Source organism: Strix uralensis, chromosome Z (assembly GCF_047716275.1).
Source record: "Strix uralensis isolate ZFMK-TIS-50842 chromosome Z, bStrUra1, whole genome shotgun sequence".
Classification (NCBI taxonomy): domain Eukaryota; kingdom Metazoa; phylum Chordata; class Aves; order Strigiformes; family Strigidae; genus Strix; species Strix uralensis.
Genome location: NC_134012.1, coordinates 90,998,730 through 91,110,297, shown reverse-complemented (window position 1 = coordinate 91,110,297; position 111,568 = coordinate 90,998,730). Strand labels below are relative to the sequence as shown.

The 111,568-nt window shown below is 58.0% G+C and overlaps 9 protein-coding genes across 11 annotated transcripts; 4 read left to right on the top strand and 5 right to left on the bottom strand.

The window, feature by feature from the left end:
* Positions 1-8,044: 8,044 nt before the first annotated feature.
* LOC141938053 (receptor-type tyrosine-protein phosphatase kappa-like) lies at positions 8,045-32,987 on the top strand. 2 transcript variants are annotated; one of them, XM_074856528.1, is made up of 31 exons: positions 8,067-8,178; positions 15,476-15,658; positions 16,244-16,477; positions 16,920-17,162; positions 18,047-18,289; positions 18,425-18,667; positions 18,803-19,045; positions 19,616-19,906; positions 20,259-20,356; positions 20,884-21,076; positions 21,299-21,410; positions 21,549-21,795; positions 22,059-22,098; positions 22,647-22,752; positions 22,933-23,000; positions 23,283-23,425; positions 23,566-23,653; positions 24,245-24,315; positions 24,725-24,761; positions 25,522-25,619; positions 25,809-25,925; positions 27,045-27,202; positions 27,279-27,414; positions 28,132-28,281; positions 28,456-28,555; positions 29,111-29,190; positions 29,655-29,789; positions 30,232-30,357; positions 30,942-31,099; positions 31,374-31,509; positions 32,096-32,987. In XM_074856528.1, exons 1-31 carry the CDS (start codon positions 8,076-8,078, stop codon positions 32,168-32,170), a joined length of 4,455 nt encoding a protein of 1,484 aa, XP_074712629.1. In that variant the 5' UTR covers positions 8,067-8,075; the 3' UTR covers positions 32,171-32,987. The 2 variants fall into 2 exon arrangements, with proteins under 2 accessions (XP_074712630.1, XP_074712629.1); XM_074856529.1 differs by lacking the exon at positions 15,476-15,658 and having other exon boundaries at positions 8,045-8,178.
* Positions 32,988-33,346: 359 nt separating this feature from the next.
* LOC141938138 (uncharacterized) lies at positions 33,347-40,543 on the bottom strand. The gene is made up of 11 exons (XM_074856689.1): positions 40,354-40,543; positions 38,606-38,848; positions 37,978-38,268; positions 37,564-37,661; positions 36,023-36,215; positions 35,689-35,800; positions 35,304-35,550; positions 35,001-35,040; positions 34,609-34,714; positions 34,483-34,529; positions 33,347-33,907 (listed from the first exon to the last, which is right to left on the bottom strand). Exons 1-10 carry the CDS (start codon positions 40,463-40,465, stop codon positions 34,487-34,489), a joined length of 1,485 nt encoding a protein of 494 aa, XP_074712790.1. The 5' UTR covers positions 40,466-40,543; the 3' UTR covers positions 33,347-33,907; positions 34,483-34,486.
* A 1,977-nt stretch (positions 40,544-42,520) lies between these two features.
* LOC141938308 (uncharacterized) lies at positions 42,521-53,088 on the bottom strand. Its single transcript, XM_074856949.1, has 9 exons — positions 52,977-53,088; positions 48,279-48,527; positions 46,125-46,415; positions 45,789-45,886; positions 45,336-45,528; positions 44,615-44,723; positions 44,172-44,218; positions 43,713-43,778; positions 42,521-42,705 (listed from the first exon to the last, which is right to left on the bottom strand). Exons 1-9 carry the CDS (start codon positions 53,086-53,088, stop codon positions 42,521-42,523), a joined length of 1,350 nt encoding a protein of 449 aa, XP_074713050.1.
* Positions 53,089-65,409: 12,321 nt separating this feature from the next.
* TESK1 (testis associated actin remodelling kinase 1) lies at positions 65,410-77,639 on the top strand. 2 transcript variants are annotated; one of them, XM_074856545.1, is made up of 10 exons: positions 65,412-65,908; positions 72,809-72,930; positions 73,070-73,118; positions 73,348-73,494; positions 73,667-73,749; positions 74,115-74,205; positions 74,452-74,535; positions 74,986-75,075; positions 75,238-75,388; positions 75,630-77,639. In XM_074856545.1, the coding sequence occupies exons 1-10, from the start codon at positions 65,687-65,689 to the stop codon at positions 76,661-76,663; spliced, it is 2,073 nt and encodes a 690-aa protein (XP_074712646.1). In that variant the 5' UTR covers positions 65,412-65,686; the 3' UTR covers positions 76,664-77,639. The 2 variants fall into 2 exon arrangements, with proteins under 2 accessions (XP_074712647.1, XP_074712646.1); XM_074856546.1 differs by lacking the exons at positions 73,667-73,749; positions 74,115-74,205 and having other exon boundaries at positions 65,410-65,908.
* A 1,620-nt stretch (positions 77,640-79,259) lies between these two features.
* Positions 79,260-82,626, bottom strand: CD72 (CD72 molecule). Its single transcript, XM_074856373.1, has 7 exons — positions 82,525-82,626; positions 82,350-82,439; positions 82,037-82,126; positions 81,181-81,495; positions 80,784-80,932; positions 80,299-80,450; positions 79,260-79,398 (listed from the first exon to the last, which is right to left on the bottom strand). Exons 1-7 carry the CDS (start codon positions 82,607-82,609, stop codon positions 79,260-79,262), a joined length of 1,020 nt encoding a protein of 339 aa, XP_074712474.1. The 5' UTR covers positions 82,610-82,626.
* A 1,629-nt stretch (positions 82,627-84,255) lies between these two features.
* LOC141938307 (uncharacterized) lies at positions 84,256-86,522 on the top strand. The gene is made up of 7 exons (XM_074856948.1): positions 84,256-84,424; positions 84,535-84,627; positions 85,166-85,480; positions 85,611-85,759; positions 85,992-86,092; positions 86,155-86,328; positions 86,375-86,522. The coding sequence occupies exons 1-7, from the start codon at positions 84,280-84,282 to the stop codon at positions 86,520-86,522; spliced, it is 1,125 nt and encodes a 374-aa protein (XP_074713049.1). The 5' UTR covers positions 84,256-84,279.
* Positions 86,523-88,445: 1,923 nt separating this feature from the next.
* On the bottom strand, positions 88,446-91,515 carry LOC141938306 (B-cell differentiation antigen CD72-like). Its single transcript, XM_074856947.1, has 7 exons — positions 91,371-91,515; positions 91,168-91,260; positions 90,315-90,629; positions 90,036-90,184; positions 89,706-89,803; positions 89,200-89,290; positions 88,446-88,586 (listed from the first exon to the last, which is right to left on the bottom strand). The coding sequence occupies exons 1-7, from the start codon at positions 91,513-91,515 to the stop codon at positions 88,446-88,448; spliced, it is 1,032 nt and encodes a 343-aa protein (XP_074713048.1).
* A 1,038-nt stretch (positions 91,516-92,553) lies between these two features.
* Positions 92,554-95,669, bottom strand: LOC141938304 (killer cell lectin-like receptor subfamily B member 1B allele B). The gene is made up of 6 exons (XM_074856946.1): positions 95,621-95,669; positions 95,051-95,161; positions 94,458-94,538; positions 93,641-93,789; positions 93,266-93,369; positions 92,554-92,749 (listed from the first exon to the last, which is right to left on the bottom strand). The coding sequence occupies exons 1-6, from the start codon at positions 95,667-95,669 to the stop codon at positions 92,554-92,556; spliced, it is 690 nt and encodes a 229-aa protein (XP_074713047.1).
* Positions 95,670-95,883: 214 nt separating this feature from the next.
* LOC141938303 (uncharacterized) lies at positions 95,884-100,409 on the top strand. The gene is made up of 9 exons (XM_074856945.1): positions 95,884-95,923; positions 97,261-97,905; positions 98,013-98,087; positions 98,204-98,281; positions 99,243-99,293; positions 99,373-99,408; positions 99,496-99,540; positions 99,732-99,875; positions 99,968-100,409. The coding sequence occupies exons 1-9, from the start codon at positions 95,884-95,886 to the stop codon at positions 100,303-100,305; spliced, it is 1,452 nt and encodes a 483-aa protein (XP_074713046.1). The 3' UTR covers positions 100,306-100,409.
* The last annotated feature ends 11,159 nt before the right edge of the window (positions 100,410-111,568 follow it).

Genomic DNA, 111,568 nt, shown 5'->3' with positions numbered 1-111,568 from the left:
GCTGAGCAGTGCCGTGGGGTGGGGGAGGCCAAGTGTTGTGCACAAGCAGAAGGGGCTGCTGGGGGTCCTGGGGTCCTCAGCAGAGGCCATGCCAGTCAACCCTTCCTTGACATGTTCTTGCTGCCTGCTGGGATGGGGATCTTTGACTGCCCATCAGGTGGGGAACAGTGTTAAAAGGAAGGCCATGCCAGTATTTGGTGCCTTGGCTGGGTTGATGCTGCTCGCAGCATCGTGCCTGGGCTGGCTTCCCCGTGGCGAGGGGCCCTGGTCTTGCAAGGTTACCTCCTGCTTGTACATCGCTTAGCAGACATTGCACCATATTTAATTTGTATTTCCCTGTTAGAATGAGGTGTCTCACCTTTATTTATTTCTTTATTTATGATGCATATTAATAAAAAAGGTGCTGATTGAGCTCCCTGCTACACAGCCTTGTGATTTCAGCCCGTCCCTGGGAAGAGTCTGAGGGTTACCTGTGCTGGGACGCTACACTGCAGGCTTCGTTCTGCCTCCACCACAGCTGACACCAGACCTTCAGAAGGAGATAGGTTGCCCCTAGCTATCAGACCTGTCAGTTCAGGCTGGGGGGACTACATCGCATCGTCAGATGGTGGTATGACTCAGGGAGGCAGTGTTGTTCAAGGTTCCTTGTCTTTATTTCTTGTGCATGCTGGCAGGGGACCAAGCAGGTTTCAGATAGGAGTTCACATCATTTCAGTCTGCTCCAGCTGTTGTCAGTAAGGTGTTCATAGGTGCAGCCAAACTGGAATTTGGAACCCATGGGCAGTGGGAGGAAGTCTGAGCAGCATGGGAAGGAGGTGATGAAGGATGGGTTGTGGGGCTGGGACCCAGAGCCTGGGACAACCTGGCCATGAAGCTCAGTGGCTGTGGGTCACTCACAAGGAAGGGCTCTGGGGCTTTTAAACTGAAACTTGCACAAGCGTTGCACCTCCAAGTCCAGCAGGAATGAGCCCCAAAAGCCTTCCCTTTACATCTCAGTAACTCCCAGGAGAAGGGAAAAGCTCCACTCGAGTCTCCAGCCTTTGCTGCAAGGACGCCACGCTGGCATTTGTTGCAACCACGTGGACAGATGGTCTGCAGTGGTGAGGTGAGTCAAAACGTTGAAGACAATCCAGAAATGAAGCAGTATAAGCCTATGTCCTGTGTTGGAGAGGCACACAGCTGCCAGGGCTTGCACATGGTCTGTTTTAATTAACGTCTCGGAGGGGCCAGTGGTCAGGGCTTTTGCAAATTACATGGAGCCAGTCTGTTCTCCCCACGTGCAGGGGCTGGCCCAGATGAGGAAGGGGATGGGGTGCTGAGTCAGCCCTGGGACAAAAGAGGGGATTTCCAGCTGCCTGCGCTGCAGGCACTGACACGGAGCTGCTTGCTGGGTGCTTGCTGCCGGGGCAGCCTCGGATGCAGGGGAGGCATAGCAGGGTGGTTGGGGTGTCAGAAGCTGGATTTGGGGTTTGCAGCTGCTGAAGACTGCTTCGGGGTCATCCAGCTACACTCAAGCAGGTCCTGGTTGGTGGCTGTCAGATAGCCTGTCCCAATCAGGAACTGACCATGGGACAGCCCATGAAGCCTGCAAGGCTGGAAGACAAACAGCAATGTATATGGGTCAGCTGCAGGACCCTGATGGGAATATAGGGCTGAGGAGGGAGAGGAGCCACCAGGTGCTGTGTGTCCTTGAGCTCAGCATCCCTTGGCACCCCTTCAGCTGGGACACGGCAGCAGAAAGGTGGGTGCTGTGGGGTGCGGGTGGTGATGGAGAGAGGGATGGGTGCTGTCCCACAGCCTTGTGAGCACCTCCAGAGGAGATGGGAGTAGGTAAGATGGTCATGCTGTATGCATGACCCCTCCTGGGTGTTTCCCAAACACAGCAACCCTTCACTAGCAAACAGTGCAGGTCCCTGGCCTTGTTACTGCACCAATTAAAGTCCCTTCCCAACCTTCTGGTGGCAGGATGCCTGGCAGGGCCAGCCCCACATCTTCCTGCCCTCTATGGGCACAGGACAGAGCAGTTGCCACCCCCAGCACCAGTGCCCACCTCAGCACCGGTGCCCACCTCACATGTCCTGAGGTGCAGAGCGAGGCCAGGGGCAGCTCTGGACCAGCGCTAAGATGCACAGTCAGTCCTGCCTGTCTCATGTCACCTGTGCAGGGTCCTGGAGCAGCAGCAGTGTCTTCCACTCCTGCGCCTGGCAGGCAGCTCTCAGCCATTGCTGAGCGAAGTTGCTCCTCGCCTCCTTGCAGATCTCAGAGTAGGTCTTAGCAAAGAAGTGCTGGTCTTGGGGTGAACCCTGGGAGCAGAGCATCCAGCATGTGGGAAGCAAAGAGGAGCCTAAATTCATGGTACGGGGGTCTGCTTTGGAGTAGTGGTGGGGGACTGTGGGACCCAGAGGTGGGGGAGGTAAAGGCATGGGGTGACAGCATGGCTGGGGGCAGATTGAAGGTGCAGTGAGAGTCCAGACACACATGACAACCTGAGGGACATGCACCAGCTGAGAGGCAGAGACCTGCTGGTGCCAAGTGCTAGAGAGGGGCTCCTGGCAGGTCCCCTTGGACCTTCTCTACCCGGGTCATCAGGACCTGGCTCATCTTCAGGGCAAAGACTGTGACCATGGCCCCCAGATGCCTGCCAGGGCTGAAGCAACTCTGGCAGCTCTCCGAGGCTGCTGTGGGAGACTGGGAAGGGAGGAGGCACCTGAGCACGAGCAAATTGTCAAGCTGGGAGAGCTGAGATGGAAATGGACATTTGCACAGGACAGCTGGAACAGGGATACACATGGAGTCAGGACCAGAGGGAGACGTGGGACAAGGATGCACACAGGGCAGGACAGACACGAGAGGTGGTGTAGGGATGCACATGGAGTCAGGACAGGCAGCCCCACGGTGAGCACAAAGCCTAGGGGGTCTCCAGCCCCAGCAGGACAGCTGCCTTCAGAGGGGGAACCCTATGGCTGAGCCACAATGTCATGATCAGTTTCTAAGGACGGAGCTGCAAGCCGTGCCAGCCAGCAGGACTCATGGGAAAGCAGAGGGTGTCTCATCAAACAGACTCAGTAGCAGCCTGTGTGAGGCCTGGCAGAGGAGCGTGACTGTCGTGTCACAAAGACTGCATGGCATCTGACACAGAACAAAGATCCCACATTAACATGGCAGCTTTTCAAGGCACTAAAAGCTGAGCAAGTGGGAAAGCGTCAGTGTGGTGGAAAATGGGCTCATGCTCTGCTGGGATTAACTCTTCTCTTGCAAGGGCTGCAGGCAGCACTGAGCTTGAGGGCAGCAGAGGGGCAGGCAGCTGCTCAAGGGAGCATGGGGTGCAAGCGGGAATGTGTGTGTCTGAAGGAAAGGCCCACATATTGGAGGAAGGGAGCGCAGCCAGACCCAGTACTCACCCAGCAGGCAGTGACACATCCCCAAATCCCACAAGGCTCCATGCAGCAGCCGTGCCATACAGGGCAGGGGCTGCCAGGGTGAATGGGCATGCAGGTGGCTCTGACACATCTCTTTAGGGTGTCTCGTCCCACGCAGTGGTTTACGAGAGGGGTGAATCTTTCCAATTTGAATGGGTGCTGGTGGAAGAGCCGGTCTCTGCTCGGCAGAGTTGCAGGGCGGGCCGAGTCACCACAATGACTCAGAGGAACAATTGCGCTGGTGACTTTATTAACTGACCACTTTAGTGAATGAATGGAGACAATTTGGCAACAATCAACTGATAACCCTCTGGGGAATGAATAAAGGCACTTTCGTGATGAGACTATTTTCCTAATAACCCCATCAACAATCAACCAATCACAATTCAATTTGTACAAAACTTATACACATGAATATATGCAAGAAGGAGAGAGAGAGCAGAAAGAGGAAGTAGAAAAGAGAGGAGGAGAAGGGGATAGGAAAAGGGGAATCACCACCCTTGGATCCCACACTGTCGCAGAGTAGCCAGCTTGGTCTGTAGGTGGTGGGTCAACAAAGACACACATGGGATGTTGCCTCTATATAGTTTTTCTTACACATGCGCAATAGGTTGTTCCAGAAGGTTCTCATTCTCTCTGGCCTGCACCTGTGCAGCTAGGCAAGTTTTGTCTCTGGGCAACAACAGGAGGGAGGAGGAAAGAAACAGCCCACCACCCCACCTCCGCAGAGCTCGCTCCGCTTCTCCCCCACAAGGCATCCCACTCAAGTTGTTTGAAACATCCTCTTTGCAAACAGTTTCTTGTTTACGAACAGTTCATGACATGGGGACATCAAACTGTGTATGAGCTCATATTATCATCTGAGAGCTTTGTGCATGCTCAAAACAGCTGAACGTCCAGTTTTCATGCTAGCCCATCTGCAGTATAGCCTGGGGACAGGCCAGCTCCCTGCACGGCGGCTGTCCCAGCCTGGGGTCACAGGAGCTGCTTCCCAGGTCCCTGGTTGGTGTGACCCCACCAGTGGCAGTAGCTAAGGCAGGAACAGACACTGGGGCACAGCCTGGTTCCCGTTCAGCCGGAGGAAGGTCAGCGCTGCAGTTGCACCAGTGCCCTGGAACTCAGCACTAAAATCATCATCTGCCGTGCAGACTTCCTTCCTCAGCCCCTTCGCTGACTCCCTCTCTGCCTCAGTGCCCCCATCTGTACAATGAAACCCACAAGGTTCTCTCTGAATGAACTTTAGTGGCACCATTGCCCACAAGCGGCTTTCACAGGCCAGAGCCCCTGTTTCCCCTCGCTTCAAAGCTCATGGGGCAAGAGACATTCTCTGCACACTAGCAGCTGCCCGTGGTCCACGGGAGATGGCGTGGGGGAGATTTAGGTAGGGACTGGCAAGCCAGGTGCTCTCCAGGAGCGTGCAGGGGAGTAGCACATGTGGGTGCAAGGACTGACTGCCAGCTGCAGGCAGCAGGCAGAAGCCCTTTCTCCAAGGTATGGTGCCAGCGATGGAGTGCCTGCTTTAGAATAAGGATGCAGACTTCTTTATACCACAGATACACCTTTTGGAACAGGGATCCCAACCAAAAGAGAGATACAAGGTATAGTACTACTGCTGTTGGTCTTCAAGCATCAAAATGGCTGGCTTGCAATAACAAGCAGAGGTAAACAAGGTGTCAGGCATGTGGCTCCTCCACGTGCACCACAAGGCTAAGGAGGAAGATGGGGAACTGAACTCTGTGCAGGACTGGGCTGAGCACGTTCTCAGGAAAGGACTGTCCGCGGGTGACAGCCACAACACGCTTTGTTTTCATGACCCTGCATAATTACCAAAGATTGAAAAGTCCAATGGCATCTTTTTCAGCTTCAGAAAGGGGAAGTGCATGAAATGAGGAAAGTTGGATAAAATGAAGCTAAAAGAAGCAGCATGGTCACACAGTGTCCAGCAACCTTTCAAAGATTTAAGGCAGCCCTTCAGGGCTCCTGGTATCAAAAGTAGAGAGGAACCAGCAGGGCTAACCGCCAGGGTCAGAGGTTATTTGAAACAGAGAAGCCCCTTCAAAGAGCTGGAGTCATGTCTAGATGACAAAAGGTAGGTAAGATGTAAAAGCTCAGTAAGACAAACAAAAAAGAGAACCTGTAGAAGTAGCCAGCAGTCCTTTTTGCATACACTTCAAGAGCTCCAAAACTGCCACAAAGTCTGTAGGGTCAATAGGAGAGAATGCCCTCGCAGCAGGGGAGTGACATCCCCCCGGGTGGCAAGATTGCTGCTAAACGTGACTCAAATACCAACACACTGCAAGGTTTGTGGCAAAATGGGACACATCTGTGGCAGCATGCCTGGACCCTGGCATCGCAGCAGGACGTTGGTCTCTGCCTACACCCGGCTGAAATACACCCTACCCATCCTCCCAGCCATGCCAGATCTGCCAGCTGTGCTCTGCAGTGGGGAGACATGGGGGAGGCAGTGAGACCTGTCAAATCAAGAAGCCCAGGGACACCTGCGTTCCCGTCTTGTTGCAAACAAGTCAAAGCTGGCTTTGTGGCTTTGGGTTTGCCTTGTGTGACCAGAGCATGTAACTGCTGAACCCACTGGGGAAGGTGGGGAAGGTGGCACCAGCTTGCAACATCCCTCCGTCCTCTGTGCAAGAGCCTGGGTTATGCTCAAGGCTGGACTTTTTGGATGCGGGGCAAGGGGAAGTGTGAAGGACAAAAGGGCTTCCTGCAACTGCTTAGGCCATACTTCCTCCATTGGTTTTGAGGCTTCAGATGGGGTAATGAAGGGCTTTTGGAGATGTCATATACTGTTAACATAGGAGCTGACAACCACTGTGCTGGGAGAGGTGCACAGAGGGACCGGGGATGTGATTTTTTTAGTCTTTTTTAATTTATGGAATTTCCCTACTCATTTTCCAAAGATTCTCCAAGTAGGAACCTATTCCTACTGATATAGTTGGCTTTTGCAGCCCTTTAATTATTTCTTGAAAGGCCCAGAAGCACCATGGGGCAGGGAGAGGTGATGTCTGACTTTCTGCTGTTGCTGGAGGCAAGAGGAGCAGTTGCTTCCCCCCACGCCACAAACCTTCCACTCGAGACAGAGCACAGCTACATCCCAGGCTGTGCCCTGCTGCAATGCCAGGGTCCTGACTGTGCACTTGCATCCCCCAGGGCACCTCTGCCAGCGCAAGAGTGTTTGAGTATGGTAAACTCTCTATGGGTGAACTTCATACCTGAGCAAAGGAAATAAAAAGGCAGGTTCCTGGGGGGGACCACTGGTTCTGCCAGCTCTGTTGCAGGAAGAGATGAAACACAGACAAGGGAGGAGAGACTGAGACTGCCTTTCTGAGCATAAGAGGGCACAAGGAAGGTGGCTGGGCAGACTCTAGCTCTGTCCCTGAGAGGTAAAAGACTGCTGGAGTATCTGCCCTCAAGTACCGTAATTGCGGAAAAAACATAAAACAAGACTTCTACCATGTTTTGCTCAGGGTCAGATTTTTGGGGTGGCTGAGGAAAGTGTATTTGGAGAGGGTCACCCCACATTGGCCTGCTTGATGCTGCTGCATGGAGGTGTTTCAGGGTGTGCAAATCAAGCAAAGGATGTGCATCAGCAGAAAGCAGAGCCTGACCCCAGGCTTGGGAGTACCAGGCCTTGCTGAAGAGCACAATAAAGAGGAAGGCCATCAAAAGGGGCTGCAGCCCTGCTGCAAAGCCTCAGAAGATATTTCAGGGCTTGTTTTTCTCCCAGCTGTGTGTTTCAGCTGGGATGTGGGCCAAGCACATCCAGCAAGGGCTGCTGGGCAGCTGGGGAAGATGGAGCACAAATTCATCAACTCCTGCCCTGGGCCACCTCTGATGGTCAGTTCTGCTGCCATGGCCAATGCCACCAGCCTCCAGCTGCACAGACAGTCTCACTGGCAGCCCTTTCCCTGCTAACTGCCATGCCTGTGTCACCTTCTCATCCCTCCATGGTCATTGCCACTCCCAGCATGTGCTGACAAGACAACCTGCCACAAGACTTGGGCTCCAGGTCCCCAGGGCTCTCCTCAGCTTGTTCCAGAGCATCTGCTTTCAGTCTGGTCTTGAGCACCCAGCCACTTCTACCAAAACCTTGGCTTCCCTGCCCATGGCATGCACTGCCAGGTAATTAAGATCATCGGTGCCCTTCAGAAGTCCTTTTTATCACAATCCTTATCAGGTAGTATCAAGGTGAGGATTGTCCTGATGTAGTCTCTGCTTGACTTTACCCTGTGAGTATGGAAGCTACCTCTTCCTGCAAAACCCCAGTCATGAACCAGTACAGCTCACAAGTCCTTCTGGGACCGCTGAGATCTGTTCCAGGAGAGGAGGCAACCCAGCTGTTGTGGCTAGTAGCTACTACTGCCAGAAAGCCTGAAAACTGTGGTTCTCAGACAAGAGATCAGAGAGCAGCAAAATTGCAAAAGGGGCGTGAAGCTGCCCTGGTGCTCAGAAGAGAAGAATGAAAGTGGCACTGACACTGGCGGAGGTTCCCTCTCCAATGAGGAAGCCTCTTGTAACAAATGTGATTTCTCTGTGTGGCTGTTTCCTTTCTGTGCTTGAACCTCTTGTAATCGGACGGGTGTGCTGTGAGTCAGCCAGTGGGGCTGAGACCTGGATCCTGCCCTGGGAGCATAACGAAGCATGGCCCTGCGGTGGACATTTTTTCTGCTGCTCACACCTCTGCTGGCAGCACAGGAGGAGAAAGAGCCAGACCCCAACAGCTCCAGAGAACCCCAGGAAACAGGTAAGAATTCCTTGTTCCTCTCCCCACACCAGAAGGTTTTGCTGTTCTCCTGCTGCAAGGTTGCTTGTGTATCTTTGCTGTGTGCAGCATGCAGTAGCTGTAGAGAGAACTGGAGCTGAGGTCCATACTAGGGCCCAAAGCATTTAGGCATCAGTCAGGTTGTGGTGGGGTGAAGCTCTGTTTAGGGATGGAGGGCAGCAAAGCTCAGTGTGCTGGGAAAGCCTCTGCAGGGACCGTAATGTTCCTCCACAGAGTGGGCAGTGTCCCTGGGAGCATGAGAAGGCCGTATCTCTTTGCACAGTGTGTGGATACCCGGTTCTCACCACAGTGGAGATGGGTACCGGTGCCCAGCAAAGACCTGGGAAGCTGTGAGCTGAGCCCCTCTGTGTCCAGGAGACCCTGCGGGGGCAGAAGTTATGATGTGCTGGCATTGCTCTTTAAGAGGCTTCCTTGGTGCTGGAAGGCCAGGGTACCCCCAAGGGCTCTGTTGGGCTCTTCCTACAAAGGCTGCACACTTTCATCCCAGCAGAGTCAGTCAGTGTGTATCTATATACAGGCTCACATGTTATCTGACCTCCCAGGAGGCCACACTGTCTGGGGTTTGAGCTGTGGTCCAGAGGCTGTGACCTTGTGTTGCTCTGCATCTGCCCGAACTGGAGTTCTTCTCTAAACCAATCTTGCTGGAGCTAGATGATAAAAATCATTAGACTAGCATCTACTCACGTTGTCCCAGCCTGCTGCGGGGATGTGTCTGGGCTGACACAGGCTGGAGAAACCTGCTGATTAAGTACCCTGCTATGATAGAGGCATGGGAATGGGACCAGGATCTGATGTGAAGCAACAGCAGTGTCTGTACTGTGTGATATGGGCCACAGGACCCTGTTCCCAGATGAAATGTGTCCCTGTGGTTGCAGGGAGTGTGAGCACAGCACACTGTCACCCAAAAAAACAAGGGCTAAACCTGCGACAGAGGAGGTTGCACGCTAACTTCCCACTCAAAGTGCTTCCTCTTGCCCAGATCCCCCATGGAAGCTGTCCTCCCAGGCCAGCATGTGCACTGTGCCCAAGCATTGCATGGCTTTCCAGCTTGTTTGCACAGTGCACTCTAAGGCCAGGACCTCCCCGTACCGTGTGCGGTGGGACACAGCAGGGACCCGGTGGCCAGCAGACCCTTGGTGCGCTCTGCACATCTCAGTCACCCAGCCGTTCCTGGAGAAGCCTGGGGCTGCCTGCAGCAGAGATTGTATTGCTGAGTGTGCACCTTGGTGTTTGCAAAAAGAGGAACCAAAAAAAAACATTTGGCAGCCGCACCCAGCAGTATGGGGAGCCCTGCTGCATCCTCGGCACATGGGCTCATCCCATCCTGGGACCTATGCCGAGGTGCCCACCTAATGGATCGGGGTCCTTCTCTCGCTGAGGGACAGGACTAGTGGGATGGCCAGGATGGGGCAGGAGGGTGTCTCTCATCCTCATTAGGGTGGAATTGGCCTCTGTGGGGCAGACAGTGGCTGTGGGGCAGGGTAAAGCTGTTAGGCAGAGATGGGGGACATGGGGACAGGACATGACCCAAGGGTCCCCTTTCCCAGGGGTCCCTAAGCATCTCCCACGACCCTGGAGATGTAGGGTACAATCAGAGAGGGGGAATAGCCCAGTGGGGACAAACTGCTCCCACTTCACATCGCTGTCCCTTTCCAGGAACCCAGAAAGTCACTGGGGGGACCAGGGTGCCGGGCAGTGTGGCGTTGTCCCCGTTCAGCAGGGCTCCTGCATTCCCAAATCACTGGGACCAGCTTCCCCACCTCACCCTGTGTCCTCCCCACCAGCACTGAGCACTGGCAGTACCAGTTCCAGAAAAGCCACAGGCATGGCAGTAATTTTGGGGAAGGGCCGTGGGCCATGGGGTCAGGGACTTTCCAAGAAAACGAGGCCAGTTGGCAGAGCTGTGTCCCAGGTGAGGGCACACACTGCTGGGAGCCCAGGGAAGAGCAGAGCAGCTGCAGACAGAGGATGTGGTCGGTGTGTGTGGTACAAGTGTGAGCTAGCACAGCACTGCTGCTCTTCTCACCTCGTCACAGGGACACCGTGCACTGAGCAGCGTGCATTGTCTCATTGTCCTGTTGTCACCTTATTGTCTTGCTGTGCTGTTCTTACAGGGTTTTTCTCCCGCCATAAGATGCCACACCTGAACAAAAGCCTTAGCCCCTTACAGTCCCAGTGCACCTGGGAGGCAGGTGAAGAATGTTTTCCCTGCAGAGACAGGGTCTGTGATCCAGGCTGGCCCTGGCCGCTCTTTCACCAGTCTTGCTTGACATTGCACAGTGATGTAGTAGCAGCTACAAGGAACCCTAACTAGGAGCGTAGCTGCAATGCCCAGTGGGTGGGAGGGTGCTAAGTAAAATAAGACCACACTTAATCTGAAAGTGGGACTCGAATTTCAAACAGTGCCTAGACTAAATCCTGTGGGGAACACAAATGCTAAGAGATGCTGCAGAGGACCACCTTGGGGCTTGCCGCCCTTGGGGCTGTGAACTGTGCACTCCACCGTGCTTCCACTTCCCATCACCAGAGCACAGATTCAGGAAACGAGTATTTCACCTCCCGTTCTTAAAACTCTGTCAGATGCGCTTTTGCATGGCAGAGCAGTACAGGTTAAAGTGCCACCATTCCCCTGATCTCCCACAGTGCCTTGTTCAGTGACCTGCTTTGCCACCTCCTTTCCCTGGCATGCTCCCAAGCAGAGCTGCCCTGAGGTCTCTCTGCCCTTTCCCCACCCTCACACTGCCCATCGCTTGCTCTTAAAGAGCCACTTGGCAGCTTTGGTTGCTAGCAATGAGTACAGAGATGCTTTAAGACCCATGCACGTCTTCTCAGTGGCTTGCAATACCATTCTCCACTGGTGGAAACAGTAGTTGCTTTTCTTAGCTCCTCTCAGCAAGCACATGGCATCAAACACAGCAAGACTCCATCGCATTTTGCTGTTGCCTCTGTTAGCTGATGAGCTGTCATGGGAAAGGGGTTGAACTTTGCCTGCTGCTCCTTAGATTTCACCTTGTCTTTTATTCTTTGTGTATGGGATAATATAATGTAAGGAAGTACATCTTTTGCTGAGGTAAGCAAAGGGCTGAAACCAGGAGACTGACCTGAATTACCAGCATAGCTTTTCCTCTTTTCTCCTGATCGTCCCTGACACCTGCTTCTGGGGCATGCTGGTTCTTTGTTTTGCCTGCCAGACTCATAACTTCTTTGCAGCATGGATGGGCAGTCCAGACATTTCTGTAAAATGCTTTCTATATTCATCAGTATTAAACAATATTAACAAGGAGGGTATTCATTTAATAGCATCAACTGAAAAAAACCTCTAATGGTTAATGTCTGACTGTGTGAGGCAAATACACCAACCTTTTGTTACCACTCTGGCCTCGGCATTCAGCATTCTCCATTTTGCAGTGAGCACACATTGCACATTATAAGAGGTGCTTGTTTGGTCACATCTACACCATATTTTCCATGCTGAAATTTCACTTGTCTCAGCCTCTTTCCTACCGTTGGGGGCGGAGGGTCCGTGGGCGGCTCTCTGCATACCACGGTGCAGGGTGAAAAACAGTGTCTGATGACTGTTTCTTTATTCTCCCGGATGCTGTTAGTCCCTACAAGGCTAGAAGCTGAGTGTTTCTTTCCCCTTTCTCTGTGAGCAGCCTCCCTTCTCCAGCAGCGCCCTGTCCCCCTGCACACAAGCATGTGCATCCATCTCCTTTGCATAATTGATAAACTCCAGCCTGCTGGAGATCTGTTACTCTCTGCCTCATGTGTGCCACACAGCTTCCCATGGCCACCACCAAATCACACAAACAGCCACCCTGCATTATAGCAAAGGCTCCTTGGCTCCAAGGAGCTCTTTTCCCGTGCCAAATACTATGGAGTGGTTGAGGAAGGAGTGAAAGAAAGAGAGCGCGGACAGAGGTGCTCCCCCTAGCCTGTGCATCTTGACTGCACTCAGCAGTCATGGATTAGTTTCTCCCAGTGAGTTTCAAGTGGTAATCACATGCCTGCTAGGCTTGGGCTAGGCTAGAAGTGAGGTTGATTTGGATTGTATTCAGCGATGTTCTTGAGACAAAAACAGATGTGGGCTGAAAGTGTCTTCTCTTCCCCCTTCTGTGAGGAAGCAGAGACTTCTAGGCTTTGACCTAGAAGTCATCAGAAATGCCACCAGAAAGGGCTCTGAGTGGCTGCAGATGTCTGAATGCAGATGGTACCAGTGCTGTGACACCCTGCATGTCTTCAGCTCCAGTGCAGCAGCAGGGGTGTGGGTAGGAGGCAAGGCCTGGAGGGACTGTGATGGCACAGGCGCTGCTAGCAGGATGCGTACAGGAGGTAAATAGGCTGTGGCATCCTGCCAGGCTGTCCTGCTGGTGTGCACTACCCCTTTGCAAGGCAAGCAAGGTCATTTTGTCATACCCATCCCTCTGTCAGACAGCCTTAATTCACAGGCTAATTTCTGAGGCTGGTGCACTGTCCTACAGCAGGTCTCTCCAGGCTCTGGCTCCTCTGGGGATGAGCTGTGGGCTCTGCCTGCCTTTGCTGATCTCTCCCACCCAGCCCTCAGGCTCTGCCCTTCGTGGACCATGCCCAGCCTGGGTCTGGGTGCTGGATTCAGCCCCTGTCTGCCCCAGGCGTGAGAACAACAGGGCGACATCTGGCACAGGGGAGCCTGCAGGGCAGAAAAAAAGGGGCCAAATGACCACACCCATAGCTCAGAAGGCTTGGAAGGGAGAGGGCAAGCTGCAGAGGACAGGCACCCTGCTGGCATTTGCAAGGGGCTCTGCGGGCACAGCCAGGTACAAGGAGGGAGCAAGAGGGTTTGCCGTCAGGACTGCTCACCAGCATAGTCCTTGTGGCCGAAGGGCAAACGTGGCCATTGACACACCACTGGCACACGTGTGGTCTTTGCAGAAGCATGTTTCAGCTGTCTGCCCTTGACTGATGCCACACTGGAAACCACGCTGGGTCACAGCAGCATTCTGCTACCCACTCCTAGTAGACACCGACAGGAGGTCTGAGGAAGCAAAACTGTGCCTCTGCCAGGCCCTTTTCTCCTGAAAAACAGAAAAGGGAAAAGTTGCTGACATCTCTGGCAGAGGATTAGGGCTGATAAATTCCCAGGTTTAAGAGAAGTGTGCACTGGAGTCCTGATGAAGGTGGCCAGCCTACTCAGAAATGTGTGGCTGTTGTGCCAGCTCAGTCCAAAGGATCCCTTCGTACACACTGGCAGCCTGGGGACCCTTACACAGCACCTATTTACTTGTACTTTAGTTAACTGTCCATAACTAAGAGAAAGGCTGAATCAATCCTAAATGCCTGTCACCAATAATTAGTATAATGCTGAATATGCCTAATCAGCATGCAGAGGCTTCACCTTTTAGTAAAAAAAAAATCATAAACTTTAAACAAAGACTAATTCTCCTTTGTGCTACAGTAAGTCTGCACTGTATTACACCTCTAAAGCAGCAACCATGAGATGTGCGCTTTTCAAACACAGCGTTACCCCGTGCCTCTGTAAGGAAGCACCATACAAGGCTGAAAACCTCTAGCAAGGTTTATTCATGGTTGTATCAGCAGCAAATGCTTTGCTACATGAAGGGCACTAAAAGTTTTGGTGAGGGGCTCAGGGGGGGCTGGGTGCAAGGCAGAGCTCTCGCATACAGCTGCAACCACCCCTGCCAGCCTCTGCTGATGTTTGTAGGAAGACATTGTCCCAGATATCTCTTGAAATCTGCACCTGTCAGCAGGTTGCACATGAAGAACAATTTCTCTTTTCCTCCTCATTTCCTGCCCAGCAGGTTGCCATGTCCTGTGCTGCTGCTGAGTTTTGTGTCACTGCAGGGACTGTATGAGCTACCAGGAGGTATGGAAGCACCTACAAAAAGAAAAGCAACGAGTCCCCTTTGCACTGAAGGTTAAGGCGGGTGCAGTCTGGGAGAGGCCAGCCATGCCTGTCAGCACTTGCAGCCCCTTTGGCTCCTGGTGCTGTCTCCACTGGAGAGGTTTCATTCCCTCAAACTGCTTCTTGCTTGGGGTCAGGCCCCACAAACCTCTTTTCAAGCAACGATTTTTCACATTTCTGCTGTGACTCTAGGCTGGAAGGATCCCCATCGATGAATAAACTTTGTACAGGCATGATTTTGGGCCCTGAAATGCAAAATGAAATGCTGAAATGCCTTCACAAATATCTCTCACCTGCCTGAAATCATTGCAGCTCAGTTTGCCTGTCTGCTGGTATTTTATTCCATTTATTTGGCAGGAGATTTAGTCTGGCTGAGATGATGCGACCGTTGTGGTCTGTTGGCCTGCTGCATGAGGAGGCAAGAGCAATCATGGTTTCATGGTGAGCCCTGATGCCATTTCAGTGTGTTGGGAGGCAGTGCAAAGTCACTGTGCCAGCCTGGTAGCACTCCAGCAACTTTGGACAATGTGTGTGTACTTACAGCTGAATTTGTTGGATGAAGACTGCTCACAGAGGGATGCATTTCTTATTGCATGAAAATTGGTGTCTGGTCAGAGGGTAGAGACCCAAATTAGTGCCATGCAGAGAGACAGCAGCACTCCTGCCTAGAAACTAATGGAAAACAAATATAAGTATTTACTTCCATGAACTGCCCAATCTACATGTTGCAAAATGCAACCAAACATGCAGCTGGTTAAAGATGTACCTGCAGACCCTGTCGACTCCTTCCTGCCAAGCCAAACGCAGGCATGTTGCCCCTCCTGGGTGAGGGTGGGAGGGACAGGGACAGGATGTACCCAGTCCTAGGAGCCAGCAGGAATTTTGGGCAAGGGATGGAGAGGAGAAAACAACGTGTAACCTGCAGAGCAAAAGCGAATCAGCAACTAGAGTGGCCTTTTGCTTCAAGTAAGTGTGCACATGGGTGTAGGTGGGTAGTGCCCAGCAAGATGACGGGAATGCAGGTGAGTGGTGCCAGCAGAGACTCACTGGGTCTGGTGCACTCCCACAGCCCCTGCCTTTGGGGGAGAGAGCGCAGGAGAGAGCAGCATCCACCGGACTGCTGGATCCCACTGGCTGGGATCCCTCCACAGCGCTTGGGTGGGCAGGAGGGCCTGAGGGTGCAGGGAGGGTTAATGCACCTGGGATCTGAGGCCTCATCCTGAGAGGTTCTCATCTCTGCCACCCCTCAGCAGTGAGGGGGACCAGCAGCACTCTGGATGGGGACTCCTCACCCCCCGAGGACACTGCCAGAGCCCAGTGACCCTCAGGGCTCTCCCTCATGTCCTTTGCACACAGGAAGATGTAGAGTTCCCTCCGACTGGGACCCCAAGCTGCAGTTTACCCCACACCAGAGCACCTACCTCTTGAACGATTTGGTGCAGCTGAGCTGTGCTGGGGAGTATGTGCCATCGGTCCCTGAGATCAGATGTATTTCCAACGGGACCCAGACCTTGTGGAATGAGACTGCTACCTGCAAGGGTAAGCACAGCCCCGCATCACCCTGACCCAGGGTCCTGAGCTGGCGGCAGGACCTCTGTGAGATGGTTGTGCTTCAGCCCCACCTGGGTGACAGTCCAGGAATGGGAGACCTGGATGCCTTGGCTTCCCCCCCTGTCCTGGCAGTGCCAGGGCATCTTTTATCTCAGCACCTTGCTTCAGGCAGCTGCCAGGGTCTATGCTCCTGGAGAGGCGTTCCAAGGCAGGAACAAAGGTCCCAGCACTAGGGGCTACTGTGAGCCCCATACCTTCAAACAGTGCCTGGGCATATGGCTGAGGTGGTGGGAGTGGAAGGACCTCTGTGTGAAAGCTAGGGAGGATCCCAGTCCCCCGGTCAGTCTTACCCGAATGGAGTCTGAGTGGGGAAGCCCATACACCTGTAGGGATGGATGGGACTGCTCTTGGGGTGGCCTGCTGCCACCCTCAGCTCTGCTCTAGGCTGCAAGAGAGGGATTTGGAGTTGCATGTAGTAACCAAAGGAGCTAGGCAGTGTCAAAATCAAGGCAATAGACCCCACAGCAGACCCTTTCTCATCCTGCTTACATCCACTCCTTCTCCTCTGTGCAGATGCATGCCAGCCACCCCAGTGGGACTCAAGACTCCGCTTTACCCCAGAGAAGTGGTTTTATGGGCCCAATGAAGAGGTGGCACTGAGCTGCTTTGCAGAGAACTCTCCTCCCCTTGCTGTGATCAGATGTGCAAAAGAAGAGACCTCTCTTGGAGTTTGGAAGGATGCTTGGGAGGTGAAGGACATTCAGGGAACATGGCATGGGGTAACAGAAAACCTGGTCTGCAACACAAGTAAGTGGAGGAGCAGTAGGTCTCCCCTGCTACATGTGCTTCTCCCCAGGGAGGGACACTGGACATCCTGCCATATCCACGAAATGCCTTGGCCACAGCTCAGAGATGGGCCCTAGTTGAGACCAGTCTCCAAGATGGGGAGGGACTTCAGTGTGGAATGGGTTTTCTCACTGTGCCCACATCTCCTCCCAGTCTGTTCCTCAGTTGCAGGCCATGGGGAACTTGGAGGAGGCCACATCCTGCCCCTCAGTTCACCTCTCTCCCAGTCTCCTATATCACTACCTTGCACAGACACACACTCCTTTCTTGCACTTGGGGGGTCTTGGGTTTCCTCGTGGTGTTGAATGCTGACACCATAGTCAGTCATGACAAAGCCTTGGTCCCCCTCCTGCCTGAACATCCCCTGTCCCTGAGAAGGACTCTCACACTTTCTCCCTGACAGGAATGTGCCCAAAACCCCAGTGGGATAAAAAACTTCAGTTTCCATCAAACAGAAATTATTACCAAAGGAATGCAGAACTGACACTGACCTGCCATGCAGGTCTCAAGCCATCCTTCCCCGAGGTCAAATGTGCAAGTGAATTGCTGGAAGTCAGTTCTGGAAGACCAGTCTATAGAGATACGTGGTGGGGCAGGAACATCACAGGTGCCTGGATGCGCATTGAGAGGACTGTAGAGTGCATTGGTAAGTGAGACAGCAGCAGCTCTCCCATGTCCCCTCTCTACCTTCACCCTCAATAGCCAGTCCTGACATTGCCCAGCTAAGCTGCAGGCACGCCACAGTCCCTTGGTGCTGTGTTGCCTGTGCAAACTGTTGAAGAGGACAGCCTGGCCAGGAGACAAGAGACAAGGTAGTGCCAGCCAGGCAAGCTGGCAGCTCCTGCAGTGTTTCCTGAGCAGGCCAAGCTTGGGGCCCTGCAGATGGGTGCCAGGGCCTGGGGCAGGATCCAGGGCCCGTACTGAGGTGCACGGAGGTGCTATGATCCTTGCTGCACCCCCAACTGCCACCCTGGAGTGCACAGGTCTGCTTGTCCCCCTACCTGCCTGTGCAGGTGATGGACCCCGGGGACATCTCCTGCAGCCCCAGGAGTTGTAGTGGAAGGGACTGAAGGGAGCCCTGAGTGCCTGTGGCTGGGTCAGCCCTTGGCACCAGCGCTGGAGTCTGTGAGGGATGCACCTGGGGGAAGAGCAATGCCCTCCCTCAGGTGATGGGGATGTGGGACTGCCCCAGGCAGGAACAAAGCTGTGCTGAGTGTGGGGATGGCCGTGCACGGGCAGCCCAGTGCTCAGGCAAGATAGGCAGGGAGAGATGTTGAAACCTCCCCACCTGAGGCTGTGGGAGATGGCTAAGAGTGTCCATGAGCAGACGTGGGTGGGAAGGGGAGGTTCATGGATGAGTGACCCTTCACACTTCAGGTGCACAAGGAGAGACCCCTCCAAACATGCCTTGCATGTGGGTAACATCCTGGCAGATGGATGTGTCATCTTCCATCTCCCTTCAGGGGCTGGATGGATTGCTGGGAATTTCTCTCCTACCACCTAACCATGCTCCACCTTCACCTCTGCCAGAAATGTGCCAAAGGCCCTGGCGAGATGAAAGAATCCAGCTGGCACCAGACCAGGAGAATTACAAGAAGAACGAGGAAGTGATGCTGATCTGTCCTGAGGGTTTCCAGCCATCCTTCACCAAAATCAAATGTTGGAGTGCAGGTCAGACCATCAATAGGAGGAAACCTGTAACCAGAGATATTTGGCGGGGAAGCAACATCAGAGGTGACTGGATCCACATTAAGTCCAGACTTGACTGCATAGGTAAGGGAGGCATCAGGAGCTCTCCTGGCTGCCCCACTCTTCCCCAAACTGAGTGCTTGCCGATAGCCCACCACCCAGCCCTGACCCAGCTTGTCACCTCCCAGCCCAACTAACACCCACTTTCACCTCTGCCAGAAACATGCCAAAGGCCCTGGCGAGATGAAAGAATCCAGCTGTCACCAGACCAGGAGAATTACAAGAAGAGTGAGGAAGTGATGCTGAGCTGTCCTGAGGGTTTCCAGCCGTCCTTCACCAAAATCAAATGTTGGAGTGGAGGTCAGACCATCAGTGATGGGAAACCTGTAACCAGATATATTTGGCGGGGAAGCAACATCAGAGGTGACTGGATCCACATTAAGTCCAGACTTGACTGCATTGGTAAGGGAGGCATCAGGAGCTCTCCTGGCTGCCCCACTCTTCCCCAAACTGAGTGCTTGCCGATAGCCCACCACCCAGCCCTGACCCAGCTTGTCACCTCCCAGCCCAACTAACACCCACTTTCACCTCTGCCAGAAACATGCCAAAGGCCCTGGCGAGACGAAAGAATCCAGCTGTCACCAGACCAGGAGAATTACAAGAAGAGTGAGGAAGTGATGCTGAGCTGTCCTGAGGGTTTCCAGCCGTCCTTCACCAAAATCAAATGTTGGAGTGGAGATCAGACCATCAGTGATGGGAAACCTGTAAACAGAGAGATTTGGCTGGGAGGCAACATCAGAGGTGGCTGGATCCACATTCAGCCCAGCGTGAAGTGCATTGGTAAGGGAGGCACCAGGGGCGGGATGGTCCTTTGCAGGGGCAGAATGCTGGGAATATGTCTGGGTGAGAGTCAGTATGGGAAGGTCATGGTTTTCCCTTGGGGCCAGTGCTGTGAGGTTTGATGATTGTGGAAGTAGCTCCTGCAAAGCCAAGATGAAATGTGCCCCGTTGTGGTCTCCCATGGCACCAAAGATTGACTGAAACCACAGACCTCAGAGGGCATGAGGGCAGAAGGACCCCATGTTCCTCCTTGTGAGCTGTGATGTAGCCAGCTGGGGACACACTGTCCTGTACTTCCTTTTGTTGCCCCCGCCATGTCCTGATGTTTCAATGAATGGAGGCAATTGTCCCACTGGGGAATTCTCCCAAAAGGTCATGTTCAGCTTCTGAGCACACCATGACCCCAAACTCCTGCTGCTCCCCTACCAGAGACCTGGAGGGACCAATTTCAGCCTCTTGCTTTCCCTCCCTCCCAGCTGGGTGGGGAGCAGGGCTCTCCGACTGCAGCACCCTCGCAGGGCTGGGAGGAGAAGGGAAGGGAGTGACCCTCTTGCAACGTTTCCTTCACAGAGGACTTCCAGGTTGTCCCCAAGACCTTGGAGATTTCCAGCACCAGCATCAAACTGAACTGGACCTGCAGGCTCCCTGACACCTGTCAGCGCATGTGGGCAACATGCCATCTGGCAGGGCCTTCCTCCCCTCCCTGTGAGGCTGAGGAGGTGAAGGGAGAGGAGATGTTACATGGTCAGGAGGGAACATTCACCTGTCCCCCTCTGCAGCCCTTCACTGTCTACAATGTCACCGTCTTCCTGCCCCCCAGCACAATCCTGTACACACGACTCCTCAGGACAAATGAAACGAGTATGTGTCCACCTACATGAAATGTAAAGGTGCCCTTCACCTGGCAGCTCAGCCTGAGCATCTGCTCCCTACAGTGATGGTCCTGCGATTGGGGCTGTTTGGAGCCTCTGCAGCTCTGGAAAAGGGGCTGTGCAGTCCCTGGAGCACAGCACGACCCCTCCTCACTCTCCCCCTTCTCATGACACTGTTGCAGCTCCTGCTGCTGTAGCACATGCAGCCTTTAGGGGGACAAATCCTGCTTAGGGGGTCCCTTTGCAGCCTGTTCCCTGGGCCAGGAGATGCCTGAACCCTGCTCTGGGCTCAGACCCTCCTTGTTGACATTGTGCATGACCCTGACCTCTTGTGCTTCCAGTGCCAGACAAACCAAAGAAGATGTGGCTGGATCCTAACACGGGGTCTCTCAGGTGGAAGGCGCTGCCCTCCTGCAAAGGGGAGATCATCGGATACCAGGTACCAGGGGACCACAGACTGCCCGTGGTGCCGCTGACCTTGCCAGGCACGTCCCTGCCTGGAGCTCTGTGCAGGCAGCCTGGGGAGATTGGGGAAGGGAAAGCTGTCATGACTCATGGGAAGAAAGAGATGTTCAGGGCCCCTCTCGTGGGTGATGTCACCACAGTGCCTGTGGTGTTGGAATACTGTACCGGTGACCTGGCCTTGGGCTCATTACTCTTCAAACAATTGGCCTCCCTCTTGCCCTCAGCTCTTCACAGAGATTTGGTCCTTTGCTCACAGACGCAGCCACTCTGACATCTTGAGTGTTGGCTCCAAAGTCCTCCTCTCATCCTCTTGTCTGCCTTGAGGTCCACGCATGGGGCCAAGGCTCCTGCTGGTTCCTCTCCAGGAGCCTTCCACAAGGAGGGCAGGCGCAGAGGAGGGGAAGCTTGCAGGGGTGCTTTTCTCTGTCTTGGTGTGCTGTGGGCAGGTTCCTAGAGGACAGGTCAGAGCTGCTGCCCTCCAGCTCGGTCCCCTGTCCCCAGTTGAACATCACGGCCAGGAGCGCGCAGGACGGCGGCTTCCTGGAGATGGAGCGGCTGCGGCTGAGCGGCTCTGTCACTGAGCACCCGCTGCCTGAGCTCAGCCCCGGCAGCAGCTACGTGGTGATGATGCAGGGGCTCACGGCTGCCGGAGCCGGGCCTGCGTCGCTGTGGGAGTTTCAGACCAACAGCTCGGGTAAGGCTCGCTGTGTCCTGGTGCCTCCAGGGTGGCCACAACGTGCACCCTGGCTGAGGCAGCTCTCTGTCCCCAGCCCTGTGGCCTTGTGGCCATCACCAAGGAGCCTGGGCACAGAGGAGCTGTGCTCTGCAGCCTGCACTGCCCGCGGCTGCCCCTGCTCCTTGCACAGCCCCTGCTGTTCTGCCCACAGATGCTCATCCCCCAGCTCTTCCCCTCCAGGCACCCCGCAGCCTCTTGACATCAGCTGCCACAGCGTCCGTGACATCTCCCCATCCCAAGGGACGGCCGTGCTTCCCCTCCATCCCATCTCCCGTCCCCCCGAGGTGGCAAGGTGAGTGCAGCCCCCAGCAGCTCTGCTCTCTGCAGCCCCGAGAGGGGTTTTGCCACTGGCAGCCTTTGCCTGCAGCCGCCCCCATCCCTCTCTCTCCATCCCTGTCCCCCCTGGCCCTCTCACCACCCCGCCTTGCAGGGAGCACCAGCTGATCGTGGCCGCCACGCACAACGGCACGGCGGTGGAAGGCGCCTGCTCGGGGGACCCACAGCCCTTCAACACCAGCCATCAGCCAGGCACCTACATGGCCGCCGTGATCAACCTCACCACCCCCACAGACTTTGTGCTGGGCGAGGGGACCCGCGGGCAGGGTTTCCACAACGCTGCCCTCCAGCCGGGCTGGGACTACATGGCCCTTCTCCGCCTCGTCCGCCGCTCGCAGCAGGTACCTACCACGGGGGGCTCCTGCTCTCTGGGTCGCTGCCAGCCAGGGCCAGGACCCTCGGCAGGGTCTATGGCGAGCAGCAGTGCCACACGTGCTCTGCTCCCAGCTCCTGTGCTGAGAGCCCGGGTGCCCTGGCAGGACAGTGCCCCAGGGTCCCTGGCCACAGCTGGGGCATTCGGTGGCCGTGGGTGGGAGGCATTTGGCCCCAGGGTTGGCAGAGGAGCAGGAGTGGCCTGAGCTCTCCCTCCTGTCTCCTCCAACAGGCAGAGAAGTTCACCTGCATCTGCTACAGCTTCTCTGTTGGTAAGTGGGGTCCTCACACCCTGTGCCCGAGCCCCTCTCCCGCATGTTCACTTTTTTCCCAGCCTGGCTGCTTTCCATGGAGAGGAGCTGGCTGAGCACAGGAGTGGTGGGGTCTCGTTGTCCTACTTCCATCTTTGTCGAAGTTCTCTGTATCTTGAACCTATCTATGGTAGATGGGCTTTGGGCAACCTCTGGCCACTTGGGCAGCTGTGGTACCAATGGCAGCTGGACACTGTGCATCATCTCTGCCACCATCGCATATTGCATCTTAGTCCAAGTACTCCCCTGATGCATGTTGAAGCCCAGAAATGCAAACACCTCACCAGGCTCTGTCCATGCCTGGGGCAGTCAGGGAGACAGGGCCCACGTTGGAGGGTATCACACCAAGAAAGCACCTAATCTTTCTGCCCCTGCTTAGCTATTCCCCAGTGCAAAGCCTGTGGTGAGAGATGGGGGAAGCTGCTTTTCACCACATTCCACTATATAGGATCTCCTGGTGCCTGGTTCAGGCTGTGCATGAGCCTGAGTCTGGTCTGTGCTGGTTGCAGGGCAGGAGTCGAGGCCTCTGCTGGGCGGGATGCCCATGGTTATGGCAGTAGCGCTGATCGTTGCACTCCTGGCACTGGGGGTTTTGCTACTCTTCGTGCTCTTCAGGTCAGTATGTATCCCATCTTTCCTGCTCTCTGTGAGGCATCCAGCACCTTGCATTGACAGAGAGTGTCCAAGTGGACCCTGAGATAAAGCAAGGTGGTAGGCAGGGCTGTTACATAGGCAACAGCCTCTCCTCTGTCTCTCTATTCTGCTGGTCTATGGGCCTGACTTGCTGTTTTGCAGGAGAAAGTACAACAATTCAAAAAACTCAGAGAACATCAGCACTATCCCCCTGCGAAGACGCCAAGGAGGTGCAGTATGAGCAGAGCCCTGCATGCCTGGTCTGGACAGACTGTCTGTTAAAAACACAGCCACAGTGCTTACAGGCTCTGTAAAGTCTTTACAGGAACAAGGGGATCAGAGCTTTCTGGCACTGGGAAAGGGACGCCTTGCAGGAGAAAGGGACCTGAGTGGGGAGGGACAATCTAGAATTTGGTGGGGTCCTGACCACAACAATGCCAGTGCAGTCCCAGCTGCAGAGCTCCAGGGCCAGCCATGAGGTGCATGCTAAACTGGCCTCGGTGTCTCCTTAGGTGTGTGCAAGCTGAACACACAGATCCAAGTGGAGGAACTGCTGGAGGCTCTGAAGAGGTTTAAGAGGGCAGAAATAGAGGCAGAGCAGACAGAGGATGAATCAGACAACAGGCATGGCGCTGGGCGTCTGAGAGAGTATCAGGTCTGGTTGAGCTTTGCTTTCCCACCTGACTGCACTGTCCACCCAGCCCTCACCCCTTCCTTGGGTATGTGATGCAGTTGGCCTTGGTCAGCCCCAGAACACTTGATAATGCAGAGTGGGCTTGTCTTCTTCCTCTGCAGCAACTGTCCTCCACTTCGTTGCATCCCTGCGATGCCGGGCAGGAGCTGTGTAATCAGAGCAAGAACCGCTACAAGAGCATCATCCCATGTAAGCAGAGCTCACCAGGGGTTGGCACAGCCACTTGGAGGTGGTTGGGGAGTACAGGGTGCTGGGCTGGTGTATGTGCCCCTCCAGCTCGTCAGCAGTGCTGAGCTCCTCGTCTCACCCTCTGTGGCCACTGAAATCCAGAGGCATTTTCCAAAATCATCACTGTTTTATGTCCAGTTGAAGAATCCTTGTTCTGCTCCTCAAATCTCCCTGCAAGCTTAATCATTCATCACTGCATTCCTATTCCTGCTGTTAGTTATCACTGAACACTGCCCTGTCCCATCCAGAGGTGGGTGTTTGTGGGAAAGTGGAGGGAGTGAACCAATTTCTATCAAAATTTAAAGCTCCTCTGAGCCCCACATGGTATGGACATTTGGCCATTACATTAACCGTCTTCCCCAAAAGCACATTACATTTCCTGCTGTGCCATGTCACCTTTCTTCTCATTAGCTGCTCTTTATCTCTGAAAATATCCTAAGGAGGGAACGGACCATCCTGGACTTTGCAATATGACATCCCTCTCCTTAAGCAGTCACTTCATTGCTGCTCCGAAGAGACAGTCCACTGACTCCCACCTCCCTTTTCTTTCAGACGATCACTGCCGTGTGGTGCTGCAGCCCTCTGACATGGGGAATGGCTACATCAATGCCAGCTACGTGGATGTAGGTAGCACGGAATTGCTACCCTGAACAGGGTAGAGGTGCCTGGGCTGGGTAGGAGAGGTGCCTGTCTGCTCTCAGTGAGGACAGTGCTGCTCACATGGGTGGCCCCGAGGTCTGACACTTGCTGCCCTCAAGTGCTGGCAGATCTTGGGATGTCACTCTCCTTGAGTCCTCTCTAAGCTGCCTGGAGTACTCTGGGTTTGTGTGCAGTTCTCATTTCTAACAAAAACGGACCTGTGCAAGGGGACAGAAGCTCAGATGCAGCCTCTGGGTACCTATTCTCAGTGCTGTGGGACACGTTGTGCCAAGGGCTCTGGGCTCTGGTGCTTGTGGGGATGGGTCCTTTATTTCATTCCCTGTTAAACATTTAACCCATGTGATCAGAGCTGTTTGAACCTCTTCCCCACAGAGCTACCGGAGTTCACGCTTCTTCATTGCAGCTCAAGGTGGGTGCTCCCAACCCTCATGCTCAGGAGACACCAGTCACTGCCCTGAGCACTTTGGGGAGTGGGGAACTGGGATAGCAGCCTAAGATCTGTTAATGGCTCCGTCCAAGGCCCTGTATCACCTAGGCCTCTGTCTTGAATGGTGGTTACGGCTGCTGCAAGGCGTGGAAGGCCTCAGTGTCAGTTTGGTAGTGGCCAGCTGGAGATGGTCCCTGCACTACCCAGCCTGAGGACACAGTCCTTCCACCCACAAGCTTGGTTTGTTCCCTTTGGCAGCTGGCGTGACAGGGACAAACCTGCAAATGCCTGACACGTCCACACTCAGTGCACTCAGAGACAGGCTCCTTCCCGTGGTGCAATGCCAGGATGGGTTAGTCTGCTCTGTGCAGCATGCAGTGAGAAGATCTCAGGCTCCTTGCAAAGCAGCAGAAATGCTTTTCAGTAAATAGGAGCCTAAATGTGGGAGCAGCTCACAGTCGTCTTGAGGGTCTGCATGGGGAAGCCCCTGAAGCAACAGTGAATTCCTGGTGTATCCTGGGCTCACCTGCCCTCCCTCTTCCTTGTCCCAATTACTAACAGGGGTGATGAAGCCACCCATCACCCCCTGTCAGGTGCTGCTGTGCCCAGGCTGTGCAGTTAGTCCCTGAGCAGAGGGAAGCCCAGGGCTGTTCATAGCCTGGGAACATCTGAGTTGTGCCTGGGAGCAGCTACACCCCCACGGCTTGGACACTAGCACAGGGCTCTCCTCTTTCTCCCCAAGGCCCCTTGCCTGGGACAGTGCTGGATTTCTGGCAGATGGTCTGGCAGGAGAAGACCTCTGTCATTGTGATGCTGACGGGCTTAGTGGAGCAGAATAAGGTAGAGAAACCATCTCAGCCTGTGCTCAGCTTGGGCCTCCCCAGAGCCCAGGCTTCCTTGCCTGCTTTGCTTTGCTTTGCTCCCAGTGCAGCTGTCAGTGGGAGCGGGGAGCAGCTCCACACCACTGCTGGCTTGCAACGCTCCCCTCATGAGTTTGCTCATGCTTAGCGGTCTCGCTGCTGTTGACAGACCAAGTGTGAGCAGTATTGGCCAGAGCAGGAGCAGGTCTACGGGGAATTCACCGTGACACTCAACAACATCAGGACCACCATGGGCCTTGTCACACGCATCTTCTGCCTGCAGAAGGTGAGCCTGGCGTGTAGCTGACATGGGGATGCAGGAAGCTTTTGGGTTTCAACAGCTAGTGGAAGCTGTCAGCCAAGAGATGCTGTGGGGAGCGCTGCCTGGCCTCCAGGACTAACAGGTCAGCATTGCTATCACTGGGTGCTATGACAAGGCATCAGACCCAGGTTTCTGTGCCAGGCAAAGGCAATTGGTCAGCTGCAGTGGTCACCCCAGGTGAGTCTGGACTGATGATGTACATGGACAGATTGTGCACCCTCGAGAGCTTGGATGAGGTGATCACAAAGGCAATTAAAAGGGTATAAAATGGCATCTCTGTACATTCAGGATGATGGGACTGATGCCTGCCTGTCACCTGGGCGAATCTGCTGAGGGTCCACATTGAAGCTCTGAGGTCACTTACAGCTCCTAAACCTGGACAAATAGTTTATGGTTTAAGATAACTTACAAAATGACATTTCTCAAGACAGGTACTTCTGCTGAAGTTATACCACAAATAATAAGCAGAAATTGAAGGAGCTGCAAGGAGGGGAAAACATGTACAATGTAAAGAAATTGCAGTTATGCATATTCTTGTCTTTTGTTGTCTTGCCCAGAGCAAAATCTATCTGAAAGGTAAACGTCCAAGAGCACCTGATGGTGGGACATAAGCAGTTCATTAGTTCAGGCCAAGTGAATGTGATGTTTAGGGAAAAATACATGATGGTCTGGTAACAAAAGTGACTACGTTCACATCAGTGCAGTACCAGTCTTAGGAAATACCTTGTTTGGGGAAGCCAGGGCTTTTCAATGACTATGGAAACACTCTAAACTGTGATTTATTTCTTTTTTCCTCTGGGGCACAAGCTGCGTTTACTACTTTGAGTTCACTGTTCACAGTGCAGGGAAGCAGAAAACATAGTGAACTGTGTGGCTGTGTGCTGGGTGAATTTGCCCTTTGCTGTCTGATGAGCTATAATGGATCAGTCATTGCAGTAGGGGTGCTGGGGGGGAACACTGTGTGCTGGTGCCCCCCTGAAGTGGTTTACTCCACTGCTCCCTATTGTTGGCATGCAATTACTTCATGCAAGTTTCCAGGTTGGTTCCTGCTCCCTGCTCCCAGCCATGTCTCCCTCTTTGCAGGCAGGCTGTGCTCTCCCAAGAGCGGTGGAGCAGTTTCACTACCAGCTGTGGCCAGACCACGGGGTCCCCAGAAACCCTGCCCAGCTCCTGTGCTTAGTGGAGATGGTGAACAAGAGGGTGTTGGAAGCACCTGCTGGACCCGTGCTGGTGCACTGCAGGTACTGGGCTGGGAGCGCTTGGGTGCTGGGGCAAGGCTTGCCGGGGCACCACTGACCCCCAATTTTCTGTCATCAGTGCAGGGATTGGGCGCACAGGTACCTTCATCGCCCTGGACTTCCTCCTGAAGATGGGGAAGGCTGAGGGGAAGGTGGATGTGTTTCAGTGTGTGCAGCGGCTGCGGGAGCAGCGGGTCAGCATGGTGCAGACCAAGGTGAGGAGTTACCTGCTCCCTGCCCACTGTCAGGCTGCAGATCTGCTTCCCACCCTTCCCAGGGATGTGGCATGCAAATCCACACTGGCCATGCCATTCATGGCCTAGCCACAGGTACTGGAGGTGCTAGGTGATGGAGACTGCAGGATCTTGTGGCCAAACCTAGTCAGGATCCATGTTCCCCTGAGAACCTCTGAGGGGCCAGCAGCATTCACATGTACCAGTCATCCTGGTATAGAAGGGCTGTCTTGTAGGCAAGGAGCATGAATGAGAGTCCATATGTCCTTCAGGCTTTCAGGATGTCTGCCCTCGTGGCATCTTCTGTGCTGCAGTGTCCTGGCCTAGATACTAGGTCCCCATGGTCTGCTCAGTGCTGGGACCCTTTGAAGAAAACTGGGTTGGGCAGGACCATCCAGCTGCCTGTAGGAGGACTAACTAGTTCACTGGTTTTCTGGGTTTCCTTCCTCAGAGCAGGGGTCTGGTCTGAGAGGGAGTATTAAACCACAGGAAGATAGTCTTGTCTGGGTTGTTGAAATTTCTCAAGAGCAGGGCTCTCTGCACTGAGGTGACTGGCCTCAGAGCCCCACAGCAGGAAGGTGAAGGATGGACCTGGCTCATTCCTGACACAGGTTGATGCCGGTGAGCTGGTGGTCTGGAGTCCCAGAGCTCTTCATAGAGCTGCTCCAGACTGTGCAGCTGACCCATGTCCTCATGCAGGAGCAGTACACCTTCCTCTACGAGGTGCTGCTCGAAGGCTTGCTCTGCGGCAGCACCGGGGTCCCAGTGGAGAGCATCACCAGCCATATCCGCTGCCTTCAAGAATCTGAGACCTCAAGGCACAACAATGTCCTTGAGAAGGAGTTCAAGGTACCATCAGGATATGGTGCACTGGGTCTGGTGCTGTGGGGCTGGTCTGTGGTGCCTCCCCGCTACTGCTGCCCTCCTCAGCTGTGGGATGGAGATGGGGAAAATTTCTCTGGGGTGGCTGAGGAAGGGGAGGAGCTGGCAGGCAGGACTTGCTTGGATGAATCATCCCTACAGGCCCTGCAGAAGTTTTCCGAGTTGTTCCAGCTGCTGCCATGCAGAGAAGCAGAGAAACCCAGCAACCAGCCCAAGAACCGCAAGCCAGGGATCCTGCCAGGTACCACTGGAAGGGCTGGGCAGCCCCTTGCTCTGCAGCCCAGCACCTGAGAGCAGCAAGGGGGGATGATGCTCCCCTGCTGCTTCCCTCCCCAGCACCATGCAACTGGCAGGTTTTGCCCAAGGTCCAATCATCATTTTCTGTTCGGTCATAAATATATATTAGGTTGGTCCCTCCATGGGAGCAAGATCCCATCCCGTCTTCCTTGTGGGCTTGCTGGAGGCACGTATTCATGGGGCATACCAGGGACAAACATGTCCCTGGGTCTCATCTTTCCCAGTGGAGGAGCCCACATGAGGCATCAGGGAGTAATGATGAGGCCACCCTCCTAACTGCTGCACCTCTGTGCCTCTGCCCATGGGGATTTGGACATCCTGTGTCAGGCAGCCCTGAGCTTTCATAGCCATGGGGCTGGTGGTGCCTGTTCATCCAAGCCTCTCCAGCCCGTGCCCCAGGGAGCCACAGTGACCCCACCGCTTGCAGGGAAAGCCCCATGCCTCCATACAGGAAAAGGATAGCTCATCATGTCCCTCTCTCTGCGCCTTGCCTCCACAGCGGATTCCTGCCGGCCCATCCTGATGTCCTCGCTGAACATGGATGGCTCGCCAGGTTACATCAACGCCGTGTTTGCCAACGTAAGGCTCCAGCCCCAGCCGGGAGTGGGAGCTGCTGAGAGCAACAGAGACCCCCCTGGGCACCACTGCTCAAGGCAGGGGTAGACCACGTTACCCTTGTTTGAGGTGTCCCAGCCCTGAGACTTCTTCACAGTGACTGCTTCCCAGCGGCTGGGACCCTGCTGCCAGGAGATGGCCCCCGTGATCAGCCTAAGCCCTGCCTGCACAGGCAACTCAGCAGGCTGCTTCACAGCGGCTGGTCTTTGCCTGCTGGGAGCAGAGCCCGGGTGTGATGAGCTGAGGGGGCAGCAGGGTGTCAGCCTGCTCTGAGCAGGGCTGGGGTGCCCTGCCTCTCCTCGGGCTCTGTCCCAGCCCTGCAGACCCCTGGCTGCAGGGAGGCGGGGAGCCACCCCCACTGTCAGAGAGGCTCTCAAGGTGTGGATTTTGTGACCTTTTCCTCCCCTCACACCCGGTGTGTTTTGCAGACATACAGCGAGGAGGACAGACTCATCGTCACCCAGCTGCCTCTCCCCACCACACTGGTGGATTTTTGGTCTCTGGTCTGGGATTACACCTGCACATCAGTGGTTGTGCTGAACCAGCTCCAGGAGCTGGACAAGGTCAGCAGCCCATGCGTAGCCCTTCCCTCTCCTGGCTCCCCATGGGGCCGGGCAGTGTGCTTTCTGCCTTTGCCCCCACATAGCTCTTCTCCTGAGACCCCTGCTTGCTGCAGGACCCCACTGCAGGCCTGTGGGCTCCACCTGGGAGAGTCCTGCTGACAGGCAGACCCACCACCATGGCACTACAGTGGTGGTCTGTCCCCAGTCTCACAGCAAGGCACCATCCCTCAGGTTTTGCTTACCCCTGCCCAGGTGTCCTCTCCACAGGAGTGTTATTTTTCTGGCTGCAGCACTGTGGGTTGGTCCCCAGCAAACAGCAAGGCAGAGCACCCACATGGCGTGTGGGCGAGGGGCTGGTGTGAGCACGCTCACGCGAGGTGCTGAGCTCTGCCACGTGTGCAGGCTGGGGCTGTGTGTGATCATGTGCTATCTCCCCCCCTAGACATACGTGGAGTTCTGGCCCACCCAGGGTGAAGCTGCATATGGCCGTTTCCACGTCCACCTGATCTCAGAGGAGCCCGGAGCTGGCTTCACAGCCTGGACGCTTGCCCTCACCAACAGGCAGCAGGTGTGCTCTTTGCACGGAGATGGCAAAGTCCTTTGAGAACAGCCTTTGCAAGAGCTGGGAGGACTGGCCAGGCTCCAGCATCAGCAGGATTTTGGGTCAAAGTCACAGCTAGGGATGGCAGAGGCCCCAGCAGTCAGAGGGGTTGGATGTGGTCCAAGAAGGGCACTGGCCAGAGCATAGCCTTTCGCCTGAGAGAGAGGTTAGTCCCAAGAGGGTGAGTTTGCAAGCAGAGGTATATTTGTGTACCTTTCTAACTTGGAGGACAGCAGCTGTGGATAGAGTTTGTGCATCTCAGTGGTGGTTCATGGATGGGGACAGCTATTACAGGTATCTGGGCGCTGGACTGGCATCACTCTGAGCTGCACCTGGTGCTCAGCTCTTATCTCATGCTCTGTCCATCTGCCAGTCTCAGAGCACTCCATGGAGAAAGGCAAAGGCTGGGACTGAGCCATCCCACTGCGGAGCTGCTCCCTTGATCCAGTGTACATGGCTGAGCCAGGACTGACACATACTGTCCTGCCCTTCCCTCCATGAAGCCAGTGGGTTTCTTCTCTGTCCAACCCGCTGTCTTTCTTCCCCACTAGCCCAAGAAGTCTGCACTGGAAGTCCGGTTCTGGCAACTGAAGGACTGGCCCATGCAGCACCGTCTTCCTCCACACCCTGCCACGATCGTCAGCCTGCTAGGGAAGGTGGAGACACACCATCGGCAGAGCCAAGATGGTCATATCCTCGTCACCTGCTGGTGAGTGATGTCTCTCAGAGGAGCAACTGCGGCACAGAGCTGGCTCAGCCCAGGCTGCATCAGTGAACTTGGATCACAGCTCCATCTTGGGTGGACATATGGACAGGAATTCAGCTGTGTTCAGGGAGGAAGGCTTCCCTGTGGAGGCTGGCTGGGTGCAGGATCTGTGGACAAGATCATCCTGAGAGCCTGCATGTCTAGTGGAACACCTCTGAGACTCAGCCCTCCCAGGTGATCCCAAAGCAAGTGACTCTCCCCTTGCTCTCCTCCACAGGGATGGTGCCAGTCGGAGCGGGATCTTCTGTGCTGCTAGTTTCCTGTGTGAGCAGATCCAAAGTGAAGGGCTGGTGGATGTATCCCAGGCTGTGAGGATGCTGAAGAGGCGGCGGAGACAACTGGTTAAAGATGTGGTAGGTGCTGACTTCAAATCCAGCCAGGATGGCAACACCAGAGCAAGAGCCAAAGCCTGGACTGTTCCGGAAGCTGCCCTAGCACCTCTGTGCTCAGATCACCCAGGGGAATGATGAGACCTCTGGAAACCCTATTTTCTGCCACTGGGAGATACACACTCACTCAGGGGCAGGTTCTGCAGAACCGGATGGGCACCAAAGCATCCTGCAGATTGAGTTGCCCCTTTCTGGTCCACCTGGCCTGCTAAGCAGGGGGCTGCACTCGTGGGTGCTCAGGCACTTCTCCTGAACCCACCTCACCACCCTGTCTGGGTGCTAGAGGCCTTCCTAGGGTGAGCACCCCAGATGGGAGTGAGCAGCAGATGCTTCATGCCATGGATGCTGGCTCTCCTCCCAAGACCACCTGGCTCCAGCATTGGGGTAGCCCAGCCCTCAGCTACAGCAGGGGAAGGCGGGCTCTAACTAGGAGGAGGAGAGTGGTCTGTACCTGCACCTGGCCTGCTCAGGAAGCTGTTGGCAACCAAGGCTGGCCTTCCACTGCAGGTGTTCGTGTACCAGGTTGTCACGTGCATCCTTCTGTCCACAGGATCAGTATGGGCTCTGCTACGAACTAGCCCTCAGCTACTTGAATTCATTTGAAACCTATGGGAATTTCAAGTAGAGGCATTGCCACAGCCCATCTGTGGCCAGGACTTTGACTCTTGGCAGCCTTCCATCCAGAAACCAGAGGAGATGAGAGGGATGTGCACAGCCCCAAGATGCTTTACTCCCCTGAAAAGCCACCCCAAGGGTCCTCTGTGGCTGGAGAGCACAGTCTGAACTGTCTCCAAATTGTGGTCAGGGTTTGAAGCCAGAATCTGACCCTTTGCCCAGAGTTTGCACAGAAACTTACCTGGACTCACAGCCTGACTATGCAGAGCAGAGAAGAGGCACGAGAACTTGATCTGTCTGCCAGGGATTAAGAGAACCAGCTGTCCCATCCATGATCCTTGTCCTTCAGACAGCCCCAGGGAGAGTGGGGGTAGCTCCACCTACACCCAAACTGTTTTGCCAGGGGAGCATCAAACCACTGTAAGATCCATGGGGCTCAGGAGCACAGGCTATTTGTCCTACTTTGGGAGAAGCATGAAGCCCAAGGCCAACAAGAGCCAAGGGAGGGACAATCCGTAGTCCTGTGGGGCTAGCCTGGTCCTTCCTACCCCACACAACTCCTTCCTGGAGCTCCATCTTCCTGATGCTGATCCAGGTGCTACAGCCCTGCCAGCTCCAGAGACGCTCCCTCACCAGCCTGTCTGGCTCCACCATGGTAATCCCAGGTTGTAGTGGCTCAATTTAGGTATCCTGGATGCTGTTCTGGCAGGGGCTGCTGCACCACAGAGACTATTTCTGCCTTTGCTGCTCAAGGGCAAGGGGCCTCAGAGCCAGGACCGACCCCATGGCTCTGTTCTGTGTCTCACCAATAAAGACTCTGTGCTGGCCATGGTGGTGGTGACCTCTGATCTTCACTTTTCTTCCAGGTTTGACCTGGCACAGAGGCTGCAAAGGAGCTGAAAGCACACAGGTCCCCCCGCTCTGGCCACAGCATGGGCACAGAATACACTCCTGCCCAAGATATGCATTGAAGGACATCACCCTTCACTGATTCCCGCCACGCACCCCATCCAAACTCACATGAGAGCTGCCCAGCACAGGTCTGGGGGTCAGAAAGGCTCTCAGGCACCATTTGGGGACAGGGGGTCACAGCAGCCCTGCTCGTGGCCTCCCCTCAACAGGGCACAGTTAGGTCCCTGCAGGGAGGTGTGACCCCACAAGGGCAATGAGGGGACCAGACAGGAGCTGTAGTGGGGCAGGCAGGCCCTCCAAATCACAAGCCTTTATTGATTGTCCAGACAGAGCAGACAGAGTCACGAAGGCAGCCCAGTCAGGCCAAGCTCCAGCAGAACCCTGGGTTTGGCTGAATATCAGCAGACAGAGAGGGGAGAGGGGTTGGGAACCCAGGACATGGCAGGAGCATGGGCCATCCCTCAGCCTGAGCCCCTGTGAGTCGGGGATTGGGAAATCTAGAGTACAGTTCCTGCTTCCAGGAAAGCAAAAATGAAAGCAAAGCCTAAAAAAAGGAACTACAGAGAGTCACATTCAAAGGCCTTAAAATAGCAGTAAGCAAAAGCTGGGAGGTGAAGGGGATGAGGAAAGAAAAAGCTCACAACCCTCCTTGGCCTCCTGTTTTGCTCTTGCTTTGCTGAATTGTATGGGACCCCCCAGTGCTGGTCAGTTACAGAAGAGTCGTCAGCACTGAGCTGGGGGTCATCCTCCCCATCTTCTCCACTCCTTCATTGCTCTAAATGTCTCCTGTAGTCCTGGGCAGGGGCTGCAGTGGCTGATCTCCGGCCACCTTTACCTGTGGAGACCAAAGGCAGCCAGGGCAGAGGCTGCTGTGTGCCTTTGGCTGCTTGGGGAGCTCACACCACCACAGCTGCCTGCGCACAGGCTGGAGCACAGGGCAGTGCCTACCACAGCCCAACCCCTTCATCCCAGACATGCCCAACCACAGGTCCCCGAAGGTGCCCAACGGTGCCCAGGTGAGAGCAGCATCCCTCAGCCTGACCCTCCTGAGACCCCTTCCAGCAGGTCTCTCCCCTGGGAGGGATGACACGGCTGTGGGTCCCACAGAGGGCTGAGCCATGAGCCACCCTTTGGGATGCCCATCTCTGCTCTTCCCTGCCCCTGCTCCAGGCTGGAAGCACTGCCTGGAGCCATGCTCTGCTGCTGCCTGGGGCTCAGGGGGCAGAGCCATCCCCACCACCCCTGGCACCAGAAGGCTGGGGAAAATGGGGAAACGAGTCAGTGAAGATAATGAGCAGATGTTTGTCCTGAGGGTCAGGCTCTCCTGGGAGATCTCTGCTCTACTCCCAGCTGTCACTCATCCCTACAGTCCTTTCTGTGATGGTGGTCCAGGGAATTGTATTTTCCTACCTTTTTAATTATTCTCCTTAGTTTTGCTGGGCAAAGACTTCCTTTTCCTGGAAAGGCAAAGGGAAGTCCTGAGTAAAAGACTGACACTTCCCATGGCCCTGCTGAACCTGTAACCTTCCTACTCACCTGGAAAGCACGAACCACAGAATCCCTGCAGACACGAGGAGGAGTGCCAACAGCACAACCACCCCAATCACAGTCCCACGCCAGGAGCCTGGAGGGTACCCTGCAGCTAACACACAGCCAGGAGTGGGTGCCACAGCCTGGGCCATGTCCTGGCAATGGCTCCAACAGTAGCAAAGGGTATATGCAAGGGTGTAGATGAGTGTCTTGGCTTAGGTTTCTTCTAGGATGGAGGATCATCCCATGTATGGCAAACAGAAGGTTTCCTCTGCCCCCCACGAGACCCCACCACTCCTGTGCTCAGCCAGCTCCTCTCCATGGAAAGCAGCCAGGCTGGGAAAAAAGTGAACATGCGGGAGAGGGGCTCGGGCACAGGGTGTGAGGACCCCACTTACCAACAGAGAAGCTGTAGCAGATGCAGGTGAACTTCTCTGCCTGTTGGAGGAGACAGGAGGGAGAGCTCAGGCCACTCCTGCTCCTCTGCCAACCCTGGGGCCAAATGCCTCCCACCCACGGCCACCGAATGCCCCAGCTGTGGCCAGGGACCCTGGGGCACTGTCCTGCCAGGGCACCCGGGCTCTCAGCACAGGAGCTGGGAGCAGAGCACGTGTGGCACTGCTGCTCGCCATAGACCCTGCCGAGGGTCCTGGCCCTGGCTGGCAGCGACCCAGAGAGCAGGAGCCCCCCGTGGTAGGTACCTGCTGCGAGCGGCGGACGAGGCGGAGAAGGGCCATGTAGTCCCAGCCCGGCTGGAGGGCAGCGTTGTGGAAACCCTGCCCGCGGGTCCCCTCGCCCAGCACAAAGTCTGTGGGGGTGGTGAGGTTGATCACGGCGGCCATGTAGGTGCCTGGCTGATGGCTGGTGTTGAAGGGCTGTGGGTCCCCCGAGCAGGCGCCTTCCACCGCCGTGCCGTTGTGCGTGGCGGCCACGATCAGCTGGTGCTCCCTGCAAGGCGGGGTGGTGAGAGGGCCAGGGGGGACAGGGATGGAGAGAGAGGGATGGGGGCGGCTGCAGGCAAAGGCTGCCAGTGGCAAAACCCCTCTCGGGGCTGCAGAGAGCAGAGCTGCTGGGGGCTGCACTCACCTTGCCACCTCGGGGGGACGGGAGATGGGATGGAGGGGAAGCACGGCCGTCCCTTGGGATGGGGAGATGTCACGGACGCTGTGGCAGCTGATGTCAAGAGGCTGCGGGGTGCCTGGAGGGGAAGAGCTGGGGGATGAGCATCTGTGGGCAGAACAGCAGGGGCTGTGCAAGGAGCAGGGGCAGCCGCGGGCAGTGCAGGCTGCAGAGCACAGCTCCTCTGTGCCCAGGCTCCTTGGTGATGGCCACAAGGCCACAGGGCTGGGGACAGAGAGCTGCCTCAGCCAGGGTGCACGTTGTGGCCACCCTGGAGGCACCAGGACACAGCGAGCCTTACCCGAGCTGTTGGTCTGAAACTCCCACAGCGACGCAGGCCCGGCTCCGGCAGCCGTGAGCCCCTGCATCATCACCACGTAGCTGCTGCCGGGGCTGAGCTCAGGCAGCGGGTGCTCAGTGACAGAGCCGCTCAGCCGCAGCCGCTCCATCTCCAGGAAGCCGCCGTCCTGCGCGCTCCTGGCCGTGATGTTCAACTGGGGACAGGGGACCGAGCTGGAGGGCAGCAGCTCTGACCTGTCCTCTAGGAACCTGCCCACAGCACACCAAGACAGAGAAAAGCACCCCTGCAAGCTTCCCCTCCTCTGCGCCTGCCCTCCTTGTGGAAGGCTCCTGGAGAGGAACCAGCAGGAGCCTTGGCCCCATGCGTGGACCTCAAGGCAGACAAGAGGATGAGAGGAGGACTTTGGAGCCAACACTCAAGATGTCAGAGTGGCTGCGTCTGTGAGCAAAGGACCAAATCTCTGTGAAGAGCTGAGGGCAAGAGGGAGGCCAATTGTTTGAAGAGTAATGAGCCCAAGGCCAGGTCACCGGTACAGTATTCCAACACCACAGGCACTGTGGTGACATCACCCACGAGAGGGGCCCTGAACATCTCTTTCTTCCCATGCAAGGTTGGAGTCTAACGACTCTGTCTACATGAAAATGGGCAGACAAGTTCCCACAAGCGATACAGATGGAGGCCCCCATCTGCCAATGCATCATTTGAATTTCTCATGAGATCCCAGGCCATCCTTGCTGCTGTCAGGGTCTTTATGGAAATGGCATCTTGGGAATATGCAAAAAAAGGAGCTAACTGAAAGCAGAAAAAGGGATTCTTTTCACAAACAGAGCTGTCTGGAAGCAGGGAACTGGTTGGAACAGACCCACAAGCAATGCCATCAGGGTTCCTATTTGCCAGTTTCTCCAGGAAAGAGCAAAGAGGGGCACAAGGAACCAGCATGTCTGGGTCCCTGTCACCCCACAGATATCTGTCCTCAGAGCTGGCATAGGGCACACTGGTAAGGGTCTCACCACCCCTCAGTGCTAGAAAGCAGGGCTGCACCGTGGAAAGAGCCCCAAACCTACAGACAGAGGAGGTGCTTCTAGGCAACTCAAAGGAACGGTGCAACTCTCTCAGAAGAAGAGGGGTTTTCAGAAGACTACTCAAACCACAGGCTTCCCTGTGGCAGGAACCTGAAACAAGCACGCAAGAGGCACAGGAAACCGTGACGCCACCCAGGGAAGACACGTCACCAAGTGCTGCACACCAAGCCACAAAGTCTGCCAAACCCCAGCCTGGCAGACCCAGGGAGGAAGCCCAGAAGGCAGGGAGCACCCGCCAATTCTCTGGGCAGCTCCACACCATGAGAAATGTTGAGCATGAGACAGAAAATGCTCATGCACATCACAGCCAGATACTCACCTGGACTGGATGGGGACTGCCAGAGGTTATCACAGCTTTCCCTTCCCCACTCCCCCCCCAGGCTGCCTGCACAGAGCTCCAGGCAGGGAGGTGCCTGGCAAGGTCAGGGGCACCACAGGCAGTCTGTGGTCCCCTGGTACCTGGTATCCGATGATCTCCCCTTTGCAGGAGGGCAGTGCCTTCCACCTGAGGGACCCCGTGTTGGGATCCAGCCACAGCTTCTCTGGTTTGTCCGGCACTGGAAGCACAAGAGGATGGGGTCAAGCATGAGGCCGATGAGGATTTGTCCCCCACAAAGGCTGCATGTGCCACAGCAGCAGCAACAGTGTGGTGAGTAAGGGGGAGAGTGAGGAGGGGATGTGGTGTGCTCCAGGGCCCTGCACAGCCCCTTCCCCAGAGCACCCCAGTCTCCAAACAGCCCCAATCGCAGGACCATCACTGCAGGGAGCAGATGCTCAGGCTGAGCTGCCAGGTGAAGGTGACATCTATCCACCTCCCCTACCTGTGACACATCCCAGCACTGTCCCTTCTCTCCTGTACTCATGTGCACATACCAGTTTCCTTTGTCCTGACCAACCAGGTGAAAAGGATCGTGCTGGGGGGCAGGGAGATGGTGACACTGTAGTCAGTGAAGGGCTGCAGAGGGGGACAGGTGAATGTTCCCTCCTGACCATGTAGCATCTCCTCTCCCTTCACCTCCTCAGCCTCACAGGGAGGGGAGGAAGGCCCTGCCAGACGGCACATGGCCTGCATGCGCTGGCAGGCATCAGGGATCCTGCAGGTCCAGTTCAGTTTGATGCTGGTGCTGGAAATCTCCAAGGTCTCAGGGACAACCTGGAGGACCTCTGTGAAGGAAACGTTGCAAGAGGGTCACTCCCTTCCCTTCTCCTCCCAGCCCTGCGAGGGTGCTGCAGTCGGAGAGCCCTGCTCCCCACCCAGCCGGGAGGGAGGGAAAGCAAGAGGCTGAAATTGGTCCCTCCAGGTCTCTGGTAGGGGAGCAGCAGGAGTCAGGTCAGGCACAGGAGCTGCTTTGACATAGCCTTCGGCAGCACCTACCATTTCCCCAGGCAGGCAGAGAGCAGGCAGACAGGAGCCTGAAATCTCCTGTGCAGGCACAGCCTGCCTTCCCCTGCTCAGGAAGCAGAGCAGGGCAGCCAGGAGAGCTCCTGATGCCTCCCTTACCGATGCACTCCACACTGGACCGAATGCGGATCCAGATGCCTCTGCTGTTCCTTCCAAGCCAAACTTCTCTGTATATGGGTCTCCCTTGACTGAGGGACTGGACTTCCCTCGCACATTTAACGTGGGTGAAGGATGGCTGGAAACCATCAATGCAACTCAGCATCACTTCTTCATTCTTCTTGTAACTGTTCTGTTCTGGTGCTAGCTGGAGTCTTGAGTCCCACCGGGGCCTTTGGCACATTTCTGGCAGAAGTGAAAGTGAATATTAGTTGGGCTGGGAGGTGATGAGGTGGAGCCCAGCGGGTGGTGGGAAAGAAATCCCCAGCAATCCCTCTGGTCCCTGAAGTGAGAGGAAAGGTGACTCATCCATCTGCCAGGATGTGACCCATAAGCAAGGCTTGTTGGGAGGGGGCTCTCCTTGTGTACCCAAACAGTCAATGGTCACTTATCCATGAACTTCCTCCCTCCACTCTTGTGTCCGGGGACACTATATACCCTCCTCCACAGCCCACAGCAGGGAGCTTCCCAGGACAATCACTCGTTCACTAGGAGACTCCCTCCAGCCACTCATTCAGCCATGTCAGCCACCCCAGCTCAGGATGCCCTTGCTGGGTCATGTCTCCACCAGCCCTTCTGGGATGGATGTCTCTCCAGCCATGGATCATCCCTCCCACAGGGAGCAGAGATGCCCCTGTTACAGTTCTGGGGTGCCTGTGCTGGCTCAGTCAGTACCTCTCCTCCTGGCCCATGCCACCATGCAGTGGGACATGGGGATGAGCAATGCCTTTTCCATTCACATCCCCTTCTTTACCACAGCCCCTTTTCCCTGCCACAAGCCCTGCTTCCTCCTCCACAACCCCTCCACACCATATTCACCATCCTTGGGGCTGAGCACACACAGTCTGTCCCAGCTGTTTGCTGAGTGCTGCAGGGGGAGGTTTTGTGGCAATGTTTCCTACAAGCAAGCATGCTGGCACCTGAGAAGGAGATCTTCCCTGTTCCAGCCTCTGCAAGGGGCTCTGGGAGGCCTTAAATTGCTTAAAATACAATCTTCCTTCTCCCAAAGGATCAGAGAAGGGATCTCACAAGGTTCAGACCATCTTCTGAACAGCCATAAAGAAGTACAGACATGCTGGTGAACAAGTCACTTATGGTCAGGCTTTGCTCTCAAACAACCCTGACAGCAGAAGGCAAGAGATGCCCAGCTGAGCACCACAACCAGAAGCTGTGTCCCACTGACACACAGCCACGACCTACCCCATGCACAGGGACCCAGCTCCTCCCCACGCCCAGGCCCATCCAGCTGGCAAAGTGGCAGCAAATTCTCTTTTGCTCTGCTCTCAGTAGGCACAGTGTCCCTCAGGCACACCTGGTGATAGTATGTGTACAGAAAGCGGTAGCCCTGCTCCCTGGAGACCCTTCCCCTGATTCATAATGCATGAATTCATGCCTGATTCATGCCTGCACCCTCCAGGGAACAACTGGCAAACTGGCTTGGTGCAGGACACGACCCATCCCTGACTGTCCAGTCCAATTCCCTCTTCCCACAGCACCGTACTGCACCCACACCCACCCACACCCACACCCACACCCCGGTGTCTCCAAGAGACATCAGGCACCCCAGCTGACAGCACTCAGGGGTCTGCCTGGGCTCCAGCCCAAGGCTGCAGGCAGTAAAGATGCATATCAAACTTGCAGAAGGATAAGCATCAAAATCCCTCCAGCAAAGAGGAGGAACCACTTCTTACCTGTTTCCCAGGGCACTCCTTGGACCTTGGGATCAGGTTCTTCCTGGCCCTGTGCTGTCCACAGAGATACAAGGACCAGGAGAAACCTCAGAGCCAGCAACTGCAGGGCCATCCTAGTATGAAGTCCGCAGGCAGCACTCAAATCTCAGCCCCACTTGCTGCCTCTCAGCCCAGGCATCGGTAACTGACTGCAAGACTTGCAGCCACAGGAAGGAAACAGACACATGGGGAAATCTCATGAGAGAAGCTTCCTCTTTGGGGATGGAACCTCCCATCAGTGTCAGTACTGCTGCCTTTTGCTGCCTTTTTTCCCCAGGGGCTCTGGTACTCAACTGAAGAGCCCCTGTCATCAAGATCCCAGAGTTTCCCCCCTAAACCCTCCTAGTTACCAGAGTGCATTCAAGAAGAACTACTCCTATTTCTGAGGCAACGTCCTTGTGCTTCTGAATGCCACTGCATGGGTTTTAGAGTTGTGATGAGTCACTGCACTTCCCTTCAATGATCACAGGAGATGGAGGATCTCTGAGAAAGCACATAAAGAGCTGGCAAGAAGCAGAGATAGGAATGGGGACGTGAACTGCAAGGACCACCTCAAGGTCTGAAACAGTCCTTGACCCTTATGAAAGATACATTCAACCTGCTCCTTCTCTCATCCTTCCCTGCTCCTCCATCCCCAGCTGCTTCCTCTTCCTCCCCATCAGCCTGTCAGCACTCTCCTCTGCCCCCAGGGGTGCAGACAACCCTGCCCTCCAGTGCCAGCTGAGTGTCTGAGGAAACCCTCAGAACTGCTAAACCATCCCCCTTGCTCCTCAACAGCTCCTGCTTTTCTCTTCTTCCAGAACCTCCCATGGGTCCACCTGGGACACCTCAGGTCCCAGAGGGATGGGTGATCAGATATGGGGGCTGCAGAGGAGCAAGACCATGCTTGACGCTCAGCTTTTGCCCATGGCACATGCACAGGACACACTCCTGCCCAGGATGAATATGGGGGAGCACCGCCACTCACTGGTCCTCAACACACCCCCCATCCAAACACACGTCAGAGCTGCCCAGCACAGCCCTGAGGGACTGTGGAGGCTGTCAGCCACAGCTCCAGCTACAGCAGCCCTGTTCGTGGCTTCCCCTCAACAAGGTGCAGTTATCTCAGTATCCCACAGGGAATGAGCCCCCACAAGGGCAATGCAGGAGACCAGGCAGGAGCTGGGGCGTGTTGGCAGCCCCCTCCAAACCACGAGCCTTTACTGGTTGTCTGGACAGAGCAGGCAGAGCCACAGGGCTGACAGCCCCGGGTCTGACTGGGTATGGGGATGGGTAGTGGGGAGCGGGGCAACCCAGGAGGTGGCAGGAGCACAAACCAACCTTCTGCTTCCCCATATCCCAACCCTGCACATTCCCCTTTCCCAACCAGCAGCAGTCACATGGGGTTAAGCTCCCTCTTCCCCTCTCTGCCCAATATCCATTGAGAGCAGCTCCATCAGGCACACAGGTCACACTAACTAAAGTCCACGAGAAGGAAATGCTTTGGTCCCAGGGACCAGTTGCAGGTACCACGATGATGGTCAGACAGCTCATATGAAGGACTATTGTCCCAGTTTCGGCTGACATAGAGTTAATTTTCTTCTTAGTAGCTAGAATTTGGATTCAGTATAGGATTTGGTATGAGAAGAATGCTGATAATACACTGATATTTTCAGTTGTTGCTAAGAGATCAAGGACTCTCCAACTCCCTCTGTCCTGCCTGTGCGCAGGTGTACAAGAAGCTAATGAAATATTCCATATCATGTAATGTCATGCTCAGTATATAAAGGAGGGATGACTGTGAAGGAGGGCGTTCTCTCTCGCTTCTGGGATTGAAATTGTGGGATCTTGGTATTTCAGGATCGCTAGCAGGGAACGGGCTGGGTATCAGCTGGCAAGTGTTGAGCAGTCGCATTGTGCATTACCCATTTGTACTTTCCATTATTGTTATTGCTTTATTTTATTACAATTATTAAACTGGTTTTACCTCAACCTATGAGTCTCCCTACCTTTACTCGTCCAATTCTCTCCCCCATCCCCCAGGCAGGGGAGGGTGAGCAAACAGCTGCATGGTGTTTGGCTGCCGGCCGGGTTTAAACCACAACACTGCCAAAACGTGTCTTTACTGGCACATGCAGGTCATCCCAGGCTAAAAAAAAGGCTGCAGAAGAGAGTGGTTGATTTCCTCATCTTCCAGGAGTGTGGTCTTCACCAAGCAGAGCCTTCGGGCAGCCTCCAGGCTGCACCGGGCACTGGCATCCCTCAGGGCAGGAGAGGCAGTGGCTGCTGGAGGCTGCGCCAGGGCAGCAGCTGAGATTGAGCAGATCCCAAAGGCTGCAAGATGGAGATTTCCCAAGAGGGCCAGGGTCAACTGCACCTCACAAAATGGGAAACAAGCACCAACACCCACAAAGGGGGTCACAGACCAACACAGAGGTCCAGCTCAGCCTAGTTGAGACCATGCTACTTGTAGGATGAGGAGAAAGGAAAGTAGCAACCCGAAGCACTGCTCTGGGAGCACAGGGCTTCTCAGAAGTGCTTCCTCAGGGCTGCCAGGGGCTGGAAAAGCCTAGTCCAAGCTCCTCCATGAAGATTTATAGGGACAGGGCTGTCACACACAGAACAAGGAGGAAGCACGACAAGGTGGGAGCCGTCGCAGGGCAGACAGCCCATGAAAACCAGAAAAGTTTATTGGTTGTTCAGACAGAGCAGCACAGCTGCAGGGGCAGTGTGGTCAGGCCAAACGTAAGCAGAGGCCAGGGGCTAGGTGGATATGGGGATATGAAGCTGGGAAAGATGGATTGGGACCCAGAGAGATACTTCAGTCTTAGAGGACAGTTGTAGGCACCAGGATGCAGGTGAGATGGCTTTGCCAAAGCACTGAAGGACTACCAGAACACGTCCTTACTGGCACGAGCAGGTCATCCCAGGCCTTGGGCTGCTCCTGCTCTGTGACAGAGGATGCTAGAGCTTGATGAGGGAGCAAATTTGAGGGGGAGCAATAACCCAGCACAAGCTATATGAGGTCCTGCTTCCGGCAGTGGAGGAGCAAGCCTCAAGAAGGGGCTATGGGAAGTGCCATCAGCACTGAGCCTTAGACGTCCACCCCATCTTCTCCTCTCCCTCACTGCACTGACTGTCTCCTTAGGACTGCAGGACAGGCAGGGGCTTGGGCAACGTCTCTCCAGCCTGGCCACCTTTACCTGCAGAGACCAAGGGCACCCAGGGCAGAGGCTGCTGTGTGCCCTCAGCAGTGTGGGGAGCTCAGGCCTCCACAGCTGCCACTGTTTACCCTCTCCCTGCCATGTTTGGGAACACAGGCAGGGCAATCCATCTCCTACCTGCATCTGCCAGAAGACTCTCCTTGATCACGCAGTAATTATCCAAGTTCTCATAGGGCTGAAGCTCTGGGGGGATGACAGAAATAGCATGAGGGGCCCAGGGGCCGTGGGGGAAGGAGCAGGGCAGACCCAGGCAGGCAGCAGCACTGGGGGCTGGAAGGCACCCTGGGACATGCACCAGCAGGGCAGCAAGGCTGGGCAGGGAGAGCACAAGGGACATCTCCCAACCCTCATGGGCACCATGGGGGGACCCCAGCCAGGAGTTGCTGAAAGAAGCAGCCAGAGGAGGCTCTCAGCTGGGGATAGCAGATGTGGGACATGCTGCTCTGACAGGTCAGCCAGAGTCAGCTGGGCTGCCTGCAGCCACCACAGGATGGCAACAGGCTCTCCTGCAGTAAACCTGCTCCCCTCCTCGTTCCAACCCCAGACCTACAGCCCTCTCTGTAATGGGGACCCTACCTGTGTAATGATCCTCCTCAGCTTTGCTGGGCAAGGCCTTCCTTTTCCTGGGAAGGCAAAGGGCAGTCCTGAGTCAGTGGAGAGGCAGACCTGGACCAGGGCCTTGTTGAATCCAGCGGCAGAGGCTTGGAGGGCTCTGGACCCTCCCTCTGGGCCTCTCATGAGCTGGCAGGCATTGCTCATCAACACCCCAGGGGACAGCAGCAGTGGCAGCAACAGCAACAAGGGAAGGGGTCTCTTAGCATGGACGGTCCCTGCCCCAGCCCCAAGGAAGATGCTTATGAGCCCCAGCCAGCCAAGCTATGGTAGGACCACCCAGCAGAATTCTCCACACCCAGAGAAGGGTGGGAGCAGCTGGGGAAACCCCTTCTCCATTCCCTGCCACCCCACAGCACAGCATGGCCTGAGGCAGAGCAGCGACTCCAAGTCTCCTGCCTACTCACCTAGACACCACAAACCACAGGATCCCTGCAGACAGGAGGACCAGCACCAACACCACCACCACTACTGTGACTGCTGACCCTGGCCACAGTCCCAGAGACTGCCCTGAAACTAATACACAGCCAGGAGTGGGTGCCACAGACTGGATCATATGCCAGCAACAGCCCCAACCTTGGCGTTGGGTGTGTACGTGTGTGTAGAATGTATGTCCAGGCTCTGCTGTCCTGGCTGCTGTAGGGACAGGCAGCGAGGCACAGTCTTCCTCTGCCTTCACATCTGCTGGGAAGGGCAGGGCAGAAGGAGGCTCTGGAGCAGCGGGGCTTGCCCCATCTTCCATACACAACCAGAGGGTCGGGAAGCCTGCTCAACCAGACTGTGCACAGCAAGAGGACACACAGAACCAGGCTCAGAAGCCCTAGTGCTGTCTGACCTTGAGCCCCAAGTGCACGTGCATGTAGGGATGGGTATCATCTTTAGTGGAAGAGTGGAGGGGCCAGCTCTGCTTTCACATGCACAAACAGGGGCTGAAGCTCTGGGGACCAGGAATGCACTGCCTTGAAACAGGATTCACCCAGCCCCATGGCTCTCAGGGTGCCCACACTCCCCACCTCTGTCTTGGTGGGGACAGGGTCGGAACACACACAGCTCTGGAAGCTGCTCCAGGCTCAGCGTTTGCTCCCGGGGAGGCCACCACAGCCAGATCCAGGGCAGAACAACCATTACCTGAGACGTAGGTTTGAAATTCCAGCAGTGACGCAGCCCCAGCACCAGCCACCGTGAGGCCCTGCACTGTCACCATGTATTTGCTTCCGGGTGTCTGATGAAGTGGCGTGTACTGAGTGACAGACTGGTTCACCAACACCTGCTTGAATTCAAGGAAGCTGCCATCATGCGCTCTCCTGGCCGTGATGTTCAGCTAGAGGAAGGATAGGGAGCTGGTGGGGAGCAGTACCGACCTCCCACTCCCACTCAGGTCAGATCTGTGGAGAGACCCTGCTACTGCTAGCTGGGGACAGGAGAGGACCTGATGCTACCAGAAGCACCAGCAGTGTAGAGCTGATGGGCCCTGGCTGAGGAGGGCTCACACCTCTCCCCAGGCTGTCTGCACAGAGCTCCAGGCAGGGAGGTGCCTGGCAAGGTCAGCGGCACCACAGGCAGTCTGTGGTCCCCTGGTACCTGGTATCCGATGATCTCCCCTCTGCAGGAGGGCAGTGCCTTCCACCTGAGGGACCCCGTGTTAGGATCCAGCCACAGCTTCTCCGGTTTGTCCGGCACTGGAAGCACAAGAGGATGGGGTCAAGCATGAGGCCGGTGAGGATTTGTCCCCCACAAAGGCTGCATGTGCCACAGCAGCAGCAACAGTCTGGTGTGTGAGGAGGGGCCCTGCACAGCCCCTTCCCCAGAGCCCCACAGGATCCCAGCAGTCCTGATCCCAGTACCATCACTGCAGGGAGCCAATACTCGGGCTAAGCTGTCAGGCAAACGGCACCTTTGCATGTCATGTAGACATACCCGTTTCCTTTGTCCTGAGGAGTCGTGTGTACAGGATCGTGCTGGGGGGCAGGGAGACAGTGACACTGTAGACAGTGAAGGGCTGCAGAGGGGGACAGGTGAATGTTCCCTCCTGACCATGTAACATCTCTTCTCCCTTCACCTCCTCAGCCTCACAGGGAGGGGAGGAACGTTCTTCCAGCCGGCACCTGGCCCAAATGTGCTGGCAGACGTCAGGGAGCCTGCAGGTCCAGTTCAGTTTGATGCTGGTGCTGGAAATCTCCAAGCTCCCAGGGACAACCTGGAGGATATCTGTGAAGGAAATATTGCAAGAGGGTCACTCCCTTCCCCTCACAGCCTTGCAGCCAACCTCTGCCATCCCCACTCTTCCCTCCCTAGCCTGTCCCCAGCACACTGTGGACAAGGCCATCTCCCAGAGTATGCTCATGTGCTGCCTGCACCTTTCTCTGGCCCTGGATCATTCCCAGGGGTACTCTGGGTGCTGCAGTGATTGTGGGAAAGTAAGAGCAGGTACTTGTGGCCTCTCTGCAGCTACCACCCTGGGGCTAGCAAACGATCTGGTGTCTGGTCCCTTTCATATCAACAGTGACTTAGCCAACGAACCCACAGCCACAGCAGGACTCTCATGCTCTTCTCCAGGCAGACCCATCTAGCTGGTCTGGGCTTGCTGCCTGGCATCCTACATGCAGGGGCAAGGACTTGTCCTCCTCAGTGCTGTGCAGGGTGCCCCAGTTGCCAGCAGCGCAGACACAAACCTGGGATGCAGCAGCAGCCGTTTTCTCTGGAGTGAATGCCCATGCCATGCCCTGATCACCCCGAGCACAGGGCACTAATGCTGTGGGACACACGCAGCACTGCTCTCCCTGCCTGGAGAGAACAGACTGAGAGCACTGGGAGAGCAGCTGCTTTGCTCACTTACCCACACAGGTCAAGTTCCCCTCCACACGGTGCCAGCGGCCTGTGCTGTTCCTCACAAACCAGCCACTGCGAGGAATCATGGAGCTTTCCCTTGTGTTGAGCTTCACACATTTGATCTCCATTGGGGGAGGCCAGTACCCCTCAGGGCATCTCATCTTCACCACATCATTTGGGTTGAAGGTCCCCCATTCTTGGTCAAATATAAACCTGGAGTCCCACTGGGGCTTCTGGCATCTCTCTGCACCAACAAGATGGGAAGGCATTAGCAGGGCAGAGTGTGGCCCTGGAGGCCATGCCAGCAGATGGAGCAGGGAATCCTTCCCATGGCACAGCAGGGTGAGAGATGGAGCTCCAGGACACTATATAGAGCAGCCCTCCTGCACCACATGCTCGGCAAGGGGATGAGAACAAGAAGGGCCCTGCACTGGAGCTGGAGCTCTGAGGACTGGGGCACCCATGAGGGGCTCATACTATGCACAAAGCCTGCACAGAGACTGATGGACCAGCATTTGACCCAGGTGCCCTGTTCGTCCCCCACATAGGACACCACCACCCTGAGTCCTCCTGAGAAGGCAAAAAAGCCTGAGCCTGAAAGCTGGCTCCTGCAGTGATGGCGTGCAGCAGAGACTGGGAGGGGACACCAGCACATGAGGAGGAGGCCAGGCCTTTGCCCTGCCCACACAGGCTGAGAGGACACAGGGAACAGAGTCCTGTGATCCCCCAGACTCTGACACAGTGCTTTTGGCCGCCTGTGCCACAAATGCCTGTCAGACCTACAGCACTGTAACCCCCATCTCCTCTACAGATGCTCTTGCCAGAATCCCTCAGGGAGACCCATGTCACCCATGCACCTCCACCAGGAACCTCCCAGCCACCCATGAACCACAGTCTGGAGCCCTGCACACCGGGCTCCTTGCCCTAGCCTGGCATGAGCAGCTCTGGCCACTGCCCCCCACCTTGATCCCAAAGTCTCTTCCTGCTGGGACCCTCAGGGACTGAGGCTGGCAGCAGCCCCCTCCCCACCAAGGCTCCCACCCACTGGTTAGCCATAGGCTGGACACAGGTCAGTTACAGGGGCTGCCTAGACATGGCCTTCGGCAGCACCTACCATTTCCCCAGGCAGGCAGAGAGCAGGCAGACAGGAGCCTGAAATCTCCTGTGCAGGCACAGCCTTCCTTCCCCTGCTCAGGAAGGGCAGAGCAGGGCAGCCTGGAGAGCTCCTGATGCCTCCCTTACCGATGCACTCCACACTGAACATGGGCTGAATGTTGATCCATGTGCCTTTGCTGTTCCTTCCATTCCAAGTTTCTCTGTATACAGGTTTCCCATTGCTGATGGACAGGACTTTTCCTGTACATTTGACATGGGTGAAGGATGGCTGGAAACCATCAGGGCAGCTCAGCATCACTTCTTGATTCTTCTTGTATTTGTCCTGGTCTGGTGCCAGCTGGAGTCCTCGGCCCCAGTGAAGCCTTTGGCATGTTTCTGGCAGAAGTGAAAGTGGGTGTTAGTTGGGGTGGGAGGGTTTGAGGAGGGGCTGGTGTATGTGTTGGGGCATCAGCAATCCCCAGCAATCCCTCCATCCCTGAAGGGAGATGGAAGGTGACACATCCCTCTGCCAGGATGTGACCTGTAGACAAGGCTTTTTGGGATGGGGGTCTCCTTGTGGGTGCATGCCAACCAGGGCTGAGGCCTGCTCAGGCAGATGATGGATGAGGATGTGCCAGAATTCAGTGGAGGAATGGTCTTAGGTACCAAAAACATCTGAATGGCCCCAGTCAGGCATCAGAAGTGCATCCCTGGCCAAGTGGTGATGGTGGAAGCTCAGAGATCAACAAATGGGACAGGATTTGACCATGGAACTCCATAAGAGGCATCTCCTCACACCCTGCTTACCAATGCACACTACGTTCCCCTCAATGTGGATCCAGACATCACTGCTTTTCCTCCCCAGCCACACATCTCTGTTTAGAGATCCAGAATAATTCAAGGACTGAGCTCCCCCTGCACATTTGACATGGGTGAAGGATGGCTGGAAACCATTGTTGCAGCTCAGAGTCACTTCTTCATTCTTTTTGTAATTCCCACGGACTGGCGCCATCTGGAGTCTTGGGTCCCACCAAACAGGCCTTTGGCATGTTTCTGTCAGAGCTAAAATTGGGTGAGTATTTCTTGGAGGTGACAAGAGGAGGCTTGGGACAGGTCCATTTTCCCCATGTCTCTGACCACTCACCCTGACACATGCAAGGGTCCCTCTACTCCCATCGTGTGCCCAGGAACTGTTCAGAGGCACAGGGCTTATTTTCACCCCTAGCTCCAAGACTCCCAATCTTCCCCTGGGTTCCACCCACCCATGGGGTACTTGAGACCCCATTCTCTTGGCCCCCCTCATGCCCAGGTGAGCAGGGCAGCAGTGACAGCCTCCCCCACCAGAGCTCACCCAAACCCCAGAGAAGTTTCCCAGGGAAACAAGCAGCACAAAATGCCAAAGCTTTAAGCTGAAACCCTTCATCTACTCCTTCTCCCAGGTTCAGAGCTGCAGCTGTCCATGTGGAACCAGAAGACACTGGCCAGGAAGGATTCCTGCCTTTTAACTCCTCTCCAGGAGCACAGACCCTGGCAGCTGCCTGCAGCAAGGTGCTGAGATAAAAGATGCCCTGGCACTGCCAGGACAGGGGGGGAAGCCAAGGCATCCAGGTCTCCCATTCCTGGACTGTCACCCAGGTGGGGCTGAAGCACAACCATCTCACAGAGGTCCTGCCACCAGCTCAGGACCCTGGGTCAGGGTGATGTGGGGCTGTGCTTACCCTTGCAGGTAGCAGTCTCATTCCACAAGGTCTGGGTCCCGTTGGAAATACATTTGATCTCGGGGACCGATGGCACATACTCCCCAGCACAGCTCAGCTGCACCAAATCGTTCAAGAGGTAGGTGCTCTGGTGTGGGGTAAACTGCAGCTTGGGGTCCCAGTCGGAGGGAACTCTACATCTTCCTGTGTGCAAAGGACATGAGGGAGAGCCCTGAGGGTCACTGGGCTCTGGCAGTGTCCTCGGGGGGTGAGGAGTCCCCATCCAGAGTGCTGCTGGTCCCCCCTCACTGCCGAGGGGTGGCAGAAATGAGAACCTCTCAGGATGAGGCCTCAGATCCGAGGTGCATTAACCCTCCCTGCACCCTCAGGCCCTCCTGCCCACCCAAGCGCTGTGGAGGGATCCCAGCCAGTGGGATCCAGCAGTCCGGTGGATGCTGCTCTCTCCTGCGCTCTCTCCCCCAAAGGCAGGGGCTGTGGGAGTGCACCAGACCCAGTGAGTCTCTGCTGCCTTTGCACACCCTTCCAACTTGGCCCCACGAGGCAGCTGCCAGCACCAAGAGCCTGCCTCCAGACCTCCACATCCAAGTTCACAGCACTGGCCACAAAGCTCACACCCTACTCCATGCCCCCAGCCTTTTCAGTGCACTTCACCCAAAATGAGCCTGCCTTGTCCTGCCCTGGTAAATGTGTCACGCAAGACTTGCTCACCCAGTGCAAGCTGAGTCCATGAGGAGGCATCAGGGTAGGAGGTGGCCTCCCCTAAATTAAGATGAAATACCTTTCTTCAGCTACGCGCATCTCTACAACTGCCCGCTTCCTGCCAGCCGGCACACGTGGGGCTGCAGTTGCTTACACTGGAACAGGGGCATCACCATACTTCCTTTATCTGGTAACAGGTTTGCACATCATCTTCTCAACCCTACACCCTGATGCTTCCCCACAAAGGACAGTGGCGAGCCTTTGAGACCACATGTGTTGTCCACATAGGAAACTTCTTCCCCCACAGCTGGACGCCTCCCAGTGCCGTCAGATCACACACTTCACTGTGACAGCCAAAAGCCCGCACAGGTCTGAAACCCTTGACTTGGTCCCAGCCTAGTTAGGTATCTCTGGCACGCACCTTCCCCCCTCCCATCATTAAACCCCCCTGAAGCAGTGCATGTACCCTCACACTCCTGCCCCAGGGTGACATCTAGGATCCTTCCCACCTCAGCAGAGTCCATGCTACCTACCTAGCACCAAGCGTTCGACCAGGGACACCAGCCAGAGGGGAGGAAACCCCTCTGCTGTTGGAAAATGAACTATGCTTCAAAGAGCAGATTTCCACCTGTGGGGAGGAACGTTTTTTTTCCTATTGGTACCTGTCCGGATACAGGTCCCAAAGACTGGCTGTCCCCAAGATGCTCTACTATCTGAAAGGCTAGGCAGAAACACCCTTACACAGAAAGAGGATGGAGGATGCAGTAAGAGCACAGCCTAGCTCAGTCAGGAGGTTGACAATGACCTACAAAGCAAGAGGACACAGTGACAAGCAGGTTACATTCCTAAGGGAGTAGAAATCAACAAGAAGAGCCACTGAGGAAACAGCTGGCAAGGCCAAGGCACGAGAGGGGACATAGCAAGTGGGAGAAATGGGAGCACTAGGCTGTCTCATGCAGACCTCAGTGGTGAGAGGAAGGTCAGCAAAACTGGGCCATGGGCACTGTCAGCAAGTAACGCAAGCCTTTGTTGTCGAGGTGTGGTCTAGAAAATGCATGTGGGTCATTCAGATGTTGATGGCTACCGCTGAACAGCAAGGACACAGGACACAAAGAGAAAGTCAAAAAAGCACATGTCCATGGCAGACATGATTCCTTGATGACACTTGAAGAGCACTAACTGCAACAAAAGCCCTTGCGGGGCCTTGGCTTGGCACCAGGACTTTCCTCTCTGTGCAGGTGGAGGCAAGCTCCGCCCCTGCCCGCAGCTCTGCTGGGCTACCCACAATCCAGATTCCAACAGCATCCTTTGGTGCTGCAGCTGCCAGCAACACAGTAAAGGGTGATGGCCAGAACCTCAAACTGGTGCCCCACACCTCTTCTGCAAACATAGACCCAAGAAATCTCCCCCAGCCACTCAGAGCCAATGCCTCTACTGAGCCCATCACAGGGTCCTTCAGTTGGGACTCCTCAGGCCAAGGAAGAGAGAGCTGTGAGTATCGAGAGGGCTTCTCAGGGATGGGCTGTGGGGGACAGGAGGAAGGGGCAGAAAGTGCTGCTCAGTCGAGGGAAACAGGCTCCATCCTGCCCTGGATAGCTGAGGGCTGCCCATTGCTGGAAGGGCTGCATCCCTACAGCCACCAGCAATGGGCGACGTGACTCATGATCCATCCACTGACTCGGCAAGCCACTTCTGCTCCCATTTCCTTACTGAGAGAATGACTCATACCTCAGGTCCCTGAGCCCCTCGTGCAAACAGCATCCATTCCTCCTGTGCCCCACGGGGACCTCAACAGGTATCGACAACCCCAGGGCAAAGCACACAGTCTCCCCTAGGAAAGCCCACAGTCTCCCTAGGAAGAGCCCAGCAGAGACCCAGAAGGTGCTCCTAGCCCTCCTGGCACAGAGAAAGAACAGAACTATGCTGTTAAAGAACAATCCCACTGAACTACAGGTCCCCCATCCCCAAGGACTATGGGAGAGAGAAGGCGTCCCAACTAACACAGGGATTCATCTCACAGCTCCCCACATCTTTGCTGAACACCACCACTGCCTTCCCCTGCTGCCTCAATTGCCCCAGGAAGGCCCCCACTGCTCTGATTGCCCTGGCTTCATCTTTCCACAGTGCAACAACAACTGGCCACCTCCTGCTCCCAGGGACACTGCCCACTCCCTGAAGGGACACTGCAGCTCCTGTGCTCCTGGAAGCTTTCCCAGCACACCGAGGCTTGCTCTCCTCAATCCCCAAACAGAGCTTCACCCCACCACAACCCAACAGATGCCTGAGTGTCTCAGGACTGATGCAGACACCAGATTCAGCCCCCCACAACAGAGCCACCACGGGGTGAACAGGGTATAGCCACATAGCAAACGTTCAGGGAGGAGCAGCAAAACCTTTTCTGTAAGAGAGAGGCACAACCTGCTCTTACCTGTCTCCTTGGCTGCCCCCTGATTCTTGGGACCAGAGTCCTTCTGCCCCCGTGCAAGCAGCAGAGGGGCAAGGACCAGGAGAAAGGCCAGAGCCGTCCCTTGCAGATCCATGCTAGCATGAAGTCCCTGGGCAGGACTCAGTCTGAGTCGCTCAGGAAAGGTATCTGTGTTACCCAGCACAGGAGAGGTGCAGACACAGAAATGAAACAGCCACCCAGGGAAATCACATGTGGTGCAAGAAGCTTCCTCTTTGGAAAGATACTATCCCGCCAGCCGCAGAACTGCTCCTCACCCATCTGCCTGCAGGCAGCAGGTCCAGGCTCGATGGGGTCTCCTGGGTGCCTTGGTCCAGCCTCTTGCTGGCCACCTCAGGCCTCCGTAGCCCTGCTCCCACAAACACCCCCAAAACCTTCTCAGGTCTGTCTCACTCCTCTATCCCTCCAGATCCAGCAGTAGATGTTGAGGAAAACACTCCTGGTTCACCCGCCCAAGCCCACACCAGGGTGCTCTCATAATGCATCACTTTTGACTTGAAATCAGTGTACTTATTACCTTGAACTGACCCAGCTGCAACAATATTGCTGTTGAACGCCACCAACAGACTTTCCAGATCTGACAAGCTCCTGAACCAGCCAGATGTGGGTCATTTCCATTCTCCTCCAAACTCTTCCTGCTACCCTGCACTGAGCTACACTTTCTCAGTGCTTTCTAGGATGTGAAGCGCCTTGAGATAGTGTGGGAATACAGCAGAAGATTGGCAAGGAGGATTGTAAACACACTTAAGTGACTTGCAGCTGGGGTGCCGAAAAACACATATATCTCACTAATTGTTGCTTAGCCCTGTGTGCTTGATGGGTAGAATGTCTGTGTTTAGGTATAGCACAGGCCTGTGAGAAACTCAGAGGCACCTTATCAAACATCCTCGAGATTCCTGCCCTGCTGTGGGAAAGGTCAAAGCACAGTGGAAAAGTACGCCTGCAAAAATCCCTGATAGATACAGGCAAAATCAGCAGGCCAGGGTTCTTCTTTTTCTTTTTTACTTTTTTCCCTCTCCTTGATTTGACTATCAAGGACCAAGGTCCGCGGTGCCTGTGTCCCCGCTTGTGTGCCTCTGCCCAGGTCTTGCTGCAGAGATCCCTTGAGTTGTGAGATAATGGGAATAAATTTACTCTTTGCATTTCATCTGTGGTTTGTGGTTGTTCTTGCGTCCTGCCTGTTGTCCTTGCTCACACAAATGGACAGTGCACACAGTACTGTGGGTAAGAGGGTCTTCCTGGAGCTGGATGGAGAAGACTTATTCCTGTCCCTGGCTAGGCCAGGCAGGGTCTTTTGATATGGGAGGAAATTCCCTGGGTAGTCCTCATTTTGGGCCATAATCCAAGGCTGGCTTGCTCCCCCAGTCTCCTGTCCCTGAAGACACCACCACCAAGCTCTTCTCTGAACCCCTTTCCAGCTCACTGCTGCACAGCCTCAAGCTTCCAGAGTCCTGTCTCCCTCTGCTCTCACCGCTCGCCTGGGCAGTTCCTCTTTCAACTCTGTGGTTTATAAGGCCTCTCTCTCTCTCTGTTTCCCTGGACAGAGGAGCATGATTGCTCTATGGCCTGACACAATCAGTGTTTTGGGAACAGGTGCTGTCACCCAGGGTGCTCTTCACCACCCGGCTGGGACCAGTTGGCCCAGAGCTCCATGGCAGATCCTTTCCCAGGAACCACCATCCTCAGCACCACAGGACAGCACTTGGTGTATCTATCTGCATTACACCAGTAGAGCAGCAACACTGAGGCGTTTCTGGAAGCTAGGTCTCTCCTAAGATCTATTCAGAACATCAGTACAAGTCCAGCTGTCTCATATACAGCTGTATGTGAGGTAAGGGGTAACAGGGTAAAGTCTTCTAGCAAGCTTGCAGCAAGAAGAGCACCAACACTAAGTCATGTCCTCCCTGTTTCCTTGGGAGTTTCCCTGGACGTTGGGAACTAGGGGTTTTTTGCCTCTGTGCAGCCAGAAAGAGTGCAAGAATCCAGGAGAACGGGCACAGCCAGCACTCCCTGCATAATGTCCTCATAAAATCCCAGTGTTAGATATAGACACTCTCACTGCCTGTCTTTGCCATATGAAAGAAGCAAAATTAGTGAAAGAAAACAGCCAAGCTTCAAAAATGCCCATGTGGTGCAAGAGGCTTCCTATTGCAGCTGATGTGTTTCTTTTCTTATCCCCTATATTGAAATGCACTGGGGCCCAGAAATCTGTGTTTGGCCTCTTCCTCCTTAGAAATTTATCATTTTTTGAGATTTGTTGTCTTGGTGTATAGCATGCACTAGAAAAATGCTGAAGAAATACTGAAAGCCACTGCACTCAGTCATATGCCTTGCTCTTACACAGTCCAGCATCGGAGCTGCTAGTTCAGTTGATGATGCCTTACTTCTCTGGGAACCGCACAGAGGACTTCAAATGAGAGAAGGTTTCCAAGGGACTGCCAAGTCACACAGCAACTCATTAATCCAAACTCGGCATGGCATGATCAATGGGAGGTGATGAGCTCCAGTTCCATGACACCACTCACTGCGCTTCCAAGAGCACATCACGTGTGGGCTGTGCATACTCTGCACACACTGCTCTAGCCCTTGCAGCAGGGCTAAGTCTCACAGAGCCATCTCAACCCATTTTAGATGCTTTCTAATACAGATTTCCTGCTATAGCATACAGCGGACATGTATATTTTTTCAGATCATAACACCAGCCAATCACATACCTTCCTCAAGACAATTGATTTGATCATTATAAATATGATTAATAGGCTGTTTCCTGAAGGTCTGGTTCGATCGTCAGTGAACTAACAGGACTCAGACCTTCAGACTGAAGAGAGAAAAAACCAAACAACCTGCAATTTACAATCAGTTTTACTTCTGACAGGGAAGAACATTGAGGGCTCAAAACCATCCAAAAAACCACAAGGAAACAAGAAGTAGCTGTGGCTTTTGAGGATCAGGCTTTGTGGAAAGTCTATGTTCCCCTGCTGTAAAGTCTATTCCTGTGTCAGACCTCACAAATAACAGAAATATATGTGGGGCTTATCCCTGTCCCTACCTCATACCTGTCCTTGAGGGAGTGTGGTGTGGGGCGTACCTATAGATAATCAGACACGACCATGGTGATGGGGCTGGGCTGAGGCCAGGCTGGGGTGTCATCCCACAGGTGGTGGGTCAGGATCAGGCCTGGGGAGGGTAACCCAGTCAGATCCAGCCCCAGGATGGCCAGGCAGGTGTCTGGTCCCTGCACAGCACCAGCACATAACCCCATGTGATCTGGGGGGCTGGCTCTCCACATGCTCCAGGATGCAGCATCTGCCTCAGTCAGGGCTGCAGTCTGCGCTGCCAGAGCCCAGACGCTCTTCTGGCAGGGAGAGCTGGAAAATACTCACAGGATCCTGGCTAGAGCCCAGCCCTGAGCCTTGCTGTGGGGTCTTTCTCCACTCCAGCAACCTTCCCAACCCCACCAGCCCTGAACCTTCTTCCACATAGGGATCTTGCAGTGCCATTACAGGGACAAAGGCCAGTACACAGTGCCACTCTGAACTTAGGAATCCTACAGCCCTTTCCCCAAGCTCACAATAAAACCCAGACATCCCAGTCCCCTACAGCACATCTCCCCCAGACCGATGGGCAGGAGGGTAAGGGGAGCCCCCATAATGCTGGGGTGTAGAGGGATCCCTCCAGGGTGACAGCCTGGTCATGGTGAGTTATCACAGTTTGCCTTGAACCCAGCAAAACATCTGGGAGGTCTGCAGGGAGCTGTGCTGGCCTGGGAGAGGGGTGGCATTGGGTGGGGTATCTTTGTTGTCACCCAGTTGGTGGCAGCAGCCGGGGCAGGGACTCCCGCTTGTGGCACTGGCCACCCAAGGCCACCATCTCTGCTCCTGAGGTAGCTTATGGAGCCGCCAGGTCTGTTCGTGGCCTGGCCTCCCCCAGGACAGCGGGCTGAGAGCAGAGATGTGACGGGGACAGCCCAGCTGGGTGCAGGGGTCCCAGGAGGCGTCTCCTGGGTGCCGGGCAGAGCTGTGGCAGGCCCTGGGGGCTGGATAACCATCCGTCCCTCCCCTCTGCTCTGATACAGCAACTTGTTTCCAGGGGAGGGAGCAGGAACTGCTGCCTGCTCTCCACAGTGAGCATCTCCCCACCTTTCTGAGTCCATCTGTGCATGCCCCCCCTGCTATGCCCCTTCCCAGAAGCATGGACCCAAGCCAAGCAAGACGTTCTGCTCTGGCACTGCCACCTTGATGCATGTTCCTCTGCGGTGACAACCAGCCCATGACCCCGTCCCCCCCCCCAGCTTGCCTAGGCCCCTCTGGCCTTGTGCTGCAGCCCACCCCTACCCCAAATACACCCCCACTCCCCTTCGCTCTCAGACTGCAACCCTCTCCCATCTGGCTGCGCACTTGCTGACCATCCAGAAAGGTATTTTTAGCGCACAAAATTGGACATAAGCAGTTTGCAGCTGACAGCCGGGTGGAGTAAGGCTTGAGGGGCGTGGGATGCTGCGTTTTGGTTTGAGGAAGATACACTCAGAAACGGGGTTTCCAGCTCTGACCTCCAAGCAGTTCCACATCTGGTCCAGCTATTCCTGCTCCCATCCCCAGGGCCATCTTCAGCCCATCCCACCCTGGTTCTTGGACAGAGAACCTGGCTAAGCCCAGGAGGTGGGAATTATAAGACTTGGAGCAGCATCTCAGGCCAGACTAGTTTCCCCCCAAACCCTGCTGCCTGAAGGTGTGGCTTTCAGGGCAGAGTCTCTGCACCAAGATCAATACCCCTGACCTGCTCTTTCTGTCCCCGTGTTTCATACCCACATCCCCCCTTCTCCCCTCTGGCAGGGTGGCATATTGTGCCTGCAGTCTCCCTCTCTGACTGAGTGCAGCAGCTCTCTATCTCCTAGACAAACACTTCACTCTGCACCTCCTTCATTGCACAAGCCTCTAACATTGCTCCCGTTTGAATGCTCCACCCAACACCATGTGCTGGCCCCATATGTCACAGCTCTCTTTCACAGACAGCTGATGGAGTGCATGTGTTCAGTGGAGTCATGAGCCTCTCCTTCCATACACGGGTCTTAAATAAAGGGCTTGGCATTTCCCCTTTTCAGTTCTCAGCCTGTACAGCTCCAGAGGAGAAAAAAATCCTGAGGAATGCCTATGCCACCCAGGCTAGCTGGGGACAGAGAAGTGCCCAAAATATCCTGAGCCTAGAAGGAACCAGATGAATAGGGAAGAAAAAGCCAAGCAGCTGTTTCCCCAGTGAAATGGAGGCAGTGGCCTGGTGGAGGGGGGAAGGTGGCACATCTGGTGGTGTTAGCTGGTCTTCTGGGGGCTGCACAGCCCCATTGTCCTGCCTGGCACTGCACCAGAGATGCCTGGGAGGAGGTATCGCTGCTGGCAGGGGGACTCTGAGTTGGCACGGCTCCTGCCTGGCCCATCCCACGATGTCTGACTGCATCCTGGCCGTGCAGTTGCCATCAGCAGAGCGCTGTGCCTCCCCAAAGCAGCTTCACTCACACATGGGGCATTGGAAAGCCAAGGTCTGGGCTGCGGCCCTGCTCACCCCCTTCCTCAACATGTGGCCCTGCAGAACCCCCTGGGAGCCTGCTGGCTTCCCCCCGCTTTCAGTCTCTGACCAAGGCCTGTCACGGCATGACGCTGTTCCCGACAAAGGCTGGGCAGGTGGAGGAGAAGGAGGGAGAAGGACTCTGTGTCTTCATAAGTCAGTGCAAGTGGTGAGGATGACATGGTGTCCAGAGCCCAGAGAGCAGTTGCCCTTTGTTGTATAAATATGTGCATAAAGTCATGTGTGTTTCCAGCCCAAGGTCAAGCCAAGGGGAAGATCCTGAGCAGATCTACAGCAGCACCACAGCTGACCTGGGGCCAAAGAGAAGGTCCCATCTCATGCAACAACCTCCCATGGGGAACCCCCACTTTTCTGGCCTATTCTTCCTTGTCCAGCAGAAATCCCATGGAGTCCAGGACCATGAGACAAGGAGGCTAGGGAGAAGGGTTCCCAGGCAGGAGGCAGTGGGGAGGGAGGGTGGATGCTCCTTCACCACTGCCATGGAGGAGGTCAAGCCTGGTTGGCACTGGGAGGAAGATATCAGCATCCCGCCAGGGACCTTGGTGAGACGATGCTGGTGATGGTTCTTCTTCATGAGAGTCCAGGCTACAGGGCATCCACATAGATGCTCCTGAATGTCCCATAAGAAAGGACCCATCATGCATCATGGTGTGACTTACAACCCAGGTGCTGGACTGGTGGTGACACACTTGGCTCACCCAGAGCCTGCAGCACTGGGTCTCTCCTGGCTGTAATTACCCCAGGAGACCAGTTTCTCCAGTGCTGGTGCAATCAGACACTGTAGAACAAGGGCTCAGCAGGGTGGGGTGACCGGCCACCCATGACACAGGTGGACAGAAATTAGGCCATGGTAATCAAAGGTAATAATGTGTTGTGGTGGCATGCAGGTGCTGCCTGGGAACAGGGCTCCAGCGTGCAGGGCACAGCAGGATCAAAGCCCTACCCCATTCATCTCAGCAATACCTTTCACTGGAGCTGGCAGAGATCCCAGGTCAAGACAGCATTACCACCGCTTGTCCTGGCTCAAGTACTATTTGCTTCTACTACTGCTGGCCTGAGACCATCAGCCTCACATGTTTGCCACTAATGTAGCTGAGAGGACCTGCTCTCCTTCCTGATTTTTTACTGACCATGGGATACAAGGCTGCTGTGCGTGGACAGCCCTGCTCCCTCACTCTGTTGTGTTGTAGAGATGTCCCCACGTAAAATAACACCACACCTTTCCTTGCCCTTGTCTTTGTGGCAGACCCTGGTACACCTTGACTGTGCCAGACCCAGGGGTGGGAAGGTTTTCCAGCCCAGGCCCCATGGATTGTGCTGATACACTTCCTTGGAGGTCAGGATGCCTTGACTCATGGGAGACAGCAGGAGATGAGAAGGGCTGGCAGCGCTGCTCACAGAGCTCGCTAAACCTAATGAGATTTTCAATAGCTGGGAGAAGCAATAAAGAGCTTGTATCAGCTGCAAGCAGCAGCGTGACGGCAACTTCCAAGCCAAACACAGCGCAGCTGCCTTCCGTCCCCACACTGAGCCATGTTCCAGCCTGCCCTGCCTGGCCAGGGTCTGGACAGGGCATGGGATCAAGGGAAAGGGCTAGGAAACGCCCCCAGTCACATGGAGCTCCTGATCTTGCTGGTGCACAGAGAACTGATGCTCCACTTTCCAGCCCTTCTGTCACCTGGACAGAGCATCTCTGTCCACACATGGCTGTGGCATCAGTGACCTCCAGGCAAAAGGCTCCCACGGGCATCCAGAGCCCATCACCATCACCCTGCTCCTCTGTGCCGTGGCACAGAGAGGGGAAGCTGAAAGGGAAGGAAGCAGTGGCAAGAGGACAAGCACACAGCTCATCTCTCCTCTCTGCCTGGTGGTGGCTGTGTCCATGGTTCCTCCTGGGAATGGCTCTGGCCCATGACTTTCCTTGAACCTGTCCTATTTAGCACAGGCCAAAACTGTGTCAGGGAACTAACTGAGCGGTGTGGACGATTACAGAGCCATGCTCAGGCCAAGGAGTTACTCAGAGGCGTGTAGCCTGAGTGACCACTGGCTTGAGGATGGGGAGCCCCTTGCAGCACCTACCTCTTGTTCAGGCATCTGGGTGAATAAGCAGGCCTCTACAGTCTCTACTTGTGGGCAGGAGAGCAGAAGGGACCGGGAGCATCTCTCTCACCCATGCTGCTGTGGCAGGAGTAGGATGTGCCCTTCCAGACAAAAGCTCAGATCTCACAGGGGAATGGTTCTCCAGCCTGATGCATTGCTTTCCTCCTGCAGGTTTTCCTTTTGTCAGCTCTGGGATGGGTAAGGAAGCCAGGGCAAGGCTAAGGATGCTGGCTTGTTAATGTAGGGTCTCTGGGGTGGACTGTGCATGTGGGTTTGTTCTGCAGGGCCTCTGGCAGTCACTGTGCTGAGCTGTGCATGCCCCCACCAGCCTTTCCCTCCACATTGCTGTGCTGCTTATGAGTTCCTCCCTGCAGCAACGTCCGGCCGTGTGGATCAAAGCGCAGTGATGAACCACAGGTGAAGGCTCTCCCCCAAAGCCGTAGGCCAAGACCCACTGAACACTTTCAGCCCTGCTCTCCTGCAACTGGTGCTGTGGGTCACAGGGCTGCCCCCACCAGCTCAGCTGAGGCCAGTCCTAGACCTGCTCTGATGTGGTCCCACTCAGCCCACCACTGCAGCCAGAGCAGATTCTTGGCATGTCTGCTCCTGGCTTACAACTGGCAGAACCATAAGCACTTCAGAAACGCTGTGCTGTGGCTAGGGAGTATTACTAATAGCCTGGCAAGAGGCAGGAGATGGGGCATGGCTGGCACAGCCTCCTGGGATAAGTGTGGAGCTGCTGAGAGTCCTGTTTCTTAGGGCCAGGTCAAGGGGACAAGGAGCAGCCCTGTTACCTGCTGGGCAGCCTTGGAGGATGGGACCATGGCAGGTATTGGGAGATAAGCTGTTTGAGGCTGGTTCAGGAGCAGGGTGGGAGATGCTGTAAGTGGTAGCATTGCCCCTACTTGTCTGGCACAAGGTGACCAGTTCTGGTGACCATGAAGCTCTCAGCAGTGCTGGTTCACTGCAAGTATGTAGCTGTTCTCACATGGGTGCATGTCACCATGGGTCACAGGTGGTATAGGCATGGCCAGAGCTGCCTCTCCCTTCTTTTCAGAGGTGGTGGTTGGTTTTGTTTTATCAGTGTTCTCAATGTTTTCAAATTCATAGCCCACAGGGCCTCCAGCAGGCACACACTCAGCTGTGTTCAGGCATTGGCTTCTCATCCACTGCTACCCTATCGTGCACCCTGGCAGGGGCACTGAGGCTTGTTTGAGGAGAAGCAGAGCCGGGAGCTGAAATCACTGCCCACCACTAAGAGATAGGGATGGGATGCGGATGCTGCCTCCACAGATGTCACAGTACCAGCACCCAGGCGTGAGAAGCATCAACAGGAGCTAACAGGAGGCAGTGAGAAAATGTTGCCAGGTGCTGTGCTGACTCTGCTCATAGAAAATTAATGACACAACCAAGATTTTCAGCCCTCCTGCTGCAGACAGCCCCGCATTGGCCTTGCAGCTGGAGTGCTAGGGAGGGAATGTGGGGGCAGCAACGCGCCTGCACAGTGGGGACCCTACCAGTCCCTGCTCGCAGCTGGACGTGGCCTGCTGCAGCTTGAAGCCATGGTGCTGCACAGCCCTGCGCTCGACCAGCTCAGCAACACACAGCGCGCTGGGAAATGTAGTCCTGCTGCATCACCTGTACTGTGTGCTGTTGGGCATAGCCAGGCTGCACATAAACCACTCAGACCTTCTGCCACGTTCTCTGGACTCTTTGCACCGACCAGGCCTCCTAGCAGTTTGCAACAGACCCTGCTGTGCCCCCCTCTCCTGTTTCTACAGGGCAAAAGAGGGAGAGGTTTGTCATGGACTGGCCCTCTCATAAGCAGGGAGCTGGGGAATGTGCAGGACACAGGCAGGTGTGGAGATCTGCTGGGTGGTATGTGGTAATGTGGGAAAAGAGCTGGGACCAAGAGGCTGCACCCACATGCTGGGAGAAAGCACCAAAGGGAGTCATTTGAGTCAGTTGATGCTCCATGTCCTGCTCATCTCTAGGTCTGCACAGCCCCTTTCCAGGCTGGAAAACCCTCCTGCAATGAAGCCTTGCGCCTGCTCTGGCACAGCTTCACACAGAGCCGGGAAAGCCTTTGGTCAGGGTGGTTATTGTTGGCTGATCCCAACCAGAGATGTGCTGCAAGGACCCGATGCCGCAGGTGCTGGTGTGGAATAGAGGTGGGGGTGCAGTGAGCACCAGGCTTTCTGCGTGGAAGACCCCCTGCACCTCTCATGCCCTGCACGCAGCCTGGATACCCCCCAGCTGTGGTGTGCCCTGATCCTTATAGGACACCCTCAGCCCTTCCACCTCTCCAGCACCAGCCTCCCTGGGCTGTAGGAAAGGCTCTTGCTCCTGCTCTGCCTGGGTGATGCACCACCCCCAGCAGGCAGGGAGATGTTTGTGAATCCCTGAGCCTTCTCCCCATGAGAGGGGAAGGTGCAGAGCCCAGATCGAGAAGAGCAAAGAGGACAAAGTCCCCTCCTTTCCCCCCTGCAGCTCCACAGGAGCAGAGCACAGCCAGTGCTTCCTTCCCACTCTTCCTCACCAGGGCTTGGGGAGCTTAATTCAGGGTTTGCCACAGGATCAGCCCAGCCTGGCTTTGCACCCAGCTGTCCAGCGTGTACCTGCCTGGACCACAGGAGGGATTAGGGGCACTGGGGACCTTTAGCCATGTCTCAGCTCAACACTGCTGTGCAAGCCAGGAACAGAGTGAGGTGGAAATAGCACAGTAGAGTTACCAGAGCTGATGAGAGAAGGGACTGTAAATCCTGCAGCAGCAATTTCCACAGTCAGGGCCGTCTCCAGGGCTTTAATTTATCCGTTACAACTTAATTGGATGTAAACCCAGTCACTTGTAAGCTGCAGGAGCCCTGAACAGGAGATGGTCCTGAGCTTCTCTCTGCAAGATGCCTTTCCAGGACTCCCCACCTCTGTCGAGGTGCCTTGATCCTTGGGGGGCCACTGCTCATGTCCACTCAAGGTAGACGGAGAGGCAATGTTTGCTCTCCTTCTAGCCCCAGTTGAGCTGGCTTTGCTCCTCTGAGCAGCTCCCTACACCACTGAGGAGCTGGTCACTGGGCTGCGGGTGCAGCAGGGTGCTCAGATTTCAGGTACAAGGATTGAGCCCAGGCAGGCAGGAAAGGCACCCACTGCCATCCCAGGAGCTGCAGCTGCTGTCGTGGTGGAAGGGCAAAGCCTGCAGCCTCCTATCGCCACACACAGGCACTGGTCTCCTCTCCGTGCCCATCACAGAAGGCCTGTGAAGCTGCTCCTGTCATTCTGTCAGGCTGGTGTCAGCGGGACAGACATGTGCAGCCCGGAAAGCCCGAGCACAGCGCGGTTCCCCCCGGCTGCAGCAGCCTCCCTGGCACACACCATCAGTCACCCTGGCAGGCAGCAGCACCAGGCTGGAGCGGTACTGGTGATGAAAGGGATGGCTCAGACCCCATGAGATAGGGACTGGCAGAGCCCTGTCCCCAGGCTCTGCCTCCCTACATGTAGGAAACTTGCCCTGCACAGACCCACTCCCTTCTGTGGACCTGTAAGAGCAGAAATACCAGACATTTCAGAGGGCATAGGGGGGCAGGGGGCTGCTCCTGCTATAAAGAAGTCAGAGGCTCAGTTCACCTGCTCTAGTTCACAGGGTTATTCTTCCTCTTGGGACAAGGAAGAAATCCCAGAGCTCATGGTCCATGGTGTTTACGCCTGTGTTTGGTGTCACCTGGACCTGAGCACTGGCCAAAAAAATTGCTGCACCAGGAGACACTCCCGTGTGTCTGCTTTTCCCAGCAGGAAGAGCAGCTAGAGGGGTGCAGGCCGTGTGGAGCCAGCTGCACCGCACAGGGAAAAGGCCGGAACAAAGCAGTTGCAGGGTAGCTGCAGCAGCAGGGCAGCACAGGAGGGTTGTGGCAGCACCTCAGGAGGCGGCTGCGGCAGGGCTGGGCCGGCACAGGCAGGTGGGTGCCAAGGACCAAGGGCAGATCCAGCTGCAGGGAGTCCAGATCAGCCTGGGAGCAGGGAAAAGGCCGGGCTGGGGGTGAGCAGGAAGCAGGAAGGAACTGGGGAGAAGTGGAAGAGCTTGGGAAAGGGAGAGACGCGAAGGGGTGCAACAGGCACTGGGCATACTGTCACTAGGAGGCTGCGCTTCCCTGCTCCTCTGGAGCATGGACCCCACAGCTGCTGGGACCCCATCCAGGCAGGGGTGGGTGCATGGGGAGAATCAGAGCCCCACATCCACAGCATCCATCCAGCCCAATGGTGGCTGTGAGGAGAGATCTGAGCCTGTACCAGTGGGACCCATCCTGCCAGCATCTGCTCGTATGGGGGAGTCGGAGCCACGACACTGTATGGGGTGGTGCTGGATATATGGGGGATCAGATCCCCACGCTCAGGGTGCTACAAGGACAAAGAGTCCCGCAGCTACAGGGAGCATCCGGGCAGGGCCCAGGGAAGAGACTCCCGCATTTACAACGTGCATCCAGGTGGGACCCGGGGGGAAAGAGTCCCGCAGCTACAAGGAGCATCCAGACAGGTCCCGGGGTAGGGGAGGACCAGAGCACTGTGTCCACCGGGTCTGTCCAAGCCGCACCCCGGGACCTCAGGTCCTCATAGAGCCCACCGAGATGCCATCTGGGCACCCACGGACCCTGCAGGGGCCGGTGAGGACATCAAGGGCGGGGAGGATCCCCGCTGCCCGCCGGGGCGGGGCGGGGAGGTGGGAGCACACGGACGCCCGGCAGCGCTCGGCGGCGGCGGTTCCTAAGGAGTTAAGGGCTGTCACCGCCCCGGTTCCGCCCCGCCGGTGCCAGCGCTCGGGGCGGCGGAGGCGTAGCCCCGGGCCGCGGCGGGGGTCGGGCAGCTGCCGCCGCACCGCTACCGGGCCATGAGCACTGCCCGCCCCTCCCCGCGCCGCCGCCGCCGCCGCTAGCCTCGCCCCGGGAACGGGGGGTGTGGGAAGGCGGCGGCGCCCCGGCGGCGGGGCTGCCCGGCGGGGGATGTGAATGGCGCTGGGGGTGCTCAGCGGGACCGACATGGAGTGGGAGAAACTGCCGCGGCGGTCCGGGGAGGGCGAGGGGGAGGCGGCGGCGGGGCCCTGGCCGGGCTGCGGGCGGCTGCGGCCCTCCTCGTACCGGGCGCTGCGCAGCGCCGTCTCCACCCTGGCGCGCATCGACGACTTCTACTGCGAGAAGATCGGGGCCGGCTTCTTCTCCGAGGTCTTCAAGGTATGCGGGGCGGGGATGGCGAGGCATCCCGACGGGTTTGGCTATCCTCCGTCCGTGGCCAGGCCCCCGGTGGGGTGCGCGGGGGGGGGGGGGGGATCGCGGGGTTGGGGGGGGGGGGGGGGGGCGTCTGGCCCCCCGGCGGCTGTGCGAGGTCAGGGTGGGATGTGGTGCGGCGAGGACCTGGGGTGCCGGGGAGCCCCGTCCCCACCGCGGGTGTTGTGGCTCCGTCCCTCCGTGCGGGGGGGGAGGGGAGTGTCGGCTCTGTTTACAGCCCGGGAGGGCTGCGCGCTCCGAAGCGCTGCGGCGGGGGGTCACAACGGGGCCGCGTGGGGGGCCGGGGCACGGGTGGGGTGGCGGGTACCCCAGTCCCGGGGACCCCAGTTAAGAGCCTGGAGCCCCGACCCCGCCAGGCCCAGGGTGTGCCTGTGTCGGGGGACGCAGGCAGTGTTTGCAGCCGTCCGAGGTGGTTTCCAGCGTTGCTGGGCCTGCTCCAGCCTGCGCTGGGCAGGTGGGTGTGCAGGGTCCCCGCGGGAGCTCCCGAAGGTGACCGGCTCTGGGAGAGGGCTGGGGTGCGGTGAGAGCAGCGCAGGGGCTGGTCCCCGGCTGGGACCCCGGAGCTGCCTTTGTCTCCGTCCTCTCCGGGACAGCCAGAGTGGGGATGCCCGTGTGTGGCCCACACCCTGGTTAGGGGTGCGTGGGTGCTGGTGGGGAGCTCGGGGTCCCAACAGTGCGGCGGAGGTGTGTGGTGAGGGTACCCTGCCAGCCCCCGCGCTGCTGCCAGGGCTGAGGGGCTGTGCCCTGCCCCACCGCCACGGCCGCCCCTCCCGTTCCGAGGAGAGGTGTGTGCACATGTTGTTTTCATCCTCGGCATCGCTTAAGATGCCACAAGCTGTTGGGCAAGGACTGCCCTTAAGTCGTGCTTCTAGTGGCTTCACCTCCCTCAAAGAGCAGCTTTGGGCTGGGCAGTGTAAGCCAAAAAGCAGCAGGACCCCCACCATGTCCCACCACGGTCGCTGGGGTCCCGGGCAGCACTGTGCTGTGTCCCCGTGTGGGACCACGCTCCCACGTGCAGCACAACCGGGCATCCACATCCCAGCAGGACTGTGGGGTCCGTCTCCAGCCCTGCCACCTTTCCCCGCTCAGACGGGAGACCCCAGACCCAGCTCCTGTGCAGCCACAAGAGAGGTGTCCTGCACGGGGCTGTGGCGGGCGTGCAGAGGGGTCCCTCTCCTCCGTGCTCCCTCCTGCCCCTCCGGAGCCATGGCCTCTCCGCTGGCCAGGTTCCTGCTATTGATCTCTGGCTTGGAGCGCACAGCAGCACCTCGGAGCAGAGGGAGGCATTTAATAATGTCAGGCGTGGATACAGCTCTTTAATAATGGATGCTCCTGTGTCTCGGCCAGGCCACGGTCTCTCCTTGCCTCGATGTTTCAGTTTTCCCAGGCCCTGCAGGAGCCATAAAGTGCTCCTTCTCTCACCCGTTGTTCATGTTTTTGTGGGGCCACTTGCATGTAGGATTTGGGGGACTGGCGGAGGTTGGGGGGTGGGAGTGGGATCAGGCGGCAGGAGCCAACGTGTGTGCATGTCGGAGAGGAGGCAGGGGCAGGAGGGGGCCAGATGGGGCTTTGTGCTCGTGCGGTGGGTTGAGTCCAAGAGCTCAGCAGGATGGTGGGACAAGCCTGGGATCTGAGCTGGGGTTTGGCTGCCTGAGCTTGCGAGGAGGATGGAGCTTGGCAGGGCAGCACAGGACCCATTTTCCTCCCACCTCCCTTGTTCCTGCTGTTGCTTTCCATGGCCGTGGGCACTTGTGGCTCCCTGCTCTGTGTGACTGCTGAGTCCGGCCTCATTCCAGCCTTGGTGGGTGTGGGGGACAGGGAGGGGAACTGGACGTCTCTGTCCCTACACAGGTAGCTCAGCCCTGGTGTGCAGATGAGCCAGGCAGGATGAGTCTGACTGGCACGGGTGTCCAGCTGTCTTCCCAGCATTAAAGCCAAAGGGCTCAGCATGTCTGAGCCCTGGTGTCCCAAGCTAGCCTTTGGGTTGAGCCTTATCATGCTCCAGCCAAGCGCTTCTCTCAAAAAGGCTATCTAGAGCGAACGGGAGGGACCAGTGATGAAAAGCTGCCCTTTTCCCGGGGGGTTGTTCCCAGCTGATCGCCCGCTGTGCTGCAGAGCTGGGCTGTTTCCTTCTGGAGCAGCTGGTTCTCATTGCCTTCCCCTGTGCACCAGGCCTACCTGTTTTTTCAGGTACACAGACATTGCAGCGAGCTGCCTCTCCATCTCTGATAGGCTGAGCAGATCGAGCCAGGTGTGTTTGTGCCAGTCATTTTCTCCAGCCTTTAAACCACTGTTGCATGTTTTCCCCAAATCCCTCTCTTACCTTCCTGTGTGCAGTCTGTAGCAGACACGGGAGCTACAGGCAGCATCCTGGCTTTGCTCTCCTGGGGGCTGTATCAAGAGATCTTCACTCATCCAGCTCTGCACCTTATGCCCTCTTAGAGATGCTGCTTCCCAAGCCATTCCATGTGCGCAGCCCAGCGCCCCATTTCCACAGTGCTGGGGGGGGGGATTAGCATCTCCCAGCACGGACGGAGCTCAGGAGAGGCTTTGGCACCGCTGTCACCTGCCCATCTCTGCTCTCTTCCCCGCCAACCTTTGAGATTTTGTATTTACTCCCAATTTGCCAGTGCAACTAATGACACAACTCTCTCCCTCTTATCTGCTGCCCTTCATCAGTGGACCTTGCCTTGTTTTACAAAGGAGGGTGGAGCAGTGTGACACAGATGGAGAAACTAAGGCAGGCGGGGAGGAAGCGAATTTGCCGAGGTCAGCCAGCCGCGGCAAGGCCGGGAGCAGCCCTGGCCCTGCTGTCACCGCTCAGGAGCCCCAGGCGCTGGAAACGCGTTGTGCTGACTAGCCAGGGACCAGCTGGCACCTCTCCTGCGCTGTCACGGGGCGTGCTCTGGCCTTGCCGGTGAGGGGTGGCAAAGCCGCGCCGCTGCGGCGCAACGCCGGCTCTGCCCAGGTTCCTGGTATGCCCATGGTGCTGCTCCAGGGACCGCGGGCGGTGAGGGCTGATGATGCTCAAGCGTTCATTGGGAGCGGGTGCTGCGTGCCCTGGTCCTTTTCCTTCCCTGCAAGAACTCAGTCTTGACCGATTCTGCCTTTTCCATGCAATAAGTGGGTTTTCCAGTCCCACCCAGTAAAAGACCTGTTGCGCTACTGGGAACGCAGGGAAACACGAACTGAGGTGCAGCCATTGCGGGCGGCTGTGGGATTACCAGTGGTGTTGCTAGGTCCCTTTCTTGCCCTCCCATGTTTTGCTACTGGTCTCTCTGGGGCAAGGGGTGTGGGATGATGTCCCTGCGTGACTGTGCCTTGCCTGTGCTGTGGCAAGGAGACGTGCACTGAGTGTGGCTATGTGCGAGCCTGTCCCCAGCGTGGAGTGGAGGGGGGCTGGCTGCAGAGACCCCCGGGGTGGGGCAGTGGTGGGGGGGCTTCACCCCGTGTCTAGACAGGATCGCCGGCTGGGGGGAGGGAGCAGGCCGTCTGCTCGCTCTGATTAGCATGCTCTTTAAATAAGACTCTAATTTCCGCTGTTAAAAGAGCTCAAATCCCTTGTGCCCAGGCTGGGGCCGCCGCCAGCCCTGTCCCATCCCCCAGCCCTGTGTGCTGGCAACAGATGGGATGGGGACTGACACACCATGGCACCCCGGCTCAGCCGTGGTACCCTCATGAAGCACCCAGTGGGGGTCCGTGTGGGGTGCTGGTGGGCACCTGCAAGGGGCGAGGGCTTGCCTGGCTCCTGGGTGGAGGCCGGAGGCTTGTCCTCCACCCCGCACCCCGGCAGGGCTGCCCGGCTGAGCTCAGCTCTGGGGAATGCACTGGGATTCCTGGGCGGCATGCCAAAGCACGGAGAGGCGAGGGGGGACGACGTCCTGCCCGGGGACGCTCTGCTGCCCGCTGCTTTCCCCAGATGGCAGCAGGGAAGGAAACTTCCCTTAGCAAGGAGTGCGTCCTGCCTGGGGTCGTGGCTTGCGAGGCTCCCAGGGGCAGCCAGGGCCCTGGGCTGGTGCTAGCACCTGGCCAGACTGGATAAACTGGCCAGCGTGCATGGGAGGCCGTGGGAAGCCCAAGCAGCTGGCCTTGAGCCACAGAGCATGCGGGGGAGATGGCAGGATGGGGCCTTGCAAGCGAGCTCAGGGCACCGGGTGCCCTCGAGGAGGTCGTGTCCCATCTGCGTGGCGCTGGGGCTGTCCTAGGAGCCCCTGGAGCCCTCCCTGCCCCTGGGGACAGAGTCCCGGAGCAGAGCACCAGGCTCCTGGGATCCCTGGGAGAAATCCCAGGGAAGGGGCTTTCACCAGACCTTCCCTCCCCCAGGCTGCCTCTCCTCCAGGATTAAGGCGTTCAATGCCGTGTGGCTGCACTCAGACCTGACCCAGTCTGTTGCAATGTCGGGAGGCTTGTTAACGAGGAATTCAGCCATGGGTACATCCCAGCAATGTGGGGCTGAGCGAGTGCCCGCCGGGGGCTGCTCTCTGATTCAGGGACGCTGCTGCTGGCAGGGACCCAGCCAGCCCCACGATGCGTAGCCGCCGAGTGCCAGCGCCTTGCGTGCCACCCGGCGTTCCCGTCGTGGGCGTGTGGTGGCGAAGCCTCGCCGCCTGCAGCCATCCTGGCGGGGCTGAGCCTGCCAGCGCCGTCGAGCCCAGGTCCTGGTGCCTGGCAGCTGCCTGTGCCAGCCAAACCGACCAAGCCCGTCCTGCCAGCCCCGCGTGGCGTGGGAAGGGAAGGCAGCGCTGCCGTGGGTGAGCTGAGTCCAGAGCATTGGACTTTGCTGGGCGCGCTGGGGGGTTGGTGGATTCTGCTGGCCTCATTGGGGCTCTGGCTCTGCAAGGAGCTGGAGGGGCAAAGGGAGACACTTCCCACCCTGCTTTGGCCAGGGAGGTCCCCTCCTTAAAGCTCCCACAGCCACCAAATCCAGGCTGGGAGCCCCGTTTCTGTGTCTGGTGCTGCCTCCAGCTGCCCTGCGCTGGCGATGGGGCAGAGGGAAGACAGCAATGGTGGCGGTACACTGCGGGTGCTCCTTGCTCTGCCTGCTGGTGCAGTGTGGGCAGGGAGCCCTAGGACACTGGGATGGGGCTGGCAGCAGTACCAGGCACTGCAGGGCAGTGATGGGGTGGGGTGAGCAGGGTGGTGGGCACCGGGAGGACCTGGGTGCCATTAGATGGGGCAGCTTGGGTGCACACAGCCATGCTCCCCACAGCATGGACTGCACCGTCACCCTGGGACAGACTCTCCCCAAGCCCAGGAGCTTTGTCCAGTGCTCAGCGAGGTGGTGTGGGGAAATGCATCCTCCCCTCTCCCCACAGTGTGGTGGGGGGCCGGGATGGGGACTCACAGTGGCGGGTGTCTGGGGTGTCCCCTCCTTACTCATCCAAGGTCCATCCTGATCTCTGCTGCCAGGTGGACCCTGCCCACAGGCCAGGGGTTCTGGCTGCCTGCCTGGTGCTGGCTGGAGGGGTGCCCACAGGCAGGGGGCTGCCGAATTATTTGGAGCTTCCCCATGAACTCAGTGAGCTGGTGGTGGCAGGGTGGGGCAGGCTAGGCTATTGCCTCTTGCTTCCACTCAGCCTGGGGCTGGTTTGGCCTTGGTGCACCCAGACATGTAGAGGGATCTTTATAAAGCATAATTTCTCCCCCAGGCCCTTTGCAGGGGGGTGAGCTGCTGCCAATCCCCAGGGTATTGGGTGCTGGATGGGTCCCCATCTCAGCGTGCACCCCAGGACAGCTGCTCCCCAAAGCAATGGCAGCTGTGAGGTGGTAAGAGAGCCCCAGAGAGCCCAGCCTGCCAGCCTCCCCACGTTGTGGTGGGGACAGGGGCCAAGCTGTGAGCAGGATGGGGGTCACTGGGAACCCTGCCTCCAGCCAGACCCCCATGTTTTGCCCAGTGAGGCGATCCCTGAAGCACAGGGGTGGCGAGGGGCTGGCACTGACACAGCAGCCTCAACCAGCATCGACTAAAAAGGAGAAGAGCAGGGAGCTGACGGCAGCACCGAGGAATGCCTGTGCCTCCGTGCACAGCTCGGTGTGTGCCGGGGGGCAGCTGGGATCCGCCGGGTTGTCCCCCACCACCGGCTGCTGCTCAGGGGGTGTCCCATCCCACCCCCAGCACCCATTCAGGAGGGGACCCTCAGCACCAGTTTGGCCCCCCGCCCCCAGCATGGTGCTGGGGCAGGGGAATCCATGCTCGTCCCTCGCCCTGCACGTGCCAGGGGGCTCCAGGAGGACAGGGGTGTCTGTGCTTGGCCATGCTCCCAGCTGCTGTTCCTGGCAGGCGGCCAGGCTCCCCGCTTACATGACAGCGTCAGGCTGGGGCCAGCTAATTATACAGCCTCGTCTGAGCGCTGTACCCTGCCAGGCCGGGGTCATGCACTGGGGCAACACTGGCCAACCATGGGGCTGGTTCGGGGGGGCAGTGTGCCCCCTCTGTCCTCCATCCCGTGCTGGTAGGGTCTGGCTGGGTGGTACTGACCCAAAAAAGCCCTCCCTGGTGCGCCCCAATCCTGCTGCTGCCTGTCCTTGCTGCAGGGTTGGGGTCACAGCTTGCAGGAGTTGCCATTGCCTCTCCAGGAGGGCTGGCCAGTGTAGTGGTGTTGGGGGCATGACGAGCAGGGTGCTCTGGGGAGGATGGGGATGTGTGTCATCAGCACTGGGGGTCCTTGGGGCTGTGCTAGGAGAGCCCCCCCCTAGCCCTAACAGTCTCTGGGGTGCCCCATGCCTCAACTGCGTGAGGTCCCCAGCTCCTGCTTCTAGGACAGGGGTGGGTGCTGGGTGCATGCTGCTGTCTGGGGGGGCTGCAGAGACACGTGGGGCTCAGCCTCCCTTTGCACCCCCCTCCAGGTGCGGCACCGCCAGTCAGGGCAGATCATGGTGCTGAAGATGAACAAACTGACCAGCAACCGGGGCAACATGCTGCGGGAGGTGCAGCTGATGAACCGCCTCTCGCACCCCAACATCCTCAGGTAGGACCTGCTCCCCCACTACCATCCCCATTGCACCCCCCTTCCCTAGCCTGGGATGTTTGGAGCTACCGCCAGCCCTGGATAAGCTCCTGGGGCTGGTCCCTGCTGTGGTCACCCTCAGATTCCCTCTATCTCACAGGTTCATGGGGGTGTGTGTGCACCAGGGACAGCTTCACGCGCTGACGGAGGTGAGAGCGGGGCAACGGCCATGAGTCTTGGGGTTCCCGCAGGCCTGGGGAGGACACAGTGATGGCTGTGGGGACACTTTCGCAGCCCGTGGTGCATGCGCAGGGCAAGGTTTACTGGGAGGCTGTGCCGTGGGGTGCTTGGGGGATGCGGTGGGATGAGAGATGGGCATCCAGCATTATGGGAGGGAGGTGGGGTGCAGTGATGCAGTGGCCCGGCTCTTGCCATCAGTACATGAACGGTGGGAACCTGGAGCAGCTGCTGGACAGCCCTGTGCCCCTCTCCTGGTCTACGCGTGTCAAGCTGGCCCTCGACATCGCCCGTGGCCTGCGCTACCTGCACTCCAAGGGCATCTTCCACCGTGACCTCACCTCCAAGGTACAGGATGCTCTAAGGCATCGCGTTTACCTTGTCCCATACCCACATTGCTGCCCCAGGCGTGGCCGGCTGGGGAGCAGGAGGCTGTGCTGTGCCGGGGCATCCCGGGAGCAGCGGCCGGTGAGGCAGGGCTGGTGTGATCGATGTGACTGGGGTCCTCCTGTGCCCCCAGAACTGCCTGGTGCGCTGCGAGGCCAACGGCTACACGGCTGTGGTGGGGGACTTCGGCTTGGCAGAGAAGATCCCCACCTACAGGTGCGTGGGCAGCGTCCACCCCTCCGTCCCCATCCTTGGAGTGGGGGGGTTCCAGCCGACGCGGAGCAGGAGCTGGGGAAAGGTGGACATTTGGGATTCAACTAGAAGGGCAGGGATGGGGGGTGGTGGGGGTGATCCCCAACAGTGGTGACTCGGGGCAGATGGACACGTTTGGGGTTGACTAAGAGGGGCTGGAGAAGGGGATGGTGTGGGTGGGGAGAGATGAGTTTGCAGGATGCATGGAGGAGGGTTAGCCCAGGAAGGGAGATGGAGATGGTGATTTGGGCTGCCCCAGTGGGAAGATGGGAGGTCGGACAGGGACAGGGGACTGTGGGCAGCCCCTGATCTCCCACCATGTCCCCCAGCGAGGGCAGCGAGAAGGAGCCACTGGCTGTGGTGGGCTCCCCGTACTGGATGGCGCCCGAGGTGCTGCGAGGGGAGATCTACAACGAGAAGGTGAGGCTCCCTGGCTGCTGTGGGGGGGGGGCTTTATCCAGGCTTGCACTGCCAGCAGTTTGCAGGATTTGTAGCCCTGGGGGCGTTCGGGCACACAGAGGGAAAGAACTGGGCATTCCTCTGGTGGTGAGGTGGCAGGGCCCCCAGCGTGGCTCCGCAGGGAGGAGGGAGGCTGTGGGTTTATGGAAGGGTGGGCATGTCACCTCGGGGCTGCAGGGCCCCGCCATGACTCCCTGCTCTCTGCAGGCCGATGTGTTCGCGTACGGCATCATCCTGTGCGAGACCATCGCTCGTGTCCCCGCTGACCCCGACTACCTGCCCCGCACCGAGGTGACTCCCTGGGACGGGGACAGGGAGGGAGGGTGGGTGGGTGGGCAGCAGCACCAGGGCTGGGACCACTTCACCAAATGAAGGGGACCATCCTGTGCTGGGCAGAGCCCCATGTGCAGGAGCTGCCCTGCATCTTGGGACAGTGGTGCTGTGTCCCAAATGCTGCCCGGGGAGGGATGCTCTCTGCTAATATCCTGTCATCAGAGCCCGTAGTCAGCATGGGAGGGAGAAGGGGACAGTTGGATTCAGACAGAGAGCATGAGGGATCTGTGTCCCCGCATCCCCCAGCGTTGCCCCAGCTTGGGGTGCTGCCAGGTCCGCAGCCCTGGGTGACACGCAGTCAGTGGGGGGGGGGGGGGGGGGGGGGGCAGGGCAGGCCATTCTGTGTCCCTCAGGCCATGTGGTGTCCCAAGGGACCCAATCTCACTCTTCCTCTTTTCCCTGGCGCAGGACTTTGGTCTGGACATCACCACTTTCCGCACCATGGTGGGAATCGACTGCCCATCAGCCTTCCTCCAGCTTGCTTTCCACTGCTGCAGCGTGAGCCTCCCATCTTGGCTGCCCTTCCCTGCTGGGGCAGCTAGGCAGGACAGGCAGCCTTGCCTGCACAGGGGAAGAGGCAGGGAGCTGCCTTTGCTGGGCAGTGCTCCCTGGGGTGCTTAGGAGACCTCAGACCTGACGGGAAACCCCTCCTACCCACAGATGGAGCCCACCTCCCGCCCCTCATTTCTGGAAATCACGCAGTGCCTGGAGGACATCCTGCAGCACCAGCCGGACGTGGAGGGCACCGGGGCCACCCTCTTCAGCATTGGGGAGAGCCTGCCCACACCTGGGATGGCGGCCACGTTCAATGGTATGTGGGTGTCTGAGGGACAGGCTGTAGAGGGATTCAAGGAGGGGGGATGTGCAATGTCCCATGCTACCTCAGCAGCTGTAGGGGAAGGAGACAGGGGTTGCATGAGGTCTGCAGGATGGAACCAGTCACTGTTCCCCTCTTGGGGTGCACCCCAGGGCTGTTGGGTGCCCAGCACCCCATAGCACCCCTCAGCGACAGCTGCTGGCAGCTGCTGACCCGTTCCTGTGCCCATGCCCAGGGGCACCCGGGAGGGCAGCTGGCTGTGCCAAACAGTCGCCCCTGCGTGAACTGGAAACGCAGCACCTGCAGCCGGACCAGCGCCTGTCCCGCAGCCAGTCTGACATGTTCTCCCTGAAATTGCCCGCCCTGCTGCGTTCACTGGAGCCTTACGGCGGGGCCAGGACCAAGGAGACGCCCCCCCGCGTCAACCCCTTCTCCCAGCGTGAGGACCTAAAGGGGGGGAAGATCAAGCTCTTTGACACACCAAGCAAGTCAGTCATCTCACTCACCTTCGACCTGCCGCCCCCCACCCTGCTCCAGCTCGGCACCCCCATAACACCCGAGCCCGCCGTGGAGGTGCAGTGTGACTTCTCGGCCCCTGCCGCCACCCCCCGCAAGTGCCACTCACTGCCCACCTCCCCCGAGCTGCCCCACCGGGGGGGCCTGGCGCTAGGCATGGGGTCTCCCTGTCTCACTGATGACCCCCAGCCTCCCGCCCTCCTTCCTCCCCCAGCTTGGGGACGAGCCTCTCCATTCAACCCTGGGGCGGAGGAGCGGATGGACTGTGGCCCCGACAGCCCCGAGCCGCCACAGCCCCTGCCGCCGCCGCCCAACAGCAACTTTATCCGCACGGCATCCTCGGGCACCCAACCCTGGCAGCCAGAGCCACAAGCCCCCAGCGGGCTCCTCTTCAACAACAATGACGAGGTGGTCAGCAAACCCCTGGCTTGGGGCAGCGGGCTGGAGCACGGCTTCTCTGAGCTCAGCATCCCCTGCGCAGCGACGCTGGAGCGGACGGAGCGTGTGGCCATGCTGCCTGGGCACGGCTCCAGTGTCATGGAGCAGGACGAAGTGCTGCCCTGCCCTGGCTGCTGCCTGAGTCCCTTCAGCTTCACCTCTGTCTGCCACCAGCCGGCACCCAGCCCGCCCCGCTACCAGAACCTCAACTGCGAGACCAAGAGCCTCCTCTACCACGACCGGAGCCACCACCAGAAAGCCGCGGGGCCGGTGCTGGCGGAGCCCAGCCTGAAGCTGCCAGAGGCACAATCCTAGTGCCGGGGAGCCCTGGGGGGCCAGGCTGAGTCCAGCCGCCCCCCAGACCCCTCTGCAGCCCCAACACCGAGCAGCCGCGGGAGCCCGGCATGTCCCCACGGTCTGCCTTGGCTCGCTCCGTGTTTGGTGGCTGCTGGTGGCCACGGTGCCCCATGCCATGGCTGCCACAGTGCTGCCTAGGCACTTGGGCACCCATCCCACCAGAATCAGTCTTGGGGATTTGTGGGGACCCCCGGGGATGGGCTGGGTCCCTGCCGGGGACTGAAGTGCAATAACACCCCTGCTCTGAGCACGCAGCAGCGCTGCCCCAGGCAGCAGGGCTGGTCCCCCCAGGGACCTGGGGGCTCAAACCCTGGATGCAGGATTTCTCTTCCCCAAGGGTTCACTGCTCTGTGAGCTGTCACAGAGGGGTGTGCAACGAGCCTGCTCCTCTAGGAGAACCAGGAGCCCCCTTGCCATTTCCCAGGCTGGGGGATGAGCAGGGCTGGGCTGGGGGTGGAGGGGTCAGTGTGTGTATGTTTGTGTTGGGGGACCCTGTGGGGCTGGGGGGGTGTCCCCATGCTCTCCTGATGCAGGGAGAGGCGTGAAGGGGGCTGGGAGATGGGCAATGCCCAGGGTACAGTGCAGGGGGAAGATTGCCAGTGCTTGAGTTGCCTGTGCCCACCCAGCACCAACAGCTGAGTGCTGAGCTGTCACAGCGCTCCGCTTACCCCCAGCACATGGGTTTGGGAGTACATGGGTTTGGGAGCGGGGTGCTGGCAGAGGGGCCAGGTGCCATCCTGGCACTGGGGATAAGGGGCTGGTGAGCAGCATGGCCAGGCTGCCCAGCCCCTGGCAAGGGTGGGAGCCGGCTTTCCTCCCTCCCGCACAATGCACTGGTGAATGCAGAACTCTTGTGGTTTTTATTATTAATAATTGCCAGTAATATATACCCAGCTTATTTAAAGTGTTCAATAAAAACTGAATGTCCTAGCAACTCAGGCTCCTGCTTCTGTCTCTTGGTTGCGCGTCAGACATGGATGGCCCCAAAAGGTTGCACAGGCTTGCCTGGGGCTGCTGGGAGCCCCTTGGCGACCACAAGCCAGCCTGGCTCAGACCAAGATGTCAGTGGTCCCAAAGTGGCCATCTTGGCTGAAATGGCTTCAGTCAAATTCCCATTTATTATTTAGGTTCTTTGGGTTTTTGCCCTTGAGTTTGTGTTTGTGGTGGCACGCAAGAAAGCAAAGAGCAGACAAACTGTTACTCTTTATTGCTACAAAGTGGGTTCAGCCAGCGGACGAGAGAGAGGAGTGACATGTGCCACCTCCAAAAAGCCTGCCTTTAACACCCTTCTGCTCTTCAAGCAAGCTAATTCACATAGCGATTAATCAACTATATATGGCACGCACGACACCATAATAAACTGAGAGCGTTTTTGCCTGGTTGAACAGGACTTCCTCTGCTCTTGCCTGGCTGCAATGTTACATCAGGGCTATTTTGCTTAATCTTTGCATGTGCACGTGTGTAGTAACTATTTAAAGTCCTGATTACTTGTCTCACAAAGCATCAGCCACTGCAAGTGCCAGATTTGCTTTTGAAAGGCACCATCACATTGTACAATCCTAAAACGTCATTGCTCTACTTTCTAATTAGCAAAAAAAACCCCACCACTAGCACAGGCACCAGACTGTTCAAGTGCAGCTTCCCGCCTTGCACACCGAGGCTGTTGCTTGCTGGCTTGCCCGAAAGCCGTGGCCAAGCTGCTTCTGCGATGGGGCCAAGCAGAAAGTCTCTGCTGTGGGGAGGGGACCTGGCTGGGTGTGGGGCTGTGCTGTCCCCTACTCCCGTGTCCTTGCATGCCAGCACCACCGCGTGCTCCATGCTGGGGATGTTGTATGGCTGCAGCGCTGAGTGTCGGGGCTTGCTCCACTCTGTGGCTGGGTCCGGGGTCCCCATCGCAACCAGCACCTGTGCTCAGGAAGACCCAGCATACCCCATGCAGGTGTGGGTCTGAGCTGTGGGGCCTGTACCGCTCTGCTGAAGCACATCAGCTGAGGGGGAACGGCCACTGCCGCCGCCTCCCCCAGCCTGGGTGATGGCAGAGCATCACTGGGAACTGCTGGGAAGGACCTGGGCGGTGCGTGGACAGGGGTCTGTGAGAGGGAAGGGGGTTGCTCGCATGGATGGGACATCCTGGGCAGGAGAGCAGCGGGGCTGAAGCGGAGGCAGGGAGGGGTGCAGGTGCTGCAAGGGAAGGCACAGGGTGAGGGTGAAGGTGAGGTGCTGCCCAGCCTCCACGGCACGGAGTGGGGCAGCTTGCAAAGGGGTTTCCCCCATCTTGTCCCTTTGCTGCACCACAGCTTGTGGGGGCGCCTCTTGAGCTACCACAGACCAGCAGCTCCCATGGCAGCGAAGAGATGGAGGCAGGCTTTGTCCAGCACTGAGAGGTGCCTGCATCCCTCTCCCTTCCCAAGGGAGGGGGTCAACATGCCCCACGCAGAGGTCCAGGCTCCCTGCTTTCCTCCATGCACACCCCACAGGCCCCACACCTGCCAGGGTTCAGCAGAACATGGCATGGGCGCACTCACCACAGCGGTGCTGGGGCCAGAGGCCATCATCACATGAAAGGGGAGCTTGGACCCGCCGCCTTCTCGCAGATCCAGAGGTGCAGGTCTTCGGGACCGGCACATTGGGCAGGTTTGATGTTTCCGCGGCTTATTATGGCACAGGATCCATTCGACTTTGACTGCCACGGCCTGGATGGGGAAACGACACACTGGGGGGCTGCCACCGCCTTACCCACCACCTTCTGCCAAGGCAGCCACAGCTGCCTCTTGTACGCTCGCACAGGAGGGGTTGAATGCTGCAGTCAAAGCAGGGATCCCCCAGTCCTCCCCTGATTTCACAGCCTGAAGCCTCAGCCAACGCACCCCTGCCCTTGGGCAGGCTGAGAAACCCCTCTGCAAAAGTTTGCATCGCTTGCGACTCCCCTTAGCCTCCACACTGCTTGAATCTCAGCCTTGCTGCTGGGGGATGTTTCATCCCTGCAGCACCCAGCAGTGGGGAGAGCCTGGTCATCCCCAAGGGTTCGTTGATGCCAGGAGGAGCTGCTCTGGGCCATGGGGCCACGGTGGGGTGCAGGCCCCCACAGCGGGGCTGAGAATGGAGGGGCAGGCAGCGGGCAGGGACTGGGTACCCAGCATCTGGCCAGACAGGTCTGTTCCTCCCCACTGCTCTCAGACACTGCAGGAGGAAGTGGTGGCGAGCTGGGGAGGGGGTGCACGTGGCGGGGAGGAGCCCAGGAGCCTCTGTGGGTGGGAAGGCTTGATTTACCCTCAAGGAGGAACCAAGGAGGCACCGTGGGGGATAGAGGTGTTGCTCAAAGGTTTTTTCTAGACCCCAAATAAAACTTGCGGTTTCTTTTCTCCCCTCTCGCTGCCTCCTGCTTGTGCATGCCCTACACGTGCCTCAACAAGTCCTGGCTTTCCATTTGCGTGGCCTCTAAGCATCTCATCACACCACTGCACCTGTCTCCCCCCGCTTCAGCTGCTTTGGTGCTCTTTGTTGCCCAGGGCTTGTGCCTGGGACTGGGTACCGATGGGATTTAAAATGCTTCCTAAAGCCATGCTGGAGGAGAGGGTTTGGCCATTGGGTACCTTTCATAAAGGGAGCCGTCCACCCAAAACCAGGCGTCTGAGACTCCCTCGCCATCTGGGTCCCCTTCCTCCAGCCAGCCGTAGTCATACCAGGGGAAACTGCTCTTCTGCAGCCCAATCCAGTATGGGATGTCCGCGTTCTTCAGAAAGGTCTGGGGAAGGAGAGAAAGGGCCTTTTAGTGGCTTTTCCATGGTACCTATGTGCTGCGGTGTTTGCAGGGGTGTTCATCTCCCCAAGGAGCTCCTGCAGCTGGAGCTACTTGGGGCAGGAGAGCTAGGCAGCCCTGGTGCCCTGCTCCAGCTTGGGCAGCATCCAGGGATGCCGGAGCCTCTGCCCAATGCATCGCCAACCACATGCTCCAGAGATCAGCCTTGCACCTTCCAATGTTTCGGTAGGCCAGGGGCCCCCAGAGGGGTGGTGGCCCACCTGGGGAGCCCAGGGCTGGATGCACCAGCTCCTGCCCTCAGCTCCCCCAGCACCCTACCGGCACGGTCCAGCGACTCCAGGATTTGGTGACCAGGAGCTGAGAATATTTCCTCTCGCACTCATCTCTGCTGTCCTCCCATGTCTTCTTCTCCGATGAGATGAAGAGGCACTTGCCCCTGTACAGCAGCCAGCCCGAAGGGCAGCAATCTGGGGGCAGGGGCACACCTCAGGTGCTTGCTCAGCCACAAATGCCCTGAGGGAGGGACTAGGAACAGACCCACATCTTCCCAGCAGACATCACAGGCTCAGCCTCCGTTCCAGGTGTAGCTTCAGCCTTTACACCACCCTGCCCCCACCATGTGGCCAAAAACACCAGTGCTCGTGCCTTGGCACTGTACCCACTGAGGGGTGCCAGCCCCCTGGGGCACCCCATCCCTGCTCCACCATCACCCTACCTATAGCCGTGCAGGAGCGCAGGATGGCCACAGTGCTCTCGCTGTTGTTGAGTTTCCCCTGCACCTCCTGCATCTCCTTCTCCGTCTTCCCCAGGACCCCCATGACGCGCCTCAGCTCGGCGTTCAGGCTCTCCAGCTCCAGCTGGCTGCTGTTGCCCTCTCGCCACACTCGCTGCAGCTCCGCTCTGGCCCACGCCAACTCCAGCCGCGTCTGCTCCAGGCTCTGCTCCCGCACGCTCACCTCCCGCTCGAGGCGGCCCTGCTCGGCCTCGTGCTCACGGGACGTGTCCTGCAGCCTGCGGGTGACCTGCCAGTCTGGGGACAGGGCGGGTGAGCTGGGGCACGGGGATGGGACAGCTCGGCCAGGCGGACATGGGACTGAGCCTGCTCAGGGGATAGGATGGGCAGGGCAAGGTGGGAAGGTGTCTGTGCTGGGTGGGAAAGGATGGGGAAGACATGGCAGGGAAGTGTACGGTCAGGGACTGAGCAAGGTCTGGCAGGGGAGAGCAGGGCAAGGCAGGATAGAGTGTAGGAGCAGACAGTGCAGGGCAGGGGCAGGGATGGTGCAGCAATACGAGGCTGGGCAACATCTGGAAGGGAAGGGAAAGGAGCAGAAACAAAGAACAGGGTAGGGAAGGTGGGTGATGGAAGGCAAGGGAGGTACCCATGATGTGTGAGGGATACAGGCCAGATCGTGGCAGACAGGGCAGACGGACCCAGCCACGAGCAGTGTGTGTGGGCATGCCTCTATTCACCCCCCTGTTCACGCACGGCACCCACCCCAGCCCAGCTGCCTCCCTCTCCGCGTGCTGCCCAGCCACCCCCAACCCCAGAAGTGCCCATCACTCCAACTCACAGCAAGCCCCCAGGGCCACAGTGGCCACCAGCAGCAGGAGGCAGGTTGCCAACAGCCCCACACGGATGCACCACCTCCAGGACCAGTGCCCTGTAAGACAAAACCGACCACAGGCATCAGCTGGTGAGCCAGGAAACTCCCGGCAGCCCCCAGACCTCCCGCCTGCAAGCAGTGGAGTGGTAGCATGGTGGCACAGGTGGCATGGTGTGGGCGCTTCCTCTCTTCAAGGATGTGAGCGGGAGCACGCCAAAACACCACCCACTACCCATGCCAGGACTTCCCCGGGTCCCCTGGGCTCCAGCTGGGCACTCACCTGGGCTGGGCTGGGCCCCATCCCCATCCTGCCCCACCGGTGCCGGCTGCATGTTCTCGTAGGGGCTCTCTGCCTCATCCATGCCGAGGGCTGTTCGAGGAAGGCAGGGGAGAGCGGCTGAGTCCCCGGGGCTGGGCATGGTGGGGGCAGCGCGGGGGGTCCCGCAGGCTCTCACCTGCCTCCAGCGCCTGGCTGGCCATGCTCCGGCCCCCCATCACCTTGGCAAACCTCAGGTCAGCATAAACCACACTTTGGGCCATGTGGGGAAGTGCTGAGCAATCCCTGAGCCCTGCTGTCTCCCACCGTGCCCTTGCAATGCCTTTCTGGGATGGTCCTGCTCCCCGGTGATTGAGCCGTCTCTCAGAGGTACAAAGGAGAAGTGCAGCCAGCGTCTGCAGAAGCAGAAGTTTGATCTGAGCTGTAGCAGATGGGACCAGCAAGGCACGGCTGCGGGTACCAGCACCCTCTCATTGGTCCTAGCACCACCTGCCCAGCCCCTCCCACACCCAAAAAGTTCTCATGGTCCCCCTGGGCACGCTGCAGGGCCAGGACAGCACAGCCTGAGGTCAGGGCAGTGGCTGAGCAAGAATGGATCCAAATCCCTTGGCCAGGGGAGAGCTGGGGGAGAGCAGGGCCAGCCTGGACACAGGACTACATTGCCCTGGGGACAGCCCTGTGGAGGGCTGGAGTTCTTCACAGATGCAGATTTCCCCTTCTGTCCTCTGGGAATGGGAATTTCCCCATGTAGCTTGTGCTGCTGCCTCTCATCCTCTCCCTGGTCCCTGCCTAGAAGACCCCAGCTTTGGCATCACCCCAAACCCTCCCACCAGAGAGTTGCACAGAGCAATGACACCTGCTCTGCCTTCCCTTCCCCAGAATACAGCCCCAGCAGTATCTCCTCCTCTGTCCCAACCTCCAGCCCGTCAGCATCTTGGAGGTCTCCACTGAACTGCGTGCAGAGAAAGTCAGGTTTCAGAAGGGGTGCTGAGTTGGGGACCCACTGGGCACAGCTGGACACAGTCAGTTCCTGGGGTAGGACTGGAGGTGTGCAGGGGTGCTGGTGGAGCACAGCATTGCAAGGCCACTCTCCATCACCTCCGCAAAGAGCTGGGGAAGTCCTTCGTCACTGGAGAAGGCAAAAATCAAGGCCAACTTCAAAGGGGACAGGAAGGAGGTTTGGAAAACTAAAGGTTGAATAGCTTCCACCGAATCCGCAGGAAAAAGACGGAGCATGTCCTCCTGGGCACACAGTGGTCCACACCCAGGGAGGACATGGTGGTGGCCCAGAGTGATTTGTCAAGGGCAAGTGGCATTTGTCCGACCTGCCTGCCTGCTGCCATGGGAGCACTGGGCTGGGGACAAGGGAAGAGCAGTGGGGGCTATTTATCATGACCCTTCGAGGTCTGGGACATTGTCCCCTGTGGTCTCCTTGCTGGCAGAGTGGGAAGACATGGCCAGGAGAAAGGGAGAACAAGAGCCCACACTGCAATGTGGAAACCCATTTTAGGCATTATGGCAAACATTTCTGCATGGCAGTGATGCTCAAACATTGCTAAACAGAGCACATCCATCCTGGATGCGGCCAGCCCCAGGGCGACCTGTTCCCACAAGGAAACCGGCCCCACTCTCCCCTGACGCAGGGACTTGGGCCTATTCTCAGTAAGCTGAGCCATGCAGCTCTGCCCAGCACCCCAACCCCGAGCTGCATCACGCTGACATCATCCCAGGGGACCCTGAGTACTTTCAGGGCGTGGAAGGGGACAGCACAGCAGTGCCGGGGCCAATGGCTGTGCCTTCCTGCTCCTCTCTGCTGCATCTCACAGAAAACTTCTGCTTATGCAAAAACCAGCCACACTTCTCCTTTGCAGCAACAAGAGAGTGGGCGACCACAGTGGGGCAGGAGCCATCGGCCATTGGGGCAGCCCAGGGCATGGCCCAGAGCGTGGTCTATGCTGACCTGAAATTTGCTGCGGCCTCCCCGCTCACTGCCCTCGCCTGCCCCGCAGCCCCTGATGAGGACGACAGCCCCTATGAGAACGTGCAGCTGGGGCCGGTGTCCGTGGAGCCCAGCCCAGGTGAGAGCCCGGCCGTGGCCACCACCATGGGGATGCCCCAGCGCAGGGTGGGCACTGGGTGGTGGCAGTGGGACCCCGGGGTGATGCCTGTGGGCGCTCATCTCTTGCAGGGCGCTGGACCCGGCGTTGGCGTGTCCCCGCGGGGGTGCTGGCAGCCAGCCTGCTGCTGCTGCTGGTGGCCACCGTGGCCCTGGGGGCTTGCTGTGAGTTGGGACAGGGGTCGTGGGGTGGGGGCAGCTGGGGAGGGGGGTCACAGGGAGGGGGGGGGCTGGGCAAGGGCCAGGCTGCTGGGGGTTGTCAGGGCCAGAGGGTGCCTGGGGCTGGTGGTCCAGGGGTGGTGCTGCTTCTTGCTTGGCCACCCTGAGCTGCCTTCCCACTGCCTGCACTGCCTTCCCACTGCCTTCCCACTGCCTTCCCACTGCCTTCCCCTTGCCTCCCATTGCCTCCCATTGCCTCCCATTGCCTCCCACTGCCTTCCAACTGTCTCCCCATTGCCTCCCCATTGCTTCTCAACACCTTTCCATTACCTTCCCATTATATCCCACTGCCTCCCATTACCTCTCCTCCCCTTGCCACCACTGGGGTGTCCTTGCCCTTCCCACTGGCACCCCCAGCACAGTCTCTGCCCACAGTCAGACACTCTTGGCTCACTCTCCCTTGCGAGGGCTGTGCCCTGAGTCCCATGTCCCCCTGGCTGAGCTGTCCCATCCCCGTGCCCCAGCTCACCCGCCCTGTCCCCAGACTGGCAGGTCACCCGCAGGCTGCAGGACACGTCCCGTGAGCACGCGGCCGAGCAGGGCCGCCTCGAGCAGGAGGTGAGTGTGCGGGAGCAGAGCCTGGAGCAGACACGGCTGGAGCTGGCGTGGGCCAGAGCGGAGCTGCAGCGAGCGTGGCGAGAGGGCAACAGCAGTCGGCTGGAGCTGGGGAGCCTGAATGCCGAGCTGGGGCGCGTCATGGAGGTGCTGGGAGAGACGGAGAAGGAGATGCAGGAGGTGCGGGGGGAGCTCAGGGCCAGCGAGAGCACAGTGAGCAGCCTGCGCACCTGCGTGAATACAGGTAGGGCTGTGGTGGGGTGCGGGGACGGGCAGTGATGCTGCCGGGGAGATGTGGGGGCTGATCCTGGCCAGGCTGGGCCCCTCGAGCGTCCGTGGGAGGCTGAGTGCCTGAGCCATGTCCCTGCCCCCAGATTGCTGCCCCTTGGGCTGGGTGCTCTACAGGGGCAAGTGCCTCTTCATCTCAGTGGAGAAGAAGATGTGGTGGGAGAGTTATCATGACTGCAAGAGGAGATCCGCTTCCCTGCTGGTCCAAGGCGACTGGCCATCGTGGACGTTGCCGGTACAGAGCAGGGGGGCTGTGGCACCCCAGGAGGGTGGGGGCAATGGTGGGGCTGGACAGAGCCCTGTGGAGCCAGCAGCAGCAGCATCTGTGGAGTTGCTGGGGTGACACTTTGAGCCCTGGGTGCCCATCCTGGCAGGCTGCGGGGAGGAGCACGGCCGGCCCCGGGGCTCTTGGGCAGCAGGAGGGTGTGGGGCATGGGGCAGTCAGTTGACAGCTTCTCTCCCCTCAGCATTTTGTGCAGGCTGATGGTGCCACATACTGGGTTGGAGCACAATATACTTCTGACAGAAAGAGGACTCCTGTATGGCAGAACAGCAAGCAGTTTGACTTGTAAGTGCTGTTTAACCCCTGTGAGACCCCCCTGGCAAAGGGGGTGGTGCTCCCACGAGCAGTGTCCTGAGGGAGCGGCCCCTGGGCAGAGCCCAGCTGCAGTGTACACTGCTGGGTTTCCAAGTGGCAGAGCAGGAGGTTGCGGGGAGGAACATGACCCTTCCTCAGACTGGTCCCAGTGCCAGGTGCCCTGCCTGTCCCAGCGACACTGGGACCTGTGGGAAGAGGAGTCCATGGTGAGGATGCTGCCACTGCCCCTCTGAGACATGCCCTCTCTCCTAGTTATGACTATTCTGCAGACTGTGGGCTAACAGCTAAAGGGATTATAGAGCCTTCAAAATGCACAAGAAAGTGCCAGTGGATCTGTGAGCAGCCCCCGAAGCTAAGCAGCGTATCTGAGACCCTCCTTCCTTTCCTGGTCAAGGACTGACTGTGCTGCCACCCCACTTCATCACGGGACTCAGGGACAGAAGCTGGTGTTGCACCCCAAGACCCTCTGCCCTGTGCACACATTGCCTCAACCGCATTGCAAAGCGCTGGGAAAGAGTGTCTGTATTGTAAAGCAAGGCTCATGGAAAACAGGCCTTATTCCCCTCTCTCACATTCCCGTATACACTTATACCACCTTGCACTGGTCCTCTGCGTGTCCCTGTGTTCCCCAGCCAGCACATCTCACAGTAACCCTGGACTCTGATGCAGAGCCCAGCTCCCGCCTCCCATGCTCCTCCCAGGCTGCCAGTGGTGCGCTGGTGCAGTCCCTCACCTGTCCTCTTCAAGGAGTCCTGTGGATTTACCGCCTGTCCCTTTCCTCAGCATTGACAGCTCCCATCCTGCCCTTTCTCTTGCCTCCATCATCTGGCCAGGGCTTTGGGCTGGGCCTTGCCTGGGGAGGATGCAGGTAGTGGTGCCATCAGCATGGGAAACTGCTGGGAAGCCCTGAAACTATGTGGGAGGTGGGAGAGCACTGGGGACCCCTGAGACCATGGGGGGTGAATAAGGGAGCCCTGATGCCATGGGGGAAATGGGGATGCAGTGAAGATCCCTGAGATGATGGAAGGGAAATGAGGGAGCCCTGAGGCAGTGGGAGGAAATGCAGGTGCAGTGAGGAGCCTTAAGACAGTGGGAGAAAGAAAGGAGCACTGGAGAGGCTTTGGAACATGGTGGAAAAGGGAGATCTCTGCCACCACGGGGGAAAGATCCGTAAGACCATGGTGGGACTTGAGCTGTCAGGAGAGTGATAAGGGACCCCTGTCCCTGACCTGGCTGGGGTGTGTGGGGGAGCCCAGGGGCAGCTCTGACTTTCCCTGTCTCACTCAGTGTTTCTCCAGAGGGGGACGAGACAGGGACCACTTTGCTAAGCTGGATGCAGGCAGCTCCTGGGAGTGGAGGTGTGGAAGGAGGTTGGTGGAGCCAGCCCACAGCATGGTGAGACTGGGAGGCTGGGGCAGGATTGCAGGAGGTCCACTGCAATCTCAGCTATTGTGTGAAACAAGGACTTGCTGTGTTTGGCTTGTCCTGGGGAGCCCAGTCATGGTCTCCGTGGTGCCTACAGAGGAGCAGGCTCCCTGCTCCTGGAGACCCGAGCTCCAGCCACCACTACTACCCAGTGTCATTGGGCTCTGCCACCATAAGGACACACTGCTGACTCCTGTCCAGCCTCTGGTTCGTGGGTCCGCCAGGTCTGTTCAGCATGTCTGCTTGCTTGCCCATCTTGACACGTGTCGGGGTCACCATTTGCCAGGGCCCTTACTTCTCCATGCGGGAACAGGAACGACACAACACCAATATGATGATCAGATCGTCCGTTTATTTCCCAATCCTTGATACATTTATATTCTACTAAGTTCCGTACACGTGCTCATCTATCTTCTAATAGGCTACAGGTTGTCTGCACGTGCTGTTCATGCGCCTCTACAAGCATTTGCATTGGTTAATTGCAATTAATACATAAAGCCCAAAACTTGCCAAAAAACTCCCTTATCTCACACCGTGTTCTGCTCAGACTTGTGTGCTTTTGCTGACCACAGGTGTTTCTCACTTATCTGCTATCTTGTGTGTTTTTGCCAGCCTTATTTTGCTGGCCTTGTCTTTGTCCTTGCATTCTTCTGCCTGTACTAACTTCCCTCCAGAGCAGCCCAGACTCCTACAGACACGTGGTGTTTATCCTTCCTTCCCAGCTGCGGGGGTCACCCCTTCCCCCATCCAACATCAGCAAGCTTCCATCACCCAGTTTCTCCAGGCCCCTCCAAACAGCAGTCCTGCCCACCAGTATACCCACTCCTGTCCAGTTTGGTATTGCCTCTGAGCTGGTTGAGGCCATCCCATTCCACAATCCAGAGCACCAGTGAAGGCTTCAAGAAGCACCAGCCCCAGGATTGACCCCGCAGGAATGTTGCCAGTTGGATGAGGGATCACTGACACCTCCTGCAGCCCTCCCACCATCCAGGTTTCTGCCCACCTTCTTTTCCTCTTCTCCTGGCCACATCTCTCCACTCTGCCAGCAAGGAGACCAGGGGAAACCACGTGACCTCAAAGGTTCATGATAAATGGCCCCCATCGCTCTCCCCTTGTCCACAGCCCAGTGTTCCCACAGCAGCCAGCAGGACAGACAGACAGCACTTGCCCTTGGTAAATCCTGCCTGGCTTTCCCCATCTACCAGCATGTCCTCCCTGGGCCTGGACCATCACATGCCCAGGAGGACATGCTCTATCTTCTTCCTGGGAGAATAAATCTCAGCTCTGCAACAGTCTGTGGCCAAGGGACACATACGGAGGGTGGAGAAAAGGGAGGACAGGAGTCAGCAGCAGCCAGGGGCAGAGGCAAGGGGCAGGCAGTAAAACCAAAGGACTACCTAGGGGACACGGTCTGGGGACACCAATGGCACCACCATATCCAGCTTCACAAGGTGCAAGAGGCACCTCCCAAACCAGCCTCAGTGGAAGGCAGCAGGGGTGAGCAGGGCTTGGTACTGGCATCCCCTCCCTGGGTCACAGGAGCTGGGGCTGAAGGGCAAGGGCTGGGGATGTAAACATGGGCATGAGTAGGCAGAAATACAGTCTCTTTTCCACAAGTCTTGTCTTAAAATGCAGACACCTTCTTTCCCAACCTGTATCCCCAAAGCTACACAATGCAGGGATGTGGCTGTGCAGGAGGAAAGGGTGTCTTTGCTGTGCACCCCCAGGTCCTGTCCCTCAGTCCTGCGATGGAAGAGGGGTCTCAGAGTTCATCCCTTGGCTGGGAGAAGAAAGAGGATCTCAGACGGACTGCTCAGATTTGGGGGCTTCTCACAGATTCATGGAAAATTATCAAAGCAATACTAGTTGCTTATATGTCCATAGGATGTTCTTGCACAGAGAGGGAACCAACTGTTTCAAAATGGAAGGAGCATGTGAGAGGTGCCACCATAATGTTCTCAGCACAGAGCCAGCACTGTGGTGCCCCTCACACAGCTGCAGCTCCAGGGCCCCTTAGCCTGGGCAGGAAGGCCAGAACACTGCCTGTGCCCAAGCATCGGTCCCGTGGCCAGGACAGATGCCCAGACAGTGCCTACCACCTCTGCCCATGACTGGTGAAGGTGGGAGAGGTGCAGGTGGCCAAGATGGAACAACTTACTCTTTATACAGCTTCTCATAGAGACCCTCAGTTTTATCATGATGATTTTGATATCTCTCGTCAATCCAGTACATGCCACCATCAGCCTGCACAAAATGCTGAGGGGAGAGAAGCTGTCAACTGACTGCCCCATGCCCCACACCCTCCTGCTGCCCAAGAGCCCCGGGGCCGGCCGTGCTCCTCCCCGCAGCCTGCCAGGATGGGCACCCAGGGCTCAAAGTGTCACCCCAGCAACTCCACAGATGCTGCTGCTGCTGGCTCCACAGGGCTCTGTCCAGCCCCACCATTGCCCCCACCCTCCTGGGGTGCCACAGCCCCCCTGCTCTGTACCGGCAACGTCCACGATGGCCAGTCGCCTTGGACCAGCAGGGAAGCGGATCTCCTCTTGCAGTCATGATAACTCTCCCACCACATCTTCTTCTCCACTGAGATGAAGAGGCACTTGCCCCTGTAGAGCACCCAGCCCAAGGGGCAGCAATCTGGGGGCAGGGACATGGCTCAGGCACTCAGCCTCCCACGGACGCTCGAGGGGCCCAGCCTGGCCAGGATCAGCCCCCACATCTCCCCGGCAGCATCACTGCCCGTCCCCGCACCCCACCACAGCCCTACCTGTATTCACGCAGGTGCGCAGGCTGCTCACTGTGCTCTCGCTGGCCCTGAGCTCCCCCCGCACCTCCTGCATCTCCTTCTCCGTCTCTCCCAGCACCTCCATGACGCGCCCCAGCTCGGCATTCAGGCTCCCCAGCTCCAGCCGACTGCTGTTGCCCTCTCGCCACGCTCGCTGCAGCTCCGCTCTGGCCCACGCCAGCTCCAGCTGCGTCTGCTTCAGGCTCTGCTCCCGCACGCTCACTTCCTGCTCGAGGCGGCCCTGCTCGGCCGCGTGCTCACGGGACGTGTCCTGCAGCCTGCGGGTGACCTGCCAGTCTGGGGACAGGGCGGGTGAGCTGGGGCACGGGGATGGGACAGCTCAGCCAGGGGGACATGGGACTCAGGGCACAGCCCTCGCAAGGGAGAGTGAGCCAAGAGTGTCTGACTGTGGGCAGAGACTGTGCTGGGGGTGCCAGTGGGAAGGGCAAGGACACCCCAGTGGTGGCAAGGGGAGGAGAGGTAATGGGAGGCAGTGGGATATAATGGGAAGGTAATGGAAAGGTGTTGAGAAGCAATGGGGAGGCAATGGGGAGACAGTTGGAAGGCAGTGGGAGGCAATGGGAGGCAATGGGAGGCAATGGGAGGCAAGGGGAAGGCAGTGGGAAGGCAGTGGGAAGGCAGTGGGAAGGCAGTGCAGGCAGTGGGAAGGCAGCTCAGGGTGGCCAAGCAAGAAGCAGCACCACCCCTGGACCACCAGCCCCAGGCACCCTCTGGCCCTGACAACCCCCAGCAGCCTGGCCCTTGCCCAGCCCCCCCCCTCCCTGTGACCCCCCTCCCCAGCTGCCCCCACCCCACGACCCCTGTCCCAACTCACAGCAAGCCCCCAGGGCCACGGTGGCCACCAGCAGCAGCAGCAGGCTGGCTGCCAGCACCCCCGCGGGGACACGCCAACGCCGGGTCCAGCGCCCTGCAAGAGATGAGCGCCCACAGGCATCACCCCGGGGTCCCACTGCCACCACCCAGTGCCCACCCTGCGCTGGGGCATCCCCATGGTGGTGGCCACGGCCGGGCTCTCACCTGGGCTGGGCTCCACGGACACCGGCCCCAGCTGCACGTTCTCATAGGGGCTGTCGTCCTCATCAGGGGCTGCGGGGCAGGCGAGGGCAGTGAGCGGGGAGGCCGCAGCAAATTTCAGGTCAGCATAGACCACGCTCTGGGCCATGTGGGCAGGCACCGCCCAGGTGGCAACAGTACAGGGACTCGTCCTGCCCTCCTCCACCACAGTCAGGTGGCATGCTGTGGCCAAAACCACGTGGGATGGAGACGCATATTCATGTGCAGAAAAGCAGAAGTATTTGCTTTCTTTGCAAAAAGTGGTTTTATTTCTGAAGCCGCTCTCACTTCGGGGGGTGGGAGGTGAACGAGCTCCGTCCCGGGCAGCACGGTCTTATGTGCCTCCCCAGGCTGCGAGCAGCCTCGGGAGCCAGTGTGTACTGGCCACAGCGGGGCCATGCTGCCCCATGCATCACCTTCCCCATCCCAGCCCCTGCCCGGGAGAAAGGATGCAGTGACTGTGGGGGCTTGGTCCTCCGCATGTGCCTGGAGGGACTCCCAGGGATGTCCATGCTGGGGCTGCATGCTGATGGAACAACTCCAGTGATCTATATCAAAACCTTAACAGGTCCCAGGACCAAACTCCTCCAAGCCAAGCCCCAGCAGGCCTTTTAGGCTCTCACATGTCACCCAGCCTCAAAGCAAAGTGAGGGCATTTGCTGTCACCTCCTCAGAGGCAGGCACCAGGAGACAAGGTGCTGCCCAGCTGGAGCCCTCAGTGGGACCAGGGAGGCCAAGGGTCACCTCTCAGCTGCCTTTCCCAAGAAGCACCTGGGAAGCCACCATGATCAGAAAGCCCAGAGCTTTGAGGGAACCTGCTCCAGCCTGCACAGGAGCTGGTCCACACTGCCACAAGGCCATGAGGATGCAATGCTGGCTCCTGACCACTTCCTTCAGTGCCACAGCAGCTGCTATTTCCCACCAGGCAGCGATGTGACCGAGTCAGCTGAAGGATGGACCTCCATCCCACCACCCTCATCCCTCAAAGACAGCCACAGCATCCAAGTGCTAGAGTTTATTGGCAAAGTGCAGAGATCCAGGGAGCTAAGGAGGTCTGAGTGAGGAGGCAGCAGTGGCTGGGGATGCCCTTGTGCTGGGGTTGGTCAGGGAACAGGATGGTGGGACAGGCTGGAGGTCTCCATGGTCATCAGGACCCCACACAGGTGTAGGTGGTGTTTCCCCAGAGGAAGGTGGGAGGCGAGGACCGGAGCCACTGCAGGGTGGCTGCTCGCTGCTCGCAGATCCAGCCGAGGGCTTCCCCACACAGACCGCCTGACAGCCCCAAGCCTGACACTCTGCCACAGGCCAGGAAGGATCTGGTGGACCGCTGGATTGGGAAGAACCTGCAGGGAGAGAGCAGTCTGAGATGGAATGGGCAGGAAGGGCTGAGGTCATGCCCTTAGCATCTCCCGCAGCCAGGGACTGGAGGTTGCAAAGAGATGCTGTGAGGCAAAGCTCACCCTCCCCATAGAGCACTCTTCCCTGACACCCTCCTCACAACGAGGACACATGCTTGATCCCCACCCACCCTACCCCCATGTGTTTGACATGCAGCCCCAACCCAGCACCCACAGGTCCCTCCTGTCAGGGCTCTGCACCAACGAAAGCCTGGGAGCCTGCTTTTGGGGGAACCCCTCACAGCCTCTCACCCAGGCAGGGTGTGGGCACCAGAGTCAGGCCCCTGCAATCTTTGCTTCCCCAGAATGCCCCAGTGCAGCCCTGGGAAGATGAGAGTGGCCAAAATGTGGAGCACATGTCCGTATGCCAGTGGGTTGCCTGTCCGTCACCCCCCGTCACCTCCCCAAGCCCTGATGCTGGACCCTCAGCAGCCCTGGCGGGGGACAAGCTGACAGACTCACCCCTTCAGTGTGGTGCCATCCAGCCACTTCCAGTCAGACCTGGCACCATCCCGCTTCAGCCCCACATGGAAGACTTCCATGTGGGCTGTGCGCAACAGGAAAGCCTAGCACAGGAGAGGACACGCATGAGCTCTCTGGGGGAACTCAGAGAACCCAGCCCCAGCCACACAGTTAGTGATGGGGGCTGTGCAGTACAGGCACAGCATCACCGGTTCCCTGCCTGGAGGCTTGGCTGGGCTTTGGGCTTGTGGGCCAGAGCCAGGGAGCTGAGACAATGCTGGTGATGGCTGGGTGACAGCTGAGGGACCTTGTGGTGGTCACCAACTCAGCCCAATGCCCATGGGGAGCTGGACAGGCCAGGCTGGGTGCACTCACCAGGGTCGTGTTGGCTTGGATGGTGACCAGCTGTGCCCCTCTGGAGCAGCAGTCCTCTCTGCTCTGCTCCCACGTCTTTTTGGCAGAGGAGAAGTAGTAGCACTGCCCTGCATCCCAGAGCCAGCCGGCCGGGCAGAACTGGCATTGCCCTGCACACCAGAAATTCAGCCTGTGGGAGCAGCGAGGGCAGGGCAGCTGGCAGGAGCTAACCCCAGACCCCAGCCCAAGGGACAGGAGGGTGACAAGGAGCAGCCAGGGTACCAACCAACCCGGCGTACTCCTGTGCTGGCTCTTCAGAGAGGACACTCCACTGCCCCTTACTGTGGAGCCCAGCTCCCACATCTCAGTCCCAGCTCCCCAGAGGGAGACCCAGGAGAGGTGGGCTGGTTACACAAAGGTGCTGGCATCAGACAGGTTGGTCAGGGACAGAAGCTCCAGGTTTTGGGGTGTGATACAAACATAATTTTCAAAGCCTTGGGAATGCAGTCAAGATTTCAGATTCACCAGAGACCAGTTGAAAGAGTGTCCGATGCCATCTGGCACACAGATACTCGTGGAAGCCATGAGCCTGGTGCTGGTGGTGTGTCCAGGTGATGCTGAGCCACGCTGGGGTCACCTCTCCCAAACGGGCGCCAGCAGTGCAGCCTGTTCAGCAGTGCTGGGGCAGCTCTTCTTGCCGTGACCCAGGGGACAGGCAGCAAGGGTGAAGGAAGACTTGGGGAGAGACACATTCTGGAGTAGGGACAGATCCGGCCTCTTGAAAGGAGCAGTCAGGCCCTCTCCAAACCTCACCCAGGAGCCTGCCAGGCTCTCCTACCTTGCACTGTCTGTTGCTGACAGCTGGAAGTCTCCTCCATACTCCAGGGACCATGGGTGCAGCTTGCCTGTTGCCCTAAATCTACAGAAGAAAAGTACAGGAGTGTCCCCGCCAACCCCAGGCTCCTGCTTCCAGCAGCACCAGTGCCCTCTCCCACGAGACAAACCCACAGCTGCTGCTGAGAGCATCCCACCCTTTGGGTGACCTGTCAGCCAAGCCCACCAAGGTCCTTATGGCTTTTGCTGTGCTTGGGAGACCATCACACAACAGGTTTTCGGGGAAAGAGCTTCTCCCTTTTGGTTTCAGTGTCATCGTTCTCCCTCTCCCTCCTGTCTTCATTTTGTTGCCATGTGATGGAACAGGATGCCCCACCACCATCGCCCAGCCCACACTGTCTCTGCACCTTCCTCTCTCACCCAGGCAGGTGAGGTCTTGTCTCACCAATTTTCCTCCTTGCCCCAGAACCCGCAACACCCTTGGCCCCAAGCAGGAGGGCCCAGCTCCATGGGCAAATTGCAGCTCTGTCTTTTGGACTGCATGGTGCCAACCCCGACCCCAAGACCCCATCCGGAGAGGTCCCAACAGGTACTCACAGTGGAAGCTCAAGCCAACAAGGATGATTTGTGCCAGGAGGAGCAGCAGGGAGAGGAGAGCCAGGCTGAGGGCTGCCCAGCAGCAGGGCAGCCGCACTGGCTGCTGAGGAGCTGAGAAAGGGAGTTAACCTGGGCCCTGGGGACTTGGTGGGAACAGTGGGGACCCCCCTGCCAGGAAAGCTCTGTAACCCTGGGCTGGGTATCAGGAGACAGTGGGGGATCCCAGAAAAGGTGAGGGAGAGCCCATTTGCAGCACCTTGCCCCTCCTAGCAGTTGTCTCCCTGCAGACAGCACTTGGCACAGGGTGGGGAGAGCAGAGCAAGGGGTACCTGTGTGCACTGGGGTGCAGTGAGCATCCCCTGTCCTTGAGCCCCTCCTGCCCCTTGTCCTGAGAGCAGGCAGTCTGCAATGGGGCTGGAGAGGAGATGTTTGGGAGAGGATACCCGAAAGGAGGGACCAGCGGGGAGCAGGGCTGGGAGAACAGCCCTGCAGAGATCAAGTGGCTGTAGGAGGGCAGGGGACCCACCAGGAGAGCTGGGGTGCCAGTGGCAGGGAGCAGCGCGCCATTACCTGGTGTGGGGGGCAAGCGCAGATCGGCATATGTGACCCCCTCTTCCATCCTTCCCTTCGTCTCTCGCTCTGCACCCCACGAGGGAAGTGGCAACCCCCTTCCAGCCCCCTTCGGCAGCCGGGTGTGACACGAAATGGAAAGTGTCACTTCCTGACGGGTCCCCAGAGGCACCACCTGGGCCACAAATCTGGGGGGTCGCAGTGCTGCCAGCAACCAGGGCAAGGGGGAACCCCGGCGAAGCTGGCACCTGGGCTTTCCCGGCATGAGGGAACCCCACACCCCTGGCTTCAGGGCAGCGAGCGGTGGGGATGACTGCTAGCTCAGACGTGGGGCCAAAGCTGGGCTCAAAGGGAAGTCGCTACAAGTATACTTGAAATTGCTAATGTACAGGGACCTGTAATATAAGACACTTAGCTTTAATGTTAGACATCCCTCGTATTTTGCTAGCTTTTTTCCCCCTGTATTTTTCCTGTATTTTACTGTAAGGTATATAATTTCATTCATACTTTTTCCTAACTACCCTCTGTACTCATTACCCACTTGTAAGATGTTTTGAAACCTTTAACTCCTTGCCTAGTAAAGTTAAGACAGACCTTGGACAGTCTGAAAAACTCCCTGAGTACATCCCTAATAGCAGGAACCTAAAGAAACTGGTGCCAAATAAGACGCTAGTGTCAAGATAAGTGCTGAAAGCTGGAACAAACAGGAGCTGAAGGACGGATGAAGTAACTCTATGACCATATATGGACACTAGAAACCTAAAGTTCACTAAGGGACATTGTGAGAAAGGCTGTGTGGACCCCTAAGGAGGGGAGAAGACCCTCACTCTATTTTTACTACGCATGCTCAGACTGTAAATGAATTCTAAGAACCATTAGCATAAGACTGCTTTTTCTAAGAAATCTAATGCATATGTATGCTTTTTGTGTATATTAGTCAGAGAATTTTGTTAGTAAGTGCGGCACTTGTGGTGGAGCGATCCCCAGTGCTGCCCAGCGCTGCGAATAAAGAATCCCTGCTCGACAGTTATACTCAATCCTGACTGTTGAGTGAAGCTCTTTGTTTCAGGCTGGGCAGATGTGCCGAGGCTGCTTTCCCTGCCCTGACCCCTCGGTGCTCAGCAAATCTGTCCTAGGGACTGTGCAGGGGACCTGTGCGTCCTTGGGGAGCCGGATACGGGGCCCTGTGTGCATCCCCGGTCTCGGCGCTCTCAGAGCAGCAAGGCCACAGGGTGTTGGCTCAGATGTGGTTTCTGCCGATTTTTTTGCATGGGGCTGCAGCTGCATCTCAGCCCTGGAAAGCGGGGGCTGGGGTGCTCCTTCCCCTCCCCGAGCCTTGAGGGCTAGCGTGATGGGCAACCCACCTGTGGTGGGGGGCAGAGACCCCCACACCCCCAGGGGTGGTCCTGCCCTGGGTTCCCTGCCGCACCGCGCACCCCTGCCCCTACAGCCGGGCAGGGCGGGCAGGGCGAGCAGGGCAGGCAGGGTGGGGATGCCTGTGGGCAGACAACGACCCCTCCGCCGGGCTGGCGGGTGATGGAGTCGGGAGGAGGGGGGCACGGCGCGGCCAGGACTACGTTTCCCAGCAGCTCCTCCCGGGGCTGCACATGCTCGCTGCGTCTCCCGGAGACTCCCGGCAGCTCCCGGCGCGGCGCCCGGTGCGGCGCAGGGACGCTCGGTGCGGCGCCCGGTGCAGTTCCCGGTGCGGATCCCCGCGGCTCCCGGTGCAGCTCCCGGTGCGGATCCCCGCGACTCCCGGTGCAGCTCCCGGTGCCGGCCCCCGGCGCGGCTCCCGGTGCGGCTCCCGGTGCAGCTCCCGGCGCGGCAGACTGCCGGTGCGCCCTCGGGAGCGCACGGCCGAGCCCCGGAGCTGAGCCCTGCCCATCCCGGCCTCGCCACCGGCCCGGGGCCGAGCTTTCCCCCGGCACCCGCCCTCGCCCCCGGCAGCATGCCCCGCGGGCGAGCCTGGACGCAGGCGGAGGTCAGCAGCCTGCTGGCCCTGGTGGGGGGCTCAGGAGAGGCCGCCCTGCTCATGGCCTCCACGTCGCGACCCAACGAGGCGCTGTGGCGGGAGATCTCCCAGGGGCTGGCAGCGGCCGGCTACGGGCGCAGCGTGGCCCAGTGCCGCTCCAAGTGGAAGGCGCTCAAGCAGGCTTTCCACTCGGAGCGGGAGACGCGCCGGAGAGCTGGACACCACTCGCCCCGCCTGCCCCCGCACTACCGAGCCATGAAGAGCATCTGGAAGGCGGCCGGGCGCCCCGTCTTTGGCGAGCGGAGAATGCCAGGTGCGTGCCGGGGACGGGCAGGACATGGCTGGATATGGGATGCTGGGAGAGCACTGGCGCTGCATGGCCACCCCGAGTCTGTTGATGATGTCTTTCTCTTCCTCTAGACCTGGTGAAGCTGCCCCCCAGGAGACGCAGGTCAGCCCTTGCCACCCGCTCTCCATCCTCACCAGAGCCACCAGGTACCCATGGGCTCAGGCAGGCAGAGCGGGGCTTGTCCTGGCTGTGGGATGGCAGGAACCCCTCATCTCCCAGTTACTGAAGCTCTTTTCTGCCCTCCCTCACCCTCCTTCTGCAGAGCATGACGTTGGCGAGGATGCCCCGGGCGCACTGCTGTCCCCGCTGCTGCAGCGTGCAAAGGACGAGCCAGAGAGCTGTAAGTACCGGTCTGCCCTGCTGCACCGGGCTGCACGGCCACGGCTCCAGCCCAAGCCCATGCCAGCATGATGGGAACGGGGAGCTTAGAGGGTCGGGGGGGCCATCACGAGCGCCTCAGCAGGGATTCTCACCAGTGGGGGTGTTGGGACTTCTCTCTCCAGAGGCTTTGGCTCCAAACCAGCCCAAGCATGAGGGGATGGGGATGGCTGGGACAGGTCAGGAGGGGTTCCCCAGCTCCGACCCACCCTGAGGGCATGGTGAGGCTGCTGGCTGCCCCATGGCAGGTTGCAGGGCTCAAGGTCTCTAAGGGACGGTGGCTCTGATCTGGCCCAGGGGTCTCTCGTGGCTGTGCGGCACTGCAGGGCATGTGACTCCCCTTCCTTCAGCAGGTCCTGGTCCCCCCTTCCCCAGTAACACCGTAAGGCTTTGGATGAGTTAGGACTGGGTGTGAGGGCCAGAGGTGCCCGCAGCTCCCCAGCCCCGCAGCCCACCCAGGGGCAGATCCTTGTGCCCCCCTCACTGTGCTCACTCCCGGGGGTTTGGCACGGAGGTGGTGCAGGATACCGTCCCTGGGTCTGATTTGCATGGGCGCCCCAGCCAGCATCCCACACTGGGTAATTACCTTCTGTCTCCCTAAATTCCCCCTGCAGTTTCAAGTGGATGTGGGATTCTCCTTCACTTCCAGTCCTAATCTGTTGTGTAGCGCTGCTGCGTGCTGCTACGCCGCTGCTGCCTTCCAGCCCAGAGGTGGCTGCATTGCAGTGGTGGGTGAGTGACTCCTGCTTTTGTATCTAGCTTGTGAAACGCTTTGGGGCCCTGCAGGGTGCTGTGGAGCTGTGGCTAGGGCATGTCGGGCTGCGGGGCTGGCCGGGGCAAGCTGGGCAGACCCCAGGCTGGTGGTGATCCCCTGGCAGGTCCTGTCAGACAGCGCATCTCTCCTCTCTGCTCTCTCCCAGCAGCCAGTGGGGACCACGTCGCTGGAGTGCTGCCCGCTCCCCCCGCCGTGCCACGTAAGGCTTTCCTTGTCCCACTCAGCCCAGTAAACCCCCTTGGCCCTGCAAGCAGGGTCTGATATGGTTCTCATTGCAGACGCCAGTCGCTGCTTCCCGTCCCTTCCCCTCCTGGGTGAGTAGCATACCCAGGCCACTGTGCTCATGCACCCTGGGGCAGGAGGTAGCTGCAGCTCATGGACTGTGTGTGCTCTCTCTCCAGGCTCTCATACTGCCCTGAAGCACGAAAGAGCCGAACAAAAAGCTGGTAAGTCTCTGGCTTTGAGCAAGTCCCCCTGCTCCAGGAGACAGCTCTGATCTGTCGGCCCGTGGGGACGGAGGGCAGAGCCTCCCACAGGCAGTGGCCTCCCGGAGCTCTGCGGTGAGTTCAGTCTGAGCACAAGGCTTGGGTGGCTCCAACACTATGGTTGCTTCCTCCATGCCAAACCATCATGACAGGTTTTCCTGGTGAGTCGTCCCCAGGGATGGGAAGAGGAAACCAAGTGCTGTCAGTGGCCGCCACAGGCCCAGGCTCCCCCGGGACGGCTGCCATGAGCGAGCAGCCAGCAGCAGGTGAAGAGGCGTCAGACACGAGCCTGCACGGTGGGTCCTCCCTGCAGCATCCCGACAGCCTCACAGTGGGCCCTTGGAAACGTGGTGAGGGTTTGCTGCCACTGACCCCCCTCTCACTGCAGGCTCTGGCGTGGCAGGCTTGCTCCAGAGCGTCCAGCAGCTGCTGGTGCAGATCCTGCAGACATCGCGGCAGCAGCAGGCACTGCTGGAGAGCCTGGCCAGCGACACCATCTCCCACCTCCATCTCCTCTCCCACAGCCTGGTGCAGGTGGGCGAGACCCTGCACCAGCTCCTGCTCCGGCCACAGACCCACCCTGGCCCCCTCGGCAACTACATCCCCCACATGCCTCTTTTCGAGGGTGGTCCTGGGGTACCCTGCTCCCCGGACAGTCCCCACACCTCCCCGGATCACAAAGAGGAGCCTCAGGTGTCCCCTGCCGCCGGCTGCACCCCTCCGTGAGTGCCACCATCCCTGGCCCCTGAGGCAACGGCATCGCTACGCAGTCACGGCACAAATCTTTATAGCAGAGGCCCAGATATTTTGGAAGTTTATAGAAGAGAGACATTTTAATAAAATTAAAAATAGCTTTTGTACCAGCAATGGCAATCGACCGATTCCTTCCCCCTCTCCGGGGGATGTTCCCCTTCTCACTTTCGAGATGAGCAGAAGGGGAACTCAGCTATTTACAGCCTCCCGAGAAACTCCCAGGCCACACGCCGTGGGGCAGATGTGCTTCTCTGTCCCTGTCCGCTCCCCAACAGCTTCCAGCCACTCCTGGGGCAGGCAGGACCCCAGCCTGGAGAAGGTGCTGCCAGGCCGTGCAGGGGAGCAGGGATGCTGGTGGGGCTGAGGAAGGCAGGGAGCCCAGACAAAGCACAGGCTGCATCCTTCTGCAAAGGAAGGGGCTGGAGTGGGTGATGCGGGGCAGCACTGGAGCTGGGGAGGCAGCACGTGATGCAGCCGTGGTGCCTTGGTCACCAGGTCCTTGGCTGGTCACTTCCAGCGGGCAAGCTGGGCCTGTCTCAGCTGGTGCTGCGAACTTGAAGCATCCTGTGGTGAGCCCCCTCCTGCTCCCAGGCCTCAGGACATGGATCACCATCAGGTAGCAGTAGCTGCAGACACATCATGGCATGTTGTGCTTGGCAAGGCGGTCACTGGCTCTTGCCCGGACCCCCACCACCTCCACCAGGATGCCCACGTCCTCCATGGAGATGGGGTGGATGTGCCAGCTGTCTCCAGAATCTCTTGGCCACATCCAGGGAGAGGATGTAGCCACTGCTGCTGGCGTAGGGTAGGTAGATGTCAGGACAGTAGTCCTGCCTTGCCATGTGCCACTTGCTGGAGGGCTGGCAGGTGACCTGCCACTTCTCCCCAGAGGAGAGGGACCCCACATAGAGGGCAGTCCACGCCAGGTCAACCCTAGCCAGGAAGGTGGGCAAGCAGTTCATGTTGAACTGTTGTCATCCATCTTGAGGATGTCATGGGGCCGGCACTGCTCAGATCCCGTGCATGACCTTCAGGGTGAGATTGCAGTACATGTCCCTGCAGCTCCCCAGCAAGATGTGCCTGAATTCCTGCCCTTCCCGCTGCACACCCTGGCCCACTACTGCCTCAGATGTCTGCCCCACCAGAAACACTGTCTGCCAGGGGCTTGCCAAGGCACCCCACATCCTCCAGATGCACATGCCAGCCAGCTGGAACATCCCATGTGTGGCCAAGCCATGGAGAGTGGCCAGGGGCATGGCCAACAGGGACCACCAGCGAGGTGGCCAGGCTACAGCACCAGCGAGCAGCAATGTCACAGCGCAGCTGGCCTCTGGCGGGGGAGAAGCGTGGGTGAGCAGTGCTGGGAAAGCCCGTGACCTCTCACGGCACCGTCCCTCGTCCCACGCCAGTTGGGCACCCTGGCGCAGAGAGAAGGGCCATGCTGTGGAGGCACACCGGCCCCGTGGGGCAGCAGGCAGGGAGCTGGGGCCGTGGGGGCTGCCGGGAGCAGGGCCAGCCCCGGTGGGCATGGTGCTCCCACGGCCACACACAAACCATCCTCTGTGCTCCCGAGCAGGGAGCAGAAAGCGGCTGGCTGCTGGCCAGCAGCTCTGGCCCCAAGCTTTACGGCCGTGAGGCCGCTGCCTGCAAACAGCTCTGCCCTGGCTTTCCCCCTCAGGGACCAGTCTGGGTGGGCAAAGGCAGGAGAAGGGTGGGATCTCCCTTCCTGAGTGCTGCTGCTTGCAACCAGTGAGGTTGCAATGGGGGGGCACCTTTGGGCAGCCGTTGCCCATGCTCCCCACTACCCTTCCATGCTCCCCGTCATCCCACTGAGCTCCCCGCCACCCTGCCTTCCTCCCTGCCATCCTGCTGTGCTCCCCGCCAGAGGCTGCAGCCTCCTCCTTCCAGCCCTAGGACACCATGGCACCCATTCCCCGAGTTTTGGGGGTGCTGTGGCAGCGGGGCAGGCTGTTACCCCAAACAGAAAGGGGGCAGGTCCCTGGCAGGAGGTGAAGTGCCGCGAGGGGGTGCCCCAGGAGGGGGCTGGCTGCAGAGGAGGGTGGGGTTACATCAGGGGCTGCAGTAGGGTGCTCCGGGGGTTGCAGATCAGGGGTGCATGGGGTGGCATTGGATGTGCAGTGGGGAGACAGCGGTGTGAAGTACCAGGAAATGGGGAGGGCTAGACCCAGTGTGCAAGGGGCTGCGGTGGGGGTGCAGGGCGGCGGCAGGGGTGCAGCAGGGTGGCAGTGGGGATGCAGTGGGGTTGCAGGGTGGTGGGGGGGGTGCAGTGGGGGTGCAGTGGGAGTGCAGTGGGGGTGCAGGGTGGCGGGGGGGTTCATTGGGGGTGCAGTGGACGTGCAGTGGGGGTGCAGGGTGGCGGGGGGGTGCAGTGGGGGTGCAGGGTGCATTAGGGGTGCAGGGTGGCAGTGGGGGTGCAGGGTGGCGGGGGGGTGCAGGGTGCAGTGGAGGTGCAGGGTGCAGTGGGGGTGCAGGGTGGCGGGGGGGGTGCGCTGCCATCGCAGGCCGCGGGGCGCTGAGCCGGACCGGGCTAGAGTGACAGCTCCGCAGCCAATAGGAGACCACGGAGGAGAAGCAGAGGCGGGGTCAGGTCAAGGCCCGCCTGGCCGTCAGGGGCGGGGCCGGGGAGCGGCTCTCTACCCAATCGCAGGGGCTGCGGCGGAGCAGGGGCGTGGCGGCCAATCAGACGGCGGAGCAGGGGCGTGGCGGCCAATCAGACGGCGGGAAGGGACGGGGTGGCCAATCAGACGGCGAGGAGGGGCGGGGCGGGGCGAGGGCGCGGGGTCGCCCTCGTGACGTCACGGGCGGGGGATTTCCCCCCCCCCAGGTGCGGTCCCGGGGCTGCTGCTGCAGCGGGGTTGGTACCCGGCCCCCGCGTTGGGGCATGGCCACCCCCTCGGACTGCCCCCCCAATAGAGGGCCGCCTCCTCCGTGCAAAGGGGGTGACTCCCCCGCCTCCCCGGGATCTGCTTCACCGCCCTGCCCGGTGCAGGGGTGCGTGGAGTGGGCTGCTGGGCTGGCCTGGGGGTGTCCTGCCAGGGGCACCCTCTGCTCTCTTCCCTGCCCGTGCAGCACGTCTTGGGGTGCCCCCTGCCCCCCCCCAGCTTGGGCACAGGGGTGTACCAGAGGGGCAGTGGGGCAGGGCTGGCCCCCAGCCCCTTCCCAGCGAGCCCCCAGCCCTGGGATGCGGGCACCGGGTGGTTTCAGCAAGTAGAACCGGGGCTGGCACCGAGGGGATGCAGGTGGGGAAGGGTCTGACATAGCCAAAGCCATCGCCTGTTCCTGGGGGTGTCCACCTGAAACAAGCCCTGTGCCTGGTGAGATCCATCCCACTCCAGACACAGGCAACGTGCCCAGGGTTGCAGGGCTGGGGTGACAGCCTGGAGAGCACAGGGCAAGCCTGGGGAGAGGAAGGCAGGCTCAATTTGGGGCATGCGAGGCCTTCTCCAGGCTGGAAATGGGAGGTGAAAGCAGCAGCAGATCTCCGCAGGATTTCAGTGCTGCCGTCTGGTGGCCTGGGGACTGTGGCGGTCCAGCTCTGGGCAGCCAGGACATACAGCCCCTTCCCCCTCCATCCCAGATAACAGCTTGAAACAGGGCAGCTGCAACATAGCGAGCAGCACCCCTGCACCCCAGCAGCCATGCGACCTCAGGGTGGCTAGAGCAGACCCCTGTGGTAGTGGGGGCCTGGGGGAGGATTTCTCCCTGGATTTATCCTGCTCTGGAACAAGTCAAAGCAGCACCACTCTCCTGATCTTCTCCTTGCACGGCCTGCTCCAGCACAGAGCCTGTATGTAATGTCTGGAGGAATTGAAATAATTCAGGAGCAATTTACCTGCCAGTGGAACAGGCAGTGACCCCTTTGTCCCTGTAGTTCCACAAAGCAGAGGTGGTGGTAGTGTGACCCACATGACTGCCCCGCGCGAGCAGCTTTGGGCTGTGTCCTGTGGTTGCCTGCTCCCGCTGCTCAGTCCTGCAGTTTCCCCACTGCACCAGCCCCTCCTCTCCCTTTTCCTGCCCCAAAAGGGTGCCCCAAGCCCTGGGGTGACCTGGTGAGGGGCACACAGACCCCCTGGCCACAGCTCACCCCGCAGCCCAGTTCTGATGGCCACCCTGCTAAAGCCCCCAGCTGCGGCAAAAGACTGGGTGTTGGCATTAGGAACAGTCCCCTGGTTCTCAAGCTTTTGCAAAATCCTTCTCATCAACTCGAAATGCAGAAGGAGAGGTTTACCATGGGGTAAATCAGGGTGCAGCATGACTCCCGCCAGCGCCCCATGCACACACCGCTGCTGCCTCCTCATGCCTCTCCCTGTGCACGTGGTCGGCATTTGCAACTCGGTGCTTTCTCCCAGGCTGCTGAACGCCCAGCCTGCTGCCAGAGATGGGGCTGCAGCCTCTGCCAGTGGGGTGCCCAGAGGGATGGACAGCTCCGGGCATGGAGGCACCCCAGTCGGTCCTTAGGCACTTCTCTATTGTACTTTCTTTTAAAACCATGATGCTTTTCAATGAAATGGAGTAATTTTCACCAGCAATTCTTAACTCTTCATAGGTGGGCCAGAAGACAATGACAGAGTATTTGGGTTCATCATCATGCCCTGAAGGTCTCACACGCTGCAAAGCAGCACCAGGCATCTGCACCCGCAAACAACCATCCGGCTGGGATACAGCATGGGATGGGTTAGGGAGAACTCTAACTCCAAAATGAGTGAAGCAGGAGAGGGTGTCTAAGGACAAAGAGAGGAAGCTGCTTTGAAGTGTATCAGGGTGTTTATCTTGATGTCAAGAGCTGTAGTTCACTTTTTTAATGAAGTGGCTCCCCACTTTGAAGTGAATCCTCCTTGTGCTGTGCCTGGCTATGGCTCAGGGAGATCCTGCACAGACTTCACCCTCATCAGGCATTAATTTGTCTCATATGATTAGCCTGAACAATGTTGCAGCAGACAGGATGAGACAGAAGTGAAGACTGAGGGATGAGAACAGCCAAGCTGCCTTCAGACCCGCTGGGCAGAGGACAGGGTCGGGTGGGTTTTCGAAGGCAGCCTGGAGCCGGAGCACACCTGGCGTCTGAGATACTGAATTTTGGTTGAAGGCAGGGTGCAGGGAGATGCTCAGCCTCTGGGAGCACTTGGGACCTCCGGCAGTGGGGACTGCATCCTGATCCTCGGGGTGTAGTAACGCTTATGGGGTCCCTTGAGAGGAGTTGGGTGTTGCTCCAGGTCCCCTCCAAAACAGGGAGGAAGCCTCCATCTCAGATTGTCCATCTTCCCCACAGGAGACGCCTTCATTAGTTAATTAGAACAACAATCCTCATGGGCTCGTCTGGGATTTGTAGCTGTGCTGGCAGTAGATTTGCTGACTTCAGGCAAGTGCTGGGGCAAAGCTGCTTGGGAGGACGCGGTGCCCAGCGCCCACTGGGACTTACCTCCCCTCCTGCTGAGCTGGGAGCCTCTGGTTTGCACTTGTTCCAAGTCTATTTAATTTTAGCCAAAATACTCCTCCTCAAAATGTGGAGCCCCAGGTTTTAGCCCTGGAGGTGGCGAAGCATCTTTATATAAAGTAAGAATAAACTGTACTATTCCCCTTGGTGTAGGCACCACTCGCACTCCAACAGGAAGATTGAATGTGATTTCTTTAATACAGCTTCCATGGAGAGCACTGTTCATACATAACAACATATTGCTTAGCAGTTGGTTCTCTCAAGGGAAATTTTAGTGGTGGTATTTGAGTAGGGGGAAATGTTTTTTATGAGAAAACTTTAATATGCAAGCCATAAAGGGAATGGTGGCTTTGCATCCCATGGAAAATGTTCTCAGCCTCCGCTAACATGGTTTTATCTTCCTCTGCAGGCTTGCTTCTTAAGATAAATTTATCCAGGATTGCATTTGGTGTAACAGTTTGATTTTTGTTGGTGCGAAGCTGATTTCTCACGAGAGTATCTGCCTTAATTTCCTACCACTTGACAGCAAGCGCAGCTGCGCTTTGTACTTGTAGACTTTGTTCTCACAATCACAGCCCGCAGGAGATCCTTCCCCTGCTTGCTGGCTGCGACGCGCCGAGGCTGCTCCTTCAGCAGCATCCTTCTGTGTTGATATAGGGGCCCTGAATGTCTGCTCCGGGGCTAGAAACTCTTGACATTCTTATCCTAACACAAAAGGAAAAGGCTTGCAGGACACAGAGGTCCTACTCCAAGGTTCATCTGAAGGAAGTAGGTTCAGGTTGCAGCACTCTGGTGCACCCTTGGACACCCCCAAAGTCTCATTTTCACAGCAACACCTTAAAGCTTGCATTGGAAAATTATTTGCAATTTTACACTGCTGCCAAAGATCTTCCTCAAAACCTTTTTAGGGGTTGTTTTGCTCTGGTTTCCCATGTAACTGCATCCCCTTCCCCATGCTCTTCATTTTGACACAGCTCCCCTCCTTGAGGAATGACCTTTCCCACCCATTCGCCCACTCCACTCTGCTCCTCAGCCACGCTTGCCCTGCAAATCTCGTTAAAGGACGCCTTCATTTACTGGAAGTCTCCAGCATGCTGCTCTGAGCAATTCTCATGCTGTCTGCAGGCGCTCTGCCCTCCTGGCTGCTCTATTAATTTCTTTTAGCAAGCTCCCTGATTTCTATGCAGTTCCCTTGATGAAGTCAAGCACGACTCAAGTGGCTTTTCCGCTTGGCAGAGCAGCTCTTCAACAGCACTCTTCTAAATTGCCAGGGATAAAGACCCAAGTCCGGCCCCCCCTGCAGGTTCCCCCACCAGCCTCTCCAAGAAGCTCAATTACCAGTGACTAAAAATCATGGTGATTTGCATCACCACCACATGTGCCTGGTCTCCCATGTCATGGTGTCCCCCTTCCCTGTCTGTTACTCCCCTCCAGCCATGTGACCGTGGCAGCTGCTGTTTGTCCCTTGACACAGTCCCTGTGGGTACAGCTAAGCCATTTGTCCCTCATCCCCATGGCCCCTGCACCCATACCCTCATGCAAAACCAGGCATGCCCTGCCACCCTGCTGCTTTCTCACACCTCCAGGTGTCATGGCACAGGGTGCTGCTGGGGCAATGTTGGTTCCTGGTGCCCCAGGTCCATCTCCAAGCCCCTTGTCCCTTGCTCTGGGCTGGTTTTGTCATGCTCAGCTCTGTTCCAGTTGCATGGGACAGGTAGCCATGGCATGGTGCTGCCCTGGAGCAGGGACCTGGAGAGATGACCCATGGCAGGAGCAATGCAGGAGCATGCACTGGGGCTGGGCTTGCTCTGTCTGTAGCTGTATCTCCTGCTTGCAGGTGCCTGGCTCTCGCCCAGCTCCCTGCAGATGGGGGCTGAAGCTTTGAGGGGTCCCTGACATGGGATGAGAGCTGGGGATGGCAGCGCGGAAGGTGAGACACAGGGCTAGGATGGGGAAGAAGGAGGGGTGATCAGGCTGGCTCCCCGTGGGTTGATCCAGGAGAAACAGGGTCCCTTTGCATGCTCAGAGCTGCTCCCCCCAGGCTGACCGTGGTGGGGACACTGTCTGCAGGGCTGAGGGACAGCCGGGGACAGAGCAGGGCAGGCGGCTCCAGGCCTGTGATCTGTGTGGCGCTGCCAACCGTGGGTGATGAATGGGTCTGCATGGGGAGGGCGGCTGAGGCTTGCTACTCTGATGAGAAAATCATCAAGTGGCTGCAGGGTGCGCAGGGCAAATTGCAGAAGAAGAGAGCAGTGGACCATTCTCCAGCCTTTCATCATCTCCAGAGCAGCGTGGTGACAGCTGTACCCGGCCAGGGAGCAAGCTCTGGCTGCACCCATGGCAGGATTTACATTGACTGTGGTGGAAAGGCCTCATCTCGCTGGGGCCTGTCAGCAGAGCAAGAAGGAGCGGAGTGAGGACCACCCAGGGCAGCAGGGGGGGATCTGCTGCCTCTGGCTGTGGAGTTTCATGAGGAGGCAGGGAGCAAATGCCAGGGTGGGGACAGAACAGGGTTGTACATCCCTCCCTACACACCTGTCCCTGCACCCAGGCACCAGCAGCTGCCCTGCCACCCTCATCCCACAGCCCCCAGGGGGCTAGCAAGGGCCATGGGACCCTCCAGCACCTAGAGAGACCCCAAAGGCTGGGACCTGTCACCAGCCCTCACCTGCTGCTACCTGCTCAGGCATGCAGGAGCGGGGAGAGGAGCAGGGATGATGGGTCCTGCCTGCGCGCATGCAGCCCGCTGCAGGACTCAATAGTTCAGGCCTGACACATTAAAGTTGCATGGCATGCAGTTGCCGTCTGCAACGACAGACTGAGTCAGGGCTGCTGTCTGGTGAGTCTGGCCTGGCAGACATGGGCAGGCAGTGGCGGGAGGGCCTGGCAGCCCTGCAGGGGGGGGGCAGGCTGCGGGCAATGGGCAGAGCATCTCTGCAGTGGGAGTTGGGGTCGGAAGGAGGAGGCTGTGGGAGGAAGCAGTCCCGGCCTTTGGGATACACATTTCCAGGGACCGTGTGTCGGAGCATGTGCCCCATGGCACTGACAGCCCAGCAGGCAGGACCGGGCTGGGACACAGGAGTCTGAGCTGGGGCGATGCTGTCCCCATGTCCACCCACTTCTCCTGCATCTCCTGTGTTCCCTGCAGCCTCCCTGGCAGGTCAGAAGCCACTAAGACTTGTGCTGCCCTGGGCACGTGGCCAAAGCCCTTCCCAGCTGAGTCTGTTCCCACATCCCTGCCTTGCTGGGGACTCGAACCCCACCATCCCTCCCCAGCACTGAGGAAGCGAAGCTCTTCACCGGCTGTTTGGGGAGTTGGTTGCCATGGGGATGTCAGATGTACCTGGTTGTTATAGGGACACTGTTGCCATGGTTATGCGGTTGCTGTGCCTGGCAGAGGCAGAGATGGAGCATCAAGAAGGCTGTTTACACTGGGGGGTGGGAGTCACAGAGACCCCAACTTTCTGAGCAGGGGGAAAACAGAGTCCAGCCTTTGCCCCAAGCACACCTCTACAGGGCTAAGGCTGGAGATCATGGGGAGCACACCAGAAAAGCTCACACAGCCCCACAGAGACAGACAGGCTGATGTTCCTGACCCCACAGCAAAGAGGAGGTGGCTGAGGGCATGTGAAGTTTCCCATGGGGTGTTCCAGCACGCTCCCAGCCAGGCTTGGTGGGAGAGACGGTGCCACGCACCCTGTGCTGGGTGTCGCACAGGAGAAAGCGGCTTCACCATGCTTGTTGCCAGGACCACTGAGCAAAAACCTTTCAGTCCTGCAAGACTGCATGTCCTGTACTTGCACCGCACCACAATGCCCCCTGAGCTGTGCCAGCCTCTTGGGCAAGGGGATGTGTTTCTGACCACTGGGGCTGGGGGGTGAAGTGGGGAGGGGGATTCCCAGCTCTCAGCAGGTAGCCTACGGGCTCTGGGGCCGAGCTGGGCTGGCAGAGAGTGCCTGGATCCCCTCCAGTGCTGCTTGGCTGAGCTCCCTCCCCAGCAGCACGGTCGGCTGCTTGGCCTGTCCTTGAGATGAAAAATGCAGTTGCAGGTTTAATTAAAATGAGAGGGAGCGCTGGGTTGTCCCAGCAGCTCAGAGAAGCGGAGTCCAGCAGAGCCAGTGCCTGGCTTGGCTGGGCTTCCCTGGGCAGCTCTACGGGCTAAAACTGCTGCCCGCCTCTGCCAGGATCCCTCGGGGTCCAGACCTGTATGTGCCACCCCGTGGTGTCTGCCGTGGGACAGGACAGGGACTGGGCAACTTCTTGCAAGGAGAATGCACATCCTACCACATGGTCAGTAGCCTCTGTTATCAGCGAGCAGTGGGTTTGCACTTCAGCCCCACAGCAGTGAGCCAGGGCATGAGGGAGGGGGAAGGATGCTGCACAGAGCACTGACATCTCCATGAAATCAGGGTGCATTTTTGCAGGACCACCCGTTGGGCTGGTGGACACACCGGGGTGGCATGATCCCCATGCCCAGTGTGCGCTGCACTCCACCGAGTTGCTAACGTGAAAGCTAAAGCTGAGCTCCTCATTCTCTAGGAGCTGCTACTGCCAGGGATATGCGATTGGACTTGGTGAAGTGAGTGATGTTTTTAATTAAAAAATTCATCCTTAATCAGCCACCTGGCTGGACCAGACCGGGCATTTTGCACGGCAGTGAAAGGCCTGGAGGGTGAGCTCTCAGCGAAAGGAGGGCAGCGGGTGCAGGTCCCCTAGCCCCCTTGCACACTGACCAGGGCTCCTGCCCAGCCACCCCGGGCTGCCAGCACACCTCCACACCAGGCCGGTTCCCCACTGCCATCGTCCCCAAATCCCTGAACCCACCACCACCACCGAGGCCCTCACCAGCTCACCCCTCTTTCTGACCTGCCCACTCCATCCCCACCGTCCCCTCCAGCTGCCCCCACAGTCCCCCAAGCCCACACTGTTCTGGCCAGCTGGGGCCCAGCTCCCAAGCAGCAGGTTTAATTAGATTGCAATCCTATTACATAGCTGCCTGCCTGCCTGCAGTTGCTAATCCTGTTAGCCATCCAGTAAATCTCCCCGTGCGGGCTCTGTCCCCGGGGTATGGGGAGGGGGGCTGCTGGCGGGTGGGCTCTGCTGAGCCAGGATGTGCCCGCCAAGGTGCAGAGCTTTGCCTGGGGACTCACCCCTGAAGAATCCTTCGGGGCTGGAAAGAGCCCAGGGGGATGGAGCAGTCCCCAGGGCGGTGAGAAGGGCCAGTGGGGTTTCCCCTCTTCTCTCTGGTCCATCTTGCCCCCTCTGAGCCGCAGGAGCAGGGTGGAAATTCTGTGTCCTTGGGCCACACACACAGCCCAGGTGTTTGCCACCACACCACAGTCATCACTGGCTCCAGTGGGTGCTGAGCCCGTGGGTCTGACCACAGGCTGGAACAAGGAACAGGGGCTCAGGCAGGGTTGTCCCAACCAGCTGGGGGTTACAGTCCATGACCCCTCCCACTGATGCTCAGTGCCCTGAAGAGAATGCTCATGGCTAGTGGCCACAACAGGGATGCAGGGCCGCTGCTCCACTGCTCCTGGGCTGGTGTGTGGGGTGCCGAGGGGGGCTGCTCCAGGCAGCAGAGTGACACCAGTGGGCTGTGGGGTCCTGGGGATGTGGCCCTTGAAGGCAGTGCACTTTCAGACCCGTGCATCGCCACGGCAGGCAGCACCAGCTCAGCTACCCCCAGGGTTATGGGCTCCCCGCAGTCATGCCGGCTTGGGGGAGACCCCAGATGCCCTGGCACAGCACAGCTGCCCCTGGGCCGGGCATTAAAGCCGT

Bases quoted from the DNA above. Each gene is read 5' to 3' on its own strand.
- LOC141938053 (XM_074856528.1), top strand. From the start codon at position 8,076: ATGGCCCTGCGGTGGACATTTTTTCTGCTGCTCACACCTCTGCTGGCA. The intron at 21,077-21,298 runs GTAAGGCTCGCT...CTTCCCCTCCAG, and splicing joins GTTTCAGACCAACAGCTCGG to GCACCCCGCAGCCTCTTGAC. The intron at 25,926-27,044 runs GTGAGCCTGGCG...CCCTCTTTGCAG, and splicing joins GCATCTTCTGCCTGCAGAAG to GCAGGCTGTGCTCTCCCAAG.
- LOC141938138 (XM_074856689.1), bottom strand. From the start codon at position 40,465: ATGGCCCTGCAGTTGCTGGCTCTGAGGTTTCTCCTGGTCCTTGTATCT. The intron at 35,801-36,022 runs GTAAGGCTCGCT...CTTCCCCTCCAG, and splicing joins GTTTCAGACCAACAGCTCGG to GCACCCCGCAGCCTCTTGAC. The intron at 34,715-35,000 runs GTAAGTGGGGTC...GCTGTGTGTTAG, and splicing joins CTGCTACAGCTTCTCTGTTG to CTGCAGGGTACCCTCCAGGC.
- LOC141938308 (XM_074856949.1), bottom strand. From the start codon at position 53,088: ATGGATCTGCAAGGGACGGCTCTGGCCTTTCTCCTGGTCCTTGCCCCT. The intron at 46,416-48,278 runs GTAAGGGAGGCA...TTTCCTTCACAG, and splicing joins GTTCAGTGTGGAGTGCATCG to ATATCCTCCAGGTTGTCCCT. The intron at 45,529-45,788 runs GTACCAGGGGAC...TCCTTCCTCTAG, and splicing joins GGGAGATCATCGGATACCAG to CTGAACATCACGGCCAGGAG.
- TESK1 (XM_074856545.1), top strand. From the start codon at position 65,687: ATGGCGCTGGGGGTGCTCAGCGGGACCGACATGGAGTGGGAGAAACTG. The intron at 65,909-72,808 runs GTATGCGGGGCG...ACCCCCCTCCAG, and splicing joins TCTTCTCCGAGGTCTTCAAG to GTGCGGCACCGCCAGTCAGG. The intron at 75,389-75,629 runs GTATGTGGGTGT...GCCCATGCCCAG, and splicing joins GATGGCGGCCACGTTCAATG to GGGCACCCGGGAGGGCAGCT.
- CD72 (XM_074856373.1), bottom strand. From the start codon at position 82,609: ATGGCCCAAAGTGTGGTTTATGCTGACCTGAGGTTTGCCAAGGTGATG. The intron at 82,440-82,524 runs GTGAGAGCCTGC...TTCCTCGAACAG, and splicing joins CAGCCAGGCGCTGGAGGCAG to CCCTCGGCATGGATGAGGCA. The intron at 79,399-80,298 runs GTACCCAATGGC...TTCCCCATCCAG, and splicing joins GACGGCTCCCTTTATGAAAG to GCCGTGGCAGTCAAAGTCGA.
- LOC141938307 (XM_074856948.1), top strand. From the start codon at position 84,280: ATGGCCCAGAGCGTGGTCTATGCTGACCTGAAATTTGCTGCGGCCTCC. The intron at 84,628-85,165 runs GTGAGTTGGGAC...CCCTGTCCCCAG, and splicing joins CGTGGCCCTGGGGGCTTGCT to ACTGGCAGGTCACCCGCAGG. The intron at 85,481-85,610 runs GTAGGGCTGTGG...CCCTGCCCCCAG, and splicing joins GCGCACCTGCGTGAATACAG to ATTGCTGCCCCTTGGGCTGG.
- LOC141938306 (XM_074856947.1), bottom strand. From the start codon at position 91,515: ATGGCCCAGAGCGTGGTCTATGCTGACCTGAAATTTGCTGCGGCCTCC. The intron at 90,185-90,314 runs GTAGGGCTGTGG...CCCTGCCCCCAG, and splicing joins GCGCACCTGCGTGAATACAG to ATTGCTGCCCCTTGGGCTGG. The intron at 88,587-89,199 runs GTTGGGAAAGAA...CCTTGCTGGCAG, and splicing joins GTGTAGCTTTGGGGATACAG to AGTGGAGAGATGTGGCCAGG.
- LOC141938304 (XM_074856946.1), bottom strand. From the start codon at position 95,669: ATGGAAGAGGGGGTCACATATGCCGATCTGCGCTTGCCCCCCACACCA. The intron at 95,162-95,620 runs GTAATGGCGCGC...TCCCTTTCTCAG, and splicing joins GCGCTTGCCCCCCACACCAG to CTCCTCAGCAGCCAGTGCGG. The intron at 94,539-95,050 runs GTGAGTACCTGT...TTTCTTCTGTAG, and splicing joins TGTTGGCTTGAGCTTCCACT to ATTTAGGGCAACAGGCAAGC.
- LOC141938303 (XM_074856945.1), top strand. From the start codon at position 95,884: ATGAGGGAACCCCACACCCCTGGCTTCAGGGCAGCGAGCG. The intron at 97,906-98,012 runs GTGCGTGCCGGG...CTCTTCCTCTAG, and splicing joins TGGCGAGCGGAGAATGCCAG to ACCTGGTGAAGCTGCCCCCC. The intron at 99,294-99,372 runs GTAAGGCTTTCC...TTCTCATTGCAG, and splicing joins CGCTCCCCCCGCCGTGCCAC to ACGCCAGTCGCTGCTTCCCG.